The following is a 144,179-nucleotide window of genomic DNA, read 5'->3' as shown; positions in this document are numbered from 1 at the left end:
GGCGCATACTTGGCGAGCTAGGTTTTAACCCTATGGAGCTGGAAACAAATAGCGTGCGTATATCAAAACGTATAGAGGAAAACGTCATTGTTGCCCCAACACCCCGAAACACTCACCCTGTACACAACGAGGGACGTCGTCGGGCAAGGGCGACGGCTCTGCTGAAGCAACTAGGAAAATGGGGCGCAAATGCAAGTTTCGTTGACGCTGCAGCATATCGAGACGGCAAAACGTTCGCAGCGAGCTAGGTTCGTAGTCGAGCCCATCGTGGACCAGATGGGCTCGACTACGAACTGCGCCACGGTACGCACCACGAACCCCCAGGTGGCCGAACAAGTGGCCATCGCACTCGCTCTGCTAAATGATCATTGCGAAGAGGTGTACAGCGACTCCAAAGCCGCAGTCAGAGCCTTTCGAAAGGGCCGCATATCAACACGGGCAGCCGGGATCTTGAGCAGCTCCACCCGCGATACGATTGTCCCTTACACCACACGGTTCCCCGCCCATGTTGGCGCCGTAAACGGCGTTGCACTGAACCCGAACGAGTCGGCCCACACAGCAGCGCGCGCACTCACTGACCACGCTGCTGTCGACCTAGGCGACGGCTCCAGTGCCGACGACGTGGGACATAAAGACACACCTACTACACACAAAGAGATTACGAAGTATTACTACATGGCGAGGCGGGCATTCCCAATGCCACATTCAAAACTCAATAAAGCACAGGCCGTCTCGTTGCGCCTACTTCAAATCCATCCGTACCCGTCGTTAGCATACCTAAACGCAATTTGTCCTCAAAAATTTCCCGATGCCGCCTGCCACCGCTTGCGGGCAGACCACTACATTAGCACACAGGCTCTGGGAGTACGGGTCGCTTGGACCGACTTATAGCAAACCCGAGTGGGATGTGCTTCTGCACAGCCCAGAACTTCAAGACCAAATCCTGGCCGTCCAGTGTGCCCGCGACAGGGCCGTCAGGCTAGACCTGCCGGTCCCCACGTGGGAGTAGCCGGGTGACGCGTGGCAACCTCAGCGTCTGCACTGGACCATAATAAAGTTGTTCTCACTCACTCACCCACTCACTCACTCACTCACCCACTCACTCACTCACTCACTCACTCACCCACTCGCTCACTCACTCACTCAGTCACGTGTTTTCAATGTATACTGTAATTTAAACAAGTGAGGCTTTTGGACATATCAGCCACGTCTTTTCAGGTGCGGCGGTCGGTGGCTATGAGTTGTATCGCCATGAGCGTGAGATGCAGTTCGAATCCCGGCTGCGGCGGCTGCATTTCCGATGGAGGCGGAAATGTTGTAGGCCCGTGTGCTCAGATTTGGGTGCGCGTTAAAGAACCCCAAGTGGTCGAAATTTCCGGAGCCCTCCACTACGGCGTCTCTCATAATCATATGGTGGTTTTGGGACGTTAAACCCCACATATCAATCAATCAATCAATCAATCAATCAATCAATCAATCAATCAATCAATCAATCTCAATATATCAATCCATCCATCCATCGGAAATGCAGCCGCCGCAGCCGGGATTCAATCCCGCAACCTGCGGGTCAGCAGCCGAGTACCTTTGCCACTATAGACCACCGCGGCGGGGTGCAACGCGCCATATCTGACGCCTCAAAGCAGCAAGTCTACGTGTGTGTACACAGTTACTGCCGCCGTTTTCTAACAATTGAAGTTGCTGTAGTATCGTTGGTTTTCCTCATTAATGTTATCATGTGTTTTCTGTCCTACGTTCGCATACGCCATTTCTCTTTTTGTACGCTCGCTGAGTACAGGAAAGGTGGAAACGAAGTGAGCCTGTTCGCCGAGGCGGTCGGTATCGCAGTGAACCTAAACACTCTCGCTTCACATCCATTATTCTTACGAATTGTCTGTAACTAGGCTCTACTTTGTAGAAATGCTCCTTTTATACCTGCAGATAATCTTTCAATTCCGTCATGGGCGTGGATATAGAGAAATAAAAGTAGTAGTGTAGTTCTTCCAGAGCGATCGCAAGGAAGAATTTTCATCAATTCACCAGCGGCGCCCGCTTTTCAGCCCGCTTCTGTCGCAGTGTTATTTGGATATGTTGACACTGTCGTGACACCATATCTAATCACACAACAGAGAAGCACGGCATAGAAATTCATGAATATAAAATGTGTTTTTTTAACGGTGCGCTTTGGGGCTAGAATACCGAGGACACAGCGTTCGTCCTCGATGTGTCCTATGTTATAATTAGGGTTCCATGCCTTCGGATAAATAAAAAAATGAATAAACTCACGCCTGTAAACTGTTTCACAATTTTGTTTGATTGATTAATTCCCATTTTAACGCAATAGCGTTAAAGAGCTCGTTTCGCGGAAATTCCGGCAGTGGTCTCGGCTTCCGCGCCGTTGGATTAAAGCGAAAAATCATATATGCGTCATCGAAATATCGATAACGACGCAAATAGAATAAATAACGAAAACTCCTAGTTCAGAGTGGGGATCTAACATGGGTCGTTTGGGTCCGAACGGAAATTTAACCCGCGTCGTTTCAGTGTCAAGCGGATGTTATACCATACGGCAAAGCGTCTGCTTGTGTATACATTGAAAATAACTTCCTCTGCTTGGAAATGCAGTGAAAGTGACACATGCTTTACAAACACGCGCGTCCTGTATAAATACTTCACAATGCAACATGAAACATGTCAGTAATAATGCGTGGTACAAGCGCCCATAGAAATCAGGCGTCAGAACATGTGATTATCACTTTGACGTCGTGGTTTAAAGCTAGTAACCCACTACAAAACGCACACACGCTACTGCGCCTGTTTCCCTAACGCTGTGTAAAGGGTGCATAGCTGGTTCCAAAAGGTTTCCTGCATTAAGTGTTTGAAGTACGCCCTAAGAAACGAAGATCGCTATTGCGTTGAACTCCTAAAGGCGAAGCTTCAGGGCCCGCTAACTTTTAACGACCATTATAACTTTGTTCCGATTTTATCGAATTAGCATTATCTAAGCCGTCATTGACACGTTTCATGCATACTCGACGAAAAAGGCCCATATCAAACAAAAAGGTGCCCGTTCCTCTCCCCCCCCCCCCCCCAAGTCTGCTTGTGTATACACAAGCAGATTTTTTTTTTGGGGGGGGGGGGGTGGAGCGGGCAACTATTTGTTTATGGGCCTGGGGGGGGGGGCTTAGACCTGGCGTGTTGCCGCTACATGGCTACGTCATGGGTTGGCTAATATAAACTGTTTTGCTGTTATTATAGAGAATTTGGTTGATGGATCTCTTGGACTCTTTTGAATGAAGTGTCCAGTGGTACGCACGATGCCAAGTGACTGAATAACTATATCAGAAATATAAAAAAAGTATACAAAGGGCAAGATGGAAGTTTGCGATGAACAATCCTTTAACAGCGATTGTGTCTTCCTGAAGGCTACAACAAAACTGATTTCTTTAGCGCTAGCGTGTCTACGCTGGGTACCTTCTCCTCAATATATAAATAACTATATCAAGATAATGCAAAAGGCATCGTGTCGACAGACCCTACTATATAAAAAACTGCGCCACTTTCATCCCCATCGACGAGTCACCGGAGCTTCGCGGATGACAGAAAGTGACAATTTTTGCACCCGTATGCGACGAGGAGCTCTCTAGGCGTAAGGCCACTATGATAGACTAACAAGTGGTTCAGCGGGAAAGCAAAATATCACTTGGTATGTTGATACGCCCCCTTCTTCAGAGGCCGGAAATCACCACTTGAAAGGAGTGCGCTTCCATCACTGCATTGATGGAAGCGCACTTTCGAGTAGGTATTTTACGAGGTTTTCATAACAACCTCGAAAAATATTCGTGCATTGATTACAAGTATAGATTTGGGTACATTACCACAAGCTTTCGGATTGTTATATGGACAAAGACCAGCATACAATTATTTCAACCTAATTGTGCTTGTGTTTGCGCGCGCTTCCCTGACAGTTGAATTATACTCCATGTGATCTGATGTTCTTGTCCTCAGATACCATTCACTCTGATTTTGGAGCAATATGAGAAAACTGAGAAAGCAAACGACAATTTTTCACAAAATTGGGGATTAGTATTATATAAACTGCGATAAAATACTTATTTTCTCCGAAAAAGTAACATTAAACTCCTAAAACACCATGGAGCTTTTAAGAAATAAGCACCTTAAAGAACATATATTAGGAAAAGATGCACCCCGAATATCGATACTTTGGTAGCTCTCATAAAAGGTTTTCTCGTTCATGAAAAGCCATTAGTCTATTTGGGGGTGTCTCAATGCCGGGTAGCTCGGAGTTGGAGCCGCTCTCATCAGTTGAACATTCATCCAGTTGTAATATTGTATTTTTTTTACTTCTACAGTCGTTGATTAGCCGATTTATAGAGCTCATCGCAAAGACCTAGTCGCTGACCCTTATACGGTCAGCAGTCAGAAAATATATGTGGAATGGTTTCTGTGTTGTCACAGTGGCCACAGGCTGTGGTATCAGGCTGTGCTATCGGCCATCTCATTGCGGAAAGCGTAGGACAGCTGGCTACACTTTCGAGCATAGATATACGTATATGCGCTTTTTACCAAGAAAAGAAGGAATGGAGGAAATTAAACTTACAAAAATATGTAGAAATAATTATGCTGGTCCACGAAATTTTAAATGTGCATGAGCGCAGGATTCCCTGCTCTTTTGAGTCACGAAAAAGACTTAATCGTGGTGGTAAATTATGTTCTATCGATGACGGTTTGTTGTTTCTCGTGACAGCACCAGTCTCTGGAACTTTCTAAAAGCATTGATCGACATACGCCATATCACACAAACCTATCCGATGCAGCGCACAGAGCTCTATGGTGGTCAAGCAAGAAGGCATGCTGGTCGTTTTCTGTTCACGCATCACTTTAGATATGACAGTACACTAAAAAATATATACCCGTTTAGCTGCAAGAGTGATGTAATTAGTGCGGTAGCGACAACTTAAGTAAGGCTAAATTTTTACATCCAGTGTTGCGTAACTCTACAAAACGCCGCTGCAACATAACACGGCCGCTCGTACTAGAAACGGGAAATCCGCACAGTCGCTTCTCGTTGAGAGCGAAGAACGCAGAAGGGTATACAAGCCGTCCGCTGATGTCTGTCAACATAGCATTCGTCACCACGTCCTTATAGTCAACGTTCACAGTCGCTGCTCGAACACTACTCCCCGATCCCCACCTTCACCTATGTGTCTTTTCATGCTCCTTCAAAGTAAACAGGGCGTTTACGCCAGCAGCATTTGATGGCATGCTTTACCCATGGATTAATCTTATCCTATGCGCCCTCTGGTTGACGGGCCGATAAGTTTAGTCAGCCGTGTTCGTCCCCGCCGTTCACGCGATTTCACCCGCGCGTATAGATCACACAGGGCGATGACGTCGATGGGAGCTTTTTACGGAACATGACGTCGAGAACCCATCGATAGTGCCGATATAGTTGATATAGAAATAACACTCGGCTGAGATAAAACCCGAAATCATATGTTTACTGGAATGCTATTTTTGGCCTCTCCAAAAAAAAAAAAAAGACCTACAAATTGACATACGTTCCGATCCCATGGAAAGGAGGGACTTTTTCGTCACTGTAAATGCCAGATTCTATGTAACATGGGGATCATTGTAATACGAAGCATGCGTATGGAGTGTGACCTTGTACTTTTTTTAATTAAGCCAAACATTACAAAATCATGCTAAATACACGTACGGATCTCGTCGCTCAGACATATGTTGAACAGCCGCGTATACTTTATATAGCTAGATGTTTACAGTGGTGCAAAGATGCTAACAGTAACATGGTTATTACCAACACAGAAGAGGTAAGCGGATACGTAGAGCTTGTGCTTGCGAGGATAGTAACTTTGGTTAGCGGTGCATAGACCAACTTCAGCGGATGTCGATGAACTGTATAACTGACAATAAGCCGACGTGAATCATGTGTCATAGGAGTACATATGTGACGTTTATAAAATTGAATGGCCAGTAACGCAACCACAATTGCCGTTTCGCCAGCAAGGGTGTTTTTCCTAAGCCCTTTCGAGACCTAACGCGATGCTGTGGTACTGTATACTCTAATGACATGCAGAATGCTTGGTTTCAATTAGTGCTGGGACCCTAATATTTTGTATTCATCGGGTCACAGCTGCCGGTTGTAAATTTTCTTGGCGTTCTTTGCACTTGAATTACAAATGTGTGTTCCCGTCGCTCCAGGGTCAACAAACTGTAAATCACCCATGTCGTATACCCCCATACAGTCACACGGGGTATGTGGGTATGTGCCACATATGTGAGGAGGAAAAGGTTTGACGACGTCCGTACACAACGGGATTTGCAAGTTAGTCATGTCATGACCCGTCAAACTTATTATACAAGTTTTCTTACCCCTAAATACTAATTATCTTTTACCCCAAGGTAACGAAACGATATACGTAGTATATATTGCGGTATATCATATTCGGCGATATGTACTACTTATATTGCCTCCTTAGCTAGTAGACAAAATTTAAATATACGGCGATATATACACCCTTGGGTGGCTAGATAGATAGATAGATAGATAGATATACAGATAGATAGATAGATAGATAGATAGATAGATAGATAGATAGATAGATAGATAGATAGATAGATACCACGCAAAGAAATGTCCACATTCGAAAAGCAATGGCAAAACGCATAATTTTGCCATATACTATGCTTTGGCTCTGTACTCTTACTTCGCTTTCTATACATCAGTGAATTTAGGGACCTGAGAAGAGCATAACACCATGAAAACGGGAATTAAGTTTAACCCACAATACGTTCACGAAAAAACGAAAAAGATTGCTTCTCGGCCTTTTGGCTAAAATAAAAAACGAAAAAGCTTTGTTCACTTAACTTGATCGAGCGTTGTTTTCCTTATATAGGGTGTTTAAAAGTATGGAGTAAGAATTACAAATCCACATTTTAAGACTGATATGCATGCAGTATTTAAAAATGCACTAAAAATAAATAAAAATGAAGGAAAACAAAAGACTTCTAAAGATCACAGCGAGAAATTGAAACCAAAACTGTTTTTTTAAGTATGGAACTAATTCATGGGCTGAAGAAGAAAATTACTCCGACCCGCAGCATTAAACCTATGAAGGTACGGCGATGTGGCCCCGCGACTGTGAGATTAACGCACTCGGCCACGATTGCCGCTGGGTCGCTTATGATAAGCAAGAGTTTATCAATATATATACTACAAGCATTTGAAAGACTGCGGTTCAAAAACACGGGTTAGCTAACAATGTTATGCCAATAGCGGCACGTTGAGAGTCACTTCAATCGAAAGCTGAGTGTCAGGACTACATGCGGTGCACTGACCAGTATTACTTCCTGCTTAGTTTGACTGCAGTGAACGTTTTTGTCTCGAAAAAAAAAAAACAGGCCACTTTTTTCGATGCTTCCATAGACTCCCATTGTGCGATCTTTAACTGCTCTGCGAACAAAATTGAAGCTTACCCCAACATGATTGCTGCAGCCATCTCGTCCGTTTAGGTTCCCAGACGCGCTCTTGTTCTGCGTTTTTCAAGATTCAGCCTCTACAATTATTTATTCGAGAAAAACTTACTGATTCCATTGAAAACGCGCGATCTTCGAGCCGGGACCGCTAAGAGCGCTGGCTGTTACGTGTCCAGAAAAGCTGGATCATGACTCGTGCGGTGCATTACAGGCGAACGTAACGAAATTCGTGGCCCACTGCGGTGACCCTGCGTGCTTCGTCACGCGAGAGCGACATCGTGGCACGTTCGTTCCTTTTCGTCTACTTTTGTTTTCCTAGCGCTGCAATCGATCGAGAACTAGTCCTCCGTAGTGAAGTCCCTCACACTTGTAGGTGCATTTACGGGACCACTCCTATAAGTATTGAAGCGAAAGCCTTACGTATACTTCGTCAAAGGCGAAAACTGACCGGCGCGTTCTGCTTCGACTTCACCCGTCAGCGGCGCCAACACGGGTTGCGCAGAAAAATTATCGTCACGTGATGACGTCATCATGGCAACACGAATTCCAGAAGCTTGTGACGTCTTTGTGGCGTCATCACATGACGTAACGTCACTTGCCTACGTCATCGCATGACATCGTGGCTTAATGAGAGGTGGGACGATCTGGGAGGCAGTGAAAAATCAAGCGAGGTGCTTCCGAAACCGGGAGGCGGTGGGCGACTACGTTAGGAGCAGAACGCTTTCGGATGGTGGCGGGGCAGAATCAATCCAGTCGACTTGAGGAGGAAAACGAAGACGGCTTTCGACTTCCAGTCATCCGTGAATCTTTTACAGAGCTCGCGTCTCTTACATCGTGATTTTGGTAATATCCGAGTAATCTGCGTACGAGGGGGCCACATTTTCGTACGTTTCAAATCTCCACGCTCGGCGCTGACACGCGACGCCGTCAAGTGGCGCCGTGGTGGAGCAGATCATAAAGCACCTATACCTTGGGCTTTAGCACACGGCTTTAGCAGATCGTACTTGGGCGTCCTCCCTTTGCTTTCAACGCGTACGGGGCAGGCCGCGCCCTTTCTTCTTTATCGTCTCCCTAAATGTTTTTATCTTGTTTCGAGCGTCTGCGTTGATCATTGTGTATTTGTAGCATCCTATAACGGCATCGTATACGCGTTTTCAAAAACACGTTTCTTCTTCTATCTTTGTGAGCGCGCGTCTTCGCTCGACCTTATCTCAGTTGTCCCCCGAGGCGCGTCTTCTTTTCTGCTCGGCCTCGTCTCACCCGCGGCCCGCCCCTTCAGCGGCGACGCTTGTGCGCCCAACCGTGACCGGGAGGTCCTTTTTCAGCGCATGCGAGGGTGAAGGGTGTGGAACCCTATCACGCCAGCTCTATAGAAGGAGCTTGCTGTTCTTGGAGCGGAGATAAAGCGAGATTCAAACGGTACAGCGCACGTCTCGATAGGGTATACGTACCAACCTTACTAGAACGCGCAGTGTCCATAGAAAAACCCACTACACCTATTGGGTGCCAGTCAGTCCGCGTGCAGCGCGCTCCAAGAAAGGCGTAGGCAAATTATCTCATGCTCGGCGGATCGTTTCTGCAGTGCTGTGTGCACCGAATGATTTATGAACGAGAAAGGTACTGGAATGGCCGTTCGACGAGTGCGCGTACGATGTAGGCTCGCGCGGCGGGCGCCCATAATGGCACGCTTTCCACGCGCCGCCGCAGGAAGAAAAACGCGAGATGAGGGCCGAGATCATCGACCGTAACGGTGATGAATGAATCTAATCGCTGTTCTACATTGACAGATCTGAGCTTGTCCGCGTCATACGCACACACGCCAGAAACGAGCATTTATACAGAAGCGTACGTCTCGCCGAACGTAGCGAGCCGGTATCCTTTCTGCGGTGTGCGCGGTTATGGTAGTTCTTTTTTATTGTTGTTGCGCGCCTGCACCCCCCCCCCCCCCATACGACTCATTGCTGAGCTCATTACATGTTAATGCGATCAGTGAAACGAATATGTGCTCAGCCAAAAGTGAAGCGCCCATTCTCGGTAGTGGTTCTCTTAAAAAAAATGGATGGCTCCAGTTTCATCATTGAATGCCACGGCTAAACGTATGCTTGAATTCATTGTTATCGAGCGGCCGCGAATTCATAGTCTTCAATTGCGAAATTCATTCGATAGTCTGCGACACGTTGTGTATGCAATATTCTAGCGGGCGCACAACGCATTCTAATGTGACCACAGATGTATGCGTACAGAAAACTCCAAAGGCCACATCGCGTTTGTTGAAGATTGGGCCAGAAACGGCCGAGCAGACCGACACAAGAAGACAGAGTGCTATTTCCTCTGCAATTCAGGTTTGGTCAGTTTCGATATCGCTGTTGACACTCAGTGATAAATATTTTCCATAATATTATCTGTTTTTACGTCCCAAAACTAGGATATGATTACCAGGTACGCCGCAGTGGAAGTCTCCAAAAAGTTCGACCATCTCGTGTTCTTTGCGATCATTGGGCGTTCTTTCACGGGCTTCTACTATGTAACGCCCACGAAAACACACCACTGACAGGCAGGCAGGCAAAGAACTTTATTAATATCCGGAGGCGGCACTCAATCCCCCTTAGGGGGCGACACCGGTGGGCCACTCCCACGACGGGACGCGGAGGTTAAACTCCACGGCTATGTCGTGGGCCCTCTGGATGGCCCTAAGCTGGTCTCCTTTGCCGTGGCTTCTCAGGAGACATGTCCAGTCCACCTCCGTAGAGGGAGCCTCGCTGCTCTGGCGCAACGCAGGGCATTGCCACAGCATGTGTTGGAGAGTACATTTGGGATGACCACAGCGCGGGCACCCCGGATCTATGCCATCTATGTATTAAGAGCAAGTTAGTGTCACCGTAACCACCAATCAGCTGCGTTGGACCGTTAAATAAATCTAGTTACGTGGAACCTTTTTCTATTTGTAAGAAAAATAATGGTTCTGCCTACGTACTTCTCATAAGACAACAGCTTTCGGTCCATAATTAGTATCTAATTTTAATTAATGACTTTGTTATTGTTACTCAATACAAAATCTTTCCATGCAACATGGAATATGAAATAAAAAATACAAGTATTCACTGAACTTAAATGTCCATATACGAAACGAGGAAGTTCGCTAAAATGTCGAAAGTGATCATGTCTCTCGGGAGCACTCTCAAATGCTGCCCCGCTACGGTGGTCAATAGTGGCTAAGGTGGCTGACCCGCACGTCGCGGGATCGAATCCCGGCGGCGGCGGCTGCATTTCCGGTGGAAGCGGAAATGTTGTAGGCCCGTGTGCTCAGACTTGGGTGCACGTTAAAGAACCCCAAGTGGTCGAAATTTCCGGAGCCCACCACTACGGCGTCTGTCATATTCACATGGTGGTGTTGGGACGTTAAACCCCACATCTCAACCAATCTCTTAAATGCCGCACTGCAACTGCAACAAGCAGGTTTTCACAAAAAGTTTTCTGCCAAAATGAAAACGCAAGAATATTGTAGTGAGGCATACCAGCTAAAATAAAGCGACAACATTTTCTTTTTGATTTGGTACTTTTGTGATATTTCTGACTCCTCCGGAAATTGAACTCCTGCATAATGTGTTCACATGTTTTCGTGTTCACATTTTATTTCATCTAATATTTCAAAGTAGTCAGAAAAATATTAATAGAGGTCCTTCAATTTTCATCTAGAAGATGAGGCAGGCTGGGAGAAAAGTTTGAGAAGTGGTTTGACAAGCTGCTGTTCCGCTCAAAAGTGCACTTTAGTGGGTTGACAGCAGTGCACATCCACAGCCTTACCAACAGGGTAAAGAAATAGGCAGCGAGAAATATTAAAATGACGGGAAAAGAAGGCTATCAGCAACAATGCATCGGATTTTAATTGGGCATAAAAAATGAGACGTTTGAACACACAATGCAAAATTAAACGCCCAATTTAATTCGGAGAATAGATTTTATGCCAGAAATAAACAGCCATAAAGATCAAACCCTCTCCGAAAAACACCCTCCGAATTTTGAGAAAAATAAACCCTTAAAACATGGAGCCATAAACATAGTTAAGCTAATTATGGTAATTGTATACCAATAATCACATTTACTTGAGCGCAAATGAAGAAGGAAGGTCTATCTCTTTTTCTGTGTGGTGACTATAATGTATATATATATATATATATATATATATATATATATATATATATATATATATATATATATATATATATATATATATATATATATATATATATATATATATATATATATATATATATATATATATATATATATATATATATCGCCCGGGGCGCAGCCTGAAATTTTTTTCGGAAGGGGGGTTCACACCGACCCGACGGGGGGGGGGGGGCAGGGTCATCAGCTTTCTTCTGCCACGTCACTGTAGTAGTTTGAGCAAATTGTGTATTTAGATATCAAAGTCATGAGACTGCCCTCTCTCCCCATGTGTATACTTGTGAAGAGAGTAAGTAAAAGTAAAGTAAAATACAGTAAAGGACAGGTAGAGTGACCGTTTGGAGCAACGGCCTCTCGTCGCACCATTTAGCGGACTGTATAGTCTTCGAAAACGCATCATTGTGATGACCCGCCTGATCGGAGAAGACATCAATAGTCTTTGTTAAGCGTAGATGGCGGTGTCCTTGTCGTGGCGAAGTGCGTCTCTCAAGTCAAGCACGGCTCCCCTTACAACGAGGAAATAGAGCTACGCGCAACATGTTTTTTATACATTTATTATTACATTTCGGTCTTGCTTACTTTGCTGAGCGAATGATTTCTTACTGTCGATGTTTGTGACTGCATTCCGCTGGGAAGGATTTTTATGTTAAACTCTATATGTCAAACAGCGCTGGCGTAGTGATAGCTTTTAGGCAATGTTTTGTTTTTTTTACTTTACTGCGCACATCCAAGCATGCTTGCGATACGCAAAAAGTAATTTTTTGTAAGTTATGCTACACGTTGGCAACAGGGTTTCGCACGCGTTATTTTACGGGCAGACTTTCTTACAACCTTAGGTGGCATTAAAGTTGCACTGTGAGTTTAGATAGCAACGAATTGCTCCAATTGTACAGGTTCTATCGTGAAATCGGCGAGGGGAAGGTAATCAATGTTGAGAAATGTTCAGTTTGTCTCAATCAAAAATGCACCTGGGACCAGACTTTACCTATTCACATAGAAATAGCTTGTTCGCCGCGTAAATATATGCACTAGAAATTAAATAGGCACAAAAACGCGTTATACTCTCGTTTTTTTTTCGTTTATTTGGTCGCTCTGATCCCTGAAACGATAGGTGTTGCGGCAAGGTGTCTTCCGCTGTTTGCAAGCGTGCAGCCGTGATTTCCGTTTACGTCAACAGATTCAGAACTGTGCACAATATTTCACCGTGCAGGATAGATTTGACATGTGTACACTGTTCTAACTAGTACGTGCATTCATGCTTGCAGCACTTATGTCGGCGCGAGCTGGAGCGGCTTCCTATACCACACAAAATCTAAAGTGACCGATTCACTAAGAGAGATCAAGACATTTGTGAAAAAGGAGTGGTTCATCGTGAGTGGGGCCCTTTTTCCAATTAGCCCATCTTGCAGGGCGGAAGGCGCATTCCTCGGGAGATATTTACACAGGTTTATTTTACAATATTTACAAGTGAGCGTTTCTCGCCACATGACGAATATCTAGACGAAGATGTCGTCCTACATCATGACTAGGGTCGCCAGTTGGCTTTCCAGGGTCCGTTGAACGAACGCATTGGGGTGCGTATGTCCGATGTCGACTCTGACAGGTCGCTCTGGACAGTTGTAAACGCTAGGTGTGTTAGAGTAAGAGTATATCCACACCATGGGCATGCGTTGTGATATCTCTCCGGGTGCATGACATGAAGCTTATGCAGATTTGGGAGTGTATTAGTCGGCAGGCGGCACCAATCCCAAGCTTGATGTTTATCGAGGTCCTTGAGGGGAGGTGCCCTGATGCGGCAATCTAATTTTTTCTAAGATGCCATGCTGTGTCCCCCCTTAATCTGTATCCTCTTCAGCGGTATACGCGGGCGTGGTGGTCGACCGCTGAGTACCCGAGCTTGGCAATAAACTAGTTCATTGCCCTCTTGGCCCATATGGGCCGGACACCAGACTGACTCATGGTCAAAGAGGAGTTCTCAACAGATTTATGGCCCTTGTTAATATGCCCTTGAAGTACATGCGACGAGCTGCCCGATAGGATGGATGGATGGATGGTTGGATGGATGGATGGATGGATGGATGGATGGATGGATGGATGGATGGATGGATGGATGGATGGATGGATGGATGGATGGATGGATGGATGGATAGGTGGGTGGGTGGGTGGGTGGGTGGGTGGGTGGATGGATGGATGGATGGATGGATGGATGGATGGATGGATGGATGGATGGATGGATGAATGGATGGATGGATGGATGGATGGGTGGGTGGGTGGATGGATGGATGGATGGATGGATGGATGGATGGATGGATGGATGGATGGATAAATGAGTGGGTGGGTGGGTGGGTGGGTGGATGTATGGATGTATGGATGGATGGATGGATGGATGGATGGATGGATGGATGGATGGATGGATGGATGGATGGATAAGGCTGTACCCTTTAGATCGGGCGGTGGCTAGCGCCACCAAGCCGTAATACTGAATCCGCCAAGCCCTCGTAGCCGTAATACTAGAGCCGTCAAGCCCTCGTATAGCTGCATCTAGCGTTGAGATGGTGTACTCTACGGTGCCACGTAAAAATTAAAATAGGGTACGCGTAAAAAGAGAGGATTCTTATGGAAGGCACATTCATGACCCCGTGAAACAATATTTAAGGTTCGTTGACGTAAAGATCGATAGTATAGCACATCAATAGGGTATCTTTAAAGAAGACAAAGTGCGCGTTTACGAACATTCAGTGTATGTATATGTACCACATAGACCCCTGAATTTACAGCACATTCTCAAGTTTTACAGCTTACATGGTAGTTACAGTTATCTACTAATTAGTTAATTAGCCCTAATTGACTAACACATCCCTGGTCAGACTTTGAAATTGTGAGTAATATTCACCGGGTGCGATATTATGGACGGTGGTATGAACTCGCCGTTCACGCCGCTTAAATTCGGCATACCTCAAAGATCCGTCCTTGGGTCTCTTTTCCTTCCGGTTTATATCAATAATTCCACCCGTGACGTTCCAGCAAATCTAAAGCTTTTTGCAGATGCCTGCGTGCTTTAAAGTAGTCAACGCTTCCAGCGACCTGGTTCTTTCAATAACTCTTTATCTAAGATTCAAGACTGGTGCACAAAATGACAGATGACCTTTAACGCGAGGAAAACTGTGGCGATAACGATCACCCGCAAAAAAGATCCATTGAAATTCCAATACAACCTAGTCAATCAATTCTTGTCCTTTGTCTAGCAGTATACGCACCTTGGTCTTGTCCTCACAGCTTATTTAAGATGAAACGAACATGTGTCTTATACTGAGAAAAAGGCTTTGAAAATACTAGGCTACCTAAGATGGGTACTAGCTAAGGCATGCAGTGAACCTAAATGACCTCATGTGAAACGTAAGTAATATCTGTACTAGAATATTTATTGGCTGTCTGGGACCCACACACGCAAGCTAACACAGATAAAATTGAATCAATACAGCGAAAAGCTGTAAAATTCATTTTCACTGCCCAAAAGTAAGACATATCCATCAGTTCTTCTGGAAAGCGCTAAACTGGAAACCCTGAATGGAGACATTATCACGAAATAACGAAGCTGTTCTTTCTCATATACAATATTAAGCTGGCAATACAAAAAATTAATTATAGCGAACCAATCTTGCGCCACGAAATGCGTGCCTCCAATCTTGAAAGAGTGACTGAGCCTATATACAGGCACATTTTTTTTCCCGCACAAGCAGAGAGTGAAACAAATGGCCACCAGATATTCTTGAAAGTGTCGATCTCAACTAGTTTTTTCGTGCGTTAGCTCTTTCACATGGCTCATAACTACACCTTCATATATAATACAGTGCGCTTCATTTTAATACCCGTCTTTATCAGACTGATTGCTTGAGGTTGAAAGCCTCGCTTCTGCACGATTCTTCAATGCTTCGATTCAGCAAAGTCTCGCTTTTTATTATTGCCGATTTTATTTTCGCTACAGTTGATATTTGAGTTCTTTTTACTTTTTACCCAAACAACATAACCTAGGGGGCACTGTTTTTGTAGTCTTTGTCTTGCGCTTGGGAGTGTGGAGCATATTTCATGTCGTTTCTTTTTTTTTTGTTTTAAATCATCGCGCTTTCGTTCAAAACTATCTATACTGCTGTACCTCCTACACATTGTTGCGTCCACACATTGTTGCGTTCACACACCCCTGCCCAAAGTCCGGCGCTATACTGGCAGTTTTTCTCTAAGATAAATAAAAAATATATAAATAAATAAATTCCCTTCTCTTTTTTATTACGCGACTCTCCAATTTTAACGATATAAATTTTTAAAAAATTAATGGAAGTAATGTAAAAGAGACAGATATAATGCTGAAAGGTGGGGAGGTTAATTTTTTAGGAACAAATAACTCTATTTGCACTGTGTATGTCCACGGTAGCCGGAATAACAAGCGTACGTAACAGAGAACTGAGTTTATTACTTTCAAGAAAGGCATTTGTGCGCAGCATGGTCCAAATGGTCCGAGCGCTGGCTTTCGTGTCCGCTGTGGGTCATAAAAGGGATGATGAGCACAAAGGAGAGGCAACCAGTGCGCGGGCCCTCTGATTGCCTCGACAGTCAGTCAGTCCCCGGGCGCGCGGCGTCAAGTATCGTGGGGGGGGGGGGGGGGGGGGAGGTCAGGTGGAGGGCAGGATGCATGCCTGCAGCTGGCTGGAAGCGGGAATGCATGGTCTAAAGCCCCTCCATGCGTTTCTCGGTAGAAGACGCGATGGAGGGGCTTTAGCTTCAACAAGCCAAAATCTGCTGCCGATTTTTTTTTTACGATGGGCGCCGTTCATTCGGGCATTCTATGAAACTGGCGGGCGACCACTGGTTGTCTTTTGTGGAGTTACCAGCAACGTGAGGCGCCTTCCTTATGTGGTGTGACCTTTCAAGGCGGTTCTGGCAGAATGACTGACATGTGCAGCTCGCAAGAAAACATGATATTCTCCGGCACCTGGCCCGTCTGGTTCGTTGCAAGTTGCTTAAAAAAAGGCGTGCAATGCGCCGCTGTAATGACCCCGTACTTGCAAGAGCACGTTTTAGCTCTACCACGTAGCGTTTGGCCTGTCCGTTTGTGGCTGGGTGGTTCGGACCAGATTTCATCACTGTGATGCAGTTGTCACTCTTAGGGTTTCTGCATTTTGGCTGACACGAATGCGATTCCGTTGTTTGAAACCACCTTGTGGGGTAATTCGAAAGTTTCGAACAACAAGCGCAGGAAATCGATGGCATCTATTGATGTTGTTTTGTTCATTTGGTGGATTTCAACCCATTTACTGTAGGCATCAGGAATTACCAAGAATGTGTGCAAAGGAGTTCTCGGTCTGCCCCAGTCCGGTGCTGGAGCTCGCGCCGGAGCACGTTGATTTAAGTGGCGGGCTGTGCACCCTGCAGCTATCTCGGTGCCCTTGCTGATTCCCGGCCATCGCATGTAGTTGTGGGCGCACTTCATTGTGATCACGCCTGGGTGTCCGGCCTGAATGAGAGCCATTGCTCGTTGTCGAAGTGGGCCATGAATGACAACTGGTGATCCCAATTTGGTACAACTACCGTGACAGTTGAACTCCATTGCTCTCTTGTTAAAAGCGTAGAAGTTCTTATTATTGAAGTTTTGAACTCTGCCCTCCATCAGGGCGTTGTACAGCTTGAACAATGTTGGGTCATCTTGCGTGGCCATTGTGACTTCGTCGACCGTTCGCGGGGGCCCTGGTAGCGCTTCGAACTTGAGCACGCAGCCAACTTGAGGTATATCCTCAATGGTTTCGCTGAGGGGTAAGCGGCTCAGTGCGTCGGTGTTAGACAGTACACGACGTCGTAGTCTTATGCTCACATCTTAATGCACTATCGGATCATACGATGCGCAAATGGCTGTGGAATCTGCTTCTGGGGCTCTAGGATACTCAGGAGTGGCCTGTAATCAGTCAGAACAGTCACATGTCTGCCCGCGATGTACTGAGGAAAATACGTGGCTGCATAGACGATGGCCAGTCCTTCCTGGCTGTCACAAACGACTCTAATTTTCGGATTATCCGCGGGCCCCATCTTCCAAAGAGGGGCGCTTTTGTGTTCGGGGGACGACATCCGGCGACTAACGACCCAGCGTGGCGCCGGCTTGTCTTCCCTGCACCTGTACCGAAAGGGGAACCGGCGGACTAAAAAAGGAAAATTACCCCCAGATGAGACGGGGTCACGTGTACGCCCCTGAAGAGGTTTGGACTGTATCGGAATAGGCAGTTGACGTACAGCCAGCAACAAGTGCGGTCGTCGGTGTCGCGAGTCTCGCGTAGGCGGCGAGCATGGAGTGACCCACGCAACGTATCGAGACGGCTGCAATTCCGGGCACCCTCGTCGTCTACCAAGCCGGCGAGACCTTCAGCGGCACCCGTCAACTCCCCTACGTGCACCAAGAGCTGGCCTGGTCCGTATGGAACTTTTTATTGTGACTTTTTTTAAACCGTTAATTTATTTTAACCAGCCTTTGTTTTTAATATTTGTAGGGTGCGCTGCGTCGCACGTTGAAATTCAAAAGCGCCACCATGAGCATTTTGTAATGATTTCCTTGTAACCCTCTTTTACGATTTCCATCTTGTTGTTATTTTATTAATGTTCCGCATATTTGTCTTTAGCCTGTATCTTTTGTAGTGTTTTTTTGCCCATTTTGTTATGTAGCTGTTCTTTCCATCGCGCGTATCAGTTTCCCTCTTCTGTTATTTTTGTTAACTCCTGCATTTGCCCTTGTTTCAATTAAATACTTGTTTATGTGTAATCAAACTCCGTGTCTGCTCTATGAGTGCGTCGGTCAGGCCCACACATCAACACACGTGCAACCCCGCACGGGTCGGCCAACCCGCAAATAAATTTGAAATGTTCCACTTCGAGGCCTTTCAGGCGTCGCAGGCCGAAGCGTAAAGTGGAAGCCTGCGAGTCTGCCGCACGTCGATGTTGGATCGGCGGGGCCTCACCCGAAGTGCGTGACACTGGCAAACCTGAGAATAATTTAGTTCCACAGGGGTTAGCGTGCGGGCAGCGAATGCTATCGCAGGGTTTTCCAGTTTGGTTTTAGTTTTGTTCTACCGCAAAAAGTTCCGTTCCGTTTATGTTCCAGAGCGAAAAAAAAAGTTCCCTAACGGTTCGTAATGGTTTTTATTCTTCTTCAAAACATTAAAGTTAAATTAACTATATAAACATAAGATTTTTTCTTTAAGAACCCGGGACCAGAATAAAATAAATCGCAACGTTCCTAAGGGAAGCGCAAGTGGCTTTACCGTGAGTTCGTAAGCAAATAACGCAAACCAGTGCTTTTCGTAGTTATCGTATTTGTTTCTCTGAAGAGTGAATTAGAAATATCCTGAACAGGCTCAATGTCTTCTTTTTGTGTGTGCGTGTGTGAATAGTGCGAGCATGATCTCAGAAGCAGCCCGTCATCGAGGGTATTCTCTTATATGCGCGACCACTGTTCTGATCAAGCAAAGTTTTGGGCGGCCTGTGTGAAAGGCATACGAAGCCCGCTTGAATAAATACAAACCTCTATGGTTGACACTTTTTTTTTTCGTTTTCCACAATATTTGGACTCACCTTGCTTAGGGATGCCTGCCCTATACAGATACGCACTGAGTCTGTGCCCTCAGTTATGCAGGATGTTGCTCACGTTGCATGACCTCAGTTGTTCCGGATCGCCAAGTTTTCTCGTGAAACGAAAAACAATAAAAATATTCCGTTTTTGCTCCGGAACGAAATAATTAATGACGTTTCAATTACGTTTTTGTTCTGGTCACAAACATTTTTTTTTTTCGTTTTCGTTCCGTTGCGACACTGAGCTATCGCTTCTTCTCTGCCTTGATCGTCAATCTGGAAAAGCCCTGCACCGACGTCGTAGCGTGAAGGGTCACACGTTGGAAGCAAAGGCCAGTGTCTCGCCTCACACTGTCATGCCAAGGCGCGTCTTTGCAGGGATGCACACTTGGACTTCTGTGACACGAGGGAGCAAGTGCTGACCGGTCTTAGATCGCAGAAATATTGCACGATGCTCCTCAGGAGGTCATTTCAGCGCGAAGACGACTTGCACTGCACGAAACGACTTGAAGTTGCTGTGCATGAGAAAGCCAGCCGTGTTTACAGAAAACTCAATCTGCAGTATTGGAACCAATGTTTCATATAAGAAAGTCGCATGAAGAGGCCTCGCTGCGCCCAGGAAATGGAGCGAAAGGTTACATCGCCAACTGACATTGAAGACATGAATGCCGCTGAACGGCGGACAGAACTACTGGCAAATGGTACTTCTACAAAAGTCAAATCACTATCAAAACTGCGCCAGATGCTTCACAAGAATAGGACAGCAGCGCAAAACTAGTGAACGAACCAGTGACTAGGAATGCCGCTGTCTCCTGGGATAATCACTTGACCAGCGCCTGCATGTGGGTGATCATAGCTGAGTGTCTTTAGAGAAAAAAAATATTCCAGTTTCCTGACAAATGTACATTCTCATTTCACATTGTGTGCAATTGTTCTCTTAAGTTCTTGAAAGTTTTTCTAAATATTTTCTGTAACATAGCCTAGGCTTTTGCAAACACAAGTAATGTTCATGAAGCTTTCATCATATTGTCTGCCATAAGCATTTAGTTCAAAATGGTTCATATTTATTTATTTTTTCTTTTTTATTTGTTGGCTGTGCCAGCAGCATAGCCAGAAACTTCTTTCAAGTGGAGGCTTTACCGCTCCTTATGCATGCTGGCGCATCTCTTTGTATGTGTACGTGTACACAAGCACCCCCCCCCCCCACCCCCTCACCGCAGCACTGCCTGCGCAAGGGGTTTGTGTGATTTTGGCAGCTGAAGTGAGTTCTGACACCAACAAGACGCCCAAATTGAGCACTCTTATGGTTTTATGCTTGAAAGAAGTTACTGCACTGGTAACGTCTGGTCGGTGATGGGCTCTATCTCATAAATAGAAAAATGCTGCTGAAACTTGATAAGGACAAGAAATGAAAGTACTTGTGAATACTTTATTTTTTATTTTTTCTTTGAAAGTATACAATGTGAATTTATTACTGAATAGTGTGCTTGAACATATGTACGTGCCTTGTGTTATGATATTGGCATTGGCATCTGTTTATAGGCATAATATGTAAATTTGTTCGCGCCATGATTTTTTATATTTGTATTGGAATATGTATAAAGGTTGCACATATTTAGTGGCGGCTGTCGTGTTTGGTTTTTCACCTATTCATTTAAATGTGTGCACCATGAATGTCTAGCCACAGTTTTACAACATAATATATTTATAACAAACGAGCTGCGTTGTAGTTTGCATGTGATTTTTTTTACTACAGACTACAGCTCTGTCAAGCCTATCGCTGCACATAGGTCCTTTACCTTGTCAGTGGAATGTAGCGGAGGTAGTTCTACTTCACAAATCAGCTTAGAAAAGCTTGAAAATCAACTATCGCCCAATTTCTCTTACCAGCACATGCTTCAAACTACAATATTATATTTCGTAATCAGAAGCATCCTCGATTTTCTTGAAAATAACACCTTGTTTTCGCCTTCACAACATGGTTTTGGGAAATCATAATCATGTGAGACTCAACTCGTACCTTTCACCGATGTAATTCTTGATCGTTCATCATCCGCTGACAGCATTTCTTTAAGATTTTGCAAAAGCGTTGGATAAAGTGCGTCATAAACTTCTCATCCACAAGCTACGGAACCTAAATCTTGACATTGCCGTATTAAAATAGGTCGGATGCTTTCTTGCTAATTGCTTACCGTACGTTACTGCTAACGGCTACAATTCATAATTGTGCCATGTTACCTCAGGAGTGCCCCAAATGTTGGTCCTCGGTCCTTTGTTGTTTCTAATATATATTATTTACCTACTCTCTGAAGTAACTTCTAATATCCACCTTTTTGCTGATGATTGCGATATTTTTACAGAAATTACTTCAGACGACTATTGTTATCACCTACACTCCGATTTAAATATAATATCTAACTGGTGCAGCTTGTGGCTAATGAAACTAAACATAACAAATGTAAAGTAAAGCATATATTTAGGTCACCTAACTCGTCTTGGGTATACTACCGATATATTCTCCCTTGAGATCAAGTAACCTCGTACAATACTTAGGAATTCATATCACATCCAATCTTACTATACGCATGGGCTTGTAATAGTGCAATGGTGACTGCCCGGCGCCCTACTCAAGACAGGGGGTAGGAGGGGAATACCCATCTTGACAGACAGAAGTTTTTTGTTATCTCGTTGAATGCGAGCAAGGGTTCGCCTCGAGGAAGGCGGTCTGCGGAGGCAGGATGGTCCTCTGGCGTCTTCGTTCGCACAATGAAAATTCGGCGAACGCCTTCCTCAAACCACATGCCCACAAACCACACGCAGGGGGAAATGGGGTGGGGTGGACTCAAACCATTGTCGGAGGCTCAGCCGAGCTTCCAACGAGAGAGAATGAGCATTTTTCTGCCTGCAAAGTCTACCCCCCTCCCCTTTTTTTTCGCTCAGTAGTCGGCTTCACGGAAGAATAATCATTATTGCGGGAGCAGGTTTTTCTTGCTGGAGTGCCGGTGTGTAGGCAAGTGTGGAGGAGTCAAAATCGTGGGCGAGTTGAATACACGGTGTTGGGACTCCGGGTCCTGCCGGTCTCGTTTTCGGTAGCTGGCCCCGTCGCAGGATCCATCGTCCAACAATTCAGCGAGAAAGAAGCGCCCGAACGAACAACAGAGATTTATTTACATGTGGAGAAGTGGTCAACTGACCCGAAGAGAGAAGAGTGCGTGTGATACAAAACGTCTTCGGCATTTTATAGCGCCACGTTGTTGACACTGGGCGCCTTGTCCGCATCGTCAGCCAATACGGTGTCGCCGGCACCTCGGCCACGAGGGAGGGGAAAACACCTCTCACAACACATGGAGTGGCACAACCCAACACGAGGTCCATATATGGTCCCGGCGCCCCAAAATGTTACCAAATATGGTCACGAACGCACAGCAGACCCCGTAGCTCTCCCGGCGAGGAGGAACCCGAATGGGGAGGTGGGGGTGGACGACACGGTCAGGTCAAGAACCGGTTCTCCCCCAAACTCTCCCTGCTTGGCTCCCCAGGGCCGGTCGTAACAGTCTCTCGCGCGGGGGGGTGAAGATCTCGATGTGCTGAGGTTTGCAGCCACTGTCCGGAGAGATCAGCGCCGGCAGTCGGTTTGGTGACGACCGTCTTTGATGAAGTAGAGGGCAACACCTGCTTCATTGAGGGCTCAACAGACGTCACATACGCACATGAAAACACAACTACTCAGCCGGTGAGCGCCGGACAATTCCGCCAAACTCCACCAGGCAATTTTCCCCTTTAACTGATATTAAAGGAAATACACAATTTATTCAAAATGTTACTCACACTTTAAGGTGACACAAAACAACAACACTGGAAGCACACCGAACCCGAAACCCTGGATAGCCGTGTCTTCAACGTTTTCAAACAAGTACACCTAAAAGAGTAAAAAAACAATCACTAGCTCTTGTCTAGGTCAGGAAAAAAAATGCCAGAGTTCTCGAGACATCCTCTCGCGTCAGGGGCATCGACTTAAGGCATCAGCGTTGCCATGGAGTACACCCTTTTTGTAGCGTATTTCAAACGTATATTGTTGCAAAACGAGGCTCCAACGCAGCAGGCGGCCGTTCTTAGAGGACATGGTCTGTAGCCAGGTGAGAGGACAGTGTTCCACTTCCACAATGAACTTGCTTCCGGCAATATAACAAGCCAGTTTCTGGACTGCCCAAACCAAGCACGCACATTCCTTTTCGCTAGCGCTGTAAACCTGCTCGCGAAGGGTGAGTTTCCGGCTAACATATAGGACGGGATGCTCTTGATCCCCCTCATCCCTTTGACTAAGAACCGCCCCCATGCCTCTATCACTAGCGTCGCATTGGACTATGAAAGGCCTCAAGTAGTCCGGTGAACTAAGCAAAGGTTGGCTCGACAAGGCCGCTTTCAAAACGCGGAAAGCCTTTTCTTTCTCCTCATCCCAGTCGACCATTTGGGGCTCGGTCTTGCGCAACGCGTCAGTAAGAGTGCTGGCAATGTCGGAATATCTAGGGATGTACTTACGATAGTAACCAGCTATTCCAAGAAAAGCCCGAATATCGGTTTTCGTTCGGGGCTGGGGAAAGTCTCGGATAGCTGCCACTTTCATTTCAGAGGGACGGCGATGCCCTCGACCGATAACATGCCCGAGATAGAGTACCTCTGCTTGTGCTAGCTGACACTTGGGCGCCTTTACCGTTAAACCTGCTTCGCGTAGGCGTGTCAGTACTGCTCTCAAATGCGCCAAGTGGTCTGGCCAGGACGAGGAAAACACGGCGACGTCGTCCAAGTAAGGCAATGCGAAGTCCTCTTGACCCCGCAAAACCTTATCCATTAAGTTGGAAAAACAGTAAGGCGCGTTCTTTAGGCCGAAACTCAACACTTTAGCGCGGAATGTCCCCAATGGTGAAATAAATGCAGCATACCGGCTCGCCCTCTCGGTAAGCGGCACCTGCCAGTAACCTCTCACTAGGTCTAGCGTTGAGATAAATTGCGCGCTGCTTACCCTCTCGACGCGTTCCTCAATGTGGGGAATTGGGTATGTCTGATCCTTGGTGATGAGGTTTAACTTACGATAGTCTACGCAAGGACGCGGATCTTTGCCGGGTACCTCCACGAGAATTAACGCGGAAGTGTAATCACTTTCACACGGCTCAATCACACCCAATTCCAGCATCCTGTTAACCTCTGCTTTTATTAGCTCAAGCCGGCGAGGAGACACCCGATACGTCTTAGATCTTACCGGTTCCGACGAGGTAAGCTCTATGTCATGAGTGAGGACGGATGTCCGGCCTGGCTCGCTTACAAATCTGTCCTGAAACTCGGTCAAAAGACCACGCAATTCCTGCTTCTGCTTCGTTGTTAGTTGTGACTTTGATACTAAATCCTCAACTCTTTTCTCGATCGGGACTTCGTCCGATTCGGGAGCTAATTCAGGGATTTCTGCCGGAACCTCTTCCGGAACATTTAAAGTCATGTTCACGATGGCTTCCCTCTCTTTGTAGGGTTTGAGTAAGTTGCTATGATACACCTGGTGTGCCTTACGACATCCTGGTAATTTTACCACATAGTTGGTGTCAGACAATTTTCGAGTAATTTCGGCCGGGCCGACCCATTGCACTTCAAGCTTATTCTTTTGGGAGGGCCTCAACAACATGACCCTGTCTCCTACAGCAAAGTGTCGTGCTTTAGCGGTCCGATCGTAGTAAAGCTTAGCCTTCTGCTGTGCTTTGGTCATCGCACTCTCGGTCAGTTCTTGGGCTGTTGTTAGACGATCCAATAAGGTGAGGACATATTCCACTACTACAGGATCATCACCCTGACCTTCCCACGACTCTCTCAGCATACGAAGAGGAGACCGCAGTCTGCGGCCGTAAACAAGTTCCGCTGGCGTAAACTCTGTTGTCTCATGTGGTGCAGTTCTTAGTGCAAACATCGTGGCAGGTAAGCACATTTCCCAGTCAGTTTTCCGTTCAAAACATAAGGCTCTTAACACTCGCTTCATCACGGAGTGAAGCTTTTCTATCGAGTTCGACTGCGGATGGTAGACTGAACTATGCAATAATTTCACGCCACACCGCTCTAGAAAGGTTGTCGTTAAGGCACTCGTGAAAATGGTGCCCTGGTCTGATTGTATCTCGGCAGGAAAGCCTACCCGGGCAAACACGGACAGAAGTGCGTTCACTACTTCGACGGAACTTAGCTCTTTTAGTGGGACCGCCTCTGGAAATTTAGTAGCTGGGCAGATTAAGGTCAGGATGTGACGGTAGCCTGAAGTTGTCTTGGGCAAAGGACCTACTGTGTCAATTACCAACCGACGAAAGGGCTCCGTGATTACGGGTACCAGCTTCATTGGAAATTTCGCCTTATCTCCCGGCTTACCCACTCGCTGACACACATCGCAAGATTTTACAAACCTCTCTACATCTTTAAAGCATCCAGGCCAGTAGTATTCCTGTAAAAGACGATTTTTCGTCTTCTTTACGCCTACGTGGCCTGACCATGATTCTCCATGCACCAAACTAAGCAAATCCTGACGATACGCCTGAGGTACGACTACCTGGTCAAATTCTACTCCTCGCCTATCTAGATATTTTCGATAGAGTATGCCGCTCCTCTCTTGGAATCTAACATTTCGTTTGGCGATTCCCTCTTTCGAACTGTCCTGGAATTGCTTAAGCGTTGGGTCACCCTTTTGTTCGGTTATTAATGAAGCGGGGCTCACCTGCAGCAGCCGACTGAAATTATCCGAAGTTGGCATGACACACAGCTCTTTTGTATTTCCTAGTACCTGGAATGTGTCACCCTCTGTGCTATCCTCTGTACTACCAGGAATCGGCTTGGGAGCAACGGCATTTTCTATTTGCTCGGTCAACGAGGCGTAATTGACCCCTTCCAATTCGGGAGGAGGTTCAACGTCGCCTTTAGGAATGGTTGCCTCCGCGACTACGGCTTCTGCAGCCTGTTCTCGCACAAGTCGATTTGTTACCGTGGTGTCCAACTCGCAACCAGGCCCGTTGTCGATTTGAGGCTTGTTTGCCTCAGTGAATGATGCTCTCGCAGCTAGGGCACGTGCCTTCGATCTAGTCAGTGCCTGCACTATCCCTTCTCCCAACGTTAGACCTTTCTCCTTCAGCATTTGATCTGACTTATTTGAAAATAAGTAAGGATACTGAGGGGGTAGATATGGCGATACCGCGGCTTCCGTTTCCAACGTACCAAATGCGCCTTTAAGGACAACTTTAGCTACGGGGAGGCACTGACTGTTTGCTTCTACGGCTTGTCTAATCCAGGCACAGTCTCCTGAATACTGTCCGGACTGAACAAAAGACGGATGAACTACGTCCATAGTGGCTGCGGAGTCTCTAAGAACCTGACACTGCTTGCCGTTCACGGTAAGGTCGTACATATAGGGCTCTAACAACTTCATGTTCTCGTCGGCTTCATTTATAGATAAAAAGGCCACCTTTTCTTTCGGGCAGTCTTTCGCGAAGTGCCCTGTTTCGTGGCAGTTGAAATAAGCAGCCGGTTTTCTCGCCTCAAATTTCCTTTTGCTTGCCTCTGCCGACGCCCCATGGTTAGATGAATTGTTTTCCTCACCCTTTTGTGCGAGACTTGTCGGTTGTTTTTCTAAACGGCGCCTTATTCGGTCGTAGGAATTTTTCCCTTTTTGGCTCGCTGCTTGCCCCAAGGGCGCGGCGCGTAACGAATTCTTCTGCGAGCTCTGCGGCTTTTGTTACGGTGTTCACGTCCGGTCTATCCTGCACCCAGAACCTCACCTTTTCTGGTAACCTTTGATAGAATTGTTCTAGACCGATACACTCGAGCACCTTGTCATGATTCCCATACACCTTTGCCTCTTTCAGCCACTCCCCCATGTTGGCCATTAACTTGTAAGCAAACTCCGGGTATGAATCATTGCTCTCTTTTACGGCGTTGCGAAATTTTTGTCTGAAACCTTCCGCTGACAACCTGTATTTCTTGAGAAGGCTCGACTTTACCTCACTGTACTCGTCAGCCTCCTCTTTCGTGAGGCGCGCGATTACTTCTGAGGCCTCCCCCGGAAGTAGGGACAACAAGCGTTGAGGCCATGTATCCTGGCTGAAACCTTGCCTTTCGCAAGTTCTCTCAAAGTTGACGAGAAACAGCCCAATGTCCTCCCCTAGCTTGTACGATCTCATTAGGTCCGTCATTTTGAACCTGACCCGCTCTGCGGTACCGGATGCCTCGCTGCCTCCTGCTCTACTATTATGGCTAATCTCTAGCTCGAGGCGCTTCATTTCAAACTCGTGCTTTCGCATCTTATCTGCCTCGGCTTCTGCCGCTTTCCTTTTGGCCTCCGCCGCCTTTTCTTCGGCCTCGGCCGCGGCCGCCTTTCGTTCGGCCTCTGCCGCTTGCCTCTCCTGAATCTCCTCGACACATTCTGACAGCTCGTCATCATCCGCCCCCAATGCGAGAATCGCCTCTATCAGCTCTGGCTTTCTTTGAGAGTCCGACACCTCCAGATTCAACTCCCTTGCAAGTAGCAACAACATGGACTTTCGCAGGGATTTCAGATTCATGGCTGCCTCCAGTACCGCTGTCTCTGTTCCACAAAGATTCCTGTCCTGCAACTAATTAACCTTGACGGCAACGACAGCTCTAGGTTCCTGCCTTGCCTCAAGTTTTCCGTTAACTTAGTCTACAAATAAAGCTTCAAACAGCTCTTATACGGAATCCTGCCCTGCCACTGTTAACCTTGACGCCACTGACAGAAGGAGCTTAACCAAGCTATCACACAATTTCTGCCTGACGCAAGTTACCTGTTAACCCAATGACCAAGACAGCCCCTCTCTACCAGCTTTTACTTAACACATAGAGTAAATGCCTGGTAAAATTTAACAGAGAAAGCCGGCACTCACCCAGTTCGCAGTCATGTCTCCGGCATCGTGCCTCTCAGAAGTGCCGTTCGATTCCCTCTGGAAGTCGATGAGCTCGTGTCCTCCTTCTCCTGTCGTCCCGTTGTTGAACTTCGGGCTCCCTCCGTCCAGTGGTCGCTTTCGGGGTTATCGGCATCCCGCCGCTGCCATCCAGTTGTTGGGACTCCGGGTCCTGCCGGTCTCGTTTTCGGTAGCTGGCCCCGTCACAGGATCCATCGTCCAACAATTCAGCGAGAAAGAAGCGCCCGAACGAACAACAGAGATTTATTTACATGTGGAGAAGTGGTCAACTGACCCAAAGAGAGAAGAGTGCGTGTGATACAAAACGTCTTTGGCATTTTATAGCGCCACGTTGTTGACACTGGGCGCCTTGTCCGCATCGTCAGCCAATACGGTGTCGCCGGCACCTCGGCCACGAGGGAGGGGAAAACACCTGTCACAACACAAGGAGTGGCACAACCCAACACGAGGTCCATATATGGTCCCGGCGCCCCAAAATGTTACCAAATATGGTCACGAACGCACAGCAGACCCCGTAGCTCTCCCGGCGAGGAGGAACCCGAATGGGGAGGTGGGGGTGGACGACACGGTCAGGTCAAGAACCGGTTCTCCCCCAAACTCTCCCTGCTTGGCTCCCCAGGGCCGGTCGTAACAACGGCAAGATTCTGACACTGCTTTCGGCAGAGATAACCACAGCATGCCGCCAGTGACTTGGTCACGCGAGCGGATGGCTGCGATCTTCGGAGGCTTATGCATACGAGGCATCTCGTACGAAAGCAAGAGGGGCACAGGTATAGAGCATCTTGACGACCCTGCTTCTTGTCCTATTTATTTTAATTAGCTTCAATGCACGGCTGCAAAAGAAGCAGTGGTGCCCTGAAGAGCGCAACCATCCACTCGCATGATTCACTCGCAACAGTGAGTGATGACGTCGGTGTTCAAACCCTATTATCGTCTTGCATGGCAGAAACGCTGCTTTTATGCGCTTGTAAACGAAAGGCACCTGCAGTTGTATTTACGTGCCGAAGCGTGATCAATGAGGTAGTAAAGCACGTGACAAAATTTTAAGAATGCTTGGAAGCTCATTACACGACCGTAGGTATATTAATCTGAAATGAAATGGTTATTTTCATCATATATAGGATCACAGGTAAAAGACAACGACAAAAAAATCGGCCGATAGGCTGCTTTACTAATAACTGTCAGCCACCCCACATAATTGATGTGTGTGCACAGCAAAAAAACAGTTAATAAGCAAATGAAAATAAGCTATCAGTGAAAAATAAATTTATTACCAACAGTCTACAAAGAACATGTTGATGAAAAACATATTTGATGAGAAGTGCTGTCCTTCTACTCATGTGCGTGCGCACGGGTGGGTAAAGATGGAGGGGGCACCCCTTGGTAACCTAAGAATGTCTCCCACAGACAATGATATTATAAAGGAGTGGGGCACTTTGACCCCTCCTGAAGTAGAACCCTGCGCGTGCTCATGCTTCTACTCAAATGCCGCGAGTATAAATATTACATGCGAAGCAGTTTTTTTGACTAGCCTGTGTAACGCTGTCCCTCCGTCCGCACCACTCCACTCGCCACAGGTGTTGAAGTGGTGCCAAGCAGCTCACGCCCTCCAGCAGTGCGCGATGACGTCTGACGCCCTCGCCTGCCGCACGCTTACCGCGTGTCAGCTCTCTCTCGTTTCACCCACTCTACCACTCGCAATGCTCGAGCCCACTCCTCAAGTGGGCATCATATTACTCGTAAAGCCCTTATAATTCTTACCCATGCCACCTTTCTCTCCATCTGTCGGCGAGAAGAAGCCGTGAGCCGGTGGGTGCGCGCGCTGCGGGCACCTCGAGAACCTCGCGACGTCGACCATGGCCTCCGAGATTGCAAGCACGCGGCGGGGTTCTCTACAGCCGTCCCAATCGCCGCGCTCCCCAGCAAAACCGGCGAGTATCGCCTCACGCGCCCGGCTACCGCGAGGGGGAGCGTTTATTGTGGGTCCCTCGAGTGAGTGCGGAAACCACGGCAGAAAGCAGAGCGCGCGGGATTTCACCGCGCGCATGATTTTTTTTTCTCGCGTGTAAGCGAAATCCCCGACAAATGTTCTGACTGCTCTGAAAGCAGGTATTTTTTCTGTTGCTGCTTTTATTTTGGTCCAATCAATGAATAAAAGCATGACAACTGCTGAATTTTTTTATGTAGATCACTGGAAGGAAGTATTATTTAGTCTGGGACAGAGGCATTCTAGCATTCCCACTTACTGGAGACGTGTATGTTGGTGAAGACTGGGCTAGTTATTGTCGTGTAATCATATTGCCCTCCTATCGTTAGAGATAACTTTACTATTTTATCGCGTACCGATATTCATCAGGTGGTCAACCGAATGCCACTTACGCTCTAGATAATTAAGTGCGCCGATGGTGCCACTTAATAATGTCATAAGTAATTTTGCCAGAACATTGTGAAAGGCTACGATTAGCCGACCTGCATTTACTCCCTACGTCCTTCACAGTGAAAGTGTTAGAGTTACGATAGTCTTCGTTTTTCGTCATCTGTATTTTGATTAAGATTTGGTAGCACGATGTCAATATCAGTATCATGTTTATTTACAGTTATCTCTACTGCATTCAAATCAAAGGGTCGCTCATGCGGCCGAACGGCGTCTTTCAGAAAACCAAGTATTTGTCGAGGTGGACTACGTGAGAATAAAAAGGATCGGGCGACGGGCTGCCATTTTTCTTTCTCTTTCGCCAGTTCCCCCCCTCCCCTACTATGCAGCCCGCGAACTTCGAAGTATAGTTTCGAGCAGCTGCCGATCTCTTGCAGTGGCATCGAAATTTTAACTGCTCTAATATGGGCGGTGCCAATCTACAGAAAATAAAAACTCCATTTGAAAATAAAGCACCCCAGCGTTCACTTTGCCTCTCGTACACCTTGACCCAACATTTCCAAAAGAACACAAATTTACATAAAATCGCAAAACGAATTTTTTTCTCGCCGCATAGAAGCTTCGCCAACAGCGCGGCAGCCTGGATGGATGGATATATTTGGCTGTCCCCTTTAGATCGGGCGGCAGCTAACGCCGCCTAGCCGTAATACTTAGCTAACCACTAGATTTATCTTTTTTTCCTTTAAATAGTGAAATTGAGGACTGGTTCTTTGCAGTGAAGGGTTTAATTTTCACTCGGGCCTTGACTTTAGCCACCAATCAGATAACCTCCTTCTTGTTAATTCTACCTGCTTAAAGTCTATTTTGCCCTCCCTGTCCCTAAACCCCAGTGCTTTGAAAAACTCTGCGCCACCATCCTGAACAATAGGGTGAAGCCCTTTACAGAACATTATCAAGTGTTCGGCAGTTTCCTCCTCCTCTCCACATGCACTGCATACCGTGTCTACTCCGTCGTATTTGGCCCGATATGTCTTGGTTCGCAATACTCCCGTCCTGGCCTCATACAGTAGAGAACTACCCCGAGTATTATCATAGATCCTTTCCTTGGCAATTTCCTGCTTAAAAGTTCGATAGCTCTCTAGTGCGGACTTCTTAATCATGCCGTTCTCCACATGTTAGTTTCCGTTTCCTTCACTTTCTTCTTAACCGTGTGGGGGTCGTGACACCCCCCCCCCCCTGTAAATTTGTCTGCGCCGCGTGGCGCACGTGTCTCGCCCCAAGGCTTTGTTTCGGTGGTGACCACAGCCGGGTGATAGATGGCGTTGTGTTCACTTTGAGTACCACTGTTGGTAGAGTGGTAGCGCCGGCGGTGGCCCCTGGCGGAAGGCAGGCCTTGGTGGTGGGCGAGAGGTGAGCGAACCTCTTCTGCACGTAGCGGCTGCCGCGAACGGTTGTCTGTAGCGTGGGTCCCCGGTGCTCGGCACCGCGGGCTTCGCGCCGGGGTCCCACGTGGAAAGTCAGGCGTTGGCGACGCCGCCTTGGGTATGTGTTAGTGTGTGTTTATCATGTTATTGTGTGTTTAGTGTGTCACTGCGTTATGTTGTTTGTATGGTAGCGTGTTAATTAAAATTGATGTATCATTCGGCGGACGATATCGTCGTCTAAATTAGTTAATCAATGTATTTATGTTGTGTGCTTTGTACCGACCGCGACTGCTGTGTCCGTTCACTCCAAGAGCGTGGCAAGGCGAGGCGCTCGTTCACCTCGCCGAGACCCCACAACCGATAGTTCTTTTTGGTTTGGCCCCCTGCTGTTTTCCAAGTATTTACCAGTCAATTTCCTGGTTCGCTTCCTCCATTTTGTATCGACATTCTTTATGTACAAGTAGCTGAAAACCTTCCTAGCCCAGCGCTCCTCCCCCATTTCTCTCAATCACTTCTCAAATTTTATCTTGCTGCTACCTTCTCTGCCCTCAAATGATGTCCATCCCATATCACCTTGTACTCCCTGATTTGGTGTATTCCCATGAGCTCCTAAGGCAAGCCTACATATTCCATGTTGCTAATTTCTAATCATGCTTGAAGTTCTGATCTCATGCACAAGACCGCATTGCCGAACGTCAGACCAGGAACCATCACCCCTTTCCATATTCCTCTCACAACATCATACCTATTGTAATTCCACAGTGCCCTGTTTTTCATCACCGCTGCATTCCTCTTACCTTTGGTCATCACGTATATTTTGTGTTCTTTTAGGTACTCGGCCCCATTGCTTATCCATACGCCCAGATATTTGGCGTATGGATAAGCAATCTGTTCGCGTTCTCGTTACGAGGAGAAGGTGCACTTATGCGACGGAGTCGATCTGTAAATACTTCGACCCGGAACGGACACCACTTCCAATATCTCTGCCATCTCAGATGTGTCGCACGTTGACATCACGAACTCTGGTTTTCAGCACCAGTTTTGTAGCTCACCAGCGGCTGGGAAAAAAGCTTGTCTGCTAAGCTACTTCGCGACCATAGAGTGATCATCATTGCAACGGCAAGTTTAGTGCTTCATCAAATTCATACTTACGCCAGCCCCGAGTTGTCAAATATCGATGCCTAAACGCAGTCTAATGAACAAATGCTGATGTTTGCATTCAGTGCTCACGCGAATACAGCGAGGTGCTCACGGAGCGGCACCTCTTACCTTTAGTCGTCACGTATATTTCGTGTTCCCTTAGGTGCTCGGCCCCATTGCTTATCCGCTGGCTCAGCGGCTGTGTCCACGATCACCGCGTCGGCATGTCGTCGGCGCCGTTCGAACTCCGCTTGCCACTTATCGTTATGCTGTTCTTCGTCGCGCTCATGCCACACAGCGGCTGTGTGCTTGGAGCCGTAGCCGAGTTGCAGAGGTGGTGCCCAATCTGGGTTCGTCTCCTCGAACAACGCGGACGGTTTTCCTACGAACACGAGAGCATCCACGTTAATTAATGTCTTTATGCTTCCTCCCTCAGTCGCTTATTTTCTAAGAAGTGAGCTCCCCACACACGAACGTTGTAGTTTTGTTCGTCGAAATGCGCACACTTTTTTTATGCGTGCCAGCCAGGTCTTCCGATGGTTCGCGCTGAGCATTTTCGTACGCTCGCACTGGTCTTCAATAACCTTCGGTATTCGGAAGAAGCTCGTACAGTGGGTTGCTTTCTTGTGCAGTTGTCGCTACGATTAGAACAGCCTACAATCGCGCATATAACCATCGCGGAGAAAGAAACTCGTAGGTCCAATGAGATGTGGCTTGACCGTGGTTCATAAAAATGGCTGACTCGCTCCGAGCACTGACGTTGAGTGACGTAGGTGCAAGCTATGTACACAGAGCTCAGACGCTCGGCTCATCGTCCGGTGTACTTTGACGACCCAAGCAACGCTGAGGTGACCACTATTTTTAACAGCCCCGACAGAAAATAGCTCTTTCTAGGTAATCCGTCGATCGTGCGTGTCAAAAGGGTTATTGGCGAGGCGAGCCGACAACCCTACAGAATTCGCAGTACGACGGCTGTGTTGTCGCCACTTCTGGACGCCTCAAGAAGCGCTGCAAAGCCGGAACAAATCGGGGTACATCTAGTGGAAACTATCCCACGCATCCAAGCGGCGCCAAGAACGGAAGCCGATCGCAAAAGCGTGTTCGCTGGCTTTGCTGTTTGAACTTATTCAACTTTCTTTCTCGACTGAAAAGCTGACGCCTTCGAAGTGAAACCTACTGACGCAATAAAATATGACTGATCCATGCCAACTGACCTCCCACAACGCCGGTAGCATTGTTGAAAGTTGGCTTCTTCTTTACCTTCCACGTTTTCTTCCCCACGCAGCTTTTTCCTTTCCACCACACCTCTCATTCAACTCCGTTGTCGCGGCCGCGAACTGCAAGCCTGCAAGCACAGCCACCCTGTCTGCACCGAGGCATTAGGTCATCGGCGACCAAGGCAACCCAGTCTGGCGCTTTTGGTCCCTGCGGCTGATCGCGCTCCGGACACCCGGTAAACCCCGTTGGATAGATAACGCTAAAGAAGCCGTTGACTACTTCACTTCGGCGCTTTATTAGACAGTTGTATTCGAAGCCCTTAGTCCGCTCTTGCTATTATATTGTCCTGCTATTATGTTTAAACATTTTTGGCCGTATTTACCAGAAAGTATGCACAGTCCCAGGGAAAGCCGTGACACTGAAAGTTCTCGAAACACTTCTGAAAATATCTTGTTGTCGGCAGGTACCTTCTCAGTAACCCAATATTGGACAGTGCCTCGTTTCTGCTCAAGACATATTTGGCTGAGATGGGCCACGCTGGGTCGGGCCAGGGCTGGGCACGGTCCATATTTAACAACTCTGGGCCAGGCTCGGCATGGATTTTTCGGACCGACCATGCCCAGGCCGCAAAAATCGATTTCCATTTGTCTGCTTACTTTCCTTCCACCCTTTTTTGTGCTGTATGAACAGTGTACTAGGGTGTTTGGTCCTCTGTCAAGCTATATGCCTGAACATCCTTGTGTTTCTTAATTGCAGAATAAAGCAATAAAACCAGTTTTTTCATTGAAACTGAATTGAATTGATAAACATTACATATGTACTCAGTGATACAGCCATGATGTCGGGTAACGTCAATTGTAGTTAAGCGCCATCCACAGTATTTCATTTATGTTTGGTTGCCCCGCCGTGGTGGTCTAGTGGCTAAGGTACTCGTCTGTTGACCCGCAGGTCGCGGGTTCATATCCCGGCTGCAGCGGCTGCATTTCCGATGGAGGCGGAAATGTTGTAGGCCCGTGTGCTCAGATTTGGGTGCACGTTAAAGAACCCCAGGTGGTCGAAATTTCCAAAGCCCTCCACTACGGCGTCTCTCATAATCATATGGTGGTTTTGGGACGTTAAACCCCACATGTCAATGATTCATGTTTGGGGCTACCATCTTCGTGAGAACGGGCGCTACAATCAGCTTGCCGCTTCTGGTGGTGCACTTTTGGCATCGTTGGGCAACTGTAAACAACTGGTTATACACATATGAGACTGTTCAACGTACTTCTGTGTGTACAACATTTGTGCATATGTTCAGAGTCCTTCGGAGCGTTTCGCTTGACAACAAAAAAAAAAATGCAACACAGTCCGCTTACATTTGCATGCTTCGCATAACATCCATGCCCAAGGTGCGTGGAATCTGCCATATTTTTTTCGGACAGCGTACACGTATATGCTCTCGAAGTGTGAACAAACAAGCAAATCATTCTAGCAGCCCCAAAACTTTCATGCGAGGAAATCTTACATTATTAGGGGAGGCAAATATTTTTAGATATCCCGAGAGAAAGAGTGCTGACGCAGTTTCACTCAAATCTAAAAATCCTCTCTGCCTCGATTTTTCTTGTCGTTTCATTTGTGTTTTTTCCAACGATAATGTTATCATGCAAAGCTGGTTCGCAGCCACACGTGCTGTGGTGCACGGCCAACAAGCCATCACGACCATTCTTTATTACATTGCAAGCACGGTCTCGGAGTCTATCATTACTACAGCGTCTACTCCTTTTCACATCTAGAAGACTAAGTTGTACAAGTTATAAACGGAATTTTGTTCTACTCCGTGACGTGGTTCTCAGGTGATCCGCAATCCCTCCCAGGACTTTAAACGAATACTCCTAGAGTATATCCTAAGAAAGCAAAGCTCTGCGTGGTCGGGAAGGGGGGCGGAGAACGAAAGAAGAGAGCGGGGAATGGAGGCCATTTCCCCCAAGTTTTATGTATTTAAGCCTTCTCGAGATACGCGAGTGCCCTCAGCACCGGACACCTGGTCCGAGTAGAAAAACCAGTGGGCACCCAGAGACACTGGTTATCTAACCTAGACATCAAACCTAGACTTGACCATGGCTGCAGTGGGAAGACAACGTTCAGTGTCGTCCTATACGAAGGAGGGGGCTTCTGTCCATCCTCGACACCTATGTTCTGTAGAGAGCTGCAAAGCTGTGAAATGGCACACGTAAAACCATAGAGTTCACTAAAACTAACGAGAGGGTACTCTGGCGCTGCGATCGTTCAGCGGCCATAGGATTGATGGGTAGTACACAAATTTGCTTTCGTACTTGCGGGTGGCGAATCGTACTTGCGGCTTCGTTTATTACTGGTTACAGTTTCGTTTTGAAGGAAAGAACAAACCCTTTTGAACTTTGTGACCCGATTCGAAATGGTAAGTCTAAAGGAATAAGGTGGTGAAGCGTAACCGCTGAACATTTGCTCATTTTTGTGTTGTGAAAAAACAGCTCCAAGCCACACGAACACACGCGGAGCCAGAAGCAGGCCAGAAATACGAAGATTATAGAAATACGTGTACTGCACATCATTCCCATGCTCGCTGAAGTGCCGTGCGTTGCAGCTACCACAGACACTAGCGCCAGAGTTCCTAGGAAACTCTATGCGTAAAACCACGCACATATACAAACTGACTATCGTGCACATTACTCCAACTTTATTTCGCCACTTTGGCAGAACCGGCGCCAAGCAGTTACCACAGAAAATTCTTCCATTTACAATATTCAGGAATCCCTGCACTTAACACACAAAAAGAGCTATAGTCCACTTTTTCGTCTTTTTACGCTCAGATATGGTCGATTGAACTATTGTTTACGGAAGCAGGTAGGATATCTAGCAAGTGTTCCGGAGTCACCTCGTAGACTCCAGGCGTGACGCCTTCTTTTGGCAACACTTTGGCTTCAGCCGGGTATTCGGCGAAATGAACAGTATCTCGTTCCGCGGTGTTGTTGGCCACAGAGTTGGAGACGGCTTCGTCATTCGCGTGATGTGGTACGTTGGGCACGACTTCCTCAAGGGCCGGCCGCTCGTTCGCGGGTTGTGGCATGGCGTCTTCAGCTGGTTCGGTGCCCGTGGAAGGCGCCCCCCTTATGGCAGTGTTCACCACAGCGCGGAACACATCCGCGGCCAGTCCCAGCGATAGCAGCAACGCAACTGACGCCAACAATGCGACTAAGGAGCCCTGGAGAACGGACGTGGGCCATCCAGAACCATCACGTTCAGTGAGACCAAAAGAGCCGAGGTCTCCCGTGCTACCGGCGTAGTCAAACATCAAAGGTCGGCCGTCGTCAGACGCGGAGTTCGAGGTATATGGCGCAGATGTGATGATGGATTCCGTCAGCGTAGTGCCATCTACCGTCAAATCCTTCGTAAATGGCGTCGACGTCGTTGTTGTAGTCGTGGTCGTCGAAGAACTGCTGATGCTGGAGCTCTTAAAATCACTGGAGAGCTCGGACTGCTGGTGATTTCCGTTTATCTTGTTTGTTGCAAGCAGCTGATGGGTAGCCTCCAGAGCACCGTGCCTCTCTATCGGGACTACTAGACGCAGACACCTATCTGTGCTCTTCTGCTCCGGAGGTTTGGCGGCGACGTGACTCGGGACGTCAGGCACACCTCCTGGCATTCGTGTTGGAAGGGGCCGTGGTGGTTGAGCCAGTTGATCTTTCTGGAACATGATTGTCTTGGCCTGCTGAACCGGTGGGTTGGAAGCGGTCACCCGCGCTGGAAGACGTGGTTGGGCCGGTTTTTCCATCTTGAAGCTCAGCGTTTTATAAAGCTGCTTAGGTGGGTTAGGGGCTTCAACACGTGGCGTAGGCGCAAGAGAGCGCCGTTGAGCCGGTTCATTTACCAAGAACCTGATACTTTTGGACGGCTTTTTCGGTGAATCAGACGGGGCCGCCCGATGCTTCAGGATCCCAGTGAGTGGGCGTTGTGCCTGGGCTGCGGGAGTACGTGTCGGCAAAGACGTCATTGGCGGTTCAGTGTTCGAGGCCTTGTGCGCTTTCATTTTAGCAACTGTAGCCGGGTGTGCAGATGATGTTGATGATCATTCATGGAAGAATGGCACAACCCACCAAGGGTGATCGGCCCCGACACGTGCGGCAGTAGAATTTGTGAATACAAAACAAAGAATAAATAAATGAATAAAAGAGAAAGAGAGACAAGAAAAAATAGCAAAACTGTGCGGAGGCGGCTGGCCACGCTTGTCTTTCACTTCTTTTTTGAGTTATGCATTTTCCATTCAAATGTGGAAAAAGGATAGGCCTAAGAATTCGGAGCTGTGTTTCCCATAGCTCGAAGCTGTTGGATATAGGCCATACTGCAGTGGCGTAGCCAAGGCGGGGGGAGGGCTTGAACTCCCCCCCCCCCTGCTACTTACCCACCTTTTTGTCGTCGCTTCGTGCTGACCTGATTTAGAAACGAAGCGGAGCTACCATCACAATATCAGCTGGGCGCTTTTACAGTGAATAATATCTGCACACGGGACAACGTATCGCGGTGGTTGTCAAGGCTTTGGCACTCTATGGGATTTCGGGCAGGAATCTCGACCGCGAGCGTTTTAAGTTGGCTCGGCGACGCGTTTAATGAAGCAGCGGAGGTCATATCTGTACCCACCAGGACAGGTCTCGCCGCAGTCAATCACTACGATAATTTTAACTAGGCAGAGATTCATTTTAATGGTAAACGCCAGACACAGTTCCAAAGTCCGATAAGCCAAGTTTAAGTATATTACAGTGACTCTTCATGCGTGGGCTCAAATATACTTTAGTCTGAAAACAACATTTTCATCGAACCTTTGCACGTTCTGCTAACATCCACAGAAACACACGCACGCACACAAACACACGCGCGTGTGACAGAATATTTGGGTCATCCACCGAACTTCGCTTGTATGCGAGTGTACAATACGTGGATACTTATCTTTACTATATATATGCTCTTCTAAAGCCACTCCGCAGTGTCTCACGAAGAAACTGCAACACGGCCAAACGTGCAGGTCAATCATAACCTTAGAAAAGGCCTATCTGACATACTCATCATGTAACGTAAGCTGATAAATAAACAGATGGTGCTCATGAAGCTGATTGATTGATTAATATGTGAGATTTAATATCCCGAAACTACCATATGATTATGAGAGACACTGTAGTGAAAGGGTCAGACAATTTCGGCTGCCTGAGGTTTTTTAATGTGCACCAAAATCTGAGCAGACGGCGGGCCTACAGTGTTTTCACCTCCATCCAAAATGCAGCCGCCGAAGCCGGCATTCGATCCCGCGACCTGGTGGTCATCAACCTAAAGCAGCGTAATAAGAAATGCAGTGTAGGCAGCTGTAGCAAAAGTTTTATTGTTGAGCACTATGGCAAGCTGGGCTAAGGAACATATGCTGAAAAAATATACAAATTATATATATATATATATATATATATATATATATATATATATATATATATATATATATATATATGTGTGTGTGTGTGTGTGTGTGTGTGTGTGTGTGTGTGTGTGTGTGTGTGTTGCTTTACTAATACGCACCCCTGAAGTAGCAGATTTAAACTATGTCTAATTGAATTGCTGCTTTGATCTGCGTTCGTGCCATCGTCATTCATGGAGCGTGCTTGCCTAAAAAGTTGATACTACGAAAACATAATTGAAAGCATTCAAGCAATCGCACCTGTGTTTGTGTAAATCACCTAACTTTGGCAACGGTGATCGATGTGAAGGCGTGGAGATACTTTTGTATCACCCGAAAAGCTTAAGCATAATAAAAAATCTGGAGGGGGTCATAACCCCCTCATCTGCATATAGTTAGCATCTTGAACGTCATCAAAGTGCACGTTGAAGGCCTTGATGCATCCACTAGAGCACAATGTGCTTAGTAAAACTCTTAGCGCACACAAAATATCCTAGGTTTGAAGGTGCCATCACTCGACGTAGAAATGCAGTTTATCTAAACTATGTATCCTTCTTTTACCGACATTGTCCAAGTCCCGTCCCTCTGAGGCTATGCTTCTGAATTGTGGTGCAGTGTATAATACTGTGCAAACACTTCTTCTCGAGCAAACACAGAAATGAGAAAGGCAGTGATGTCGTCATTCGTATATTTTCATGAGTCAATATGTCGTCGGAATTTTATAGCAGCCACCACAAACCGAATCACAGTAACCGAACCTATAGTACTGATTGAGTGACGTTAAATATTCCGAAAATATTGAGCCTGTAAAATATTCCGAGATAAGTGAAATATTTCTGTCATTGATAGAGTGGTGGCCTATAGCAAGCAGCATACCTGCAAAATATACGACGCAGCTCTTTTGTAATCAAACGTGCGCTGCAAATCATTGTTATGATATATTTTGTAATCTGTTTAAAATATACACATCTTTCGATACTTATTGTGTGCTCTTAAGGAATCAATAAGGAAAAAGTAGCTTTTTCTAATAACACAAACGCCTCAATAGAATGTGTGAAACTTATGTGCATGTCCCGATTCAAATGTTCAAAATTATGCTGTGCAAATCTGCAAACTTTACCTGCAAACGAATGCAGATGTCAAGATCATAACAATGCAAGGCACGCATATGCATGCACAATATAAAGTTATATTCACTGTGGAGATATTCAAAACAAAGAACGAAAAAAATGAAATAATTACATTGCAAGTACTTTTGGTTCTTTTTGTCCTTATCAAGTCTCAAAAACAATTTTCTTGGTGTGGGAAAGATCCTATCACCATTTCGGGACCATAAATTAATAAAGCTACATCTTTCAGTTCTCTCAAGCATAAAACCATGGTAGTGCTGTGAACACCTCATTACTATCAGAACTAACTACAGCTGCGAAAATTGTGCGGACCCCTGGCCAATGCAGGAGTGCGTGAATGCATGTGTTTATGTACGCGCACACATACAAACTACACGCACGAACGTAATGAAGTATGGTTAAACAGCTGCTCCCACCTCCCCCTCTAGAAAAAAAGATCCGTTCATTGTGCTGCCCCAGACAAACTGAGAAAAAAATCAAACTATGAAGAAACACGAACAATTACATATAAGCAGACGCTTACGGCAGCGACATAAGAACCAATATGATAAAAGAAAGTGTCATCAGCAATACTTATATTCGTAGTAGCCTAGGCTACGTAACAGTTTATTACATGCTCCCAAACGATCCCACAACCACCGTATGCCTCAAGAAAAGCAAGAAAATTGTGATCGGTTATGCGCTCAGTAAAAGTTAGAATAATAATAAAGACTTTTCATAATAATAAAGACCTAGAACGGGCTGCGGCGGCTGCATTTCCGATGGAGGCGGAAATGTTGTAGGCCCGTGTGCTCAGATTACGGTGCACGTTAAAGAACACCAGGTGGTAGAAATTTCCAGAGCCCTTCGCTACGGCGTCTCTCATAATCATATGGTGGTTTTGGGACGTTAAACCCCACATATCAATCTATCAACAAAAAAAATCGAACAAAAAAAAAATGAGGCCTAATTTATAACATCTTTGTTATTTCAGTTTTGCGGACAATATCGCGCTTTTTTAGTAATGCCGGCGATGATTGACGAAAGAAAATCTGGAGATGTAAAAAAAAAAGACACGTTTAAGTATGAATTAAGAGAGGCCCGAAGAAAACAAATATAACGTTAGACAGCCCGGTACGTTTCTCGCATTCACCAAAAAAAATAAGGTCAAGTTGATTCGAAATTAAACGTTAGTCATTTGCAACACATGCCCGGCAATTACTTTGTCGATAAGCTTCAAGCAGAAATTCAAAATATTTCAGTAATAACTTACTCGCCTAAAACACGGATAAACTACTGCACGTGGTCTGAAAAACATCACGAGGCTTTAGTGGTACCACAAGATTCAATAAAGTACATATAGAGAGGGTAGACACACCCGCACGCACGCATTGCTCATCTCACGATATTATTGTAATGAAATAAATCATGTAGGAAAACCTCTCCCGTGTGCCCGTTTCATCGGTAAGAACACGAGTGAATGGAACACCCAGGCACACCATAGAAAGAGAATACACAAAAAAGAATGTTCAATAGCAAATGTGCAGTGAGACCAGAACCGAAATATGATGAGACGTAGAGCAGCCAACATAAGGCCTTATATGAAGCCAGCGAGTCCAAAAGCTAAGAGTGAACGACTGTGCGCATTGTTATGGCCGTCGTCAATAGGCATCGTGCTGTCGCTGAGAAACGTAGCCGGGCAGCGCTCCCACGCCCGGAACCCCAGTTTCTCGGATCCAGCGGCGGGGAGCGACAAAGGGATTAGAAGATGGGCCGCGAACTGATGTCCCTGCAAGAAATTCCCCCTGGCCAGCTTGTTTAGCGAGACGGCGAAGCAGACCGATCGTACAGAGGCCCGTTTATATTGACTCGACGAGGGCGCGTTGAGTCGAAATAAACAGGTTTTCTGGACTCGCCCTCCCCATGTATAAGCGGACGCGTCGGGGTGGAGAGTCGTCGCGGCGAGTCCCGTCGACCCGGAGACAGGGGGTAGGTTCACCGAACTCGCCGCGCTCAGAAAGGGCATGTATAACCGGTCGCGCTGAGTTGACGGCTCGTGACCTCTCCCGCCCGTCGCGGTCTCCGCTTCCCCTGTCCCCATCACTCCGACGTTGCTCTTTTTCTGTCGGCCGGTACGCGCGCGCTAGGCACGATGACATCCTCGCGCGCTCCACGCACCATGTGGACAGATGATGAAATAACGACGTTGCTAGCTTTAGTCAACGAGAAAAAAGTGAGTGATTTGCTCGATAGCAAGCGGCGAAAAAATAAGGACATATTCATGGACCTGGAAAGATGTTTGAAGGAACAGGGCCTGACGTGGACGTGGGAGCAAATAAGGACCTGTTGGAATAATTTGAAGAAACGCTTACGTGAGCCGATAGAAATTTTACTCAAAAATGTATATTGCATTCCAATTGAAATTACAAGACTCAGATTAAAAATTCATCGTGTAAGGATCTCACTGTCCAGTCCAAAAGCCACAGAAATCAGATTAGCCAAACAGGGTGAGCGTATGAGGCAAGAGGAACACGGCGCACTTAATTGTGGTGGAACTGTACACTTTGTTCCAACAATTGATGAGGGTCTTTAGTCATTTTCATTTAAAAACTGCTTATTGTTTTCAATTTAAAATCTTCAACGAGGTTCAGGGCGCCGCTTAATTCGTATTAGCGACAAGCCACAACTATTGCGAAAAATGACTCGCGTGTAAGGCTTCAAAGGATTTTCCACAGCACCAGGTACACAAATGAAAGGTGTGAACCATGAATCATGGCGAATTCCTGGAGAGACCAGCCAGGGGTGAACAGGCGACGGTGCGTCAGGCTAGGGTGGCTAGTCAGGCTGCGGATACGCCTGCGGCGAGCACTGTGCCGCAACATAACCACTGCTGCCATCGCGTTGTGCAGTGTTAGCCAAGACACCAACACAACCATAAAGTACAGCTGGTGCAAACTGAGAAAAAATACCAAGACAGCCAGCGCGGTGGCGGAGCGACAACTGCGTAAACAACCGCAGCCCACAGCGACGAGAGGCGAGAGCGCAGGCTTGGAGGAGCGGAAACCGGTACCGGAAGACGGGCTTTCAGCTCGCCTCGACGGAAAGCGTCGCTGCGATCACCGCTCACCTCAACTCGTCCGTGCGAGTTCATATAAACTCGGGCGCGTTGAGGTAAGCTGAACCCGCCACTCAACTCAGCCCGCCCCCGTCGCGTTCATGTACACGGGCCTCAGGTCGTGTCTCCGTGATTCAAGTGTCTACTCCTTGGCTGCCCTTCCAAGGAAAGACCGAAGAAGCAACCTACCCGCCAAATTGTTCCGCGAGAGAACCTCATTTCCCCTCTTCTCAGAGAATTGAGTTGGGAGACGCAATAACTATTCGGCGGACCGTGCGTTACTGACTGATGCCCTGTGGGTGGTGTATTGTGTATGTGATTGGTGTTCCGATCAAGGAGGAGGAGCCCGACAGGGCTTAAAACGACGCCGCAGAGTGCTGGACGTCGCTCTGAACCATGTAACGGTTCAACCACCACGCTCGTGGTTTGTGAAACTCCTAAACTTTCGATGCTGTAAATAATTGTAAATAGTGCCATAAACCTGTTTGTTTTTCGTGTCCCCATCTTGTGAGCGTTCGTTTCCTCAACCCGAAGCTACACCACGCTACCACAAAAGACCGGGAAGACCCTGGTCCGCAGCAACTGGTGATCAGCACTGGGATTCGGAGCGAGTACTGGTGAACAGCGCCGAAAGCCGCAACAGCATATGCTCCGTGCCACACGTATCACCAGCAAGCGCTTCATTCGTGTGCTGCGTTCGGACCTAGTGAGTAACGGGTAGCTCTGTAATACCTGCGGGTACAGAAAAAAGTAACTACACATATATAGGTGTGGTCACACACGAAAGCTGGGCGAGAATACCCCATCAAACAAAGATAATCCCCCCCCCCTCCTCCAAAAGGAAATAAGTCTGTGCAGTATACGTGAACTCTCCTTCACCGTTTCGTTGCTCCTGAATTCTAACGATGGCTCGTGCGTGTATTTCCGCGGTCGGCAAGTCAGTAGGCACAGTACTTATATAGTGTTCATAAAGCTGGCCTCACACCTCAGCAAACGATGTGCCCGGCGTAGAAAACTTCTTCGCCTTCATTAATACACCACACACGCGTTTCTCAGCACTATTGTAATCTACAAAAGCCACAAAACGTCGAAATTTGATTGATCATTTTCGACGCTTTGTGGCTTTTGCAGTTTACTAAGTATGTACCATCTTGCCCAATAAGCCACTCTCCTGAGCGCGTTTCTCAGAACGCTGTGTGAGATATGATACATGCTCGAGTGAATGACCTTCTAACCAAAGCCTTGACAACACGGTGGCTGCAGCCATAAATACTACGCAGTTCGAAGTGACGGGCACACCGGTGGCGCAATCCCCCAAACGACGGTCATGTTGGCCCACATGGAATCCTTGGTCAATGTGGTGAAAATACAAACAATAGGAACACTGCCACCTATATAGCAGTATAACACTTCAGGATTTTAGAACAGCAATGAGGTGCACAAGAAAGTTGCGCACACTCTTGTAGAACTTAAAACAAGGATTCTTCAAGGTGGGACAGGTTTAAGACATCTGGGCACCGCTATCTTGGGCTGTTGATGTTTTCTTGTTTTTGTAGATTGCGAGGTGAACTAGTAAGGTCATGAAACATAGTGTGCACCAACTCAACTGTTTTTATGTGTATGCGTCTACCGTAACACCGTTGGTTTACTTGGTAAACATAAAAAACACAAAGGTTAGCAGTTCAACTTGGAGGCACTGAAACCTCTCCGTAAAATAGTCTGTAGGTGATACGTGAACTTGCAAAGGCTCATGGGATGCATGAGGTCTGCACCGGCTTCTGGATCAACGGCTATCCGCCTGCTGCGTCGTTCCTCGGGTATCGGCATGTAGGTATCGGTGTCACTCGATTTCTTCATGGCGACTCAACGCGTATGCTGCGAATTTTCAGCAAACGTTAGCACGGCCGCACCTACGACTGACCACGAAAGCGAAGCATGTGTTATCTTTGCCCAATATTATTTTTGAAGTGACAAACAACGAACTGTACGTGATATCAAGACCCTGCGTTTTTTTTTTTTTGGGGGGGGGGGGATAATAAGTGGCGTGGCCTGGGTGGTCACGTTTTTCAACTTACTTTACACTTGCATATTAACGGAGATCGCCGACTAACGTGCTTATTTTTATGTTTTTTCTTCTTGCACCACGCTTTTGCCGTCTGAGATCGTTGCATCAACAGTAGCTTGTATCAATGTTAACCTTGTGCAAGGGTATCTTATATGTTATAAAGCTACATATTCAGCAACGACCGCCTAGCAAAACGTTCAATTGTTAGTTCGCGAATGACCTCGAGTAGAATGTAGCGCTAAAAAAGTTTTGAAAGCGAAATATTTCGGCGGTAACTTTTTTTTTTTTTTAGCGAAGTCGAGCTCGTTTGGCGTTTCCATGCTGCATCGCGTTGGTGAACAGGCTGGCCGAGACGATGCTCACCTTATGCAGTCAGGCGCCGTGTTTGTTATGTGTAGTTCCCTGTTCTGCTCGCATGTGCACCAGATCAGGAATGAATAAATTGACTACTACGAAAGTGTCACACACTTCGGGTGAGGCCCCGCCGATCCCACATCGACGTGCGGCAGACTCGCAGGCTTCCGCTTTACGCTTCGGCCTGCGACGCCTGAAAGGCCTCGAAGTGGCACATTTCGAATTTATTTGCGGGTTGGTCGACCCGTGCGGGGTTGCACGTGTGGTGATGTGTGGGCCTGACCGACGCACTCATAGAGCAGACACGGAGTTTGATTACACATAAACAAGCATTTAATTAAAACAGGAGCAAAGGCAGGAGATTACAAAAAAATAACAAAGGAAGAATAACACTGATGGCGATGGAAAGAACAGCTATGTAACAAACTATGCTCTAAAAGAACACTACAAGAGGTACAACCAAAAGACAAACACGTGGAATATTAATAAAGTAACAATAAGATGGAAATCATAAAAGGGGATTACAAGGAAATAATTACAGATTGATCATTGGTCGCGTTTTTGAATTTCTATGTGCGTCGCAGCGCACACAACTACACAGATGAAAAAAAAAAGGGCTGGTTAAAACAATTTAACAGTTTTAAAAAAGTCACAATAAAAAGTTCCATACGGACCAGGCCAGCTCTTGGTGCACGTAGGGGAGTTGACGGGTGCCGCTGAAGGTCTCGCCGGCTTGGTAGACGACGAGGGTGCCCGGAATGGCAGCCGCCTCAATACGTTGCGCGGGTCACTCCATGCTCGCCGCCTACGCGAGACTCGCGACACCGACGACCGCACTTGTTGCTGGCTGTACGTCAACTGCCCTTCCGATGCGGTTCAAACCGCCTCATGGGCGAACACGTGCTCCCGTCTCATCTGGGAGTAATTTTTCTTGTTTAGATCGCCGGTGCCCCTTCCGGTACCGGTGCAGGGAAGACGAGCCGGCGCCACGCTGGGTCGTTATAGTCGCCGGATGTCGTCCCCCAACACAAAAGCGCCCTTCCTTGGAAGATGTGGCCCACGGACGATCCGAAAATTGAAGTCGTTTGTGACAGAAAGAAATGCTTGAAATTACAAGCACCACATTGTATAGGTGTTCTATAGGTAGAATAGTGGGGCGCTTTTTATTGTCTACATAGCGTCACTGACTCGTCATTTTCTCCCAGATTGTGCGACGTCGTCGCCATCAGAACCACAGGCTGATTGTGTATACATCGCTCTAGTTGATCTCATTGACAAATGCTTGTGTCCGTGGATTCAGTGGCGTCACCGCTCGCCTGATGTCGTGCGGCTGTTGGCTGGTATGTTGCGCTATCTTCGGTATCATGATCAGAGCTGGCTGCACGTTGCGCGGCGGCGTGCGTTTCAGCGTAAACACCGTATGCTCGTCGCAGCGGGTCATATAGACATCGTAGTTGTGCTCATGAAAAACAACACACTCAAATGCATTTCGTGCTTCCGTCTTGACGCCTCAGTTCCTTTTTCGTCATGCCAAAATGTCGGCGGCACTTCGTCAACCTGCCGCGGATCTTTGCGGAGAGCGCCTGTACGTAAATGCCGAATGTGTCAGACAAACTAAACCATCCATGCAGGATTCGGTGCAAATATCACCCACCTGACGCTAGGCATCCTAAGGATATGCCGCACACCGTGGTTCTTCCACCACAAAACCCACTTCAATTTTCTATCTTGATTGCCAAGGAATCTGAACACCTTTTTTTCCGCTTGGTGCTCGAATTCGAGCAACCGGAAGGTCGACAACCGACCATGATTGTGCGAGCGATTAGATTGCAACACAATCGATAGAAAACAGGTGTCTACAGCTCCAAAAACGCGGACTGCGAAACAGTGCGGCACGGATATCTTAAACCGGAAGCCGATGCAGACGGCGAATCCCATGAGCCTTTGCGGGTTTACGCCCCACCTATTGATGAGTCAACTTTGTGCGTGTGACTCCACGTCATCGCACTGTGCTAGTTGTGCCGTGCATTGCGTGTGTTTCTCCCTCGCCGAGCGACTAACTGGGCGTGCCTCTTCCCTCTTTCTTGAGTGGGGAAAGAGGCGCTATTTGACTTTCCTTTCGGGGGTCGAAAAGAAGACAATTTCATTGGCCTGTTCTGGCCTCAATTGTTTTTCCCGGCAGGAAGTCTTGGGAAGACCAGGGCACAAAACGTGAGCGCCTAGACGCTCAAAAATGCTTTCTTTTCATGTAGTATCCCGCTACCTACATAATGCATATATCTGTAAATAAACATTCCGATTTTCAGCTTCTGCTCCTCACTTTTAGTACGTACCTTTTATGTTATGATTATTAGAGAAGTTCACACTATCGATTATTTCAATGTAATCGATAAAGTTTAAAGTGGCTTGTGTCAGTGAAACTTTCGTATATGGCTGCATTATGTGCAATAGCATGCTTTAAACTACGAGCAATCATGCGCGTGAGGTCTCTCCGCATTTGCTATACACTCATGGTACTTAGAGCGTACGCTCAGTAACGTGTGTGCAAGAAAATTAGACGACGCAAACTAGCGCTGAAGAATAAGCAAAAGAAAATAGTGGGAGAAGAGGCTCTTTCATTTCGCTTATTCTCTCCGGTGCTTTGCGTCGTCAAATTTTCTTCTAATATGAACCAACTCACGCGTACCAAGGTATTGTTACAACTTGTGTGCTTCTTGTAGTGAGTGGCCAGCTTTAAACCACGCAGTCGTTACCATAATCACACGTTCTGACGCCCGATGTATATATACGGTTGTACCGCACCACATTACTGTCATATTACTTGTGAAGCGCGTACAGAGGACGCGCACGTTCGTAAGGCGTGAACAATACTTTCACTGTGGAAGTTATTTTAACTGAATTTTAAAGCAGACGCATGACTGATTAGAGGAAGACCTGCTTGCCACGCAAACTTCCTGCGATCGATATTCAGTGGGACTACAAAATTTTAATATTTATTTTTTAAATCTCTCCCGATTTTTCGGTCACGCAAAATATGATTTTTCGCTCACAACGAACGACGCTGACTCCGGAATTCCGGCGAAACGTGCTCTTATCGCGTTAAGAAAACAGCTTTAGTGACATCCAGATTATCACGAACAACTTATCCAGTTTTCAGGGACACCTACGGAGGAAGGAATGAGACAAGAGGGCATGTCAAGCCGGCGTGCTACGTAAAAAATGGGGAGGAAATGATGTCATCGCGGCCATATATACCTACTGGGCACAATGGCGGCTTTGTTATGGTAGTTACTGTTTCGTGTTGTGCAGTTTAGCTGGTCTAGCGCTGAGTAGCGGCGGCTGGCGGTGGCATGTGCGCTTTTGTAGGTCTCGTACTGAGCCATGGCGGACAATATCAGTGCTCTGTGCCACGTTGTCAGATATGCAGTGTTTTTGCGGCACTTATTGTACTTCTAGCAACTTCTACGAAAACTTTCGTTAGCCATGAGGCCTCAACAGTGTGTAGAACGAGCGCATGTCCATGTGCCGTGCGGCGGATGACGCGGATGAAGTATTTAAAGTGTTCCGCGAAATTGCGTTTGGGCACCATGACTAAACGGAAACCGGACGAACACCTTGCAGGCCAGTGACGGTTATGCACTGTTCGTGCTTGTGACAACGAATGAAACTTTTTGACCAGCAAGACGCAATGAGGGCCACGTGGACATACATGGTTTCGTGTTCGATATGTGTACAGTGAAAACTTGTACGTGTGATTTAAAACTCCTTTTAGGAGCCTGCTCCTTTTTCTGAGGGGTTGTCTCTCGTCGTTGCGCTGGTGTGTATGCTAGTGCTCATTGCTTCCGCTATAGGCGCATATGCGCTCTTAGTTTCAAGAGCATTCCCTAGATGGCGCGCCGCCGCTCAGGCGACGCTCGCTCCACTGTAGGTGCGTGCTCTAGTTTGGTAGGAGGCCGCTAGGTGGCCGCGCCTATATATATCGCTCGCTTTCGGCGCGCTCCCTTTCTCTTTCGCCGGACATAACTCAGAGCTCGTCGATACCCACGATGAACATCGCAGAAGCCAAGGTGGCGGCGCGGAGAACTCGCAATGTGGCTGCAGCGCGGCCTCGGCGTCGAGACCCTTCTCGAAATTTCCACTACATCTTATAATTCAAGATCCTTTGGCTTTGTACTTAAGGGATCACAAAGCCATTGTACTAAAAGCAAGACGTTCCTCCGAGCTTATGTAATCCGTAAATAAGTTATTAAACAAGATGTATATACCGCACCAGTTTGTAAATATCTGTATATAGTACACTGATATATAAACAATAAGCATTTTGTATATAACGCGTATATACAATCACAGCACAACAACTCTCGCGTCACGTCTTTGTATGATGATGATTAAGCTTATGTACAGAGGATTCACGGTTGACCGGATTGAATATCTGGAGCAAGCTCCTTCATCATCATTTAATTCGTGGATATGCGGGAGTTTTTCTGTTTCGCTGGTTATTCTCACCCCAGCATTGTTCTCGCAGCGTTTGAGCAAGCGCGCTCAAGTGTCACTTGCACCGCGGTTGCAGAATGCTGACGCCAGTGAGTTTTACGTGGAAGATGGGCACGGTGACTGTGCGGCGTGTTGCCGCGTGTGAGACGGAATGCAACCGCATAAGGCGGCGCACGGCCAATCGTGTTGTCTGTACAGTGCGTGAAATAATGACGTGAAAACACTGACAATAAACTCGCCGATGTGAGTGTATCTAGCGTGTGTTGTATTGTGCTTGCTTCGTTGTCGGCGAACTGTTACTCACTGATATTACTCGGACGAAATCATTTCACCAATGGTGTCACACTGGCCCAGCGTATTCAGCCCCGTTCTGATAGTTTTGGTTCACCACAAAGTGCTTGCTGTGCAATGCACGAGGTTTTTGCGCCGCAGAGAGTCGCGCTTTCTGCTTCACATTCGGTTAGAAACAAGAGAGGAGAATTTGCCCATTCAATATGGCCGACCTTCGGCTTCACCACGGCTTCGCAGCGAGTGACGTTCAGTTGTTTTTTTCCATCTCCATGGGAACACGTATAGCTTTAGGATGGATGAATGGATAGATGGATGGATGGTGAATGTATCCGGCTGCGCCCTTTAGATAGGGCGGTGGCTCACTCCACCTAGGGATAAAGTTAAGTACTATCACTATGTGTTGAAGAATTGAATTTCACTCGTGCCTTGATTGTAGCAACCAATCAGTTAGCCTCCTCCTGGTTATTTCTACCCGTTTAAAGTGTATTTTGCCTTCACTGTCCCTAAACTCAAACATTTTGAAAAATCTCGCGCCTTTATTTTGGACGATAGAGTGGAGCCCTTTACAGAACAATATCAAATGTTCAGTCGTTTCCTCCTCCTCTCCACACGCACTACATAACGTGTCTGTGGCTTTTTGGTCCGCAATACTCTCGTTCTTGCCTCGAACAGCAGAGAACTACCCCGAGAATTCCTGGATGGATTGATATGGCTGTAGCCTTTAGATCGGGCGGTGGCTAACGCCACCTAGCCGTAATACTTAGTGAACCAATAGGTAAACTTATATTTTTTTCCTTTAAATAGTGAAGTTGATTGATTGATTGATTGATTGATTGATATGTGGGGTTTAACGTCCCAAAACCACGACATGATTATGAGAGACGCCATAGTGGAGGGCTCCAGAAATTTCGACCACCTGGGGTTCTTCAACGTGTTCCCAAATCTGAGCACACTGGCCTACAACATTTTCGTTTCCATCAGAAATACAGCCGCCACAGCCGGAATTCCATTCCGCGATCTGCGGGTCAGCAGCCGAGTACCTTAGCCACTAGGCCACCATGGCGAGGCATATATAGTGAAGTTGAGGACTGTTACTTTGCAGTGAAGGATTCAATTTTCACCCGTGCTTTGATTTTAGCCACCAATCAGATAACCTTCTTCTAGTTATTTCTACCCGCTTAAAGTCTATTCTGCTCTCCCTGTCTCTAAAACCGAGTGCTTTGAAAAACTCTGCGCCATCATCTTGAACTATAGGGTGAAGCCCTTTACAGAACATTATAAAGTGGTCGACAGTTTCCTCCTCCTCTCCACATGCACTGCATACCGTGTCTACTCTTTGTGTTTTGCTGGATAAGTCATGGTTCGCAATACTCCCGTCCTGGCCTCAAACAGTAGAGAACTACCCCAAGTATTATCATGGATCCTTTTATTGCCAATTTCCTGCTTAACAGTTCGATAGATCTCCAGTGCGGACTTTTTGATCATGCCGATTCTCCACATGTTGGTCTCAATTCCTTCACCTTCTTCTTAACCGATAGTTATTTTTGGTTTGGCCTCCTGCTCTTTTCTGCGTATTTACCCGTCAATTGAGTTGCTTCCTCCGTTTTATTGATATTCCTCATGTACAAGTAGCTGAAAACATTCCTAGCCTGGCGCTCCTCCTCCATTTTTCTCAATCGCTTCTTAAATTTTATCATTCTGCCGGCTTCCCTGCCCTCAAATGATGTTCGTCCCATATCCCCGTGTACTCCGTGATTTGATTTATTCCCGTGAGCTCCTAAAGCAAGCATACCTATTCCACGTTATTTAATTTCTAATCTTGCTTGAACTTCTGATCTCATGCACAAGACCGCATTGCCAAACGTCAGACCAGGAACCATGACCCTTTTCCATATTCCTCTCACAACATCATACTCATTGTAATTCCACAGTGCCGCTTTTTCATCGCCGCTGCATTCCTGTTGCCTTTAGTCGTTTCGTATATTTCGTGTTCCCTTAGGTACTCGGTCCAATCGCTTATCCATACGCCCAGATATTTGTATTTATCTCTTATAACTAGCGCGACCTCCCGTATCCTAAGCTCACTACCTTCATTATCATTAAAATATAGACATATGATTTTTCTTACTGAATCTGAAATTGAGCCTATCGCTTCATTACTGCAGATGTCCATCCATCTCTGCAAATATTCCTTGTTGGTGGCCATTAGCACTATCTCATCGGTGTACATCAATGCTGGTAGTGTCTGTTCAATGAGTTTTCCTTGTTTACGAAAGTGAGGTTGAAGCCAAGTCCACTCCCCTCTAATTTGTCCTCTAATTCTTGTAGGTACATCATGAATAACAAGGGTGACATGACACCCCTGCCTAAGCCCCCGTTTTATCTCTGTAGGATTGGATACCTGTTTTTCCCATTTTATAACTACCTTGTTACTTTTAGAGATATCCTTTAAAATATTAGTGACTCCATCTTCCACATCTAGTGTGTCCAGTATTCCCCAGAAGTCTTCTTGAACTACACTATCGTACGCTCCCTTGATATCCAAAAATGCTAGCCAGAGGGGCCCATTTTCCTGTTCTGCTATTTCGATGCACTGCGTCAGAGAGAACAGATTGTCTTCCAACCTCCCGTGTTTCCGAAACTCATTCTGGAGTTCCCCTAGTACCCCCTCATCCTCTACTCATGCTTGCAGTCTTTCCTTTATAATCTGCATTGCCAGCCTGTAGACCACTGATGTCACTGTTATAGGAAGGTAGATATTTATGTCAGCTTTGTTCCCCGTTCCTTTATAGATCATGCTCATCCTGCTAAGTTTCCATCTATCGGGGACTTCAACATCGATTATTGTTTTGCTCGCTGTCTCTTTCAAAGTCTGCTTATGCTTAGACTTGGTACCCAATGTCTTTATCAGTATAATTGGGATGCCATCCAGGCCTGTTGATGTACTACTAGGAACCCTCTTTTCAGCCCATTCCCACTATCGTTTTGAAAATGGAGGCACTGCGCCACTTGAACCATCCTTGTCTATTGTGGTGCATAAGGCACTTCGTTGTTGAAATTTTTCTGTCACCCTTGTTCTTATATACACCGACTGATCTGGATGGATGGATGTATCTGGTTGTGCCCTTTAGATCGACTGATCGCACCGAATGATTGCCCCGCCGTGGTGGTCTAGTGGCTAAGGTACTCGGCTGCTGACCCGCAGGTTGAGAGATCGCAGTCTGCGGCGGCTGCATTTCCGATGGAGGCTGAAATGTTGTAGGCCCGTGTGCTCAGTTTTGAGTGCAAGTAAAAAACTCCAGGTGGTCGAAATTTCCGGAGCCCTCCACTACGGCGTCTCTCATATTGATATGGTGGTTTTGTGACGTTAAACCACTCATATCAATCAATCAAACACAGGCTGATCAGCGCTCCTAGCGGCCACGGCTTGAAGCTCTCACATTTTCAATGGGACGAGGTCATTTTTCGACGATCAAAAATCGTAGAGGCGGAAATTTCAAAACTTCTTAAAGTGGCACGTTCTACGAGCTGTACAGCACATCACAAATGCAGCGTCGTTAACATCGGGGCTTACGATTCTGTTCCCACGACAAATAAAGTTTACACAATGAGACTCCATGGAAGCAACGGAAAACACACCCTGCTTTTCTAAAAAAAAAAGCCATTCGAAAAAACTAGGTGGAAACCTGCAAATTTCTCCGAGGTCTGAGTAGTATGAAGACTAAGCTTTGATTTGAGCCCGCAATCATGTTTCTGCGTGATAATAAATACGTTGAAAATTCAGTTTTATACAACACAGTCGTACCTTTGACTTGCGTCTTGGACCATATATAGTACCTTCATAACACCAATCTTATGGCAGCGCATCCCGCTGGCGTTGTGGCCTAGTTGGCTGAGCGACCGATCTGGAAGGTCGCGCGTGGTCATTTTGGCGCGGTGCAGGTTTGAATGCGAAGTATATTTTTCTTTCTTTCTTTTTAAACAGAGTTTTTGTTGGTGGTTACTGTGCTCGATTGCCGATCCGAAGGACAAGCGTTACTTAGAGTACTTACATTTAGATGTGCGTACCATGAACGTACGTAGGTGTAAATTCACGTGAAGTAACCCCAGATGATTGAAATTTCAGCCACCCTCCTCTGCATTCTCCTCCTAGAAACAGAGTACGGGAGACGCACGCTACGCGCTAAGCGCGTCCTGTAGCCTGTAAGTAATAGTTTGTCCAGCCCTCCTCTGGGAACATATCAACGACATATCAAAGTTTTGACACGTAATTTTCTTGCAATTATTATTCTATAGCGTGATTGCTGAATATTAAGTTGCTTGTTTTTTCATTAAAGCGTTGCACCTACAATATTTGGAGCAGTGCCAGTTTCTTTTCTGGTTATTGAGCACGTAAGTGGCTCTAGTGTTATTATTTCATTGTTATTACGCTAACCATTACTTAAACAACAAAGGAAGGGGAACCAGGAGTTTATTTAGTTAACTGCAAAATGAGTAAAGCAACATATTTTTTAATTGGAAAAGCATAAGGGTAGTTTTTTATAATATAATTATGTCATTTAAATACGCATTATACATTATTAGCGACTCACCAGCAATGGGAGAACCAGGGCAAAGCTTGTGTTGCTGAATCAACCTTTTTTTTTTACATGAGCGGAATTCTCAGTTTCGGCGAGCATTAACGCTTCTCTCTTCTGAAACAGAGCCATCTTGGAGAATCATGGGCAGAACACCTTGACACAGTGCAGGATAGTAGGTTTTTATCAGTTCCATATGCGCAGTCTCATGTACCGACATTGTTGATTACTACACTAGAAGAAAGCTCAAGTGGCTTGATCACCGGGGCTAGCTCAAGGAGTCCTCAGCCATAAAACTCAGTCAAGGGCATAAGACGCTAAAAGGCTTCAAGACATCTCGATCGTGTATTTGACCCAGCTTACCAGCAGTGGCATGAGATCGGGCTCTCCGGCGACCTTCTTCAACGCTTAGCAACTTGGGAAACTGCCGTCGACTCACTCCCATAGGCCTGGAAAGGGTAATAATAATAATAATAATAATAATAATAATAATAATAATAATAATAATAATAATAATAATAATAATAATAATAATAATAATAATAATAATAATAATAATAATAATAATAATAATAATAATAATAATAATAATAATAATAATAATAATAATAATAATAATAATAATAATAATAATAATAATAATCAGGGTTTAACGTCCCGAAACCACCAACCATATGATTATAGACGCCGCAGTAAAGAGCTCCGGAAATTTCGACCAGCTGGGGTTCCTTAACGTACACCAAAATGTAAGCACACGGGCCTAACGTTTCTGGCTTCCATCGAAAACGCAGCCGCCGTAGCCGGGATTCGATCCCATGACCTGCGGGTCAGCAAACGAGTGCCTTGGCCACCGCGGAAGGCTAAGCGTGGAAAGGAGGTATTGCGCACAAGGTACTGGAGGGCTCGAGTCCTTATAGGTAGAAGACTGGAGCGAGTCCAGTCGTGGTCTGTGTAACAGTGTTTTGGGCGTATACGTCAAGAAGAGAATCACATGGCAGACTTCATATTCGCATCGTGGTCTTGGCATGTATAACATCATATATTTTTATTAATATTTCTAGTTTATTATAAAACTCATGTGCCAGCCAGCTTTCGAATAACGTTATTTTTCTAGTGTTTTTTGTTTCGTTGAGTACATTGGTGAACGAAGCCATGTGACCAGCAAATTTGTAGCGGCAGAACACGTGTTATGCGCCGATTTGTGTTTAGTGTGAACCAACATCTTTTAGAACGATGACCATTACTTCAATAACCATAGTAATTGTTGGGGTTTATTTTCGCAAAATGACCATATTTTATATGAGATGCCGTACTGTAGGTCACCGAAAATTTCGACCACGGGGGCTCTTTAATGGGCGCATTATGAGCCTCAAGCTTTGTCACCTTCATCAAAAAGGCGGCCACAACAGACGTATACTTTCTACTTTGAGCCCTATGTTAGGTAACACCGTGTTACTTCGCGGGACCGAGTTCGTGGCCACACTTCGATGGACTCAATCTGCTAGAAGCTCGTGTTCTCAAATTTAAAAGAACGTTAACCCCACGTCGTAGAACGGCCGGGCCCTCCACTGCAGCATCTCTCTCATTCCCATCGCGTATTCTGGACGCAAAACTACCAACAATTATTATAAAAAGTATAAGTGCTTTCTGTGCTGCCACAGAATGCTAAACAGTAGAAGAAAGCTCGAAAAACGCAGAGGCGACAAGTTAACCTACGTGACAAGTCAAGTAACCTAGAACTCCACATTTCCAAATGCTACCATTTGACTCTTTGGTCATTAAACGTATGGCAACCCTTTAAAGATCTGCCATCGGCGAGCCTTTCGACATGGTAACAAATTTGCTCAGCTTCCACCGACTCGTGCAACGCTGTGGCAGAGCAAAGGTCGTCAGAACTGGCTTGTCCAGGCTTGACTATAGGCACACGTTCACTCACACGCTCATGCACAGAATGGTCACGCGATCACATTGCGATTCACGAGTATTCGCCAGGTATCGATCGGGTTTGATTGAAAATCGCTTCGTGATCGCAGCCCGGAGTATCTTATTTCTCTAAATAAGCAATTGCCTTAATTTGCATATTAGAAGCTTGATATCAATTAGGTTGCGTCTTATGCCAAGCTAGGCTTAATTAGGTGCCCAATCAGCACTACATCTTTGGCTCAGTCTTAACTATGGTATCGGTCTAAGCTCCGCACATCTTACCTTGCGCGGCATGACTAGGTACAAGAATCTCAGCTCGGCTTAAATAGGGCTTATCACAGTGTGATTTCGTTAGCTTACTCATGCATTGCTAGTTAGGTTTTACAATGGTCAACATGGCTTTATAAGGTTTGACTATGTTTACATTGGTTTAGCTAGGCACAGCTGTTCTCAATTTTGCTTGACGCCGCCGCCGACTAGCCCTACGTCGCGAACCGGGCAAACGATGGGCATACGGGCAATGCTGTAAAGATGAAAAAAAAATTGTTTGGCTGCTTTTTCGAAATTTCAGGTGCAGCCAGGCAGTGTTTTTTTTAAAGATACGTATAGCGATTTGTTGCCGTAGAATCGGGGAACGACTAGCCTCTTCAACGTTACAACTCGCCGGTCTTATCTCTGCTGCTGTTGACGATGAACGGCGGCAAACCAAGCTACGCTGTGAACGTCTTCCTTTTGTTTTTCTTCTTTTTTTTTTGCCGCGACCCATTTCTTGACATCGCGCGAGACTCAAAAAGATAAAAGTTATGGGGCACGTGGTAAAAGACATGCGAACTAAACGCCGATGTACGTGAAAGCTGCATGTGCATGCAGACACCACTTGTTCAGCATCATATCATCATGGAACCCACAGAGAGGCCCATTCGACACTATACCTATAAAGTGTCGCAAAAAAAAACAAAAAAAACAAGACGCTATACGTGGCTAAGTCAAGCAGGTGCTTCAGGACGACGTCGTTCAGCCACCTACCAGTTCCTGGACTTCGCTATTTGTGCTAGTAAAGAAGGATAGTACGTTGCGTTTTTGCGTTGATTACCGTAAACTGAACAAGGTCACCAAAAAAGACGTTTATCCTCTACCCCAGATAGATGACTCGCTGGACCGTATACAAAATGCTAAATATTTTTTTCTCTGTGGACTTCCATAGCGGCAACTGGCAAATCGCAGTTGAGGAGCGTGACCGCGAAAAGACGGATTTTATTACTCCAGATGGCCTGTACGAGTTCTGCCTTACTGTCTATGCTCAGCGCCACCTATTTTACACGAACTCATGGATACGGTTCTAACGGGGCTCGAACGGAAATCATGTCTTGTTTACCTTGACGACGTCATGGTCTTTGCAGAGGCGTTCCAACAACACGTCCAACGCGTTCAGGCAGTTTTTCAGGCAATTAGAACAGCTGGGCTTTCTCTCAAACACGAGAAGTGCCATTTCGGATACGAAGAACAGAAGTTACTTGGCCATGTTGTGAGCCATGTCGGCATCCACCCAGATCCGGAGGAAACCCGCGCTTTTGCAGCATTTCCCGTGCCCACAAATAAGCGCGACCTACGCCAATTTCTGGGGCTCTGCTCGTACTACAGGAGCTTTGTCAAAAACTTTTCGAAGATCACTGAACCCCCCCAACAAGCTTAGAAAAGATAGTGTCCCGTTTGTTTGGGGTCCAGATCAACGCCACGTGTTTTACACCCTCCAAAACCTGCAGGCTCCGCCTGTACTGGGTCATTTTGACGAAAGCACCAACACGAAGTTACACACAGACGCGCAGCAACGTTGGACTAGGAGCGGTATTGGTTCAGTGGCATAATAGCGTAGAGCGCGTGATCTTTTATGCAAACAGAACTTTAACCCCAGCGGAGAAATACTATTCTGCAACCAAACAGGAATGCCTCGCTGTTGTCTGGGCCATAACAAACTTCCGCCCATGCTTGTATGGCCGCTCATTCAGGGTAGTTAGCGACCACCATTCCCTTGTTGGCTCGCGAATCTCAAGGAATCCATCAGGTCGTCTAGCACGATGGAGCTTTTGCCAATAATTTCGGTGCTCCGTTTCACTACAAGGACAAGTTGAGGTTAATTGCAAAAGCGCTACTGATTTCGGATAGTGTCTACGTGCAACATCATAACAACTGTGTTGTTTGGATAGTTGGATAGTTACCAGTTTGGATAGCCACCTGATAAATAAAATTTTCCCATGGTTGATTACCCCGGAGCTGCATCAATCTGTATATGAACATGACGTGCGAGACCAATCGTTGCTTAAGTGAGACAAATGACGTTTCATTATCACGCGGGTCACGTATGAAGCGGAGTGCACCATCGAAACAGTTCATGTCGACTTTCTGGCGTTTATTTTGCAAACGATTGCTATTAGAAGTGCTCCTACATAAAATGAACATTACCATTTGTGACGTGGTAGTAGATCGAGTCAGCTGTTCGCGTAAATCAGGTTGTGCGACAACATAATTTTGACGACTGTTGAGAAGAAATCTGTGCATGAGATCTGAGTGTGCCGACGTCTCGAAATTCCGGAAACCATTGTGTGGACTGCAGCGTTACTTTTTAGGGGTGAAGCTCCTTAAAGCGGCACCTGTTCGTCCCTCGTACTCGTAGTGTGTAACCAGTGTTACATTTTGACCTGCAAGGTGGTGCCGGTGGGAGATTTCTCCTGTGCTTTGTTGAACAATGAAAAGTTCACGGTGTGCGCGTTAACTAAAAGCCGAATGCTCCTGTCTCTCATTCCCCATTAGCAGCCATTGACATGTACATTGAGCACTATCTGACAAGAAAGGGTTGCTACGTTATACTCGCCGGGTGTAACCTCCTTAGTTTTAGAGAGGTTTAGCGAGCGTTGAGCCGCAGCGCCATGATTGATTGATTGATTGATTTGTGGGGTTTAACGTCCCAAAACCACCATATGATTATGAGAGACGCCGTAGTGGAGGGCTCCGGTAATTTCGACCACCTGAGGTTCTTTAACGTGCACCCAAATCTGAGTACACGGGCCTACACCATTTCCGCCTCCATCGGAAATGCAGCCACCACAGCCGGGATTTGATCCCGCGACCTGCGGGTCAGCAGCCGAGTACCTTAGCCACTAGACCACCTTGGCGGGGCCCGCAGTGTCATGAATACAATGAACTGGTACGTATATCATGAAATCGAGGTGGTTAAAGGATGGAAGTAGATATGAAGCGCAAGCCGTAAAAAAGTAAAAGCCGAATTCTCCTGTCTCTCATTTCCCATTAACAGCCATTGGCATGTTTGAGCACTATCCGACAGGAAAAGGTTGCTACGTTATACTCGCTGGGCGTAACCTTCGTGGTTTTAGAAAGGTTTAGCGAGCGTTGGGCCACAGTGACATGAATACAGTGAACTAGTATATACCATGAACTCAAGGTGGTTAGAGGTGGGAAGTAGACCCGAAGCGCAAGCCGTAAGAAGGTGTGCGTGTGCCACCTCTCGTTTAGTCCTTTGAATGTCCGCTGGATGGCGGTGCTTCTATATGGGGAATATATGATGAAAAGATGCGAGATGGTGGTACTTGGAGTGTTAAATAGATGGACGAACGGACACACAGACAGATGCATGGATGGACGCATGAATGGACGCAGGGGCGGATGCATGGACGAACGCAGGGACGGACACACGAAGAGACGCACGCACGGACGGGCGGATGGACGCATGGACGGTTACACAGACGGACACATGGACGGAGGGAAGCAAGAACGAATGGACGGACGAATGCTTCGCTCCACTCTCCATCATTCACTCCGTGGATATGCTGCCATTTTTTTTCTCACTATTATAGGTGATTGTGTATGACATACAGATTCATCGAAAGTCTCCTGCATTCCAAAGCGGAATTTCGTCAAATGACATAACATTTGCTGAGGCAGACATAACTTGCACGTAAATCGCAGTGCCTTGAGCAAGCTGAAAACGCCCTAATTTTTGTAATACTTCTACACAAATATTTTTTGCGTAGTCTATGCGAAGTTGTAATGAAGTAGGACCGATTCAGTAGAAACATTTTCTTAGCATTGATTTTGTCGAGTACGCACATGGTGAAAACAAATAATGTCTCGCTGTCTCGCTATCCTGCACCTTAATTTTCTAAGTAGATCCATACTTTCTGCAGCTTAGTTACGTTTTAACAGCACTAAATACATTCACTTTGTACGTTTAAATAGTTACTACTCGAAATTGAGAAAAGATCACCACCAGTCGTATCGCTTAAGAGCGCGTACACATTGGGCTCCGAAAGAAGCGACCACCGGCGATGGAGCAGGCGAGTCCCTGCCGTGACGTCGCTTCGCTGCGACTGTAGCGACGCCAGTGTTCGCTCTCGGGACTAATAGCACTCGTGACAATTGTCTTAGTAGCTTTCAGTTGGTAATGTGGCTGTTTCGCGCTTTCCTGATTTACTCTTGTCTTGTAGAGGCGACTATTCACGTTATTTCCCCTTGCGGATGCAGACTTTAGCCACTGAAGGTTAGTTTTGAATAAGTATAAGAGAACCATCAAGTTGAAAAAGACAGTGGTACAATGACATTGAGAAATATATGAGCGACAGGGTCTGCATGAAGACCTTCGCTTCAGAGGGGCAATCTGACAGTTCGTGACTGCGTGCTCAGAGTAGAGTTCATCATAATCATCATCAGCCTGACTATGCCCACTGCAGGGCAAAGGCCTCTCTCACCTTCAACCCAGCCTCTCTCATCTTCAATCAACCCGGTCTTGCGATTTCTGCTGCCACGTTATAGTTGCGAACTTCTAAATCTCATCGACCCACTTAACTTGCTGTCTCCGCTTCGTGAGTTTGCCTTCTCGCGGAATCCAGTACTGACTTTCAAGTAAAAGTCGCCAAACGACGAGCAGGAAGTCGCCAAAAGTCACCATTTTTCTTTAAGTATTGGCAAAAAAGGCCTGGTTCTCCGACTATAGCGGTGAAATGCTCTTGGTGCTGCAAGGGCTACGCTATTTATAATATGAATGAACGCTCATGATAATCCTTCCATGAAAATTCGCTGAACACCAGAAAAACGAAAATAACTTTTTCCAACGTACTGTGTAATCTTCACAATGCACGCACCAAGATGTGTGGCGAAGCTTACGCTACACATCAGCCTCACTGAAGTTGCTGAATGCCACTCAGAGAAGCTGCCTTCTTAGTGTGACCGAAAAATGAGTTAATAACCAAATAAATTTTACGTAGTCAATTAGGAGGTAATGCAGCAGTCACGAAGATGACAAGCTTGCAGAGAATTTGTAGCTATGGGTGAATCACGCGGCCTAACTATCATATAGCCACTTCAGAAAACAAACTTTAGAAATTAAAGCACCTTAAAGAACTTAGTTCAAGACCCCTGCCTCGTGGCACGCGAAGCAAACCGCTGACTTACAATTTATTGATTGATATGTGGGGTTTAACGTCCAAAAGCCACCATTTGATTGAGAGACGCCGTAGTGGAGGGCTCCGGAAATTTCAACCACCTGGTGTTCTTTAACGTGCACCCAGATCTGAGCACGCGGGCCTACAACCTTTCCGCTTCCATCGGAAATGCAGCCGCCACAGCCGGGATTTGAACCCGCGACCTGCGGGTGAGCAGCCGAGTACCTTAGCCACTAGACCACCGCGGCGGGGCATTTGCACTTACAATTTGCTTGTGGGTTACTGGGGGACGCACCAGCCACGCTGTAATCTAGAATAATTGAGAAACAGGACTGGCGTACTGAAGTGCGCAAAAAGTATGACTTATACTTGTGTGTCTAAAGGAAAGAAAAAAAAAATGTTGATCACTTGTTAGGAACACACTGAGCACAGAATGCATGATTCAGTGGAGACATAGGCCGGAAATGGCCGAACATTTGCCATGTCGCCATTCCTAATTTTAGGCCGCCACGATCGAGCCTCTCGAATTCGCCATTTTGGTGAAAAGCACCCACCAGTGGCAACCCTGACGCTGAATGACCAGCGGTTATCCTGCTCACGTTCTACGTGCACGGCCCGTATTCATTTCTTCTTGATTTCAACTATGATATCCCTAACCCAGGCTCGCTACCTGGCCCACTCTGGTTTCTTCTTGTCTCTTTATTTTCCACCCATTATTTTCCTTTCTATTTCGCTCACTGCGTCGTCCTCAATTTATGCTTGACCCTCTTTGTAAGCCTCCATGTTTCTGCTCCGTATACGTAACTACCTGCAAGATGCAACTGTTATACACCTTCCTCTTGGGGGTTAGTGGCAGATTACCATTAATTATTTGAGAATGCTTGCTGAATGTGATTCACCCCATCCTTATTTTTCTAGTTATTTCACTCTCAACATTCGGCTCCACAGTTACTACCTCTCCTAAGAAGACATATTTCTTTACAACTTCGAGCCCCTCTCCACGTATGGCAAAGTGCTGTTTTCTGCCGAGACTGTAGCAGCACATTACTTAAATTGTGTACATAAGAATTTTCAGACCTACTCTTCTGCTTTTCGGGTCCAGTTCAGTAATCATGAGTGGTAAATCTTTCCCTGAGTTACTCATCAAGACAATGTTACCAGTGAATCGCAGGTTACCAAGATACTCGTCATTAATTTTTATCCCCAACTTTTCTCAATCTTGAGCCCTGAAAACCTCCTGCAGACACGTGGTGAATAGAGATCGTGTCTCCCTGCCTTGCACCTTTTTTATTGGGATTCTGTCGCTTTTTTTTTTATGGAGAACTGTGTTGGTTGTGCATCGACTGTCGAGTTCTTCCAGTATGTTTAAGTTAGTCGATGCCTTGATTCCGTAGCGCCAGCATTATTGCTGATGTCTCGATTGAGTCAAACGCTTCGTCGTAGTCTATGAAAGCTATGTATAGGGGGTTGGTTGTATTCCGTGCATTTCTCTATTAGCTGATTGATAGTATGAATATGGTCTATTGTGGAGTAGCATGTACGGAATCCTGTTTCGTCCTTTGGTTGATTTGATTGAACTCCAATGTCGCCTTAATTTTATTAGTTATTATTTTTTGTAAATATTTTGTAGAGAACGGACAGTAAGCTGATCGGCCTATAATTTTTTTAAGTCGTTCACGTCTCCTTTCTTATGGATTGAACTGATGGCGTTCTTCCAAGATTCTTGTACCCTCCAAGAGACACTTCGTATATAAGGCGGCCAGTTTTTCTGACACAATTTCTCCGCCATCTTTCAGCAGGTCCGTTGTTACTTTATACCCTCACCAGCGGCTTTGCCTCTTTGCATTCCTTCTACGGCTTTCCTTACTTCCCCTGTCGTTACTGGTAGGATGTCGAATTCCTCTGGGCTATTCTTACTTCTTACGTACGATATCATCATGATTATTTCGGCTTCTTTACAGCTCTTTGTAGAAATTTTCCAGCACCTCAACTATCCTATCCATATTGGTTATGACATTGCTTTCATTGTCCTTTAATGCATACATCCGATTTTTGCCTATGCACAAGTTCGCCTTTCAGCTTTTAGGCTTTTGCCGCTTTTTACAACTTGTTCAATTTTCACTATGTTTTCAAGAGCCGATGCCATATTCCCCCACTGCGTGATTTCCGGCCCGTTTCTTGCCTACTTTGGCATTGAAGTCGCCCATCAGAATAGTATACTGTGTTCTTACTGTGTCTATACTGTGCTGCATCTACGTCTTTATAGAAGCGTTCAGCAAAATGATCATCACGGCTTGGTGTAGGCGCGTAGGGCTGTACCAACTTCATCTTGTACCTTTTGTTAAGCTTAATTATGACGCTTGTCACCCTCTCTCTCATGCTATAGTATTCTACTATGTTGACAGTGATAATCTTGCGTATAAGAAACCGCACCTATAGTTTCTTTCTGTCAACTAATCCGCAGTAGCATAGGACGTGTCCGTTCTTCAGCAGTGTATATGCCCCACGTGACCTCTAAACTAGCCTCACTAGAGAGCGTTCTAGCGTTGAACGGAGCCAAGTTCAGATGCCGATGGCGGCCTGTCTGGAATCAGCGATTCTTAGCACCCTCTGCTGCGTCACAGGTCTGAACGCCGCCTTGAACAGTTGCTTCGCAGCCGCTGGGGACTGAGTTCCAAGGGTTAATTGGTACATTGATATGAGAGGTAGTGGCCAAGTTCTGCACCAGAGTGGTCAATCCTGATCTGGTGAGGGAGTGCATTACCAGCCGGTGGTCGCCAGTGAGGCCGCACCCGAGACCTCTTCTTTTTTTTTCTTTTTTTACGATTAGTAAAAGAGTAACTCATTATAATTAGGTTGTGATTAAATAGTGTAGACCACTTATAACATAATTACTCACAGTGGAGAACTGGTGACAATGTTGTTTTTTCAACTCCCATTTACCCTCCTATATAACCCCATGTATACGTATACCGTTTATTGTACAGTTCTCCAAGATGAAAGACTGGTTATAATGCGGTTGCCAGAAAATGTTTGTGACAAACGCGGTAGCAATTTCGCGTCTGAAAGGAGATGCGCTAGGTGTGCCCTTGAGGACCAATCAGCGACGTTGTTATGAAGGAGGAGGGGGCACTGAGTGAACGTATGAAAGGCGGAGGGAAGAAAAAAAGAAAAAAAAATGGCCATGTATCTGCATATAATCTGCAAATGTCGTCGAAAGACGACAGTCTTGCGTGTAGAGAAAGTGAACAATTTATTTGATGTTCTGCGCAAGAAAATCAGTGATTGGTGTTTTGGAGGCGCTGCGTTAGAGTGCCTCGAGCGTGCAGCGGAGGCGAACGAGCGCATCAAGACACGTCACACGTGAGACATGAGCGCCACCTGGCAGTGTTCTTGGAAAACGAAGCGTGTGGCTCTGAGACGGGTGTGCGCGCCCGACTCAGAGGTGATAAGGTGTAGAACGCAAGGCGACGCGTAGGTGCCACCACCATCGCGTCTTAGCAAAGCGTTGGAAACACTCAGCTTTTCGTGCAAGCGTTGCAAGGTCAGCGCAGCGTGATAAGCGCTATATATGGTCCTTAGAATTACTTATGTATGCCTTTTCTAGTAAAAGATGCACATGCAGAATGTACACGTGTTGTTATGGTGCCCCAGACTTGCGCAATAATTGCTTAATAATTGACAATTGCACAAGTATAGACGCTAAAATTTGAGCAACATTGGTGGGCGCTGCGGATGGAGTCGGCCGTTTCAAGTACCTGGTGCCGTTAAGAGTGGACAAACAGACAAATGTAGAGACAGGCAGACAGGTAGAGACAGGCAGACAGACCAAAATTTTTGCGTAGAAGGATCGTCTTAAAAAAAAAAAACTTGGACCATCTCCACGAAATGAACCCTGATGGTTAGCGATGCAGCAGCGTCGCGCACGGGTGGCGTCACGGGTTGAACGGCGCTTAAGCGGCTGCTGCGGTGAAAGATTCGTTTGAAGCGATGGCTGGCGCAGGTTTTGTAAATAGGTGACACGTACAGACACGTTCAACGAGTGCGTTAGGCACGCGTCAAATTCATTGCGCGTGAACCGACGAGTCGGCGTTGTAGCGGGCGGCGGTTGCGGCAGGTGTTGCGGGGGAATGGACGAGACGGCAGCTGTGGTCGCCGCGGCGAGCACACGGCAGGTGACGTAGACCATCGCCGCTCTGCCCTTGCTGGACTTCTTTGAGGACACCAGCCTGACCAAGTGACTTTTATAAGCCGCTCGCCACAATGACGCGTGTCCTCCTTCCATTACGCCAGTTTCTTTTTAGATGCGGAGCATCTTATACTCGCGCCTTGTAGTGCGCCGTCCGCACCGCTTCTCGAACATTCGACAGCTGACGCGCGCGCATGCGCCGTCGCGCCGTCGCCCACTCTTCCACCATCTGTGCATCCCTTCCTCCTCTACACACCGCGCGCGCTTCACTCCTCCACCATCTGTGCACCCTTCCTCTTCTACACACCGCGTTCGACATCTACAATTCTCCTGATTCTCCAGTGGACGCGCATGTGGCGTCGCGCTTCGAGAACATTCAACAGCTGACAGTGCATGCGCCGTCGTGCTGTATAATATACTCAAGGTCGGCGCTCGCTCGCTCAGTTGCCGCTCGTCGGTTGGTTTGTACGGCGCGTCGACGTCCAAGGTCGCGGTGAAATGAATTCCAACGAATCCACAAACACAATGATCGACGTCCCTTCGACCAGCGCCGCCCTTTCGCATACGTGTGTACGTGTTCACTGATTTAACACCCCCTCCTACAACCACGTTAACCAATTTAGCCATCGACCCAAGTAAGTCGCAATTTAACACCCCATTTCACAACCACGTTAACCAATTTAGCCATCGACCCAAGTAAGTCGCACTTTAACACCCCGTTAACCAATTATATGGTCCGCATCCTCCTCAGTGTTCCCCCGAGGGAAGCTGCGGGCAATTTTTTTTTCTCCTCCTTGATTTCACCCCCCCCCTTTTTAGCGTACTTTCTTTTCGTCACTCTAACCTTCTCTTCATTCCCCGTTCCCCCGTGAGTGTATAGGTTGAGGTGTCCTCACATGAGACAGTTATCGTGCACTCGACACACCATTTCCTTACATTTCCGCCGTATTTTTCCCTAAAGCATCACCCCCCCCCCCCCCGGCGAGAGAGAAAGTGAAGTCAGCGTGCCCTGCGAGGGAACATAACGTCAACGCACAGCAGTGGTGTGACGTACTTGGCGATTTGCGGCGCGTTCTTATGAAGGGACAACGTCACACAGGCTATATAGTCGAAGAGCTGATTCATATCTAAAACGTGGTGGGGGTAGTGGTTAGAAGAAGAAGATGGCGCTTAATTTCTGCAACTCGGTAGGGGGCATGGCGCAGTGTCTCGAACCTAAAAGACCGCAGGACACTGCGCGGGCTCAAGGTATAATCAGTCGAACGCGTGCAAACCTCTTTGAGAGGTTGCGATCCTGCATAGGTTCTCTTACCACCACATTATTATGATGAACAGTAACCGTTGTGCGCACATTCTCCGCTGGTGTCATGCCTCCACAGATGTTCAGGCTGTCTACCTAAACTTCAAAAATGGGCGACAGTGGTCATAGTGTGCAACGGCTGCTTGCGCACTTTGCTGCAGCCGTTAATAGTGCAGCTGCCACCTCATTCAACAATAACAGTTTTTTTGTACTAGCACTTCTCCCGGAACAAGAGTTCTGCAGTATAAAACACCTCACGTCATCCCTGACACGGCGTATTAACTCTTGGCGTCGAAACGCGGAAAGCAACGAGACGTTCATCACTGAATTCAATGAACGCGAACAATGTAGCTGACGTGGTGTCTGAGACGCCCGGGGAATCGTCGTCGCAAAAATCACTCAACCGACTCCATGACAACCCCGTTTCATTTTCTGTCATTAAGTCATCCCCGCATTTTTTTGTGTGACCTATTTGTCCTTGTCATCACTTGTGGGTATGTGTTCTGGCAGACCGGGATAAAGGTGAGGCAATGCCCCGCCCCTTTTCCTCGTAGTAGAAATATTGAATTTCCAGTTTTAATGTGCTTATATTTTACAACATCGTCCACTTCAAAATGTCTCTCACATACCTTGGACTTGCGAATGAGCCGCCTTCTGTTGCGGCTCAGCATCCGTTCACACTCTTAATGCTACAGCGTTACAGAGCTCGTTTAGCAGAAATTCTGGCGTCGGCGTAGTTGGTTGTGGGTGAAAAGTCATCGTCTTGGACGTGACGTTAAAATTGAGAAATATTCAAATAAAATAAAAATTAAAAACTGTGGATCACAATGGGGATCCAAGCCGGGGCGTTTGCTTGCACAGAAAGTAGGTGTCGTACCACGCAGACACACGCCTTTTTTTTATAACATCTTTATTTGAAAATTACAAAATTGATCTTCATAAAAACCACATTGGTCCACTCCACCATTGTGATGGTTTAAAAATACTTCAATCTCACTAATCCATCAAACACCTAATACAATCTGGAGGTTCATTCAACATGGCTGATTGGGCGAGTTGGTGATACATGATTGTTTTGAAATGAGAGCGCACTACTTACACTTTACGTTCGAGATATATATATATATATATATATATATATATATATATATATATATATATATATATATATATATATATATATATATATATATATATATATATATATATATATATATATATATCGAGAACATGTGTTTCACATTTAGGAAAGTTTCCCGTGCCGACTTTTCTTTAGAATTCATAAGCCTCAAGGCCATGTGTGTTATCCAAAGACTGTAAAGGCCCTGTAACAATATTATATCATATAGAACACAACCCTCATTCTGTAATAATAGATAACGTATCCCATGAGGTGTTATCGGCAGATCTTCCTGCAAGGTTCTTTGTAACACATGCTAAAAAAATATTGGATCCTAGAAGTCAATGGTGGCGTGTTCAATCGTTTCCGGTTTGTTACACAGAGTGCAGTTTGCGTCCATGCATGCCGGAGCGTAGCCAGTGGGTGGCACGCCGGTACCATGCCCCACCCCCTTCCCGAAATTTTTTTTTTTGCCATGGCATAGAGAGCAAGAAATGACCATTTCAAGCAGGTGCCCTCCCCGAAATGAAGGAGCTTCATGCGTTCATAGTATAAATACGCCTTTGTCTTTCAGCCACGTTTCCACAGGCAGTGTGCTCATGTGTGACTTGAAGAAAAACTATTTGATAGATCCCCAGCAAGTCTCTTCACTCTCTTTCGCACGTCTTGCCCGGGGACGTTATTCTTTAGTAATTTATATACTGCTATGGGCATTATTACACCAATCAAGTCTGTGTACAGTCTTTTTCTTGGTACAAGGCACGCATCTGCTGTGAATATAGAGGAAATAATATCCTCTGCTTAGAAATGCAGCGATAGTAACTTTCATGCTTTGCAAACACACGTGGCCTGAATAGGTGCTTCACAATAAAACACGAATCGTGGCCGTAATAGTACGTGGTACAAGCGTACATCGCCATCGGGTGTCAAAACATGCGATTATCATAATGGCTTGATGGTTTAAAGCCGGTCATCCAGTACAAAAGGCACACTCGTTACTGTACCTATTCGCTTAACAGGCCACATATTGGGTGCATAGAAAGTTCGAAAACATTTCATACACTAAGAGCTTAGAGTATACACTTGGTACAGGATATCGCTATCGCGTTCAACTTTTCAAGGTGACTCTTAAGGGTCGCCCTGTCTTTTAAACTCATCGGGATCTGGGGTTGGTTCAAAGAAAGTGTAACCGGTGTCATTTACATACGCGAACGTATTTGTTGGTAGGCCCGCTATTTTAGCGTCTGGTACGTCTACGTCCGTTACGACGAGCCCACAATCAGTGCCATGCTTTCGGTTAGCCTTTTCCGGTGACGCACGTTCCGGCCTCTCCGGAGAGAAGCAACGGCCGGCGCAGTGAACTGCGTGCATGGGGGTGTTTGATTGTTGTGAACGTGCGACTAAACTAGAACACTGTAGTGTGACGGCCTTAATGTGCCTTCGCTTTTGTTCGGCAGATTCTGCTCAGAAGTGGTGTGTCTGAGCTCTGTTCCAGCTGCGACGGCGCTTACATGAACGCGCGTTTTCTTTGGCTTCTGTGAAGCGCAACGTGCGCAGTAGTTTGTGTTGTTGTGACTCCGGGTCCTGCCGGTCTCGTTTTCGGTAGCTGGCCCCGTCGCAGGATCCATCGTCCAACAATTCAGCGAGAAGAAGCGCCCGAACGAACAACAGAGATTTATTTACATGTGGAGAAGTGGTCAACTGACCCAAAGAGAGAAGAGTGAGTGTGATACAAAACGTCTTCGGCATTTTATAGCGCCGCGCCGTTGACACTGGGCGCCCCGTCCGCATCGTCAGCCAATACGGTGTCTCCGGCACCTCGGCCACGAGAGAGGGGGAAACACACCTCACAGCACATGGAGTGGCACAACCTAACACGAGGTCCATATATGGTCACGGCGCCCTAAAATGTTACCAAACATGGTCACGAACGCACAGCAGACCCCGGAGCTCTCCCGGCGAGAGGAGGAACCCGAATGGGGAGGTGGGGGTGGACGACACCGTCGGTCAAGAACCGGTTCTCCCCCAAACTCTTCATGCTTGGCTCCCCAGGGCCGGTCGTAACAGTCTCTCGCGCGGGGGGGTGAAGATCTCGATGGGCTGAGGTTTGCAGCCACTGTCCGGAGAGATCAGCGCCGGCAGTCGGTTTGGTGACGACCGTCTTTGATGAAGTAGAGGGCAACACCTGCTTCATTGTGGGCTCAACAGACATCACATACGCACATGAAAACACAACTACTCAGCCGGTGAGCGCCGGACAATTCCGCCAAACTCCTCCAGGCAATTTTCCCCTTTAACTGATATTAAAGGAAATACACAATTTATTCAAAATGTTACTCACACTTTAAGGTGACACAAAACAACAACACTGGAAGCACACCGAACCCGAAACCCTGGATAGCCGTGTCTTCAACGTTTTCAAACAAGTACACCTAAAAGAGTAAAAAAAAACAATCACTAGCTCTTGTCTAGGTCAGGAAAAAAAAATGCCAGAGTTCTCGAGACATCCTCTCGCGTCAGGGGCATCGACTTAAGCCATCAGCGTTGCCATGGAGAACCCCTTTTTGTAGCGTATTTCAAACGTATATTGTTGCAAAACGAGGCTCCAACGCAGCAGGCGGCCGTTCTTAGAGGACATGGTCTGTAGCCAGGTGAGAGGACAGTGGTCCACTTCCACAATGAACTTGCTTCCGGCAATATAACAAGCCAGTTTCTGGACTGCCCAAACCAAGCACGCACATTCCTTTTCGCTAGCGCTGTAAACCTGCTCGCGAAGGGTGAGTTTCCGGCTAACATATAGGACGGGATGCTCTTGATCCCCCTCATCCCTTTGACTAAGAACCGCCCCCATGCCTCTATCACTAGCGTCGCATTGGACTATGAAAGGCCTCAAGTAGTCCGGTGAACTAAGCAAAGGTTGGCTCGACAAGGCCGCTTTCAAAACGCGGAAAGCCTTTTCTTTCTCCTCATCCCAGTCGACCATTTGGGGCTCGGTCTTGCGCAACGCGTCAGTAAGAGTGCTGGCAATGTCGGAATATCTAGGGATGTACTTACGATAGTAACCAGCTATTCCAAGAAAAGCCCGAATATCGGTTTTCGTTCGGGGCTGGGGAAAGTCTCGGATAGCTGCCACTTTCATTTCAGAGGGACGGCGATGCCCTCGACCGATAACATGCCCGAGATAGAGTACCTCTGCTTGTGCTAGCAGACACTTGAGCGCCTTTACCGTTAAACCTGCTTCGCGTAGGCGTGTCAGTACTGCTCTCAAATGCGCCAAGTGTTCTGGCCAGGACGAGGAAAACACGGCGACGTCGTCCAAGTAAGGCAATGCGAAGTCCTCTTGACCCCGCAAAACCTTATCCATTAAGTTTGAAAAACAGTAAGGCGCGTTCTTTAGGCCGAAACTCAACACTTTAGGGCGGAATGTCCCCAATGGTGAAATAAATGCAGCATACCGGCTCGCCCTCTCGGTGAGCGGCACCTGCCAGTAACCAACCTCTCACTAGGTCTAGCGTTGAGATAAATTGCGCGCTGCTTACCCTCTCGACGCGTTCCTCAATGTGGGGAATTGGGTATGTCTGATCCTTGGTGATGAGGTTTAACTTACGATAGTCTACGCAAGGACGCGGATCTTTGCCGGGTACCTCCACAAGAATTAACGGGGAAGTGTAATCACTTTCACACGGCTCAATCACGCCGAATTCCAGCATCCTGTTAACCTCTGCTTTTATTAGCTCAAGCCGGCGAGGTGACACCCGATACGTCTTAGATCTTACCGGTTCCGACGAGGTAAGCTGTATGTCATGAGTGAGGACGGATGTCCGGCCTGGCTCGCTTACAAATCTGTCCTGAAACTCGGTCAAAAGACCACGCAATTCCTGCTTCTGCTTCGTTGTCAGTTGTGACTTTGATGCTAAATCCTCAACTCTTTTCTCGATCGGGACTTCGTCCGATTCGGGAGCTAATTCAGGGATTTCTGCCGGAACCTCTTCCGGAACATTTAAAGTCATGTTCACGATGGCTTCCCTCTCTTTATAGGGTTTGAGTAAGTTGCTATGATACACCTGGTGTACCTTACGACTTCCTGGTAATTTTACCACATAGTTGGTGTCAGACAATTTTCGAGTAATCTCGGCCGGGCCGACCCATTGTACTTCAAGCTTATTCTTTTGGGAGGGCCTCAACAACATGACCCTGTCTCCTACAGCAAAGTGTCGCGCTTTAGCTGTCTGATCGTAGTAAAGCTTAGCCTTCTGCTGTGCTTTGGTCATCGCACTCTCGGTCAGTTCTTGGGCTTTTGTTAGACGATCCAATAAGGTGAGGACATATTCCACTACTACAGGATCATCAATCACCCTGACCTTCCCACGACTCTCTCAGCATACGAAGAGGAGACCGCAGTCTGCGGCCGTAAACAAGTTCCGCTGGCGTAAACCCTGTTGTCTCATGTGGTGCAGTTCTTAGTGCAAACATCGTTGCAGGTAAGCACATTTCCCAGTCAGTTTTTCGTTCAAAACATAAGGCTCTTAACACTCGCTTCATCACGGAGTGAAGCTTTTCTATCGAGTTCGACTGCGGATGGTACACTGAACTATGCAATAATTTCACGCCACACCGCTCTAGAAAGGTTGTCGTTAAGGCACTCGTGAAAATGGTGCCCTGGTCTGATTGTATCTCGGCAGGAAAGCCTACCCGGGCAAACACGGACAGAAGTGCGTTCACTACTTCGACGGAACTTAGCTCTTTTAGCGGGACCGCCTCTGGAAATTTAGTAGCTGGGCAGATTAAGGTCAGGATGTGACGGTAGCCTGAAGTTGTCTTGGGCAAAGGACCTACTGTGTCAATTACCAACCGACGAAAGGGCTCAGTGATTACGGGTACCAGCTTCATTGGAAATTTCGCCTTATCTCCCGGCTTACCCACTCGCTGACACACATCGCAAGATTTTACAAACCTCTCTACATCTTTAAAGCATCCAGGCCAGTAGTATTCCTGTAAAAGACGATTTTTCGTCTTCTTTACGCCTAAGTGGCCTGACCATGATTCTCCATGCACCAAACTAAGCAAATCCTGACGATACGCCTGAGGTACGACTACCTGGTCAAACTCTACTCCTCGCCTATCTAGATATTTTCGATAGAGTATGCCGCTCCTCTCTTGGAATCTCACATTTAGTTTGGCGATTCCCTCTTTCTAACTGTCCTGGAATTGCTTAAGCGTCGGGTCCCCCTTTTGTTCGGTTAATAATGAAGCGGGACTCACCTGCAGCAGCCGACTGAAATTATCCGAAGTCGGCATGACACACAACTCTTTTGTATTTCCTAGTACCTGGAATGTGTCACCCTCTGTGCTATCCTCTGTACTACCAGGAATCGGCTTGGGAGCAACGGCATTTTCTATTTGCTCGGTCAACGAGGCGCAATTGACCCCTTCCAATTCGGGAGGAGGTTCATCGTCGCCTTTAGGAATGGTTGCTTCCGCGACTACGGCTTCTGCAGCCTGTTCTCGCACAAGTCGATTTGTTACCGTGGTGTCCAACTCGCAACCAGGCCCGTTGTCGATTTGAGGCTTGTTTGCCTCAGTGAATGTTGCTCTTGCAGCCAGCGCACGTGCCTTCGATCTAGTCAGTGCCTGCACTATGCCTTCTCCCAACGTTAGACCTTTCTCCTTCTGCATTTGATCTGACTTATTTGAAAATAAGTAAGGATACTGAGGGGGTAGATATGGCGATACCGCGGCTTCCGTTTCCAACGTACCAAATGCGCCTTTAAAGACAACTTTAGCTACGGGGAGGCACTGACTGTTTGCTTCTACGGCTTGTCTAATCCAGGCACAGTCTCCTGAATACTGTCCGGACTGAACAAAAGACGGATGAACTACGTCCATAGTGGCTGCGGAGTCTCTAATAACCCGACACTGCTTTCCGTTCACGGTAAGGTCGTACATATAGGGCTCTAACAACTTCATGTTCTCGTCGGCTTCATTTATAGATAAAAAGGCCACCTTTTCTTTCGGGCAGTGTTTCGCGAAGTGCCCTGTTTCGTAACAACTGAAACAAGCAGCCGGTTTTCTCGCCTCAAATTTCCTTTTGCTTGCCTCTGCCGACGCCCCATGGTTAGATGAATTGTTTTCCTCACCCTTTTGTGCGAGACTTGTCGGTTTATTTCTAAACGGCGCCTTATTCGGTAGTAGGAATTTTTCCCTTTTAGGCTCGCTGTTTGCCCGGAGGGCGCGGCGCGTAACGAATTCTTCAGCGAGCTCTGCGGCTTTCGTTACTGTGTTCACGTCCGGTCTATCCTGCACCCAGAACCTCACCTTTTCTGGTAACCTTTGATAGAATTGTTCCAGACCGATACACTCGAGCACCTTGTCATGATTCCCATACGCCTTTGCCTCTTTGAGCCACTCCCCCATGTTGGCCATTAACTTGTAAGCAAACTCCGGGTATGAATAATTGTTCTCTTTTACGGCGTTGCGAAGTTTTTGTCTGAAACCTTCCGCTGACAACCTGTATTTCTTGAGAAGGCTCGACTTTACCTCACTGTACTCGTCAGCCTCCTCTTTTGTGAGGCGCGCGATTACTTCTGAGGCCTCCCCCGGAAGTAGGGACAACAAGCGTTGAGGCCACGTATCCTGGCTGAAACCTTGCCTTTCACAAGTTCTCTCAAAGTTGACGAGAAACAGCCCAATGTCCTCCCCTAGCTTGTACGATCTCATTAGGTCCGTCATTTTGAACCTGACCCGCTCTGCGGTACCGGATGCCTCGCTGCCTCCTGTTCTACTATTATGGCTAATCTCTAGCTCGAGGCGCTTCATTTCAAGCTCGTGCTTTCGCATCTTATCTGCCTCGGCTTCTGCCGCTTTCCTTTCGGCCTCGGCCGCGGCCGCCTTTCTTTCGGCCTCTGCCGCTTGCCTCTCCTGAATCTCCTCGACACATTCTGACAGCTCGTCATCCTCCGCCCCCAATGCGAGAATCGCCTCTATCAGCTCTGGCTTTCTTTGAGAGTCCGACACCTCCAGATTCAACTCCCTTGCAAGAAGCAACAACATGGACTTTCGCAGGGATTTCAGATTCATGGCTGCCTCCAGTACCACTGTCTCTGTTCCACAAAGATTCCTGTCCTGCAACTAATTAACCTTGACGGCAACGACAGCTCTAGATACCTGCCTTGCCTCAAGTTTTCCGTTAACTTAGTCTACAAATAAAGCTTCAAAAGCTCTTACACGGAATCCTGCCCTGTCACTGTTAACCTTGACACCACTGACAGAAAGAGCGTAACCAAGCTATCACACAATTTCTGCCTGACGCAAGTTACCTGTTAACCCAATGACCAAGACAGCCCCTCTCTACCAGCTTTTACTTAACACATAGAGTAAATGCCTGGTAAAATTTAACAGAGAAAGCCGGCACTCACCCAGTTCGCAGTCATGTCTCCGGCGTCGTGCTTCTCTCAGAAGTACCGTTCGATTCCCTCTGGAAGTCGATGAGCTCGTGTAATCCTTCTCCTGTCGTCCCGTTGTTGAACTTCGGGCTCACTCCGTCCAGTGGTCGCTTTCGGGGTTATCGGCATCCCGCCACTGCCATCCAGTTGTTGTGACTCCGGGTCCTGCCGGTCTCGTTTTCGGTAGCTGGCCCCGTCGCAGGGTCCATCGTCTAACAATTCAGCGAGAAGAAGCGCCCGAATGAACAACAGAGATTTATTTACATGTGGAGAAGTGGTCAACTGACCCAAAGAGAGAAGAGTGAGTGTGATACAAAACGTCTTCGGCATTTTATAGCGCCGCGCCATTGACACTGGGCGTTCCGTCCGCATCGTCAGCCAATACGGTGTCTCCGGCACCTCGGCCACGAGAGAGGGGGAAACACACCTCACAACACATGGAGTGGCACAACCTAACACGAGGTCCATATATGGTCACGGCGCCCTAAAATGTTACCAAACATGGTCACGAACGCACAGCAGACCCCGGAGCTCTCCCGGCGAGAGGAGGAACCCGAATGGGGAGGTGGGGGTGGACGACACCGTCGGTCAAGAACCGGTTCTCCCCCAAACTCTTCCTGCTTGGCTCCCCAGGGCCGGTCGTAACAGTGTGAACGAGTAATCCTGTCTACAATCGTAACGTCCCCCGCCATGGTGTCTCTCATAATCATATATGGTGGTTTGGAGACGTTAAACCGCACACATCAATCAAAGTATACATGTCGTTAATGAAGGCGAGGGTAGCACGTTTAGCGTCCAAACGGTGGTTCGCGATTTGATTGCGACGTCTTGAAATTGGGTGTGCACCCGTGACATCAAACGATTGGCGTATTTCAGCGCGTCAAATTCCGGACGTGATTAACTCGACATAATTTATGTGTAACGCGCATAATCACGGTGCTCTGAAAAGTTGACAGCGAATTTCCGCGATGGTGCTTTCATTTATACCCCCCCCCCCCTGCATTTTTGTGCTCATTTCGTAGGCAACACGTGTCTTTGGACATTAGTTTTTTTTTAGCATTAGGAAATTTAAATGATTGTGCGCCACAACACGCATTGCATGCTTCGATTCTCGGACACGCGAGGCTGTATATTTAACCCGTTTGTCGCAAGTGCGGCCCTCGACAAAGGTTGCCTTGGTTATAGTGCAGTACCGTTTATAGCGCAGATATTTGCGATTCCCATGACTTACATTATAAGCAGTCTATACTTATCTCTTCACCCGGCTTGCTTTTGGCATAAACAGAATAAAATCTGAGGCTAGGATTATAGTGAAAATTCATAATTCATTTTTGATTATGCCCGTTCTGAGCAAAAAAAAAAATCTGCTTTTCACAATGCTCGCAGGAAGTGGAACAGTAGAGTTATATTACTTTTATTGGCTCAGCGGGATCACTGCTGTCTTCAGAAATCCACTAGCCTCCTAGTATTGTTACGCGAGGGTACACAGAGAAACAGGGTTACAGCTAAGATATATTTCGCCAAGCCTAAGCCGAGATGGCAAGCCAGAGCGTGCCCCACATCCCAGAATCACGTCGTCTTTCTCGCTGTCTGTCTTGATTCTTCAGCGTGATGTAGTCTCGTAACAATATTTACTATAGATCCAGTTATTTCTGCATTGCGGGGTTCGGCGTGTCACTTAATAGGTCGCGCACATCTGGTAAGACGGGGCAAAATCGTTGATTGATCAGTGTACTAGGACCTCGTTGCGAGGGCAATCTATAGTAGCGTTCAGTGCAGCGCACTGTTGGCGACATAATGGAACGACTGTGAGAACGACGTGCTATCGCGATTTTAATAGGCACTGCCAGTATTTTTATCAGCTCCTACACCATGCTACTTCCGCTGCTATCTTCGCAAAGCTGGAACTTATTACTAATGTTTGAAGTACCGCAAAGGTACTAGTTTTCCCGCGGGTATTTGGTGATAATACATTAGGCACTCCCTATAGGCTACAAAAAACAAACAAGCAATAACGTGCACTGCGGAAAAAGCGCTCCTGAATTCGCGCACCAAAATTGAGATCAGAAATGGCTTTAACGTGCCGTCTCTTCCGTGGTGCCGCCTGCCTATTCCCATGCACTGCCGAGGCCGCCCGACGAACGTCCGAAGAGAAACGCGTGCGTGGAAGAGCGCCCGCCTTCGGGTCGTCCCCGTCAAAAGAAGAGAAGGCCGTGCATGCGAACGCGTAAACATTGTGTCCAGGCGGGCCTCTCAAAGATGCTGCTTCGAATCAAAATTGGGGTTGGTCATTAAAGTTCAAAGTGGCGCGGTCGGGTCCAATAGAGACGCATTGATCGATTAACGGCGCACTTAAAGAGGAGACAGGCTGCGTCAGTGGTCATCCGTTCGCCAGGCGGCGGCATGCATATGAAGTTGTACGCGCTCTCTCCGGATGCATGCGACCTGCGGTGGCCATCCATTTTTTGGCATGACTAGAAATGAGGCATTTGCAGGATCGGCGTGCGTGCCTGTTTCTCTCGCGAGCGGCCAAATTGATGGAGCCTTCGGCGCGCCGCCGCAAATGAACGCATCTGACAGTGACGCATCGCTGCCGCCGCGCCGGACGTCTGAATGACCAATGGCCTGGCCGCGTGATATTTATCTCGGCGAAAATGCGAAGCAATAGCCCGGGTCCTGAGCCTAGGTGTCGCGTGCGCTCAGCCAGGGCACGCTACATCAGCAGTGTCGGACGAGCGGATCTCTTTGGAATTTTTCGGTGTGCACGACGGACATGTCCGCGATGTCACTCAGCACATGGATGGCGAGATCTGTCGCTCGTCGCCGCGTTCTGGCGGCTGCATACTTCGCGAGTGACGACAGGACGGAGTTTAGTGTGTGATAACTCTTTGTCTTAGATATCAGACTCATTCGCGCTTGTGCACTATATAAGGTGGCCTTCTTTTTTCCCCGCATCATTAAAAGCACCTTAAAAACGGCTATATCTTGTGCGAAAGTTTCGAAAAAATTGAAGTGAGATAAAAAAACGTGGGCGTAAATTCAATCAGTGATATAATACATTTACAAATAACGTACGCTTCCAGCTTAAGCATGGTCAAGGATTATATTAGGCAGCCTTGTTGTGAGAAACAATGCGTGGGTGCAAAACACACCTTGGTTCTTCTCTAGCTGCAGGGGGAAGGACGTACACCGTAAGACATTGCCTGGTATACTTATATAAGAAGTCATATAGCTTTGTCGCTAGGGAAAGCAATAAATGCGATATCAGAAGACACTAAAGCGTTATACAAACTAAGGCTAGCTGCTCACTTTTTTACCTCGTGACTTAACGTAACTCAACAAAGCACTGGCCTAAGAAGACGTAACCACTGTAGCGAGTGAAGCGACTTTCGTGCCGTCCGTATATGGCTTCAACGCAAACTTTGCAATGACAACACAGCACGTAAACAGGCGTGATCAGTCTGATGATGTCATCTCGGTTGCTAAGGCGTGAGCGAATGCGTGCGGTCACACCCGGCTGGTCAAAGAGCGCATTTCTGGCGGGAGAGACGCAGCCGCTTCCCCTCCCTGCTCTGCAGCACAGCTTCGCGCGCTTTTCCGGCGACGCAAATGGCTGGATTGTTTCATCCTTGCTTGATTAGCGTTCATCAGCGCGCCTTTCCACTCGCACATAGAACATACGACGCTCGGGGCGAGGTTATCGCCCTTGAACTTTATGTAGAACATGACAGCGATGGCGACAGCACAGGTGTACTTGTAGGGTCCACGTAATTGATGCGACAATAAAAAGTTTACGAAGCTTCACGTGTTAAATCCACAATATTATCACGAAGCACGAGTCCGGATCAACTTTGACGGCCCGGGGTTCTTTAACGTGCACCTTAATATAAATACGCGAGTGTTCGTGCTTTTCGTCCCATTCGGAATTCGCCCATCGAGGCCGGCAATCGAGCACACCTGTTCATGGATCGAGACATCCCGCCGCATAATGTCGCCCACCAAACCAAATGAGCACGCTTGCTGTTGTGTATGTGTGCTGCGTAACAATTCACCTGCTGTACACCGGCCAATTCCGGCTACCATGCTATTACGTCGCAATCTATGCAGCGTCGCCATAGTGTTATATTTGCGATTATTATGGAATGGATCACACAGAATGCAAGAACAGGTATATCGTGCAACTCGAAGGCGCAGAGAGTATTTTCCCAGAGTGAGTTCTCCCTGCCACAAATACGCGTACGCGTATACTGCCATGTCAGCTAACAACGATAATTCAAATTTGTGAATTCCTTAGAAAAAGAATTTCCGATAGGCATAAGTTTTGATTAAATGACTCTCCCCCCCCTCTCTCTCTATCATGCGCGCTGCTCGTAGAGAGGCATGGCATCGGCTTGGCCGCGACGGTTTACTTCGATTATACGCATGTGGTTTCAATGTATCTTTGATTTCAATCTAAGACTAATCACAGACGACGGAGACAGAAGGCACGGCTTACGCATGGGATCTCAACACCGAAGTGAACAATGACTTAAGCTATATGTGACAAGGATCTACGCAGGGCTCGCGTGCTGAGCAAAGCATACAGCCTTACGGGAAACGGACGCTTCCATCTTCGCGATATGCCACAGAACCGGAGGCAATCGCACTGCTAATCTGTTTATGCTCGAGTTGCTCCGTACCGCCCGAAGACCCACCCGCACGCAAGCATGTGCCGATCCATTTCCAGCGTAATCGTAATGTCTCACAGGTGCTTCTGCTTTCCGTTTATGACTGCATGCCGCGATGAGCACGAGTTGCAGCTGACCCCTGATCGCGATAAAGGATAATGAAAAGAGAGAGAGACAGACAGACGAAGAAGAGGCTGGGTGGTAGGCGGTCTTTGCAATGCAGGCGACTCGGCTCGCGTGTTTGCACTGTTGAGCACATGTCTCGGTCTCCGAGGCCGGCATTCGTGCCCTTACAATCGCTAGCGGTCATCTTGAGTGCGAGAATAACTCTTAGTCGCTGCCATTTTGCAATCTGAACGGCTGGGTGCTCAAAGCAAACAAGAGCAGCCTGTGAGCTTCTGTAGGGAATAATAAAGAGCAGATGCTCCATCGTTCCGGAACGGCCAATGTCGAATCAGTAATCACAATGTAAAGAAAGAAACCGTTGCTTTTGAACGACGTAACCGGACCAGCGGGCGCGCACCCGTAGTGGCTTCGTGCTTGAGTGCTTCAGTAGGAAAACCTACCGTAGGCTTGTTGGAGCTGGAATAAAAAGGCTCCAGTTCGCCAGCTGTTCTCCTTCGTGAGCCTCCTCCGGAAGCGATATGGGACGCTACGACAACCTAACGCTCACGTTTTCCTCTCTTCCGGTAAGACACGACGTCCACATCAAAACCGAAAATTGACGGGAAACACGCGAAGTACAAATGGTGTGCTAGTTTCCGGCAAGAACTCTGCGTGAGCAGTTCGGGACGACATTCACAGCAAATCCAGTGCATAAATAGGAATATTATGGAGATGGGTATCTTGAAAAGGGTGATAGTCTTGAAGTTTCTGGCAAACTTAATAAGGGTTCTTTGGCGTTACACTTCAATTTTTAATTAAAACGTCTGCCCGACAAAGAGTTGTAAAAAATCGCGTAGTGGTAATAGCGATTTATTATGCAAGTGCGTTGGCGTGTTCAGTTAATCAATCTAAAAGGACTGGGTTATGATATGCGATCAATTATATTTGTTTAATGAATTTGTTAGAACTGCGAAAATATAAACTGTGAAGTAACGCCTGTGGTTTTTGGATTTATTGAGTTTGTTCGCAGCGTTAAATTCTGTTGTCCTAGTCATTCACCGAAAGAACTCAATGCGGATGGAGTTTTTACACATTTGGAGTACTTTAGTCCTCCGCACTTCATTTCGTCACAAATAGCTGGTCTGCTGTGAAATGCCCGCAAGCGTGTCGTGAAAACATTAAGAATCTTTGAGGAGAGATTACGACATGTTTGTGATAATTCCTTAGCAATAATCGGATATTACTGAAGTCAGCTGTTCGTCACATTCTTCGAGCAGGTTTTGCGCACCAATGGTTCCACACCGATTCAGCGTCTTATTACTAAAGTTTTGTCCCTTCGTTACTATAGTTATGCGAAGAGTTCCTCAGCAAGGGAGAGGGGGGATGGTTCATCGCAGATCCCCCGCTCCCTAATGAGTCAATATAAGGGGCAAAATTCGTCCGTCTGTCCCCCCCTCTTTCTCGTGCATACGCTAATGTTTGTTACGACTTTGACGTGCTCACGTTGAAGAAGTCGCATCATTGTATACCACAGTCTTTGGTGCGAAACTGATAGTTCCTGTCAGCTCATATCCTTGTAGTAGTTTGCAATGACAATTGAGAGTTTGAGTTTGCTGAGGCAGGGTTCGTCTCAGCACTGAGTTGCACTGTGGCAATGTACTCTTTATGTCAGGCTTTTACTAAAGCATGCACGCATTTTCGGTTTGCTTTACTTGGTTCCAGTTTCTGCTGGGTTTGGACACTGGTTACTTAATTCACTAACGAAGAATCCAGATTCCACCACTCTTGGCGCTTTTTTCTGAAGTGACTTGTGATAGCCATTTTCTACAATTTAGTGTTGCAGAGGCAGTTAACCAGACCTTTAACCACCTACCGAGTTGGTGACAGCTGAGGCCCTATCTAAAGTTTTTTTTTTTCGATAGGGGGTGGAGGGGGGTGTTGACACTCCATCCCCCTTTTGAACACTGTAAACGACAGACTTAAGATCCGCCCACCCGCACATCACATTTATTTGCTTGTTTGTTTACGCGTCACACGTAAAAAACGAGTAAAATTTCTCAAGGCAAGGTCTGCGAAATATTTATACTTCGGAGAAAGAATTAGGCACTGGGCGAGTGTTTCACCTCCTCTTTAGCGCTCATACCTACTAACTGGATATTCCACACGTTCTTCTGTACTTGCTTTGTGTACTTGGAACGCGATCGTCTAGCACCAACGTGATTATCTTACACTGCCATTACACACAGCGGAAATAAGCACCTATGTGCTATACAGCGCATAGGCTGCTGTATAGCGGTAAGTAAAAAAAAAATTCAGAATAAGAAAAGACAAAAGCATAAATGAGAAATTCGTAATAAACGAAAATTCACTCAGTTCCAAAACAAAAGAGTCACAATAATGAAACAGAAATTATAAGAACGAATCAGAAGCGCCAGTCACATGCACAAAACAAGACAGATGTCTATAGTACAATCGTACAAATACGGAATGATTAAGAAGGCGTTCGGTATTGATGGGTATAAGAACTACCGAGCAAAAGTTATTCCAACAGAGATAAATTCAGAGAGAATTGCACTAATGCGCCCATGAAAAGCGATGATGAAGAAAGGAAGAAACGAAAATGATGTCAATCACACGCCCAGGCGCTTTGCTACCCTATTTTTCGGGAATGGGACTCAAGTATTAAAAAAGGACGTGGTAGGGACTATTAGAGCCAACACTTCAATCTGTCTATGACGCTTACTATCCATCACTAAGACCAGTCGAATTCAAGGACTGCAGAGGCGCCCGCCTCACTTTACAAGCCTGCGACTCGCAGGTCTGTCGCTCAAGGAAACTATCGCTGTGAAAGTCGCACGTACCTTGGGAATCGATGTTATGCAAAGAAAGCAGATGGAAGGCGACTGTGTGGTGTAAATTTAATAAAAAAAAGTCACAGCTTTGCCGCAAAGGCGAAGCAATGAACGTGATAGTAAGAAATTGGACGGTCACGCACAGAATGGCAAGCAGATTGAAACGCGCCCCGTGTTTCACATTCACAAGTGACGCTAGAAACATACTCACAGACACAGGTGCAGATGAACGTGAATAAGCATCTCAATTGTTACTTCGCAGTGTCTGAAAAGCGCACCCTTTTCGCAAAAGAAAGCTGTGCAACGATTGCAGTGACCTTTGTGCATTCCGTAAATACAACAGAATCGTTCCAGTGCAAGCCAGCCAAGACGCATGATCCTCCCCACCGGGAGATAAAGCCGCGTGAGAGATGGTCCACTCCCCTCATCTCTGCGGGCCAGAGTATACACGTGAGAGATGAGAGCCGCCGCGCGCTCATTGGGCTATCTTGCTGATAATGGTGAAAACACGATAGTTCCCACCGCGATGCCCACCAACAGCGGCAAGTGGTAGATATAAATAACTTCCCGTTTGAACGCTGAAGAAGATGCGCTTCGGTGGCTCAGTGGTAACGCCTCGCATTCACGACGCGGATGTCCCCCGTTCGCTACCGCGCGCAGGAGTCTTTTTTTCGTGATTTTTTTCCTTTCATTCGTTTTCATATATATAGGTACGTAAACATATACGGCGCATGACATCGACGCCAACTCCGGTGGCAAAATCCAGCCGGGAGCGTCCATGTAATTGCTAGCACAATAAAACGAAACGTTACGAAGTGGTGCTAAAGATATTTGCAGGTGTACGCACAGTCATATATGTATACGTTGAACGGCCGCATATATTTTGTATTATCATTGTTTGTAGTTGCGTAATGATGCCAACCGCAACATGGATATTAGCAACACCAGAAGTAGTAAGCATATATGAAGCGCTGGTGCTCGCGAGGTTGGTAGTCCTGGACACGGCTACATAAATAAACTTAATCGGATGGCACTTACATATACAGTTGACGTTAACCCGACGTGACGGCTGTATCATTGGAGTTCATTTTTAACATTTATAAAATTCGATAGCCCAGCAATGCAACTACAATTCACGTTTCATTAACATTAGGGTCTATTTGACAAGTACTTCCGTGACGTGGCATGGCTCTGTGGTCGAATACTTGATTGCCACGCAGAGTGCATGCATTGGGTTCAATGCCTGCCGGGGCCCTGATATTTATTGTTTTCATTCGCCGGGTCAACGCTGCCGATTTCAGCTTGTTCTGAACGCTGACGAGTTATATTTACCAAATTATCTTACTCTGCCATACTAATTTTGGTTAACCCCAAGTTAAGGACGTGATCATGAGAGCACCCATACGTATACGCGGCTGTAGGTTGCTAGATACGTAGGTAGACGCGCAAAGTGGCCGCAATACGCAAAGAAATCGGTCGCATTTAGTGTTAGGGTCCCAGCAAGAATCGAACCCAATAATTATCTGTTGAAGTGAAGCATTTTACCACAGAGTAACGCCATGTCTCGAAACTGCTTTGGACAAAGATCCTCTGCAGGTGTCATGTTGGTCCAATGTCACTCGCGGTTGCAATGCTGGCTATTTAATTTTGTATACATTACATATGTACTCCTACGATACAGGTGTCTCGTCGGGTTAACGTCAGTTGTATACTTAAGCACCGTCCACTGAAGTTGGTCTACATGGCAGTAGCCATGGCTACCACCCTTGAAGACACGACCGCTATATAAGCGTATCGCTTCTGGTGTTCGGTAATATCCACGCTGCTGCTGGGATCATTACGCAGCTGTAAACAACTGGCTATGTAAAGCCGGTCCGACATACGCCTGCGCGCATACATCATTTGTACATACATAATGTTACTGCATATGTGATTTGGGTATGAGCCTGTGGGTAGCGAGGAACAGGCAGATTAGAGAAGAGGACGTTCGGCTAGCGAGATAGGCCTCCGGTGCATGACCCCTTGAAGACTACCAGTACGCCTCAGCGTAATAAATACATTACTAAACGTAACAGAGTGGTGGAGGCGCTGGGTACAGCACGTCGACGAACCACGGAGCCACAGCTGTGTGAACTTCACCGGAGCCGTCGTCTTGCTGGTCTGCCACCGACAACAACCATCATGACCGAGAGTGAAGGTCACGGCTCCTCAACTACGCAAAGGTCAGGGCCGGCTGCACCTCGGTATCGCTATATGGAACCCCGCCCGTTCGCGGGAAGAGCAGGCGAAGATGTGGATGCGTGGCTGACACATTACAAAATGCTGAGCCGGTACAACGCCATGGGATCCCACTGACCAACTGGGAAATATCGCGCTGTTTCTCACGGAAACCGCCTTGATGTGGTACGAAAACCACGAAGATTCCTTAACAACGTGGGATCGTTTCGCCGAAGAACTCAAGAACTCAATAGCGTCATACCGTAAGTATCGCTCTATAAGAAGATTATACCACCGTCACTTTCGCTTCGTCGCTTCGCATAACACCTATTATACACGTGTGCCGATTTTTTTTTATTTCACTAGGGCGTCTCACTCTCTTTTGCTTGATTACGTGCTGGTGCAATGGACCTTTCAATCATCATACAATATCGAAGCACTTAAAGTGGCGCCGCGAAGGACGGAGCTGTAGGCGTCGCGTGACGAGGCCACGTTGTGTACCGGTAGGCGTCAGCGGCAACAATAATGCATTCTGATTCTCCTCGATTACGTTGTCTGCTGTCTCGAACGCCACCGTTTCATCGTTTAGTGTTTATCCTGACAATAAAAGGGATGTCTTCCTGTCTCCCGAGCGGTTAAGCCGCCCGTTAAACTCTCGCTTGCGTTGCAGGATTCTTGCTGTAAAAAAATGAGGGACTCTTTAACTTCGAACCGCCTTTAAGAGTTGAACGCGATAGCGAAATTCAACCCCTAGTGCGCCCTTCAAACACTAAGTGCAAACATTATTGTGTTTGTTGCTGACCCGCAGGACGCGGGATCGAATCCCGGCTGCGGCAGCTGCATTTTCAATGTAGGCGCAAATGCTGTAGGCCGTGTGCTCAGATTTGGGAACACGTTAAAGAACCCCAGGTGTTAGAGATTTCCGGAGTCCTCCACTATGGCGTCTCTCATAATCATATGGTAGTTTTGGGACGTTGAACCCCACATATCAATTATTATGTTTTGTTACACACACACACACACACACACACACACACACACACACACACACACACACACACACACACACACACACACACACACACACACACACACACACACACACACACACGCGCGCGCGCGCGCGCAAGCGCAAGCGCGATTTTTTACAGTAATACAGTGACTGTGCAGTGTGGTCACTTCCCTCTGCTGGAACGGCGCTCTGCTGTAGTTGATATGTGGGGTTTAACGTCTCAAAACCACTATATGATTATGAGAGACGCCGTAGTGGAGGGCTCCAGAAATTTAGACCACCTGGGGTTCTTTAACGTGCACCCAAATCCGAGCACACGGGCCTACAACATTTCCGCCTCCATCGGAAATGCAGCCGCCGCAGCCGGGATTTGAACCCGCGCCCTGCGGGTCAGCAGCCGAGTACCTTAGCCACTAGACCACCGCGGCGGGGCGCTCTGCTGTAGTCGAGACATGTTTTTCACAATGTCTCACAGATGGCACACAGACACACACACACGCGCGCGCGATTGAATGGTACATACAAGTGTTTGTCTAAAGGAAGAGTCGCATGGCCTTCAAGATACACGCCGCGCGCTCGCCATCTTGAAGGGCATATAAGAGTCTCACAATGGCAACACATTATCCAGCGTTTTCTGTTAGCTTGATCAACGCGTTTGGAAAGGCATGATATGTTTTCCGCTAGAAGGACATAGTTGGCTCTTTTTGGAGCTGTTTGAAAGTTCCTGTGCGTTTTTAGCGGCGTTGGTGCTCTATCCCGGCCTTTTTCGACGTAGTTTGATGACCTCCCAAATGCGCCTACAAATCGCCGAATGGGCTCGTTTTCTTTGTGACACCTGTCGAACAAAATGCGTTAAGGAGACTTCTTCCACTACATGACATTCATGTAGTGTTTTTTTTTTCTTGGCGCAGCTGGAAGTATAGCATCGTGGCATTGTGGTAAGACACGTGCCTTCTACGCGAACAGCCCGGGTTCATTCCTCAATGAGACCGAAAATATATTCTTTATTTTATTTGCTTTTTCTCGATTTTTCGCCCACAACCAACGGTGCCGACAGCGATGACGGAACTTCTGTGACACGAGCTGTCTAACGCTATCGCATTAAAAAGGTGCGGAGAGGATGAGAGCTTTATAGCATAGTCTGAGTTCTCTAATGCATTTCGTGACTATCACGAACCAATGTTTTAACTCTGTAGAATCACCTTCGTTACACTGTAAACAAAAATATACCCATCTGGGATGAATCGGAGAAGGATGCGCCCGCTCTCCTCCGGTGACCTCACTCAAACCAGATTGCACGGGAGCAAATACATTCGTTTTCCACCGTTTTCCTTCCTGATCGCCGGACGAAGGAAACTGAAGGAAAACGGGGCCAATCCCCTGATTATGCTCCCGTGGTTCCTCCAGAAATGCTCCCACGCATTGCTTTTGCCTCGGTGGATGCTCCTCAATCGCTCCGGGTCATAGCTCACTGGCATTCATTGGCTATTCGAAAAGTGACGTAGGCAGTCTCACCGCCGGGAGGCCGTTCCCACAAATCAACATGGCGCAGACCAAGCTGGTGCGGTGAGGATTGTGCGAAGCGTTCGACCGCGTTGGAGAAAAGGAAATCGTTCTCAGCACCTTCTGAATGTCACCAGCAACAAGCAGCAACGAAGGTTATCAACGACAGAAGGGAGGGTTGCGAACGGGAATCGTGTGATGGTTCCTGGCAGCGAACGACACCTTGTGATATTGCGAGTGTTGATGGACCCGATGGTTGTTGGTGCGGCGAAAAAATGGTGAGTGAGCTCTCCTTGAATTACCGGTGTTATTCTTGTCATGTAGTGCTAATACTAAATAATTTTGGGTTGATAAACCAAACATGTGATCAATATTTGGCTAATTCCACAAGACGTCAGTGAAAAATCAGCGAAATTCCGATAATGCGTTGTTCGGACTACGTTTCTTTTTTCTTATAACATAACTTCAGTTAAGCAAAACGTAGAGGTGAGCGAGTTGGTACTGATTCATTATGGCGTAAATGTAGCGCAAAAAAGTGAACACCACAAGCACTTGTGTTTGTTCACTTGCTTGTACTCATCCTTTTTTTTGCGCTGCATTAATGCCATACGAACTTCGGCAAATTGAATCAAGTCGCTGTAATATTTGGAGCGCTGATTAGGTATGCAACAATCGAAAATATCATAGTTTTATGTTGATAATATAAAAAGGTAATATTTGTTATAGGTAAACCTAACTGGTTAAAATATAATTTTTGTCTTGTCAGTACACATAAACGGTAACATTTCTCCGGTTTCCATATCAATAAACGCCAGGTCGAGGTCTACCCCTGCTTAAAAATTATTTTGGTAGAATATGTAAGCTGAGCTAATAAAACTTGAGCAACTAAAATCAGCGTCAATTCTTCATAAATGTAGTAAATTGAGGCAGGGCAATGTAAATGGTACAGACTTTTAGAACGCATACACGCACTCATACTTGTGAAAAAGTTATTTTGGTTGGATAAATTGTATCTGAGATAATAATCTAGAAGTATTCGCAAGTTTCGTCGCCTATAGGGTGCGCATAGGTTGGTTGAATATGGCGCCCACAGAGAGTACAGAGTCGCTGAGCACATGTATTCTAGCCACCCTAGCACATGTGCGGCCAGCACTGTAGCTTTTTTTTTTTTTTGCTTCGCAATGGCTCTATCTTTTTTGCAGTCGGATATTCGCTGAGCACATGTATTCTAGCCACCCTAGCACATGTGCGGCCAGCACTGTAGCTTTTTTTTTTGCTTCGCAATGGCTCTATCTTTTTTGCAGTCGGATATTATGCGCCACCTAGACGTTTCAGAAACTCGGATAGGATGCCTCATTGAAGGCGGAGAGGTCCTGAATGCCAAACAGATCACTTGCTGTGGCGTGAAGGCCTGTAGCCCATCTGTCGTTGTGCAAGGACTCTTCTTGCAGACGTCTCACGTCCGCCAGAAGCCACACGTAGTGGAATTCACACATGACAGGGAAGGCTCTGTATATGAATGTTAGCGTGCTTTTCGTCTTCTCGCTAATCGTGCCGGTCCTCAAGACGTGCCTTTCGTGCACTGCCGTTCGGCGACACAAGTAGTCTTACTGTTCTTCAATGCTCCATACGTGTGTGCCGCTGTAATGTGGTGGTCAGGATGATCTGCTCTCACCCGAGCATCTTGTGTTTGATCCCGGCCGCGGTGGTTGCTTTGCAATGTGCGTGGAATGCTAGAGGCCGAATACCACGCGCTGTCCTTGCACGTTGCCCTCCACTGAAGGCGTGCCTCACGATCATTACATGGTCTGTCACGCAAAACCCCTAATAGTATTATAACATTCTGTATTTCCTTTCACGTCCTCAGTTTTGAGCGGATTCTTACAGATGTAAGGTTTCGCTGAGTTGTCACAATGCCGATATTTTTGACGCATTAAAAATATATATGCGACAGTACAATAACACTTATTCATACTGTATCAGTGGATACCAGGTCATTGCGACATATACGGCAATGACCGCGCAGATAAGGTCGCTAGATCTGCACATGACGGTACCCAATACACGGCCATCCCGTTCTCAAGAACCGACGCAGCTACAAGACTTCATTTGCTTGCACCTGATCTCACGCTGGTACAGTGGAACTCAACAGACTTCACAAACGCGCGCCTCCATAACTTCGATCCCGATCTGCAGCTTCTTCCCCCAAGGATATCTCGAGCTGAGGAGACTCTTCTATGCCGCCCGTGGCTTGGAGTGGCCTTCACGAACGCATACTCTTATCTCATTGGAATGGCCAGCTCTCCTACATGCACTCACTTACTGCAGCTGCGAAGAAATCATCGCGCACCTTCTGTGTGAGTGCACCCACTTCCACGCGCAAAGACAAGAACTGACTGCAGCTCTGGATAGACAGGATGATCGGCCGAGCCCATCCTTAGCCCAGAAGGCTTTGAAAGCTTTGCTGCGCTTTTTTGCGGAAAACTGGCCTCAGAGACAGACTTTAGTGTCTTATGCTCTTTGATGGTGCCTTTCCTCTGTCGTATTTATTTTTTAATTTCTCTCTCTCTCTTTCTTCGCAACGTTTCTTTTTAACATCTTTTATTTCCCTCACCTCTTTCCCCAGCACAGGGTAGCCAGCTGGTCTAAGAACTGGCTAAGCTCCCTGTCTTTCCGCTTAAACTTTCTTCCTCTCTTCCTCCTATATTTGCTAGTGCAGCTGCTTGTCATTGGATGGGAAGAGTCCAGAGATGTATTCAGTGCTAGTGCTTTATGTTGTGGCACTTTAGTTTTCAGGGCCATTGTAGCTGCAAAGCAGGTAATTCACGACGCTGCAAGCACATCGTCACGATGTGCATACAGCGAATTCTCTTAAACAGGCAAGCTCAAAGGCTTTTGCATTTAGAAATATAATATTATTTTGTTAAAATACCATTTCTTGATTGCTGCATGCAGTAAAACTGTACCCATATGCGTGCCCCAAAAAATCTAAATCAGTTAGTTTAGACACAAGCTAAAGGTGCTGCATTTTTTTTCGCGTACTAAAAATGGAGCTGGGGGGGAAGTGGTTCTTAAGATTGGAAAAGAAAAGAAAAGTGAACCCCGCAACTGTCTGCAGCTAAGTGCGACACCTCAGCAGTGGTTCACATGGGAAGGGGAATGGGGGATAATAGACTTGAGCGAAGAGAGGAAAGAGAAAGGAGAGAGCGAGCAAAGGAAGGGGGGGGGGCGCCTAGAAATATAAGTGGTTATATCAGAAGAAAAGAAAAGGAAGGTGCCGACCCGTAACTGTCTCTCCTTACGAGGACAACTCAACAGGTCAGCAGAGGAATGGGATATGGGGAATAAAAGATATAGGGAGAAGGAAGGAGGGATAAAAAGAATAGAAGGAAAATAGACGGAGAAGAAGCCGCCAGCCAACGAGAGGAAAAAAGAAGGAGATAGGAAAGTGGGGATCCGGTCGAAGCAGTCCAAGGGCGGGGTGCCACAATGCGAGAGCTGCACGGCGTCAGGAGACCGCGGAGGGCGAACCAGTCGGCGGGAGCTACGCTGAAGTCGGAGATCGCGAGGGCACAACCGTCCAGCTTGAAATCCTCCGAGCGAAGCAAAATGGAGCTTCCCCTACACCACGCATCGTGAATATATGGTGGTTTTGCATGTGAAGATTTTAGGTGTTTTGTAAGTTTCATGCAATAATCGCAGCACACAAGTTCCGAAAAAAAAACTACATTGAGCATATGCCACCAGATGAACTAAGTATTACACAGTAATGCCGCTATCATATGCACACATTTTAAATTGATACAAATCTTGAGAACGCCTCACAGATGCACGAGCACTACGTTCCGCTGTGGTTTGTGTTCGTGACAACTTGTTGTCATGAGGCGCCGAGGCAGACACTCAGAAGGATCAGCTGATGATTTCACTCGCTTCCTAGCAGGCTTCCTTATCTGCGGGTCAGCATACAGAAAAAAAAAAACGGATTGTAGCTTCACCAACGAATATTCCCTACAGGAATAGCTTTATATGATTATTTATTTTTTCACAACACAAGACGCCAAGTGCGTCATTCAAGAACTGTTACGTATTTCTAAAGCATAAGCTAAGCTGCTCGTTGTCGCTTCGCTGACCACAACTGTGCAGCTTGAGCTCGTTCAAGTGATGGCATACGGGTTCAGAGTTATGAGGAGGCGAGATGTAACAGTGACCATAAACTAGGAAGCAAAACCATAAGAAATGTTATGTAACGACCACAGTAATGTTAGTGCTACTGCGACACGCTGTCACAACCTCTACATCATTTTTTTGTAATGAACGCCTCAGTTGTCCTCGTAGAAAGAATGAAAGCATGCACACAAATCACATATTCTCATTTTCTTACCTATTGTTCCAGAAGTAGCCGGTGTTGACAACGTTCGCGCGACACTCTTAAATCGGCGACGTAAGTGTCTTGCCGAATCTCAACTTCACAATCCATTCTTTCTTTTTTCTTGCTGCGTCTCTTGGCAAGGCGTCTAGGCGGACTCTGGTCGACGCTCTGTATTTGTGGGGTTTAACGTCCCAAAACCACCATATGATTACGAGAGACGCCGTAGTGGAGGGCTCCGGAAATTTCGACCACCTGGGGTTCTTTAACGTGCACCCCAATCTGAGTACACGGGCCTACGTTTCCGCCTCCATCGAAAATGCAGCCGCCACAGCCGGGATTTGATCCCGCGACCTGCGGGTCAGCAGCCGAGTACCTTAGCCACTCGACCACCGTGGTGGGGCGACGCTCTGTTTGTACAATGCGGCACGCAGCACGTACGGTTGCTTTTGAAGCCTTTAAATTTGGTCATTTTATGCCAACTGCCACAATGTGGAGGGGGGGGGGGGTGATAGTAATGCCAATGACTCGAAGAAAAAAAAAAGCACACGCACCCTCGGAGCGCCGCTGTCGCGCCGCTGCTGCGATACTCTTTGAAAAAATTACGCTGGTGGCCACGGGGCGGCGTCACAGTCTACGGAACTTGCGAATACTAAACTCTTCGCGGGACTTGGTGCTTTCAGGAAAAGAAAAAGAGGGGCAAAACAAACTGACGATACTAGAGACGAGGAATGCAAAAAAAAGAAAAAAAATAAGAGTTGCTCGGCTGAACGAGTCATGCAGCGCTCGACGTTTCTGTGAAAAAGTGGAAGGGGCTAGTAAAGTTAACCCATATGACAGCCCGGCTGAACATTCTAAGAAGGAAGGGACATTGAAGTGAAAGGAAAAGGCACCCTTCCAAAAAACTAGTCGTATTTTCTGTGTAGACGATGGGAGAGATTACTATCCCTGCTGCTGCATTTTTTCTTCTCTTTTCAGTCGTGCTGCCGTGACTGTGGTTGCAGTTTTTCTTTTTTTGGCAGAAGACGGGAGTGAGAACAGTGCTGAGACGTAGTTTTCACCTGGGAAATGCAATGACACTGGCTTGTGAATAGAAGAGGGGAAAAGAACATTTCTTCAAGCCTGGTACGCTCGTCGTCACGCTTGCACGTGCATCACCTTCTGTGGACCCCAAAAGTGTGCACGAGCCTTTCAGTTGAGTAAACTGGTCGGCCTTCCCTTAGTTTCTGTGAAAATGCAGTTGGCTTAGGTGGCGTAATGTTTGTGCCTTTTATTGGTTATTTATTTTGTTACGTTGCAGTGAACTTTTTCTCATTTTGTATTTGAAGCTGTTCGTCTTGAAGAATTACATGCTCCTACAATAACTACTTTGAAAAATGTTCACAACGACAAGTATCAAAATAGAGCGGGTAGTGCAAATTAAAAATAAAACAATGCCAACTTATCTCGAAAATTATATTACAAAGGAGGTGAAGCTAGGCTTTCCTTAAATACAGGCCGCAACCATGCAAACTGTAAGGGCACACTTTCCTAGAAGTATGACGACGGGCACGCACTAAAATGCGACTGTAATATTAAGAATTATTACGTGATAAAATTAGGAAATTATTGGGAGGGGCATTCCTGTGCCGTCTACAAGAGTACCGAAATAAGATTATTTTGGTCAAAAATTGCTTTTGAATGTTTCAGCAAAGGTAGAGCTATCAATTTAGAAATATATAAAAAAACCTTGTCCAGTTTCGAGCTTGCAGCTGTCTCAGACCGGATTACATCAAATGTGCTTTTTTATATTGAACGCTCATCCTGTCTTTGTGTGTGCGTGTGTGCATGCGCGCATGTGTGGTCAGTTTAGAAGGTGCTTCTTCCCATAGACTTACAGATTGTATAGTGTTCGTGGCTTAAGTGTTCTCAGTTTCCGTGCCTCTCACACGATTTGCAGTTCTCATGTATAATTATTTTTTTGCTAAATTATGCAGGAAGCAATCAGCTCAAGCCTTGCTTCATCAATGAATCGGATGGGTGGTCCTTCGGGGATGGTGAAGAGTTGTTCTCGGTGGCCACGCTTTCTTCGTTTGTAGTTGATCATTTTGCTGCATTATGGGGTTCATTTTGAAGCGCTGCACTTCAAACCTGAGTGCTGTTGATTTCATCTGATCTGTCTTGTTGCCTTTTGTTTTTGATGGCTTTTTGCATGTTTGTTTATTCGTCTCCTTTTCCTAAACGCTCGGTAATCATTCAGAATTGACATCTTGTTTTGAATAAATCAAAAAATAAAACTCAAGTGTTTCCTTGAATTTCATCTTCTCCAGCACTGTGGAAAAAAATACACAGTGCCTCTGCAGTGCTTGCATGAGAATAGGGACTTCCATCAACTAACTAATGCGTGAAATGATCAGCATGCAATAAATAAACACTGGATCAAACACTTTAAAAAAGTACTGGTCTACATTACTGAAATTCTGTCTGGACGAAGTAAGTACATTCGTAAAATACTCCGGAGGTACCACACGAAATCTCCGGATAGCCAGAGTGAAAAACCCGCGAAAAATGCTCCGGAAATGCCACGTAATCAGTCCGGCCAGCCGGAGGAAAATTCCAATAAGAGTACTCCGGCAACGCCACGCAATCGCTCCGGTGAGCCTAAGCAAAAATTTTGCTCCGGATGTCCGGAGCGAAAATTGCTCCGGATAGCGGGGATGCTAGAGTACAAGAGTTTTACTCCAACCTCGCAGTAATTTTTTTTTTACAATGTACCCTTTCGTCCCGTGCAGTTTCCGCCCTATGTGATGTACTACGAGAGGAACGGCCAAACTCGCATCTACGGATTGTCGGCCTCAGCCATTGACAATATTACGGCCGCTCTAAATATCAGGTGAGTTCCTCGACAGTTTACTCCTATCACTTCGTGTTACGGTCGACAAGACGAACCTGTTTGTTAATGTTCCAGCAGCAGCAGCAATAATGTATACGTTCATTGCTGCGTGAACCGAACTTTCTGTAGGCCTGCCTGTGAGACAGGCACGTGTTCTCTGCGATTGCTTTGAGTGCGAACATGATACATGCTGTGCCGCCCACTGCATGCTGCGTAGATCACGCGAGTGACTTGCTTCGTTTCAAACGGCAACGCATAGCGGTGATTATTGCTCCCAGGCGGTGATAATCCGCATGGAAGCATGGGTGGACTATAAGAGGCTAGCCAACCGGCACGCATTCCTTTAAACCAGAGGTGACCGAATCGGTAACCGCTTTTTTTTTAATGTGGGCGCGATGTCAAAGGGCGTTGTCTCACTGCATCGCTGGTCATTGGAAACACCCACGTGCTTCGAACTCACGCGTGGTTCTTTATGTCACTTGTTATGAACAAAACAGTTTTCAGTGACTTCAGGTAACTTGAGCAGCTAATCGTGTGACTACAAAACGCGTGTAGGGTAGAATGACCGTATTAATGCCACGCGGCTGTACTCAATTTCTAGCTCCATCGAATGAAAGCGGAAAAGCAATGATATACTGAACACCCTGTAAACGCCCGCTATTTATTACAAAAAAGGATTGGGCGTGCCTTATCAGTAGGTATGCATCATCATATGACATCACCGTCCATTACGTTTGCGAGCGCTGTAAGGTCCACTGTATGTTCGCGATAAGATGGCGCTTGTCAATGTCGCCACACGTGAAAGAAGCTCTGCGCGCTTACGAAGCAATGCATGCACTTACGAAGCAGTTCCCTATTTTCCTGGTAATATAGGGGGCCTTCATAGTAATCGAACCGCGCCATCTATGATGACTGTTATTTTCATGTGCGCGTAGATTAAGCGCCATAAGGAGTGACAGCGGCTCTCTCTCTCTCTCTCTCACACACACACACACACACACACACACACACACACACACACACACACACACACACACACACACACACACACACACACACACACACACACACACATATATATTGCCACTTGGCCGCTAGTTACGGCGAGCGCAAGCGATGGCTGCCCGCGAGAATGGAAGACGATGTTCTGGGGCAGCGCGTGCTCTGGCCAGTTGTTTATTATTGAAGCAGCCATCTTGCCAGTTTTCGGCGCGTCTCCCTGCCGGCTCAGTTCTTCCTAGTTGAAGACCTTTTGTAGCACGTGACAACTGGTGGAGGTGCTGGGTAACCCCCAGCCGATGTTCCAAACGCCTCCAGGTATCCCTGTACCTGCAGTGACAACACCTGTCCACCGCTCAAGCCGAAGACTCCGAGGACTACCTCCTGAGCGTGGACCTCTTCCTGAGATGACGTCTGTCACACCCCCGAACGCTATGGAAGGCGCTGCAGCCTCCAATGCACAGGAAGGCGGTGCGACCACGCATCATACGCTGTGGAAGCCACGTGTGCCGAAGGTGTTCCACGGTTCCGTCTTGGAGGATGTCGAAGACTGGCTGGCCCAGTTCGAACGGGTTTCGGATTACAATGGTTGGACCGACTTCGACAAAATGAGGAACGTGTATTTCAGCTTGGAGGACGGCGCTCGTACTTGGTACGAAAACCGTGAGCCTTTTCCCTCGTGGAGCGTCTTTCGTCGATACCTGCTGGCAAGTTGGGCCAATCCCGATCGCCGCGAACGAGCCGAGCGAGAGATTCAGTGGCGCCTCCAAATGCCGAATGAAAGCGTCGTGATGTACGTCGAGGACATGACGAGCCTCTTTCGTCGAGCTGACCCCGACATGGCCGAAGAAAAGAAGGTCCGTCATTTAATGAGAGGAGTGAAGGAGCAGCTTTTCGCTGGCCTCGTTCGCTGTCCCCCAAAGACCGTGGCGGAATTTTCGACCGAAGCCACAACCATGGAGCAAGTGCTGCAGCAGCGCTCTACTGTGTACGACCGGCAAGTGAGTGCCGCTTCGTCAATAGGTCAGATCGGAGGTGCGGCAGGCAACATCAACATCGAGTCTCTTTGCGATCTCATTCGAGCGGTGGTGCGCGACGAACTACAAAAGATTCAGTGCCAGTCCCAACCTACTGCAGGGTCTATTTGCAGCCTTGTCAGAAACGAAGTACGACAGGCTCTCCAAGTTCCGCCTTCCAGCTATGTCCCACCTGTCCCGGCGGAGCCACATCGTGCATCATACGCAGAAGCTGTAAGCCGATATATTCCTGCTTCACCGCGCTTCGTTAATTCTATGCATCAGGATGCACTTCCTTCACTGCAGCCAATTCAGCACTTAGAAAATCGGCAGCCACTTCCCAGAAAATCCGACGTATGGCGCACACCAGACAGACGGCCACTGTGTTACCACTGCGGTGAAGCTGGACATGTGTACCGGGAATGTCCCTACCGTCGCCTCGGACTACAGGGTTTTGCCGTCGACGCACCACGGCCGAGATTTGGCGAAAGACCGAGAGCTATTCAAGATTACCTCTCACAGCAGCGCATGCCACTGCGGCGGCAGTCACGGTCCCCATCCCCAAGGTGATCTTCTCCGAATTTTCGGAGCCTCCCAGGAGCGGCGCCGGTGCGCTCGCCAAGCCCTAGGCGGGAAAACTAACGACAGCGACCTTCGGGAGCGAGGCCGCTGACACTCGACGCAAGCAAGGCCTCCCACCAACGCAAGCACGGACACGGAGCGATTCCCCGACGACAGCGACGAAAGCCAGAAGCAGATTTTCTCTGGATATACATGTGGTAGTCGACGGTCACCACGACGTTAGTGCGTTATTGGACACAGGTGCGGACTACTCGATCATAAGCGGGAAACTAGCAGCGCACATAAAGAAAGTTGTAACGCCTTGGTACGAAGCACAAATTCGTACTGCCGGCGGGCACGTAGTCACCCCAATCGGCATGTGCACTATCAGAGTGAGCATTCGGGGACGTACGTTTCTCGCCAGCTGCCTCGTACTTCGTGACTGTTGCCGAGACCTAATCCTCGGAGTTGACTTTTTGCGGGAGCACGGCGCTATTATCGATCTTCGAGAGCGCACCGTGACGTTTTCGACAGCTGGATCCTCCGACATACCTGACGACATCCGTGACAGCACGCTTCGCATTTCTGCCGACAGCATCACGTTGCCTCCGCGTTCAAGCGTCCTAGTTGATGTGGTGTCTGACAAGTTACGAGATGGTGAGGTTGTCGCCGAAGGCAACTTGACGCTTTTGTTCGCGCTAGGTATCTGCGCTGCACGCAGCCTCGTCACGCTTTATGACGGACATTCTGCCCTACTTGTGACTAATTTTAGTAACGAGTACCGGCACCTGTTTCGTGACACCGCCATCGCTTTCGCCTACCCTATCGCAGACGTTTCTGAATGCTTCGCATCTACATTAGCCAACGACGGGCTTCGACCGACACCAAGCGACGTGACTTCACTACTTGGAAAAGTCGATGTCAACTCGACCCTCTCGGAACAACAACAGACCGAGCTACGTGAACTGCTATATCAATTTAAAGAGTGCTTCGCCTCCACCACGAAGGTTCGTCAGACACCGATCGCCAAACATCGAATAATTACGTATACCGACGCCTCGCCCATAAAACAACACCCTTACCGCGTTTCGGCAAAGGAACGTGACGTTATAAATACTCAAGTCAAAGAGATGTTGCAAGATGACATTATCCAACTTTCGAAAAGTGCCTGGTCATCTCCGGTCGTGCTCGTGAAGAAAAAAGATGGATCACTGCGCTTCTGCGTGGACTACAGGAAACTTAACAGCGTGACAAAAAAAGACGTCTATCCGCTGCCTCGCATCGACGATTCCCTCGACAGACTGCGGCGAGCCAAGTATTTTTCATCGATAGACTTGAAAAGTGGCTACTGGCAGATCGAAGTTGATGAACGAGATCGTGAAAAAACCGCCTTCGTTACACCGAATGGCCTATATGAATTCAAAGTGCTTCCCTTCGGCCTCTGTTCTGCACCTGCGACATTCCAGAGAATGATGGACACTGTTCTTACCGGTCTAAAGTGGCACACGTGCTTAGTTTACCTCGATGATGTTGTCGTGTTTTCTTCCACCTTTGAGGAGCACCTGAACCGTCTGTAGAATGTGCTGGAAGCGCTCCGCTCTGCTAACCTGACACTGAAGCCAGAAAAATGCCATTTCGGTTACAAGGAACTTAAGTTTCTCGGCCATGTTGTCAGTGCGGATGGTATTCGACCAGACCCTGACAAAAGTACTGCCGTGGCCTCGTTTCCTGTTCCACGTGATAAGAAGGCAGTGCGTCGCTTTCTGGGGCTCTGCGCGTACTACCGCCGCTTTATAGCCAATTTTTCTAGGATTGCTGAACCACTCACTCGACTCACTCGTGAAGATGTTCCATTCGTCTGGGAGGAAGAACAGGACGCAGCTTACTCTAAACTACAGGAGGAACTATAGATGAAATAGATGATCAGAGTTTCTTCCGGCTACCGTAAAAAAAGTTATAAACTTCGAGAATAGTACACTATAGGAAACAAAACAATAAAATATTTATTTAATCCTAACAGTTTCGGCTGGTGGACCAGCCTTCTTCGGAGGATTTCACTTACATCCTCCGAAGAAGGCTGGTCCACCAGCCGAAACTGTTAGGAATAAATAAATATTTTATTGTTTTGTTTCCTATACTGTACTATTCTCGAAGTTTATAACTATATATATATAATAACTTTGAATTCGACCAAAAACATTACCTAAGTAAACGAAACTGCCATGGGAACCAAAATGACCCCAAATTACGCAAATACTTTCATGGCCTCTTTGGAGATTCCTTTTCTCGAAAATTCCCCATTCAAACCGATATTCTACCGACGCTTCCTCGACGCTTCGTGTGGGCTGATGGTGAACATAATCATTTTAAATTTATTTCCGATTTCAACTTCCTGCATCCTTCGGTAACATTCACGTACACGTATTCGCAGAAAAGTGTTCACTTCCTGGATGTCACTGTATCACTCAGTGGCACCACCATATCTACTTCCCTGTCTAAAAAACCAGCTGACCGCCAACAGTATCTGCATTTCCACAGCAGTCACCCCCATCACTGCAAAACAGGTGTTCCTTACTCTCAAGCCCACAGATACAGAAGAACTTGCTCTGAAACCACGCAATTAGACACCCACGCACAGGAATTGAGAGCAGCATTCTTGCGTCAAAAGTACCACAAAAAAAAGAATGGCAATGCAATTGGGCGCGCTCGCTCTTTGGACCGAGAATCAACAGTGGGCGAAAAATGCTGAAATACAGATATAACTTCAGGGGCAAATTTAATCCTCACATACTCCGCCGCCGCCCCTCGGGTGAATTCTATACTAAGCCGCCACTTCAACATACTTAAACCGAGTAGTCGCCTCTCTGCCGTTTTTCAGACTCCAACCAAGGTGGTTTACCGAAGAAATAAAAACATGAGAGACTTACTGGTCAGGGCGAAACCATTCAAATCCAACCACTATCAGAGGGCTGTAGACCGTAGGGGAAACCTCGCTGCAGGGTGTGCACACACATGGTGACCACAGATACGGCCGAAGCCTTCCGTTCAGACTTTGTGTACAAAATTAAAGACGACATTAACTGTGACTCAGCCAATGTGGTACACAAAATTCGCTGCGAGGTCTGCAAACAGAAATATATTGGACACACGGAAACCGCGTTCCCTTTGCGTTTCAGCAACCACAGGGCACGCGTAAAGGACCTCCCCAATTTGCCATTCTCCAAACATATCAACCTCCCTGGCCACTCTTTCGAATCTGTAAGTGTCACACTCTTACAATCCGGCTTCGAGAACACACGGGAGCGCGAACAGCGGGAGTCATACTTCATAAAGAAATTCAGATCACTTACCCACGGAATCAACGAGAGCCCTAGGCGACTGACGTGCCTCCGCGAAGTTTCGTGAAACACACCAAGTGAACTACTCAAATAATTTATTTATACATACGTGAAGTCGCACACATAGGATGATCAATATAGCGCGTGAAAATAAACGAATTTGATGCTAGGTGCACCAACCGGCGTGTGTTAGTATTATTAGGCTATTTTCATTTCTAAATACTTTTTTTATTATTTTACTTTTTAAATATTTTTGTTTACGTTTTTGTTTGTTCCTCCTAAAAGAATAACCATTCATTTATTTTCAGTATGGTTGTACACTTTTCTGCAAGAAAGGCCAGATGGGAGGAGAGGGCACATTAGCTTTCCATCGTGGCCAATATTTTCCTAAGGCTGGAGCGGGTCGTATGCTTCTTGTGTGTGTGTGGCCCGATGCCGCGGGCCAGCCGCCGAACCACGTGAACTTTAACTCGATCCACGTGTTTCACTTTTCCCCTTTTCCTTGGTCGCCTCCGCTGGCGGCGCGTCTTATCTATCCCCTGTAAAAATGCAAGGATTACCCGCCCGCTTCCGGCGGCTCTCCGTCGCTCCTTTCTACTTCCTCTCCTTCTTCTTGTTTGTTGCTGCCTTGTTCGCCCGTTTGTCTCGTTTCTTTCTCTTTTTTTCGTTTTGGGGGTCTTCAAACTGTGAGGGTGGCCCTCTGCTACGGGAACTTGCATAATTTCGCTTAGATCCTCCGAAGAAGGCTGGTCCACTAGCCGAAACTGTTAGGATTAAATAAATATTTCATTGTTTTGTTTCCTATACTGCACTATTCTCGAAGTTTATAACTTTTATTAACTGGGACTGCTGGGCTGGGCCGAATGTAAACATTTCCATATAGTAACCATATTCTAGTATTTGTCTCTTTATGCTCTAGTAATCATGTCGTATACGAAGCCCGATACCAACTAAAGTCAAACTGTCCACCTGAGCAGGCTTCCACAAAATCGAAAATAGTTTCTGTCCCTGGTTTTTTTTACATAACATTTTGTTCTCAACACGACCTGTTTTTGCATTGTGGTGTGTGAGCATGTGATTTGTGTTTTGGGTCTGTAAGCTGTGGGCGTTAGCGTCAGCGAGCCAGCGGGCAACTCGTGCATGCTTGCTTGCTCGGTGTTAGTGAATCCCACTGTGGCCAATAAGCCAGCAGTAAACGTAAAGTGTAAAATAAGGAAAAGACTAGGCAAGAAAATGACATTTTCACATTTTTACGTGTTTTTGGCCATACCTAAAGATAACTTAACCAATTGGGGCAGCTACTATAGTGGTTCGAACATTGAGGAAACAGTGGGGCTGGTGGCCTCCTCTCAGCTTCACTTCCCTTACCGCACACCTGGCCATACTGTGCTATACAAGGCTACGCTACGCTTCACCCTCTCCAATCCTCCTTATTCTCACTTTCCTTTCTCATTTGCTTGTTTTTCTATACAGGGTGACCTTCTTTGTTTCACTTTTTCTATTTCTTCCCCCTTCACTCTCTGTTTTTTCTCTCTTTTAGATGCGAAGCAGCTTATGGCGGAGTTCAATCCGGTGTACGGCGTGACCACCCTTATTGCGCATGCGCCTACTCTCCCCCTGCGCTCGCGTAAACGCGAGGAGAGTTGGCACATTCGCAGTGGTGGAGCGGATCGTCGCCGAGGGCCCTCTCTTCGCGTGAGCGCGAGGAGGTGGGGTGGAGGAGGTAGCATAAGAGCAGCCTCCACTTCGTTCCTCCTCTCCTGTTTATCTCTCCGCCACAGCTGTGCGCTCACTGCGTTGCAGCCTCCTAGCAGCGCTGGGTGTTAACACTGGGGCTCTTCAATTTTCCACTTCTGGTTACTCACGGGCTGCCAGAGCCAGCCAAAGCGCGCTCGTTCTTTTCGGCCTGCTCAGTCCCTTTCGCTGCGCACTTCCGGTTGGCGTTCGTTTTTCTAGGATTGGGCGGTTTTGGCGACCCGCGGGAATCCCGAGGGTCGCCAGCCGCTTACAGGACAATCTGGAGGGTTTTGCACTCGCTCGCTGGATTCCGCGCCGATCGGTTGTGCCCTCGCAATCTCCGACGTCAACGTAGCTCTGGCCGACTGGGCTGGCCCTACTTCATCTCCTGATGTCGACCTTCGACGACAGCGCAGCTCTGGCCGACCGGACTTGCCCTACGCCATCTCCTGACGCCGACAAGAGCTCTCGCAAGTGGTGCCCCGTCCTCGGACTTCTGTGACCGTGTTTCCATCTTTCCTATCTCTCCCATTCCTTCGATATGTCGTCGCTCTCTGGCTTACCTCATCTCTCTTTCTCTCTCTCTCTACACCTTTATTCCTATCCTTTTAATCCCTCCTCACCCCCATCCCTTGTGAGCTACTGTTGTGGTGACGCTCCCTTAAGCAGACAGTTACGGGGCTCACTTTTCTCTTCCTTTCTCTCTTAGTGTGGAGAGTTTTGGGCAGGTTTCAGGCTAGCAGACGCCGAAAAGGTACGATAAGCGCTCGGCGCCATCTTTGTGAAGACTCGACGGATTGCAATGTGGGCGCTTGAGCACTGCGCCTTCGCTTGTTATCACGCGTGACGTTATTTTCTAAAGCCTGTTCCACCTTGCGAGATGAGGTGATTACGAGTGGCAGCGAGTGTTTGAAGCTACTCTTTATCGCTTTTGTTATGTTTCCCGTGAAGCTTCCCGTCAGTTTCCTGCGAACAACGCAGCGAACTGTTGCCTGCTGACTTCGTCGTACACATGCCTCAAAAGTTATGTACTACACGTTCGTACGCACGCATGGAGACAACTTTGGAGTTATTATTTTTTTTTTTTTCGTAGTTGTCGCTTGTGAAGCCGTGCCTGTTTTCCGTGCACTTAGCGAAGACGATTGTGGTCGAACTAACTCACGCCGTCGTATCTTTGCGTGTGTGAACCTTTTAGAACTTGACTACATCATCAATCTTCGATGGTGATAGAAGGCCCTAGATCGCGACTGTTGTCTTCATGTGTTTGATGCTCGCTGGTCGCGAACGGCGCGCGGGCGCACTTCGATCCTTGGGCCAGCATATGTGGTATGATAATATACGCTACGACGCGAGAAAACAAAAAAACAACCGTGATGGTTTCAGAAATGTATACAACCTTTCGTTGCCTATTTTATTGTCGGCTATATCTTATTTTCGCCTCTTCGTAATAATGCCACATAGTATGTACGCTTATGACCAAGTAGGTTGAATCGAAGCCTATACACATATGAGTGCCACTTAGGACTAGAAAATAGGTTCATGAAAGTGCCAAAACTGGTCCAAAACGTGTCATAAAAATTTTATTTTAGATGCGACGCGCACTCATGGTACCGATACTGTGAGGAACCGGTTTATTCAGCCAGGCTCGAGCTAAATCACGCTGGTGATGATATTTTCAGATGAAGAAGATCTACAGATGATGATGATATCAAAGAGAATAAAGAGTAATTCGCTTGTCCCGCTCACACTAATTCCCCCGCGCGGTGAAAGCGGCCGCCTGGTCGCTTGACAGTATTATGAAATGCGTCGCGCATAAGGCTTTAAACGAGATACGTGCACTATCTCTGTTCCTCGGCAACAATGATCAGGACTAGCGCTAAGAGGAGAAACTCGATAATTGACAGGAGATGTCTGTTCGACCACCGTGTACGGCCCAATGAAGTTACTGATGAATTTGTCGCATAGACCGGGGACGCGTAGTGGGGTCCATAGAAGAACTTCGTCACCAGGGGAAAAACTCACAACATGGCGAGAGGAGTCGTAGCGAGATTTTCGAGTGTCTTGAGAGAGGCCGGTGTTAACACGGGCCTGGTGACGGCAGTGTGCGAGACGAGATAGGAATTCTTCAGAGAAAGGAGCCGTCGAGGGTGCAGGGGCCGAAAGGAAAGATACATCCAGAGCGAAACTCGGCGAGCGACCATGGACGAGAAAAAATGGAGAAAACCCGGTAGTGCGTTGAGCAGCCGTATTATAGGCGAATGTCACGAAGGGTAGAATTGCATCCCAGTTCGTGTGGTTGGGGTGAGTGTACATGGCGATCATGTCTGATAGGGTCCGATGAAACCGTTCAGTCAATATGTTGGTCTGTGGGTGGTAGCTAGAAGTGGTCTTGTGAACAGTGTTCGAGGCACGCAAAACTTGCTGGACAATGGAAGATAGGAAGACTTTGCCACGATCACTGAAGAGAATGCGTGGAGCTCCATGACGCAAAAAGATGTGGCGAAGAAAGAAATCGGTGATCGCAGTGGCAGTCCCAGATGGTATAGAAGTTGTTTCTGCGTAGCGGGTAAGGTGGTCGACGGCCGTGACAATCCAGCGATTCCCATTGGATGATATAGGAAGAGGGCCATACAAGTCGATTCCAACGACTTCAAAAGGCGATTCCAACGACTTCAAAAGGCGAGGCGGGACAAGGAAGAGGTTGCATTAAGCCAGCCGGAGCAGTTGTCGGTCGATTTCGCCGTTGGCAATGGACACAGGAGGCGACGTACTTAGCGACGGCTGAAGAGAGGCCAGGCCAAAAACAACGACTTCGTATTTTGTCGTAAGTCTTGTGATAGCCTAGATGAGCGGCGGTTGGATCATCATGAAAGGCTTCCAGAACTTCACGTTGCAGAGAACGTGGGATGACGGGTACCCACTTGTTGCCATCGATGTGGTAAATGTAGCGACATAAAGCATCACCGACAAGCTTAAATTGTTTAAGTTGTCGACGGAGTCTGGCGTTTGGAGGAATAGTAGAGCCGGTCAAGCGGTCAACAATGGTACAGCAGTATGGGTCGACACGTTGTTGTGAAACAAGGACGGATAGGGTGGCAGGTGATGAACTTAGCGCTGCGATTTGAGAGGTGCTGTCATTTTGGAGTATCGATGGTGAGTGGCTTCCGCTGGGCAAAGGACAGCGCGATAGAGCATCAGCATCTTGATGCTTCTTCCCAGATCTGTAGGCGACATCGAAATCATACTCCTGCAAGCGAAGCGCCCAGCGACCGAGGCGACCCGATAAGTTTTTCAGCGATGAAAGCCAGAATAGGGCGTTATGGTCGGTCACGACGGTAAAATGATGGCCGTGAAGATATGGTCGGAATTTTTGCACTGCCCAAACAACAGCAAGGCACTCCTGCTCGGTGATAGTGTAGTTCTTTTCTGCAGCGGTAAGAGCATGACTTGCGTAAGCAACGACGCGTTCGCGTGAGTTTTTGTCACGCTGCAAGAGTACCGCACCAAGACCATGACTACTTGCGTCGGTGTGAAGGATCGTGGGTGCGGTGGAATCGAAGTGGCACAGTACCGGATCCGACGTGAGGGCTTGATTCAATGCCGTGAAAGCGCTTTCGCAATCTTCGGACCAAATGAATGGGTCGTTCTTTGCGAGGAGTTGATGGAGCGGAGACGCATGTTCCGCGAAACCGCGTATGAAGCGCCGGAAGTAAGAAGATAACCCAAGAGAGCTGCGCAGGTCCTTTTGACGTAGTGGACGAGGAAAATCGAGGACAGCGGCAAGCTTCTCGAGGTCGGCCCGAATTCCTTCTTTGCTGACAAGGTGGCTGAGAACCTTGATTGTCTTGCTACCAAAGGTACATTTCTTGGTGTTAAGCTGTAGACCGGCTTTTGCAAGGCATATAAGGACTTCGTCAAGACGTTGTAGATGCTGCGAGAACGTGGATGAAAACACTACTATGTCATCAAGATAGCACAGACATGTTTTCCATTTCAAACCACGCAATACGCCGTCTATCATGCGTTCGAAGGTGGCGGGCACATTACAGAGTCCAAAAGGCATCACATTGAACTCGTACAACCCATCTGGCGTTGAAAAGGCGGTCTTCTCTTTATCAGACTCCGACATTAGTATCTGCCAGTAGCCTGACCTAAGGTCGAGGCTAGAAAAATACTCTGCGCCCTGTAATGAATCCAGCGCATCATCGATCCGAGGGAGGGGATAAACATCCTTGCGCGTTATTTTGTTTAGCGCACGGTAATTGACGCGGAAACGCACTGTCCCATCTTTCTTTTGAACGAGAACAACTGGGGATGACCAGGGACTCGAGGAAGGACGTATGATGTTGCGTTGTAGCATGTCTGAGACGTTTTCCTCGATCATCTTGCGTTCTGCCTGAGACACGCGATATGGACGCCGTTGTACAATACGAGAGCCGTCAGTCTGGATGGTGTGAGTAGCGGTGGTAGTCATGCTGAGGGCGGGCGAGTTCACGTCAAATAGAGAACGGTGTTTATTTAACAGGGCGAGCAAATCTTCAGTTCGATCAGGTGTTAAGTCGTTGCTTATTGTTGCAGACACTGGTGTGGCAGAGGCATTGAATGGCAGTGATTGTGACTTCGGAACATCGTTGTGGTTGTTGTTCGGAAGAGTAACAATCGCAACAGGCTCACTGTCGACCGTACAAGATACCGTTGAGTCACAGGGGAGCAGTACACACTCGGGCGTTTGATTTATGGCGGTTAGGTACGTAGACCCATCGAAGAAGCGAATAAGCCCTGGTGTGATCAAAATGCCCCTACGTAGGGTATGACCGTAAGGGAGAATTAGTACGTCGCCATCCACAATGTCGGTGCAATCAACACTTAGAATTTCTTCGATGTATGGCCGAAGTACATAATCTGACTTGGTGACAAAGCGAGTGCGTCCATCGTGTTCAATCGGAGAAGAGTCAGTGGCATTTAGATGCAGGAGGCGCTGATGACATGATGTGAAAGCGGACGCAGAAGACAAGAAATCCCACCCAAGAATGAGAGCGTGGGTGCACTCACGAAATACCGCGAAAACAATGTGATGATGAATGCCTTTTATGCAGACACGAACGGTACACTGTGCAATTGGACGAATGAGAGCGTTGGTCGCCGCACGTAGAGGTGGGCCGTCATAAGGTGTGGTGACTTTTCGAAGGCGGGAACAAAAATCAGCACGAATAATCGAAACGGCAGCGCCAGTGTCTACAAGAGCCTCAACACGTACACCTTCTACAAACACTACTATCAAATTCGATGGCCGGTCTGGAGGAATTGTTAGCTGTCCAAGGGATGCAGTTTTCCCTCCTAAAACTGCATTGGGGAGTTTTCCGCGTGGGCGTTCGTGGAATGGGAGGCGGGTCGTAGAGGCGACACTGAACGGCGACCTGGCGAAGGCGACCTGCGGTGAGACGTACGGGAATTTCCAGGCATGTCCGTATGGTAAGTAGGTGACGGTGAACGGTAATAGGATGATCGGGAGGGTGGTCGTAGGCAGTTCATGGTCGGACGGAAACTTCGATGTTCTTCGGGAGCGTAGCCACGTTGCTCGTCTTGTTGGCGCTTTCGACAAAACCGAGCGATATGTCCTCGATAGCCGCAGTAGTAACAGATTGGTTGAGGTGGGCGCTGAGGTGCGTAGTAAGGTGGTGCACGCGCTGGCGGTGATAACGAAGCCACAGGCGTATGGTCTGCTGTTGTAGGCACAGAAACGGTGGGTGCGGCAGAGAGCGCGGCAACTTCGGCGTACGTGCGCGTCTGGCGCACGCAGGGACTGTTGGAACACGTCGCACGCGATGCGGAGGCGATCTCTTGTTTAATCAGGTCTCGCAAGCTATCTTTTTCAGAAGGGAAAGGAACTTCCGCAGCACAGGAAGAGCAGCGCCCGTGCAGCTCTTCACGAACGATGTCGCGGATAAGCGCATGCAAGTCGAGGGGTGCAGGCGAACGAACGTCGGTGGCATCGTAGCAAAGGCGAAGAGACTGAAGCTCGTCATGTCACTGACAGATGGTTATCACGTCCTGGGTGGTGGCAGGATTTTGCGTGGCGAGGGCGTTAAAAGCGACGGTGTTAATGCCTTTAATAATGTGGCGTATTTGGTCGTTCTGAGACATGCCGGTGTTAACGCGCTTGCACAGTGCAAGGACATCCTCAATATAAGAGGTGTAAGATTCACCCGGCAGCTGCGTGCGTTCTGCGAGTTTCTTCTTTGCTGCCTCAGTGCGAACTGCAGGGGCACCAAATATCTGACTAATTTGCTGCTCGAAAGTGTCCCAGTCGGGAAGATCCGGGTGGTGGTTCCAGAACCAAGTTTTCGCAACATCGGACAAGTAAAGTGGGACACTGCGCAACTTCTGTGGATTGTCCCACCTGTTCAAATCGCTGACGAGGTCGTAGTTCTTGATCCAGTCTTCGACATCATCGCCTCGGAGACCGGAAAACACAGGTGGATCACGCAGGCGAGTGTTGTTGGGCGGAGCGGGTGGCGGTGGCTGCAGTAGGATGGTGACGTTGGATGGGCCAGGGTTTTCGTGGGCCGCCATGGCAGGGGGTTGTATGCGACGACCCGAGCGGAGCTCCAGCGAGAACGGGCGAGAGGACTTGAGGGAACGAAAAGCACAGTCCACCACTTGTGAGGAACCGGTTTATTCAGCCAGGCTCGAGCTAAATCACGCTGGTGATGATATTTTCAGATGAAGAAGATGTACAGGTGATGATGATATCAAAGAGAATAAAGAGTCATTCGCTTGTCGCGCTCACAATACCTACGAATGTCTAAACTTTAGACAAAAACGTTAGTTGATCAACGCGTGTTCGCGACGTCTACTCCGCGATAGGTGAGAAGGTATATATCCTCGAGCTTTTTTGGCGACACGATCACTTTCGCGCGAAGTCGCGTCGTGTTGTGCAATGACTGTTACATGTACCAAGAAGACGTGAGCATGTTAAGCCGTCAATGACGCTGCAGCTCATCTTGCATTGTTCTCGAAATGCCGTGCACCAGCTGGCTGTTTTGTTCGTTGACAGAGCCAGCGGCGAGTGATCTTGTGAGCATATGAAGTCGTACCCCGAGAGTGTACGCTCGACAATATCAATTAAGCTTTTCGGCGAGCTGCTTGGCTACGTATTTCCAAATGGACAATGCAAAAAAAAAACGAACGCGCACGTGGCGCATTGTTTCGTTTGCTGCCACGACGGTAGAGTTTGTTTACGTTTACGCTGGCTGTCCCAGCGTTCGAGTTTGTGATCTTCGGGCAGTTTCAGGTCGTCTTGAGTTTCTCACACACGTGACCACGACGCTGTTTCCTGTCCAGACCGCAGCTATCTGACTGACCCTCTGGCTAGCTCTGATTGCCAGAGAGCTGTCAGAGGCCTGAAAATAGAAGAGCGGCACTGCGGCACACACATGGTAATACGCACGAATGGGAGGATGGGGGGTAATATCAGCGGTGCACAAAATATACATAACTCCACACACAAATGAAACATACAAACGGAAACAACGAATGGCAACACAAGTGAACACCAGCGCTGCTTCGCATCTACTTTTAGTGGGAGATTGTATAATTTTTTACTCAGTTTCTTTTTATTTCTGTCTTTCTCTCTATTTTCTTATATCTTTTTTTTTGTCTCTACCTTTCTCTTTCTTTCTGTACTCGTTCTATCCCATCCAAGCCTGGTAAAACGGTCCAGCGGGTGGGCGCAAGGCGGGTGAGTTGTCACAAGCACTATGCACAGCTCAACAAGGTGTTTTCGCGTTGCATCGTGCATTTCCTTCCAGGCTAAACAGCTCCACCGTTGAAAGAATAATAGTAAAAATGAAATGATTAGTGATACCAAAATACTTTGTATTACACTCTAAAATCGTGGCAGATCATGGCAGATGGTAGAACGCGGCAGTGAAGCTTCGAAACGCGCGTCATCTGGTGCAGACGACCCGACTGGTTGATCCGTTGAAGATGATTGACCGTACATGGTTGCACTTCTGCCTTCAATAAGCGTGCCTTCCCGGCTCTCCTATGTTGTAGTCATAACTGTTGATGTCGGTCGCAGTGGCTCTGACCAGCTCTACACGAACTGATTTCGGCGTTTCTGTTGTTCTGTTCTGTTATATCGTCTCATCTTCTTTCATGGTGACGCAATACTGAACTGCCATGAAAGACGTAGCATTTTCGCTTGATGCTCGGTGACCACCTGACCGATGCTGAATCGCTGGCAAATACACGAACAATTGGCAATGACAATGAAACGTTGCGAAAGACATTTGCAGTCTGCTTGTTACTTCCAGTTACCGCATTGTGAAACCTCTAGACATGGAGTGGGGGACCAAGAGTCCGGAAGGTGTGTACACCGGCATGTTGAGCGATGTCTATTTAAAAGTGAGTCATTGAAGAATTTTTTACCGGGAGTTCATGCTCCTGTACTAAATGTGTAAATGGGCTCTCTTTCAGAGGGCGAACCTTGGAGTTGGTCCATTCAATTTGGAAGAATACCTTGTCGTAGACGATCTTCTCGTATCGGACGTGTACGACTTTGCCGAAATAGCAATCACGAGTGGAGAGCAAGATGTCGCGACGGGAAACTTCCGCATTCTAAGCGCATTCGATTTAACGGTGAGTGAACTTCAATGTCGTGCAAATGAATGGAAAACGCTCCTTAGTGGTCCCCTGTCAACCTTAAACTTGAAACCTGTACAACACGATTCTTGAAAGCACTTCAAAGGGCTTTCAAAACTTTCATATAAACAGTGTGTTGTTGTTTATTGCGAGGTAATGTACTATTGGCGTCAAATGAAACGCGAACAGCAGTAAGCGTTCGCAACGGTATAGTGCACACCGTTCAGTAAAGCTGTAGTCACACGACGAACCTAATTGCAATTTGAGTCCGTGGATTGCGTACTACATTATACTCACGTCAGCCGTTACCGCGTTCCCGCTTCGGTTCACGCTGAGAGATTCGTGAAGCGACGGAGGCTCAAATGATATAGTTGGGAACCTCGGGTAGCGATGCCGAAAACCTCCCTTATAGCGCGAATTCTCGCCTGTCGCGTGAGTGCTGACTGCGAAGAGATACAAATCACCTCACATGTAACGGGCCGCTGATCCAGGTGTTCGTGCCTGTCAGTGGTGATGACTGGATGCTTACCGCTGTTCGAGTTTCGTTTGACGTCGATAGTACTTGCTCAACGAGGCTATATCTATACGCATGACGATGATATTAACAAATTTCAAGGGCCCACATGGATCTCTTACAGACGTGGATATGCCTTTTGATATCGGTGACTGCACTGAGCTTCATCATACCTGCACTGAGGCACATTTCTACCAAGGCTGAAGGTGACGCTCGAAAGCTAGCAAGCAAGGCTGCTTCCTACTTCTGGGCTCTGTCGAGCAGTCTCTTGGGACAAGGTGCGTCTTTACTTTCACGAAGAATGTACTGTTCACCATGCTTCCGTTATCAACGAAAGGCAAAGATTTCTTACGTGCACGCACACTCGTACGAAGCCCTTCCCTCATTAAAAAAAAGTTCCGCTGATTGGAATCGCTGTCATGCGAAGCATGTGGAGAGAAGGTTACTTTGTTGTAATTTTTTGTCGATCAAATGCTGCGGTGCTAAATACATGTACAAATGCCATACGCACAGAAATGTATGCTGGAAAGCCGCATATGTTTTATATAATCAGTTGTTACTCTTGTGCAACGATGCGAAGAGCAACATGGGCATTGAACAATTTCAGAAGCGGTAAGCTGAAATGTAGTGCTTGTGCTTGCAAGAATAGTAGCCCTGGATATATAGTGCTACGTAGACAAACTTCAGTGGAAGGCGCTTACCCACAATTGATGCTAACCAGACGTGATGCCTGTATCATTGGAGTGCATATGTGTACACTATAAAATTAGGTCGACAGGACTTCAACCACAATGAACGTTTCACCAACGCTATGCCTGCCATGTGGTCTTTGTCCAAAGCAGTTCCGAGAGCTGGCGAACAAAAAAAAAAAACGCTCAAAGTGTGCGCAGTACGCAAAAAAAAAAATGCTTCGAATATAAAGAAACACTTTTACAGCTACCATTTTTCTGCTGTATCTTCCGCATATACAGACGAGATGCAAAAACTATAAGACAGCTTTTCTGAACAATGGCGGTGCCTCCCGTCCTTTCTTCAGAATTATGAGTGGACAGGACAATTTATTGGCGAGGACGGGAGGCACCGTATTTGTGCATGAATTTTTTGTTTGTGTGCTGCCCTGCAGTTTTCACAACTCGTGTATACCATCGTCACAATGTGATGCTTCACGCATCTGTGCTTTACAAATTTACTTAAAAAAATGTCCTCGGCGCAACAGTCACACGCCTTTAAATCAATCATTCCATTCATGAAACCAATAATTTAAAGGCTGTTCGTTTATTTCGACAAGAATTGTTCATAGTAATGCATTTTTCGGGTGCTGCAGTTAGTCTTGTGGGAGTCGACCATACGAGGTTCTTTTTAATGCGCTGAAATTCAATTAGCCGCTATAACTATTACTACAACGTAATATTTTGCCACCCGTGTATTTTCTATATACTTTTAGTTTTTGGTCGAATATATCCGCGTGCACAAAGCGGTTACCTCGAATCTGTCTGAACGTTATATTGTTCTTACTGCCAAGTCGAACCAGGACTAAAAAGTTATTAATTAACTAGAACAAGAACCAAAACTTCAAAATTAGATTTTCACACTTCACACTGCGAAATAAATTCTTCCATTACTGCAAGGTCACATCTGCATGCAGATGGCTTCCAATCGATGGCCTCCAGGCCAAACAACTGACAGATTGGTGCCCGAAACTAATTTAACGGTATTCTTAATGCGCCCCTATGAGAAGGATGAGGATTACATGTGTTTTTTTATTTGCGCGAGGTCCAGGTCTGGGTCAAAGAACGCAAAACACCTCATGACGGATCGCGACTGTAACAATGCTGGACAAAAGGATAGGCTACATAGGGAAATTAAAAAAGAAAACGTTGTAGATAGCATAAGACCAGCATGATATTTTAAAGACCACGCTGATGATTCGTGCATGCAATGTAATTCGCCAATGTTCCTGGAATGTGAACGTGGGCCGTTGCGTATCTGAAGCATTACAGGAAGATAATCGGTGAAATGATTTTAAGCCCGATGAACTGAAACACATTTGAGAGAGCGAGGGGTAGATATAGAGAGGGACTCATTAGCAAATGAAATACTTAAGCTTTAAAGAATTTCCTCAAATGGGAACATTACATTGAACACTACAGTATTTAGTGCGCCGAGGTTCCGAACAGTTGCGTCAGGACGTCACAGCTTTAACAAAGGACGACTTGCAGGTACAGCTGCTTTTCGCGGGCGCCGTAGCCCGCGTTACGTGTCTGGCGCATGGCTTTTGGCCAGCCTGGTGATCAGTACGTTCTTCACCAGTCTCATCGTGGCCACCCTGACGGTGCACATGTCCTTCGCTCGGATCGATTCGCCCGAGGACCTCAGCGAGAATCCACACCTGACGCCGATTGTGCCCGCCGGAACGCAGATCGCCAGCGTCCTGCAGGTTACGATCGGTTCCTTTGTTCCTCTATATGATGCACGGGTTCAAACAGTCACACTATTTCAATACGCTCTAATCTCCTTCCATCTAAAAAAAGAAAAAAATGCCAGGCCTCACGTAAGGCACAGCGCAGTCACAGCGAAAGCTAGAAGGGCGGCTTTTCAGAGCCTTTTCTAAACACTCATTGGGTAACTACTGCAAGCACACTTTCTTGACAACCACTACGGCATTATTAATAAAAAAAATTGGTAGAAGGCCGGCATTCGGTATGCCATTTTTCGTCCTTCTTCTGAGAAGTGTGGTATCTGCTAAACACTTGCCACTAACTTTGTGCCAATGTTTCATGCAGTGGCTGACGACGATGAGGAATTATGCCTGAAGTGAGTATGCGCCACAGTTAATAGGTGAACAAGAACTAGCTTTTGTAATGGTTTGGAACATTGGACAACCCACTCGTTATGCCATTCCCACTGTGCGACGACAGGCTGTTCTTTCTGTGTTTTAAAACGCTTCATAAGTCGTATCAACGCGATTGCTTTCCCGACATCTAGCCTGCCTAAGGCAAGTTTGCGAACAACTCCCAAGCACCGGCGTAGCGCAGTGGTAGAATACTTAGCTGGCACCCAGCGGACCCTAATTTCGTGCGTTGTGGTTACAGACACCGGCGGTGGCGGCGGCGGACAACTATGGTGGCGCGTGACCCGAGTTGTGATCTCATAACAACTTTCGCTCTGAAATCGGGAAGCTTCGCCTTTAAGAGTTGAATGCGATAGCAATATCCTGTTCCTAGTGCGTACTTCAAACACTTAGTGCAGGAACGCTTTTCGAACTTGCTGACCCTCTACGTGACCTTAAGAAAATAGGCTCAGTAAAGGTGTGTCTTTGATAGCGGGTGACCAGCTTTAAACCATGAAGTTGTTATTATTATAATCACATGTTCTGACGCCCGACGGCAATGTTCGCTTTTACCGCGCATTAATACTGCAATATTTAATGTTGTATTGTGAAGCATGTATACAGGACGGGCGTGTTTGCAGAGCATGAAAGTTACTTTCACTGCATTTCAAAGCAATGTATAGGTATTTTCATTGTATTCACAAGCAGACGCTTGGCTCTCGATTTTTTGGTCACACACAAGATGATAATTTTTCGCTCCAAACTATAATGACTCCGACGTCCGAATTTCTGCGAAACGAGCTCTTTGACGCTATGACGTTAATAGCCTGGCCAAAGAAGTGACGAATATGTAACAGCTGATACAACATGTATGTTGGGATGTGCGCACACACAAAGTATTGCGTTCGTCGCGCAGTTGTCTTCCGCAGAGTAAATAGAAAATACCTTACCAGAATACTTTAATGCTTTTTTTTTTGGTCACGAAACTCCTCCGTCACGCTATGGGGAAAGCTTGCTATGTCGCCGTAGTGGCCGCGAGGCGGCGCCAGGATCGTGCAGAGGGCATTGAGGAGAGATTCGCTGCGTAGGGCGAGCTGGTGACCCGAAGATTCTGGCGGCATCGGTGTTCAGTTTTCCACGTTTTTCTAAATTTGTGCGACTGACGGCTGTTAGAACTGTTTGTTGTACGTGAAATGTACGAGAAGGTTCAATACTGCGACAGGCAGCTGGTTGATTTACCTTCGATTTTGAAAACGTTAGAGTGTGCGAGAAAGATTTCGATGCCACCGACGTTATTCGTACTGACGACTTCGTAGTGAATTAAAAAAAAAATGTGCCTCTGTAACGCGAGAAGGCAAGTTGCTGGGCAGAACTTTTTCTTTCACAGCTTGCAAATTTTTTTTAGGTTCTTGCCAGTTAATCAGGTGATTTGCATTTTTTAATAATATTTTTAAAAAATTTAAATTGACTTAATGTCAACAAAATATGTCCTTTTTTATTTATATCAGCTTTCTCTGTTTGTGTTTTGTTCAATAGCTTGCTGCCTTGATTTACTGACATTGCAAATAGCTCTTCTACGCTAGAAAGAAGTGTCGTTCATAGCTATCTGATTTCTGGGGTTAGTTTCCAGTATGCCTTTTTTTTCTCCTTTAATCGCAGGATTCTTGCTTTGTTTGCTGTAAATTAGTGACTCGACAGTATGTTCTCAAACATATGCATTGAAATAACCTATAATAAAAAAAGTATGGACTCCATGGATGTTGGCGTTTCCTCGACTTTGCACGTTTTTGAGTATTTTGCCCATGTCCAAGTTTTCACGCTCTGAATAAATCGAAAGCTCAACAGAGCTCTGACAAGTGCTTGCTTTCTCTAGATTAGAAAAACATGACTTCGCTGATTGAACCAAATCTGTCCTATGAGCAGTGTTCGTCAGTAAATTACTTGCATCACCATGGTGCAAACGTAGTTCATCTAAGCAGTGAAAGTAACGTACGTTGTGATTTGTGACGGTGCCACTATACCCGAGTGCCCTTGCTAGCTACACAATGTAAAGTGCGACGCAATGAAAGGGACAATTGGGTGAGTTGGTGCACTTCCATCTTAAATAATAATTTCGTGATGAAAATAGGGACGTAGTAAAACAGCGCTGTAGTTTGTCTTTTCTGCCTCGCCGTGGTGGTCTAGAGGCTAAGGTGTTCGGCTGCTGACCCGCAGGTCACGGGATCGAATCCCGGCTGCGGCGGCTGCATTTCCGATGGGGGCGGAATTGTTGTAGGCCCGTGTGCTCAGATTTGGGTGCACGTGAAAGAACCTCAGGTGATCGAAATCTTCGGAGCCCTCCATTATACGGCGTCTTTCATAATAATATAGTGGCCTTCGGACGTTAAACCCCACATATCAATCAAATAGTTTGTCTTTTCCTTCCCGTCCCTGTTTTCGTCACCCTATATTCGTTTAGGATTAAAGTGCGATGCACTTTCGCTCGCGTAATAATGTCCTCGTAACATGTAGTTTTGGAAGTATACACGTCGGAAGTGATCAGAACGGGGCTGCAAGAATAAGAGCTACGCTATAGACCCTAGCGATCAGCGTCTGTTGCTCGATCAGTACTCGAAGACGGTGAATAAGAATCTATTCCGTTCTCAAGAACTGATGCTGTAATCAAAATCCGAAAAATTGCTAATGAAAAAGTAAAATTCCTGTGGAACACTGAATGCTTACGGTACACGCGACTGCATATGCTGGACCCGTCTCGCCGACTTAAGGCCTCCGTCCAGACTATCTCGACTTGAGACAACTGTGCTTTGCCGACTGGGACTTGGTGCTGCTTTCACCCAAGTTTTCGCCTTCCGAATCGGCATGGAAGACAGTGCTGCCTGCGATCATTGCGGCAGCGACAAAACGATAGAGCACGTTTTCTGTCACGGCCCTCGTTACAGCGTGCAAAGGCGGCAGCTAGCTGCTGCGTTAGCTCGCTTTGACGACAGACGCTTGTCAGAACAGTCAGTGCTTGAAAGGCGACATAATCTGTCTTCTCACAAAAAATCAGTGAATTCCTTTTTGAACTTTTTGCGTGATAGTGGCTGACTGAATAGGCAATAGCACCCAGGCTCTCTGTTTCTTTTTAGCGCGTCTTTTTGGCTCTTCGCTTCCTTTCTCATCTTTCTTCCCTTTTCCCTTAGTACAGGGTAGCAAACTGGGTGCCCCGATTTCTGGTTAACCTCCCTGCATTTTCCTCATTTCATTCTCTCCCTGTGTGTTGACGCTGCATGCGTATGAACGTTATAAAATAATTTGTTGTCGGACTAGTCGGGACAACATTTCTTAAAGTTAATTCGAGCGCGCGAACACACGACACAATCACTCACACACGCACACACCCAGGCATCAAACACGCACAGGGCTCACTTCCAACTTATTTATTCATAGCTCGAAGGCTTCAATATATACATGACACATGTGCGCACTAGCACCATAGAAGGCCAACAGCATACATTATAAATACATACAGTTAATAAAAAAAATCAGAAGACTGTCCCAACGTGTGTGCGATAGCAAAAAGCGTGGCTGCGAGAAGCATGAGAGGGTCTTTGTTAAGTGTTGCGCGGGCCCCGCGTACTGTATACCCTTATTCTGCAGAAAAGTGAACGTTGGTCAAACCGAACGATGTATTGATGACCGGTTAAGGGAACACGCCCAAAAATCAACGAAACGAGATGACAAGAATGCGCACCTGGTTGCGCTTGTCATCTCGTGTGCTTGTGATGCACGATCCTCCGAGACAAAGATTCTAGGCAGAAGCGCTAGTAAAACTGCGCGTGAGGTGTAAGATGCGTGAAAAAAAAATAAATATCACTGTGTAAGTGCCCCTTCGCTATCATTGTTACCAAGCGAATTCCAATTTATCGCTTTGAGACTCTGACATTGATTAACTGTATGTATTGATAATGTATGCTGTTGGCCTTCTATAGTGTTAGTGCGCACATGTGTCACGTATATATTGAAGCCTTCGAGCTATGAATAAATCAGTTGGAAGTGAGCGCTGTGTGTGTTTGATGCCTGGGTGTGTGCGTGTGTGAGTGATTGTGTCATGTGTTCGCGCTCGAATTAACTTTTAGGCATGAACGTTACCTTGCGAAAGCTTCGCCATTCTCGCTTTCAAGTGTTGCAAAAACTACGTGTGTTGGGAGCCAATGAAGGGAGCTTAGCTCTTATGAACTCTAAGCACATAAATGTCGAGCTTTTATTTTTGTAATGCACTCATGTTCCGCAACGTAGGTGGTCCGATTGTAAGAAGTGCTGTCGGCATGCATGGACTGAACTCTCGCTGTGAGACTTCGTTTTGCGAGTTGGTGGGTTTACAAGGCTTTTCCAGTCTCAGAAGTCTAAGCTAATATCGTGTCCCTGGATAAATACTATCATGCTTCACTACAAGGCGTAGGAAACCACACTTGAACAACATATGCAGCGAATGTTGCTGCGTCCAACTCGACTGGATCTATCGCAACCTTCATTTCTTCGAAAAAACAAATGAAAAAAATGCGTTTTTCACACGTGTACGCAAAATCCACATTGTATGTTAGGCGAAGTATGAGGGAAAGTTCAATTATTGTGGTTTCGTGAAATATAAGCCATTGCCTCGAACCGCCACAACGTTCAGCCGAGAGTATAGCACGTTCATGGATGCCCCCGCGTTGACTGCTGCGATCCTATAGCGGCGGCGCCTGTCCCTGTATATGAAACTACGGGCGAAGTTTCGCGACCAGAAAAGCATTGAAGGACTCTGACTTTACGGACGACTTGCTGAAACTGGTTCCAAAGAATCCATAACTCTCAGTTCTTTTCGGGTTGAGTGAATGTTCTGCTACAGAGCGGTCGTAAGACGTGGTCGAAAATTCCAGATGCCTCCAGTATGGCGTCTCTCATAATTATATCGTGGTTTTTGAACGTGAAACCGTTATTATTATTATTATTATTATTATTATTATTATTACTATTATTATTATTATTATTATTATTATTATTGTTGTTGTTGTTGTTGTTGTTGTTGTTGTTGTTGTTGTTGAAGAGATTCCCCATATTCTTGAAGACATCCTCTACAGCAGCAGAGCTTGTTGCTATATTACGAGCTTTAAAATTCATTGTTGAAAGTCAGCAAAGGCAACACTGGGTAATATATTCTGACTCCAAAGGATCGCTACAAATGATTGAGGATTGTTATTTTCATATAGATGATAGCATAATATATGAAATTTTCAAAACAATTACCATCGGTTATCTGGACAGCCACGAGATAAGTTTTCAGTGGCCTCCAAGTCACGTAGGAGTGATAGTAAACAAAAATACTGACCAATTCGCCCCTGCAACACACAAAAAAATTCACTTCACATCAGTGCCCGTTTATTTCTCAGAAAGCAAGACGGTTATGTGCCACAAATTATACAGAGTCTTGGTTCGAAAAAAATCAAAATCTTGACTCTTATATTCAATAGATCCGTATCTTCAATTTTCACCCCAAAAGTTCACTAGACCGTATGACACACTACTGCGTCGTCTACGATTAAGTGTTGCATACACACCTCAAATCTTATGCCGTATAAAAAGGAGAACGTCCCCACACTGCGACCAGTGCAGTGATAATTTCTATGCCTCAAAGGAGCATATATTCTTATAGAATGCCCGCAATATGATAAACAACGCACCAAACTGAGTGATCGCTTGAACCGACTCGACAGACTACCATTTGCGATTGTAAAAGCACTTGGACCGTGGCCAGATTCTGATAATCAAATGCATGCAGTGAGTGCCATCTGTGATTTTTTAAAAGACACACATTTATTTAGCTGTCTTTAGTTCATATTATACCTTGCCACTATTTGTACAGCAATGTGATCATGATATATGAACTGGACTGTGCCTATACATATATACTGTGCTTATTCATACGTTATATAAGCCCTGTAGTGTATATAGTATGTACATAATGCCTCCGATTAGTTTTTTTTCTTTTATTCTTAATTTTTCGTGTGTTTGTGTTCATCTTGTACAGAACTGTCATGATGCTGGGATAGCCGGCTCTAACGTAGCCTATATTTTTCAACTTTCCCAAATTTAGAAATATAATAATATTATTATTATTATTATTATTATTATTATTATTATTATTAGTAGTAGTAGTAGTAGTAGTAGTAGTAGTAGTAGTAGTAGTTGTAGCAGTAGTAGTAGTAGTAGTAGTAGTAGTAGCAGTAGTAGTAGTAGTAGTAGTAGTAGTAGTAGTAGCACTACCATTATTGTCACAGTGGTCGTTCATACCGGCTAAAATACGAATACAGTGTTATATATCAGCGAGATGCGCCTTCACATATGGAAAAAGAGCGTTTCATCGATCTTATATCGGGATAAAATTTTGCCTGTAATGAAACAGCGGGCCCAGCGCGTGTTGTTGATTTGATTGATATGTGGGGTTTACCATGCGTCCCAAAACCACCATATGATTATGAGAGACGCTGTAGTGTAGGGCTCCGGAAGTTTCGACCACCTGGGGATCTTTAACGTGCACCCAAATCTGAGAACACGGGCCTACAACATTTCCGACTACATCGGAAATGAAGCCGCCGCAGCCGGGATTTGAACCCGCGACCTGCGGGTCAGCAGCCGAGCACCTTAGCCAGTAGACCACCGCGGCGGGACCCAGCGTGTGTTGTGTTGTATACATTATACACCGTGCGCGAGAACCATTTACTGCACCAAAACGTATGAAGAAGCATGTATGTACAGCCGATGTTTTTAACTATCGACGTCACACGACTATACATGCTGATTTGAGCGTGTGTGGCTGGCATTTTCCCCAATAAAGTGGAATATTTAATTAAGGCTACAGCTTGACTATACTATGCTGATTACCATGATATGCGACACTTTGTTGGAATATGGGCTTCAGACATGTATATGCGAGTATGCGCATGTCTAAGTATATATACAGTATAACGAGTTCCTAATAAGCCCCAACTCCAAATGGAAGCAAACGGGGAATACATCTTTTTTTACTGACAGCCACACACCCTCACAGAGTGGCATATTCGTGTTATAAAATACCAACGACATTGAAACGATACAATGTGTATGTTTGCTACAGCACATTAAGCGTAATGTTGATTTTTGCTATATGGTAGGTTAAGTATCCTCTTTATGCGCAGTACGCGAAGGATGGAGTCTACCGTCAAATACAAGACATGGTGGAACGCCATCAAGGCGTCCGACCTGTCGACTCGGTGTTCAACCCGAAAGACATCGAGCAAATTCTGCAGAACAAAGCAGTCTTGTTGGTCTCCAAACATGCGGCCCAGTACGAGCTGAAAAATCACTGCTCGATTCGGCGGGGCCGCTTCTACATAAGCAAGGACAACCTCTTTGTCTGGAAGAGCGTTTGGGCCGCCAACAGCGACTTCCCCCTGGACTTATTCAGGGAGATCAACAAAAGGTAACTGCACGCACGACACACTGGGAGGTGCGTGTGCTTGTGCGTGTCACGGGCAAGCTTCCCGCTGCACCCGCATCGCCACGCTCGACTCGTGTACGCTTATCGAGAGCACGTCCCGGAGTGTGTCTCTGCGGCTCAGCGGTCGCTGGTTGAGCACCTCTGTTGTGCATGCACTACAGAGGTGCGGCGTTGTGCTTTCTCTGTCCTCGTTCTATTTGCGCTACGAAAACATTTCGACATTGAATCACCAACTAGCCCAAATTATAATTTTATCTTCATCATGAGTCGCTTTGGAAAAAGCGGCTTATCGAAGCCGAATCGCGTATATATAGGAGGAGAGACTATAGCGTAGTGACTACGTTGTGATAACTGTGCTTCTGCTGTAACATATTTATAAAACATTCTACTCAAATCAGTTTCGACAAGTGGCCACTAGCTTTCACACTACCCACGCCCCTTTGCCTGCTCGCGCAACATGGCCGCTGTGTGCACAGTGTCCATCGTCGTCTCTCCACAGGGTCCAGTGGTGGACAGAAGCTGGCGTGCCGGCACTGCCGTCGTACGTGCTCGATCCACCCGGCGGCTCCTGCTTCGCCGGAAGCCAGGCCTCGAGTGTTTACCAGTTCGACAACCTGCACTTTGAAGATCTCACTGGACTGTTCTTCGCTCACCTTGCCGTTTCGGCGGTCGCGATGGCTGTCTGCGCGTTCGAGCTCTTTCTGGGCCGAAGGCCTTGCAGTCGCTCAGAGTGACGGCTGCAATGAAAATTCCTTCCGACGCCACGCAATTTTTCTGCAGAGGGGAGAAATAGAAATAAAAAACGCCAGGCCTGCGTGCAGGGGGAACACAGTCACTGGAAAAGCTAGAAGAGCGGCCTTTCAGAGCCTTTTCTAAACACTCATAGCGTCACAGCAGCAAGCACACTTGCTGAATACCACTACGGCATTATAATAATCATAATTTATTGGTAGTAGGCTGGCATTAGCTATGCTATTTTTCATCAGTTTTCAGAGAAGCATTGCAACCGCTAAACACCTGCAAGGAATTTTGTGCCAATCATTCATGCAGTGGCTCACAACGACGAGGAATTATTCTTGAAGTGGGTATGCGCCACAGTTAATATGTGAACAAGGACAGGCTTTTGTAATGGGTTGGAGCATTGGACGACCCTCTCGTTACGCCATTCGCTTTGTGAGGCCTCGTTGTTTCTTTGCTGCTCTAAAATGCTTCATTACTCATATCAACGCAATTTTTTTCCCGACATCAAGCCTGCCTAAGGCAAGTTTGCCAACTCCCAAGCACCATCGAGGCTCAGTGGTAGACTACTGGGCTGTCAGGCAGCGGACCTCTGTTGGAGCCTAACTGTGTCTTTGGTGCAAGTTTCTTTTTTTTTCTGATTTCGCGATAGTGGTTATGGACACCGGCGGCGGTGCGCGTGATCCGAGTTTTGATCTCATTACAGATTTCGCAGTAAAAAGTGTGAAACGTTCTTCAAAGTAGAAGCTACGGTCAAACAGTGTTTGTTAGTGAACGGGTCACGTTGGTGCAAACAGAAGTTCGGATATCCTTGTCTTATAGCACACGCAAGCACATACCACATAGACGTGTAAAAGTGCTATGTTTACGCAGAATAAAGGAATACATATAATAAAATTATTACTAAACGCACAGATAAGAAAAAAACACACCTTAGAAGCGCCTTCTGTCACACGAAATAAACAGACAGCGAAGTACATGCATCTCTTAGCAGTAAAAACATTGCGTACGCGCAAAAACAAATGTCACATAGCTAAAGCAAAGATTCAGATATTCAAAATTGCGAGCGATTTTTTCTACTTTACCTACGTGAATGAAAATGAAATAATGCTCTTGCTGGAAATTACGTGCGATAGCTGAAGCTCACCTCGGCTTATGGAGGCCTGACCGTTGATTCGTAAACACTCAGGTTTTTGGCAACAGAAAAAAAAGTGTGAGTGCCCAAAGTGGTTGTTTGGCTTCTTGCGTGAAGGAAATGGACCTCTACAACACCCTGTCATGCCGACGCTCGCAGAACTATTAGGTCTCTTAGGTAAGAAATTACGATGATTTAGACTTGTATGACGAGATGAATTCGCGAAAGCAGATGATATCTCTTTCAAGCATCCTCCAGGGCTGGGTTCCAATAAAACTCGGTACCAGCAGGCCCATGGCACCAAATTTCTTCGTGTCAGTTGGTGTGCATGGCCGGCTTGAGCAGAAACAAACGGTTATGAACATTTTCTGCCTCTCCCCAGCCCCCCCCCCCCTCCCACACACACGCACACACACGGTGCTCCAACTATCCCGCACCACTATTAAAGAAAAAGAGAGAACGCGAAGCAAACCTAGTACATACTGTTACTAATGTGTTGCATTATTCACCACTACTTGCTTGTTACTGAGAATGAATTGTCCTGATTTAACCTGAATATAGACAAGTACCCACTTAATCAAAGTGTTAGTGAGGCATATGACATCATCATCATCACGCCCACTCTCCCATGATCCGCCAATAAACCCGGTCTTGTGCTTTCCGTTGCCACGTTATACCCAAAAACTTTTTGATCTCATCGGCCCACCTAACTTTCTGTCTCTCCTTTGTGCGCTTGCCTTCTCTGGGAATCGAGTCAGTTACCCTTAATGACCAGTAGATATTGTGCCTACGTGCTACGTGTCCGGCTCAAGTCCATTTCTTTTTCTCGATTTGAACTATTATATCCTTAACTCCGGTTCGTTCCCTGATCCACTCTGCTCTCTTCATATCTCTTAAGGGGCCCTGCAACACTTTTTGGGCATGGTCAGAAAACGCTGCTGATCGGTAGTAGAGGCTCCTGACAACACGCGAGCCATAAATTATAGCGCAGCATGCGACCTGGAATTCACAATAAATTATAAAGGTCTGCTAAAAATTGCTTTCTATTCTCTCGACAAAACACGCAATATGCCCAAAAATCACACGTAGCAAGCCCATCTGTCAGCCATTGGCTGATTCGAACATGGCGCGCTGGCCCGTTACAGAGATCGCCGTGGGAGGCCGCTATTTGTCCAAGCTTGCGCGCGCGATCACACTAGCAAAACCACACATTCGAAGAAGAAGAAAAAAAAGTGCTCAAGGTCACGAGGCGCGTGTGACGTTTTTTTGTAGCCCGGACATCCCTCCCTGCTTAGCTTCCAGCGCTTTCGTTGGGACGAGAAAAGAGAGAATGTAATTGCGGCATGCGACAAATCTTTGTAACTGCACTCGCAACTGTTCAGATTCTTAAAATTTTTGCGGCGCTGAACTCGTGAGGCAATAAGATCTTCCAGTGCATTCACTCAATTGTTACTTTAAAAAGTGTTTCAGAACAGCTCTAAGGTTAGTCCCATCATTTTCCTTTCCATCGCTCGCTGCATCGTCCTCAGTTTAAGCTGAACCCTCTTTGTACCTGAATCTCCCACGAGGCATATGTGGGCATGGTCAAATGACAGCTAACCTTTGTATTTTCAACAACGCACTAATCAGGTGCTCATTTTTTTTTCGAGTGACAGGGAAAGCCCGCGAAATCCGAAAAGTGTCACGTGACTAGAACGACGTCCACGAGAAGGCAACGCCTTCAAAAAAGCGAGGTCCGAGCACGCGACTTGCGAGGCACACAGAGCTATACGAAGCTACGAGCTGCTCGTACGTAGGTAGCGACCACAGGAGCCGTCCCGAGGCACCGAGGAAGCTTATGTGCCGAGTGGTGTTGGCCCGTCGAATATTCGCCGAGCGGGCGCTGCCAGTCGGGGCCCCGGGGCGAGCGGCCCTCGAGACACGGCTTCTCCTAAGAGGATTAGCGTACGTCCTCGCTTACAGGGAGTGTGCGATCTCGCTCACCAGTTACTGCCGGCCATTTTAATTAGGCTCACACAAGCGAGGTGGCTTGATCGCGACTCTCTCCTCCACGCTGTCTTCTCGTCTGCGGAGCCTGGCGTGGTTCATACGGCGCCGAGCATACGGGAGTGAAGCATAGCTTGGGTTTGTTTCGCCCAGACCTACCATGTCATGCCTATTCGGTACCTCGCTTCTCTTTCTTTCTTTTTTGTCCTTGTCTTTTATTCCCCGCCAGTCTGCGACACCTGGGGCTGTTGAAATATTTCTTACTTTTTCATATGTTCCTCCACTTCCGTTCTGGAACGACTCCCGTTTGATGTGGCTTTTGGCGTTTTGCTTTGTCTGCGTCTCCAATTCCTTTTCCTCATTTCTTTTTCACTTTCTTCCTTGATGTAGTCTATATATTTTTCTCCCTTCCATTTTTTTTAGGAAAGGCATATTCTCCCCGCGCAGATGCTTTTTTGACAAGTAATTGGTGGCGTTATCCTAAGTATAGAAAGTCACTTGTGTGGAGCCCGTACGCACAGACGGGCCGGGTTATGTGCGTCTGAAAGTAGAGCCAAACTTTGACATTCTCCTTGTAGGACAACGTCGAGAAGTACATCATCCTTTGGCACCGCGTGCCGCATCATGGCATGTTTAATGAACAATTATGTCCACGAATGGCTCTCCTGCCCGCCGGTCCAAGAATGGCGGTATCCTTTGAAAGGTGAGAGAGTTGTGGTACCGGCGGGTGGCCTTTAACTCTATTTTCTTTTTCTTTAACAAATAATGATATGCTACTAACTTTAAAAAATAAATGACGTTCACAGATGTGGGCCGAAAAGTAAGCAACCTAGAAGACAAACTTTTTTGGTATATAGGTGTGCGCACGGAAGCGGGCGGCGGTCGCCCCTCATATTTACCTAATTAATGGTGGGGGTGCAAAGTCAGCCCTATACATTCACATAATACGGAGGGGGGGGGGCGCTTCAACAAAACCACCCCCCCCCTCCCGTCCCTGAAGGGGTACCTTTCGCACGGCTATGATGTGTGGTTAAACTATTAAACTATTCAGCAATCCTAGCAACAGTGAATGATAACGCAGCTCAAGAAATTTTTGATGCTACAGTCTGCTGCATCTTTAATCAAGCCCGTGGATTTGACTGCAACGCATGTCCTACTGTACTCTTGGCCTGCCCAGAGAGCCCCTCCCCATTGCCCACGTCTTAATTCATACCTTCTGCTGCTAGGGCCGTAACCTACGAGCGGCGTGGTGCTAGTCAGCACCTGTTCGCTGACGTCGCTTTGAGCGTCTGTGGTCATTTTTTGGCCAGCAGTACACTCACAGTACGTATTTATTATGCACAACTAAAAAGTAATTCAAAAATATATATACTATAAGGCATTCAGTATTTTTTGCCATTAAATGGACGCGCCATCACATAGGCTGTCCTACATGCACAATGTAAACGTCTACGGATTCCCACGTTTGTCAATCAGTGTGCAATAAACAGTTAAGCGCACTGAACAGCTTACTTGACCAGCCATCTAAGTGAAGAAATAGTCACATATATGCCAGCAGTTCACTACGAAATGCAAGCATTCTTACTCCAGCGTCGTAAAAACAACCGCAAAGTAGCAGACGAACAGGTTATAGGTAGCGCCACCTATGGTGATCGGTTGAACGAGAGCCGGGACGCGCGCTTCCATAGGTACTCCGCTATCTGGGCAGGTCAAGAGTAGAATAGGTACGGTGCTGCAACGCCTATATTTTCTCACACTTCAATGTGGCCGAAAACGACTGCGTTATACACAAGCGTGATATGGTGATGTTGGAGATTCAGGTTTAGAAATGCATCCATGGACCAAGTACGATCCGACTGGAAGATGCTCGCGTTTGGTAGGGCAAGCAAGTTTACATGCCGGTGGTATACGGCTACAGTGTGGTGGGAAACGACGCCCCCCCCCCAAAAAAAAGCGGCCATTCCGTGTCCCGGATTACCACGTAAGACGCGATGCGCATATATTGTGTCGGACACGTATTACTGGCTACGGTTTCCTTCGCAGAAGCGTTCGTGTCCTATCTCTTCTGTTTTCCTGTGTGGCGTACGTATACGAATAACCAACATTTGTGCGAGTTACTGCGTATACGGGACAACGTATACAGGCGGGAATGGCACGGACGCGAGTCGCATCCACGTTTGACGATACACGAGCACATTCTGTATATGTGTCCCACTTCTCAGAAAGGCATCGTTTGCACGCATCGCGCGGCTTACGACCCAAGAAGGGTTTCTGAACACTAGCGGCGTGTGCAATACGTGCATGCCTCACATACGACTTGGGGCCCTCGTTTTGCCTCGTGTAATTCGCGCTAGCTTTGTTGTCGTAATTGTGACCCCAGAACGTTGGCATCAAAGCTCTTGGGTCGGCACTTCTCTGAACACGCGTGCGTGATGGAAGTTGTAACGACACATGTGTAAAAGACCAACTTCCAGTGGCCGCATGATGATAAATACCTTCGCATCAGCGAGCCTAGATACCGGACATCCCGTTACATGCAGCATCCGAGCCATTGGTCAGTTTTTAGGAAACATAACTTTGAAGATTCAGCCTTATAGCAAATTGAGACGGTAAAAACGCCCACCATTCCCGGAACGGACTAATAAAATTTCAAAGTAAGATATCAGTACGGCCACCTACATTAAAGGGACATCAAAATAAAATAACAATTTACGTCAGAGTGAAAACTCAATGTATGACAACATATAAAACGACAATATTATCAACAGCAGTGCCCTAATTACCGAGAATTTAAGGTAAATTCACAAGAATACTTGACCCACATATAGGATATTTTCAAAATGATCCCGATGACGTCAGACAAACCCCCTTCAATTAATCACTAGTAATCGATCTAGTCATTGAATAAAGGACCTTCCGTGCATCAAGAGACGTAATAAATGCTGCTTGTTCGTTTGTGTTTGATTCAAAGAAAAAAAAGAACCACCGGATGTTACTATGGGGATGGCGCGAGTGGTTGAAAAATCACAGCATATCCGCAGAGTGAATGATGATGAGTGGGGCAAAGTGTCCGCCAGCCCATCCGTGCTTCTGTCCGTCCATGCGACCATCCATGCGTCCATCCGTCTGTCCATGCGTCCGTCCGTGATCCCGTCCATTCATCTGTCTGCCTGTCTGTTCGTGCGTCCATCCGTGCGTACGTCCACGCATCTATCCACACGTCCGTCCGTCTGCTAGTCTGTCTGTCCGTCCGTCCATGCGTCCATCTAGTGAACACTCCAAGTACCCCCCCCCCTCTCCCATCTCGCATCCCCTGTGGCACATACCCGCGGTGGCTAAGTACTAATACATACATACAAGGGATGTACAGACCCACGCCTTCAAGATTCAATTTCTCCGTGGTTGAACTGGAGAGGTCGTGCCATCTAGCGGGGCTCAGTTCAACTAAAACATATCTGCCATCTCAAAGCCAATGTTGTTGCTGCTGTGCCGCCCACTGCTTTCGTTCTGCTGCTACTAGTGTCGGCGGCCGCGCGGGAGCCGGGCAACGTTGGGCACGGCAGCGGTGCCATGAGATGGTTCGCTTGTTGAGGCGGGTAATTTGAAGGGCACTAAGCCGATGTGGACCACTAAAACGTGATTTTATTTTCAAAAAATAAGCCCTTCCTTGACGCAAAAGTAACACTATGATGTTTCTGAACCACTATTTCAACAATCAACGCCGACCTAATAGTTGCCTTTAGTGTCCCTTCAAGCACGGTGTGCTTGCAGTACTAATTAATGTATACCTCATTGGAAGACGTGATAAATCAATAAATGCATGAGAAAATACAGCATCGCTCTCATATTGATACAATCTAACACAACATTCACTCTCAACGTTTCCATCGTTTGCAAAGTTTGACGATAGCAGCATCACAGATCGCCTACGTTTTCATACAGCAGTACTGAGCCGCCGTCGCTCGACAAGCCCTTCCTGCCTGGACCAAAATGCTGGTCTTCAGTATGTCTATACAAAAAAAGGACGACTCTAGGAATATGTGTGTAAAAAATGTTATGATCATGCCGCTTTTTATACGTGCTTTGCCGCTAGAGGCAATATTTGTGCACTGCTTATATTCTAAGACGCACAATGTCATTATCCTATGGCAAAATAACACAGCTGTCTGTCAGAATGCCCATCAGCCCACTGGATCACGCAAAGGTGGGTGCTTGTTGTTACAAAGAGTGCTCAGACAGGGGATTTCATTGAGTGGGCCAAGCGTCATCTCTGATTTAACCACCGTTGGTAAAAAGTTGTTCTCGCACATATGGACCATGTACCCGTTGTTGTTCTCTCACATATAGAACGTATACCCGTCGTTTCACAGATGCTATGCGTCAGTGGTGTCGCAGAGCTGCCGTTTAGGTTTTACTTTTTTATATATCTGCATGCACTAAAACATTCGTTCCGTCCTGAAAATGCCGCAACCTTTATAAGTCTTTTTCAGCTGGAACTCTTACGGGCGTTGCTAATTAATGCAGCTGTCATACAACCGTGCAACACCAGGCTAAGCTACCAGTGGCTTCCTTTTGTTTTGTTTTACTGTCCTACAGTGATGTGCTTTGATTTTCGCCGACGCCCTCTGAATATGTGAGCGGGCTGCCTTTTGTTCGAACTTCCTCGGCCTTTAGTCTGCAAGTTTCTGGACTTATGCACACATGTATACCAAGATAATAATAGTATTATAAAAAAGAAGAGACCGACAAAGAGGGAGAAAATGAACAAACTCTCCACGAAGTCCACACCAGCGAGTTCGGCCTTTGTCGACCTGTATTCTTTGTGACGCGCACTAATCTTGAAGACAAACCTTTTGCTGGCGGCGTTCGTACAAAAAGTTTCCCGCTTTTCTTCGCGCATTACTTCAGCATTTCTCCACCAAACTTGGCGTCCTTATACTCTCGGAGTAGTGCCAGGATGACGGTGATTGTAATGGTAATAACAACAACCGATATGAACAACAAAGAAGAACGAACTCTCGAGGCAAGGGTGAGCATGCATATGCACAGGACTACGTAGTGGCGGCGGCGAGCGTTTCAAAAAACTTCGCAGCCTGATTCGTATTCAGCGGCCGGCACGCACGCGCTGGCAAAACAGCGGGGGCGGCGTCTCCCCAAGGAGCGCCGAGCACGCGGCCCCGGGCAGCAAGAAAACCCGGGGCCGGCTGCCGAGAGTGCGGCGGTGCAAGCAGCAACAGCGGCGGCCGAATTTGCACAGGGCACACCGTCTAACAGCTCGCGCAAACAGCCTGTTGTCGAGCGGCGCCTCATTCGTGTGCGCGACCGAGCGCACCTTATTTGGAATTCAGGAGATCTTGGGCCGAAGAAAACGAGATTTAATTAAACCCCACGGGAAGGGGGGGGGGGCACACCTTGAGTGCGAATCGTCCAGCCAAGTTTCTGAGAATACCCCTCCTCCCACCCCCCGACGACACGCACGCACCACCCCACCGCTGCAAGCATAGTGGCCTGTGCGCTGTGTTCTCTTATACCGCGAGAATCCACGATTGCTGAAGCGGCGCTGTATACCGACTCGCACGTACGACTGGGTGCCGATAAACGTGATGTGCCTGCGTGAAATGACCGCCATTATTATGTGACCCGGGAACTCGTTCGCGATATTCCTTCTGCCATAAAACACGTCGGCAGACTAGAGCGTTGCGACAAAGAACTGCACATAACTCCCCTGGATAATGTAATATATACCAACCAGACCCATTTGTCCGCAATGTATACTGCAATGTTTTAGCAAAAGCTGTCCTCCGTGGACACGGGGCAAGAAGACTGCGTCAAAAAGTCATAACGATGGATTCGTTCCCGCTAATAATCGCACGCCCATCGCACGATACGGAATGTCACACTTGTAGCTTCTTGTAATTTGTATGAATGAGTAATCTTGTGCTTGATTTTATTTAATTAAAAAGTAAAGATAATAATAAGAAGGAAACGAGTTACCAGACAGAAAGGCCAAAGAAATTACACAGGAAATGGGCGGCTATAGCGTTTGACTAAAGCATTGAAATAGAGTAAAAATATCGTCTCTCTTTTTCGAGGTGAAGCTCCTTATGGCGGGGCTTGTGCGTCCCTCTTTGTTGTGCGTAACCACCGGTGGCACATACCCGAAAGAGCGGTCCTTAGAATGTCCGCTGGATGGCGGCACTTGTATATGACGAATAGATGATGAAAAGATGTGAGATGGCTGTACTTGGAGTGTTCACTAGACAAACGGACGGACGGATGAATGGACAGGCAGACAGAGGGCGGACGTGCAAACGGATGGATAGACAGAGGGACGGCAGCAAGAACGGACGCACGGACTGACAGACAGACAGACGAAATAACGGTTAGATGAAAGAACGGATGGACGCATGAACGGACGGAAGCACGGATGGACTGACGAACGCTTCGCCCCCCCCCCCCCCAATCATCATTCACTCCGTGGCTATGCTGCAATTTTTTATATGTTAAATTCTGTAAATCCTACGCACCCTGGGAATCGATGTTATGCGAAGCATGTGGATGGAAGGTGACTGCGTTGTGTCTTTTATTTATCTTGCGAAACATTACGATGTGGCGCTAAAAATATGTACGAATGTGCGCACAAGCACACGTTAAAACAGCGGCATATGTTTTATATAACCAGTTGTTTACAGTTGCGTAAGAATGAGAACAGCAGCATAGATATTAGCAACACCAGAAGTGGTAAGCTGATATGCAACGCTGGTGCTCGCGAAGATGGTAGCACTGGACACTGCTACATAAATCAAAATAGGCGAGTGGCACTTAACTACAATTGACGGTAACCCGACGTGACGGCTATATCATAGGAGTGCATATCAAATATTTGTAAAATTGGATAGTCCAGCACTGCAACCACAATTAAGGTTTCGCGATCATTTAGGTCTATGTGAAAAGTAGTCGTGAGACCTGGTGTGACTCTAGTGGAATGCTTGATTGCCACGCAGAATGCTGGGGTTTATTTCATACTGGGACTCTTACATTTATCCTTTGCATTTGTCGGGTCAACTGGCAATATAACCTATTTTTAACGCTGTAACGTTAAAATTATAAATATCTGTTTTCGCCGTTCCTGGAAGTATATAGGTACTGTTACTAACCTGCATGTGGCACATATCTGCATACTTGTAGCACATACCACCCGCGGGTACGTTCCACACGTCTGGCGAAGAGGTTTGATGTTGTACGCGACAGGATCGTGACATATATGTCATGGCTAGCGAGTCATATTCGTTGAGTCATCTTGCACTCCCATACTAAATTTGGTTTACTCCAAGTTAAGGGGCTGATCACGAGGGCCCCCATACGCAGGTACATAGATAGATAGATAGATAGATAGATAGATAGATAGATAGATAGATAGATAGATAGATAGATAGATAGATAGATAGATAGATAGATAGATAGATAGATAGATAGATAGATAGATAGATAGATAGATAGATAGATAGATAGATAGACAGACAGACAGACAGACAGACAGACAGACAGACAGACAGACAGATAGATAGATAGATAGATAGATAGATAGATAGATAGATAGATAGATAGATAGATAGATAGATAGATAGATAGATAGATAGATAGATAGATAGATAGATAGATAGATAGATAGATAGATAGATAGATAGATAGATAGATAGATAGATAGATAGATAGATGCTCAAAGTACCTGCAGTACGCAAAGAAACATTTAAAAATCACCCCTCCCCCCATCCACAAAGAGAATGATGTTAGATGAGCTCGCTCGGGGATGATCGGGTTACGCGCGAATAATCCGTACACACCTCCTACTAACATAAATTGACGTGACAACGTTGTCAGATATTCCGGTCGGTCATCACACTTCCTTGGCTTTCGGAGTGTTCATGCGGCCGAGCGGTAACGAAGAGTGTTCGCTGCGTGAGCTCCCGGCGACGAGGAAAGAAGTGCACGCGCCGAGATTGGTGTGCCCGGCCTTGAGTGGCGGCGTGCCATCTAGTGAGCATTCTTGAAATCACCGAAAAGTTGGCGCCTTGAGCAGCGGCACCTCTTCTAGTGAGCATTGTTGGAATCACTGGAGAGGACGCCTTGAGCAGCGGCGTGCCTTCTTGTGAGCATTTCAGAAATCACCGCATAAGTGTACTACACGCCACAGTCGGACAAGGCACGAGCATAAGAAGCCAAGCAAGCTCCTAAAAGACTGTGATGATGGTGAAGATGGTGGTGATTATGATGATGATAATGATTGCCTTTGTGAATGGCTGCGGCCTACACTAAGGAGTTACTCGAAAATGAATAATTTATAGATAAAAGTGGTCGCATATGAATTGTACGACTAATGAACTATACAATAGTGAGAATAAAGTAATAATGCTTTTTTTTAGAAATCTCAAATCAAAACCGCCTGCTTCAATTAGGAATTTCGCTACAGGAGAACAAACATTTCGGTTACAATGACCGAAATAGGAGGCTCTCAAGGATAGAATACTAGAAGTTGAAGTAAATAAATGCAGGTTAATTTGGTTAAACACCGCTTTTAAAAGTTTTTTCCAGTAAATTGAAGCATTTGCATCATAAAAGAATCACAGCATATCCATGGAGTGAATGATGATTGGTGGGGTGAAGCATTCGTCAATCCGTCCGTGCTTCCGTCTGTCCATGCGTCCATCCGTTCTTCCGTCTGTCTGTTAGTTCGTCTTTCTGTCTGTCTGTCCGTGCGTCTGTTCGTGCGGCCGTCCCTCTGTCTGTCCGTCCGTGCGTCCGCCCTTCTCTCTGTCTGTCCTTCCGTCAGTCCGTTCGTACGTAGTCTGTCTAGTGAACACTCCAAGTATACAGCCATCTCACACCTCTTCAACATGTATTTATCCCAAACAAGTGCCGCAATTAAGCAGACATTCTAAGCACCGCTCTTTCGGGTATGTGCCACCGGTGGTTACGCACTACAGTGAGGGATGCACAAGCCACGTCATAAGCTTCACCCCTAAAATAAAAACAAACAAATTACAACGGCCTCGACCTCTTCGCAAAACAAGCAAAGAGGGGAATGAGCCAGATCAGCTCTAAGCATATAATAGTAAGTTTTGGAAGACTACAACGTAATTTTGTAAAACTAACTTTCTATTTTCGTGTTGAACAGAAATTCCTATGCCAAGGTAAGAAGTGCCGATATTCGTTTAGATTACTGATTATAGTTTTATCGAAGTCGTGAATTTTGACACGCCTTCTAAAACTGTTGCAAATTATGAGTGCCGATGTGCCAATAATTTAGACTATTGGACCATGAGTGACTTTCGCCAGAGTGTCCAACATTTCATTCATTTTGAAATTTTTCGCGGCCAGGCACACAGATTATAGTGATTAAAAGTACGTGGGTGGGAACAAGTAAAGAAAAACTGCAGGATAATTGAGAAACGCTATTTGTGGAAATGCACTCACCACAAATACCATACTGTGCACCAGACTGTGCAGCACTCGACGCACAATCTGATGCCAGCTGACCTAGATAGCAGCAGACTTTATGCCTGCAAGTGGTATGTGAGGGATCATTGGTCAGCGACGAGCTCGTAATAAGATCACGTGCTTTGTGACGCCAACAGACAAAAAAAAATCACAGCATATCCACGGAATGAATGATGCTGAGTAGGGCGAAGCGTCCGTCAGCCCATTCGTCCACGTGACCATCTGTGCGTCAATCCATGCGTCCGTCCGCTTGTCCATGCGTCCATTCCTGAGTCCATCCATCCGTCTGTCCGTCCGTTCGTGCGTCCATCTGTCCGTACGTCCGCGCGTCTATCCATTCGTCCGTACGTCTGCTAGTCTGTCTGTCCGTCCGTCCGTGCGTGCGTCCATCTAGTGAACACTCCAAGTACCGGCATCTCTCATCTTGCATCCCCTGTGGCTCATACCCGCTCTAGAGCGGGTATGTGCCACCGGTGGCTACATACATACATACATACATACATACATACATACATACATACATACATACATACATACATACATACATACATACATACATACATACATACATACATACATACATACATACATACAGAGGAGCGAAAGACCCGCGCCATAAGGAGCTTCGCCCCCCAAAAAATGTGCTCCACAGACGTCGTAATGGCAACAGGCGGCGCGGACTGACGCTCCCATGTTTAAAAGCGCATATATTTCCTGTAAAGTGGTCGGCGAGATGACCGTGAACCTATATATAGCTTGGTAGTATACCATCGGGCGCGCTACTCGAAGGTCGCAGGTTCGGGTCCTGCCGGTTGCAAGTTCTCATTTCATCCACCTTTCTTTTTTTACATTTACATTACAGTTACTTTTAATAACACCCCCTATACTTGTCTTGGTATCATTGTCTACTAGTTCTCACTACTTGCTGTTAAATGTCACACTTAGAAAAATGACTTTCATACGCCTTAGTCTCAAAAGTCATCACATGTGATTACAAAAAACTTAATAGGCCACTCTAGTACTGCTGGGTTCCGGCACATTTCTGCAAAGTTTTCTCGCTTAATTAGAACTTTAGGTAAAATTGTTCTTTTGGCTAAAAGGTTTATGTAAAATATAATTGTGAACTTCGTAACACCACTTTCTGCGTGTTCCTGCAGAAAACGCATTGTTCCGAATTTCTGACCACTGAGTGATGGCAAAAGTAACGTGCTTCACTTTTTTTTTATTTCTGTAATGGTAACGGTAGCGAGCTACTTTTTTTAAGCAACGCAGGACGGTAATGCATTTCTTTTTTCTTGCCCTAGCGAGCCGCGTATTTAGTTACTTTTAAAGTCGATAATCTTTCTTGGAGACCTTCGACGGAAAAATTTTTGTCTGTCTGTCTGTCTGTCTGTCTGTCTGTCTGTCTGTCTGTCTGTCTGTCTGTCTGTCTGTCTGTCTGTCTGTCTGTACATTTGTCTGTTTGTCCACCCTACCGATACCTCAAACGGCACGAAACGGCCAACCCCATCCGCAGCACCCGCCAATATTGCTCAAGGTTTAGCGTTCATAGTTATGCGATTGTCAATTAAAAAGCAATTATTGTGCATATCTGAGGTGCCACAACAACGCTTCGATGTTTTTTATGTCCGTGGTTATACTAGAAGAGGCACACACAAGTAACTCTAAGGAATGTAGCGTTTAATCGCGCTGCGCTGAAAGTGCAACCCAATGCTCAAAAAGGTGTTTCCAACGCTTTGCTACGACGTCACGGTGGTGGCACCTGTCCGTCGCCTTGCGTTCCACAACTTATCACCTCCGAGACTGGCGCGCATCTTTCTCCGCAGGCTGCACGCCTTCGTTTTCGAAGATAACTGCCAGATGGCACTTGTGTCTAACGTGCCTAGATGCGCTCGTTCGCCCCCGGCGCACACTCGAGGCACTGAACGCAGCGCCTGCAGAATACCATTCACCGATTTTCTGGCGCAGAACATCAAATAAACGGTTCGTTCACTCTCCCCAGACGCAAGACTATCGTCTTTCGACGACATTTACAGAGTAAAATGTTGATTCGGGCCAATTTTTTCTTTCGGTAACGTCCGCAACACTGCGCATACTTATTTGCTGCCAGGAATGTAAAAGCACCAATGGTGAATACTGCTAGCACAACAGCATGCTATAGCTCTATGTCGCTATCTTCAAGATATCTTTTCAACACTAGAATAAATCACAGTAAATCTCTACAAATTTCTGTTATTTTTTATATAGATCGGTATGGCGAATTAAAGCGAAAGAACGCGAGAGCACAAAATAAACACGCGATAGTAGAGGCGAAGCCGCTGAATGGAAGCGCGCTTTACCGTCCACCGGCCGTGGTTCGAGTGACCGACTACTGTAGATAACGTCTCTTCGCTTCTCCCGGCAAGTGCTGAAACTCACTGCCGCCTGACTACAGCACTGGCTTGCTGGGTATATCGGCGTCTTACATGATCAATTCTCCGCATTTTTAATCTGGGGTCTGTTATGACACAAGCGTTTGGACCTATGCGACTGCTCGTTCAATTTCAAACCCTTTAATTTTTTGTGGCGTACTATAAACAGGAAAAATTTGCGGGATGTTTGATCTGCAACAAATGCAAATTTCTGCTATATCAGTGCCTAATGCTTGTGATCAAGCTTGTGACTGTAGAAGTCGGAATTCTAAGTGCAGTATACAACATTTATTTTGAAACTACATTCCAAGACAAAGCGGGGATTCAGCTTTATAGAAGATTCCTCGTCCCGCAAGCTTTTGCTGTTGATAGTACCTTCAAACCAAAGTGTTCACTGAAAATGCACCGCAATAATACTCACGTAAAATGAAATGAAACCGTGGCACAGAGAAAAGTGTTATTTTTGCATGATCTACAGAAATGTTTGTTCTTTGTTTTCAGACATATCGCGTGGTCATAGCTAGGGGCGAAACACTTTTGAAGCCTGTTTTAAAAAAAAAAGGAAGCTTGATTTTAGCGGTCAAGAAGTGTGTTTTTGATAAATAGCACGAAAAAGCGAGAGAATAAGCCTACAGTGGCGAGAAAAAAAAAGGAGAGAAAAAGAAAAAAAATCCACTCGTATCAACCATCTCGCAAGGAAAAGAAAACCAAAATGATATTGAGGAATCTTAAGGAGTTTGGCGATAAAATACGGGCCAGAAGCGTCGATGGGGAGAGGGGAGCTCTTTTTCGAATGCTGGGCGATCAAACAAAGAGCGAAGAGCAACAAAAAAAAACGGGCGGCGGCTTTTTGTGTGCCTGTGGAAATCAACTTCCGGAGGGAAAATTGGCCCAGGGGCTAAACAAACAAGCGGCCAAAATATTTCCTTCAACTCCCCTTCGGCCGGCATTCGAGCCGCGCTCGGTCCAAAATCCAAACGCCCAGGGCCAGGCGCAGCGGCGACATGATAAGAGGCCGGCCTGCGTGCGCCGCTGTGAACACACCCGCCGCTCCTTGAGCGCCCGCGGGCTCGGCCGAGGAAGCCGCGCCTGCACCACCGCTGAATGTGTTGGCCACGCGCAGCAACAAGAACTCGGCGGGCGTCCTTGAAGGAGCACTATAATTCCACTGGTCATCGCATGGGCAGTGTGGGTTAAATCACCAAGTCCCAATCTCTGTGAACCATGAGAAAAAGAGCGACTGGAGGGACGTCCCAATAAACGAAAACCTTCTTTGATACCTATGGAATATCTGAGAAGAGTAGAGAGGTAGAAAGGTGAGAACAGACAGACAGACAGACAGACAGACAGACAGACAGACAGACAGACAGACAGACAGACAGACAGACAGACAGACAGACAGACAGATAGATAGATAGATAGATAGATAGATAGATAGATAGATAGATAGATAGATAGATAGATAGATAGATAGATAGATAGATAGATAGATAGATAGATAGATAGATAGATAGATAGATAGATAGATAGATAGATAGTTTGCGTCTCGATGTAGTTACTGTTGGCAAAATCTGCGTGCCATTGATACCACGTGCATCACAATCATTTTTGTGAACTGAGGTGGCTTCTTTTAAACTTCGTTATAAGGAACATCTGCACACCGCCTACATGCAATTAGCTCAGGTATCAATATTGAAGATAAAATTGTTCCCGTGTGGTGTATAGTCGGATATACTGCATGCATCACGAAATCCCTCAACAGTGGTTCACTCATTTTGTGCGATTGTAGCCGCATCAACCCCCAGAGTGCCTTGTTTCATTGATATCATTCTCGAGCAATTATCATCACAAATTACCTTATTGCCGTATTATGGAGGTGACGTTTACTCTGGTGCTACGATGGTGTTGACGACGCCAAGTCAGTCTGGTGTTTGGGGCGTAAACTTACCATCAAAATAAGATGGCGTCATTCGCTCGCAGGCAGGACAGAAAATGCCAACCAGTATTTACATTCTGCGTCCTCTGTGGAGCCTAATCTGCGCGAAATATGAGGTTGGCTTTCCATGTTGGATGCATGGCGTCGTAGTGGGTTTGACAACGTATAGAAGAATTGTTTAGTACATCATTAGTTCGTGGGCAATAAACACACTTGCAATAGTCAGACTGCGAAGCATTTGTGAACCTGCACAATGAACGCCACGCTGAAAATAATTCCCTTTCCAAAAAAATAAGACGTTTGGAAAGGGCAAGACATTCCGGTGAAAAAAGCAAGCAATTTCCGCTTGAGCGCTAGAGCTTGGAATGAGATGTGCCAGCTTCAGAAAGAGAGAGAGAACAAGGATGAAAGAAAGGCAGGGAGGTTAACCATGGCTGAGTCCGATAGGCTATCCTTGCATTGGAAACGGGGAATAAAAGAGAAAAGTCACAGATGTCGTCGACGTAACGGCAGTTCTGTGCTTAATATCACAGGCGGTGAGTCACACCCATGCCTTAATGAAATCAGCACATTCGTTGCATTAAGTAACTTGTATGCACGGTCCCATGCACCCGAAATTTTGCCGATGGTGAAGTCGTAATGGTGCAGCTTGCGGTCTCAAGCAGAAGACTTCTGATGGCTTTCGAGAACAGGAGCATGAGCCTGAACATGCATGGCCACCACATGACTATTTAGACCATAGACCGAGCCTCAGTTAGTCGGAGAATGTCGGATCATCAAAACGTTGTATACGTAATCCAGGTCAGAGATGCCATTCAAGATATATTGTTTTTTAAAGCGTGGCTTAGGCTTAACGCGCACGAAGACAAACGCAAGTTTTCTATTTATTTTTGTGACGTCACGCATACATTAAATTGTATAAAAGCTATATGCGGTGGATCATGAAGCTGGAGCAAAAAGGAAGAATGACTGGTGCAATAGGTCGCACTGAGAGGGTCATGGCGTATAGATCACAGATGGGTTAATCTTTATGAGACCTACAAAATGAAAATGCGTATTATTGCGATGGCAAAGTCAGACGTCGTGTGATGACGAGGCCCGTTAAAAAAGGGAAGAAATTATTGTTTTATTCCCGCATTGAGAGCTTCGCAGTGGCAGACAGCTGAAATTTTCCTCTGCACGCCTCATGGGCAGAGCCGCCCGAATAACACCGTCTTGCGGCCTGAGCGATATACACTGACGGACATTTTAACCGGGCTTCGCTCCGAAGAGGAGCAGAAAGAATAAGGATCCCACGCAACGTCCACTCTGTGAATTGGTTGCGAAAGTCACACTGTTGGGAAGAACAAGAAAACGTCTATTGTTCACAAGAAAGGTGGAAGTCGACCCTTAGTCAGGCGGAAATATACCTAAAGAGAATAAAACCGTCGTGTTGTACTGTCAACAGCAAAAATATGCGAAATGTGCCGCGCGGGGTGAAGCGGCAGAAAACTGCAGTGCTGCGCTGCCTACTGTGCCGCTGCGTGATGTAGAGGCTACCGTACGTGGCCTTGGCAATTATGGCAACAGCGCATTTATACAATGCGCCGCTGCTGGATCTAATCTCGGAAGCCGTGGCTGATAACCTACACACCATGGCGCACACCACAGTAGGCGGTGCAGCAATGCAGTTTTCCGCAGTTTCCCACAGCTTCGCCATGCGCTGCACATACCGCAAACTTTTGATTAATTGATTTGTGGGGTTTAGCGTCCCGAAACCACCATATAAATATAAAGGACGCCGTAGTGGATGGCTTCGGAAATTTCGACCACCTGGGGTTTTTCAACGTGCACCTAAATCTGAGGACAAAGTCCCATAGCATTTTCGACTACATTGATTGATTGATTGATTGATTGATTGATTGATTGATTGATTGATTGATTGATTGATTTGTGGGGTTTAACGTCCCAAAACCACGATATGGTTATGAGAGACACCGTAGTGGAGGGCTCCGGAAATTTCGACCACCTGGGGTTCTTTAACGTGCACCCAAATCTGAGCACACGGGCCTACAACATTTCCGCCTCCATTGGAAATGCAGCCGCCGCAGCCGGGATTTGATCCCGCGACCTGCGGGTCAGCATCCGACTACCTTAGCCCTGTTGTGCCTCGCCCAAGTTCCACGTGGTCTTCGCGGCCTGCTGGCACCTGGCAGCTGTTGATGAGTCAACCCTGCACCGGGACGGCGACGGACGCGGACAATCTGGAAAAACCACGTCGCCGGCTCCTCTTGACACAAAAGTCGTTGGCCAAGCTTTTGTCAGCCGCCGAGAGCAACACTCCGAAGCAGCGTCGACCCAGCAGCTGTACGGGGTATTCTGCCTTGCTTGAGTCAACCTGGCTGCATCAGGGAGCGACTTTGCGCATGGGATTCCACGTCATCTCACTGTGGTG

General features: G+C 46.8%; 1 protein-coding gene across 1 annotated transcript; it reads left to right on the top strand.

Annotated features, from left to right (window-relative positions):
• The first annotated feature begins 45,855 nt into the window (after positions 1 to 45,855).
• LOC142775106 (glutamate receptor ionotropic, delta-2-like) lies at positions 45,856 to 125,208 on the top strand. Its single transcript, XM_075876445.1, has 8 exons — positions 45,856 to 45,927; positions 96,802 to 96,902; positions 112,872 to 112,962; positions 113,035 to 113,196; positions 113,838 to 113,991; positions 115,933 to 116,150; positions 123,740 to 124,023; positions 124,541 to 125,208. Exons 1-8 carry the CDS (start codon positions 45,856 to 45,858, stop codon positions 124,773 to 124,775), a joined length of 1,317 nt encoding a protein of 438 aa, XP_075732560.1. The 3' UTR covers positions 124,776 to 125,208.
• Positions 125,209 to 144,179: the final 18,971 nt, after the last annotated feature.

The sequence above is a fragment of the Rhipicephalus microplus genome, chromosome X (genome assembly GCF_043290135.1).
Source record: "Rhipicephalus microplus isolate Deutch F79 chromosome X, USDA_Rmic, whole genome shotgun sequence".
NCBI lineage: Eukaryota > Metazoa > Arthropoda > Arachnida > Ixodida > Ixodidae > Rhipicephalus > Rhipicephalus microplus.
This window is presented reverse-complemented; position numbering and strand designations above follow the sequence as displayed.

Excerpts from the sequence above, each read along its gene's own strand:
- LOC142775106 (XM_075876445.1), top strand. The coding sequence starts at position 45,856 with ATGCATGAGGTCTGCACCGGCTTCTGGATCAACGGCTATCCGCCTGCT. Across the intron at positions 113,197-113,837 it reads TAAGCGCATTCGATTTAACG|ACGTGGATATGCCTTTTGAT; the intron begins GTGAGTGAACTT and ends GATCTCTTACAG. Across the intron at positions 124,024-124,540 it reads TTCAGGGAGATCAACAAAAG|GGTCCAGTGGTGGACAGAAG; the intron begins GTAACTGCACGC and ends GTCTCTCCACAG.